The 121,896-nt window shown below is 37.9% G+C and overlaps 4 protein-coding genes and 1 pseudogene across 4 annotated transcripts; 3 read left to right on the top strand and 2 right to left on the bottom strand.

Annotated features, from left to right (window-relative positions):
- Positions 1 to 6,386: 6,386 nt before the first annotated feature.
- Positions 6,387 to 7,610, bottom strand: LOC145788301 (uncharacterized). Its single transcript, XM_082600082.1, has one exon. It carries the CDS (start codon positions 7,608 to 7,610, stop codon positions 6,387 to 6,389), a length of 1,224 nt encoding a protein of 407 aa, XP_082456208.1.
- A 21,028-nt stretch (positions 7,611 to 28,638) lies between these two features.
- On the top strand, positions 28,639 to 40,186 carry LOC145765507 (dynein light chain Tctex-type protein 2B-like). Its single transcript, XM_082577339.1, has 4 exons — positions 28,639 to 28,846; positions 37,171 to 37,304; positions 38,109 to 38,242; positions 40,037 to 40,186. The coding sequence occupies exons 1-4, from the start codon at positions 28,743 to 28,745 to the stop codon at positions 40,082 to 40,084; spliced, it is 420 nt and encodes a 139-aa protein (XP_082433465.1). The 5' UTR covers positions 28,639 to 28,742; the 3' UTR covers positions 40,085 to 40,186.
- A 1,981-nt stretch (positions 40,187 to 42,167) lies between these two features.
- On the bottom strand, positions 42,168 to 91,446 carry LOC145788302 (uncharacterized). Its single transcript, XM_082600083.1, has 17 exons — positions 90,854 to 91,446; positions 62,765 to 62,849; positions 55,146 to 55,237; positions 54,513 to 54,624; positions 52,275 to 54,150; positions 51,682 to 51,813; positions 49,529 to 50,972; positions 48,692 to 48,845; positions 47,621 to 47,710; positions 47,338 to 47,530; positions 46,948 to 47,021; positions 46,375 to 46,538; positions 45,594 to 45,739; positions 44,859 to 44,945; positions 44,575 to 44,707; positions 43,900 to 44,035; positions 42,168 to 43,728 (listed from the first exon to the last, which is right to left on the bottom strand). The coding sequence occupies exons 1-17, from the start codon at positions 91,444 to 91,446 to the stop codon at positions 42,817 to 42,819; spliced, it is 6,423 nt and encodes a 2,140-aa protein (XP_082456209.1). The 3' UTR covers positions 42,168 to 42,816.
- On the top strand, positions 59,270 to 62,167 carry LOC145765663 (tyrosine-protein phosphatase non-receptor type 2 pseudogene; annotated as a pseudogene).
- A 12,855-nt stretch (positions 91,447 to 104,301) lies between the features above and the next one.
- On the top strand, positions 104,302 to 120,380 carry LOC145764592 (programmed cell death protein 10-like). The gene is made up of 7 exons (XM_082576222.1): positions 104,302 to 104,464; positions 104,847 to 104,903; positions 106,737 to 106,860; positions 107,425 to 107,551; positions 108,068 to 108,149; positions 110,088 to 110,170; positions 118,857 to 120,380. Exons 1-7 carry the CDS (start codon positions 104,375 to 104,377, stop codon positions 118,942 to 118,944), a joined length of 651 nt encoding a protein of 216 aa, XP_082432348.1. The 5' UTR covers positions 104,302 to 104,374; the 3' UTR covers positions 118,945 to 120,380.
- The last annotated feature ends 1,516 nt before the right edge of the window (positions 120,381 to 121,896 follow it).

The following is a 121,896-nucleotide window of genomic DNA, read 5'->3' on the forward strand; positions in this document are numbered from 1 at the left end:
ATGAAACCGACGGTTTATGGAAATGAGCTTTCACACGCTTCCGAAGATTGATTTTCGCTCAGGTGTTTTCTCTATGAACTGTGTCATGAGTTCTTTGACATAGACAGTGTCCAAAATGTTTTGGTGGACATGCATCAACGCAAGATGAGTAAGTCTTTTTTGTGTCATTGAGCTTCTCAACCACGTTTTCAGGCGTCTAGAGCAGAAAAAGAATGTTCTGATTATGCAGCTGAAACCGGGAGGCAAAGGCAGAGCTCCACAAATATTCGCGTTTCTTTGAAAAGATACGGTATAGTGTTTGAGGGTTTAGTTGCGATAATATCTCAGCAACCTTTTGAACGGATTTGGGGTTTTTCCACGTACAACATCGCTGAGCAAAGTAAGTTCCGTTTGTAGGCGATCTTTTCTGATGGCATCGGGTAAGCTGATCTCAGTATCAGATCTTTCCTCATCGTTTGCACAGCTTAGAAGGGCCTTCTCGCTGTTGGCTGCTGTAAGCAGATCCGCGTTTTGCTCACTCGGGGATCCTTTGGCGTCTTTAGGATGATTGATTGATTGAATCATTATCCTCAGACTAGGAAAGCTTCTTGCAGAGCTTAATCCTGGCAGTTTCGCATACTTGTAGAGGCTTTGGATCACTGATGCAGGCCCGGTCACCGAGATTGACAGAGTGAAGTTTCCGATAATTGAAGTCTTGTTGCCGGGAAATTATTCCATCCATTAGATATGCCGCTGAATAGAGAGCAATCCTTAACTTGCGTTGCTCAAGCGCACACCTCGAGAGTCGAATCAGCGCCGCTTGATTTTGAAGTTTCTTCGTTCCAGAAGTCACGCGCTAACCAACTGAGATTGACAGGCGCAAAGACGTGCGCTACTTTCATAAGCTTAGAAACGGATTCATCTTTTCTGAGATTTTTGATCTGTTTGCGGAGAATGGTGATTGATTCCAAAGCTGAAGTAACAGAGATCTTCTTGCTTTGGAGCTGCCTTGCGACGGCTTCTGCAGTTTGCAGGCTGAAAACCTTCGCCGCTGCAGGTAATCACAAAATAAAGCCGCATTGTGCGTGCTTGTTTTACCAAGAAAAATATGTTTGCAAGTGCGTCTCCTCCCATTGCACTATCTTCTGTCATGTCGGTCAGATATGACAAAGCAATATCATGTATTATTGTAATGTTCAGCAGTACGCATGAAATGAAAATATTGCAGAATGATGTCCAATAAACGATGGATCGCCGTGTTAGTAGGGAGGGTCGCTACGCTAGTACCGCTACCGCGAGGTGCTCCTTATGATTGACGACTATTGCTCGCAAATGATGAGCGTGACTGCACGTAACTGGAACTCGATTCCTCGTAGCAAATATTGTTCGAAATTTTTTCTAAAAATATGTTATGTACCTCTTAAATTGTAAAAATTTTCTAAGGGGGCTGAAGCAAATATTGAAAATTCTAGGGGGGGCTGAATTTGCTCTAGGGGGGGCTGCAGACCCTTGAGCACCCCTACTTCCCACGCCCCTGTTCCAACGTGCAGAAAATGATTTTTTTGTTTGGCCAACAAACTGCTACGTAAATTTCAAAGTTCTTACAGGTCAAATTCTATTTAAGATGAAAAGTTTTCTGGATTGTGATGTAGGCTGTGTGAGTGTGTGTGTCACTGACCAATGACCATACATGAAAAGTTTTTTCTACCACCACACAACCCATCATTTCCACACCTTTTTCAAGATCCAATGTTGTTTAGTTTTTTATTTGAAAAAACCAAATCTTTTTAAGTCGTGATATAAGATGGAATAGTTGGTGGTCTTTTGAAGACAATACTAGCAGAAGATTTTAATTTCTTTCCTTTGTCAGTAAGGGTCAAAATTTTGTAAAAGAGGAAGCCCATATGATTCTATTTTTGTCTGTGTTGGTTTTCTTTCCGGTGCAAGTCTACATTTTCAAGTTTTTGCCAAGTCAATCATGCTTTTGGTCATTTTTTTTATTAAAGCCAGAGACTATGCATTTATTGTACAAGCGAGTTAAACTCTTCAAGTAATGTTGTTCACTAATGTTCAGTTTCATCGTATATTGATGCAACCAAATAGCATTGAGTTCACAGATGAGCAAGACAAACAGTTTCAAAGAGATGTTACATGGTTTGAAATACGGTATGCAATGCAAATCAGTGCAAAGAGAGCATAAAACAAGACCAAGTTTGGAACATGAAATAAAAATGCAAACTGATGCACAATTAACAATCAGGCAAGAAAACCTTCTTTTCGACTAATGAGTGTAAAAAACACTCGCCATATATGTCCCAGACAAAGGGACCAGAAATGGAGTTTTACATTAAAAATATTAACAGAGAGATGTATAGAAAAGAACAAGGATCTTTATCTATGCTTCATAGACTTTTCTAAAGCTTTTGATAAGGTTTAACATGCCAAACTATTCCATACACTGCATTCTTTTGATATCGACGGAAAAGACCTCAGAGTCATACGAAACCTCTACCGGGAACAAACGGCTGCAAAACGTATATAGTAGGGTGGCTCTTATTTGGCAAAAAATGAAAAAAATTTGAATTTTGTGTGGGACACCCTTTGAAAAGGTGAGGTTGTCAGAAAAAATAACTCCTGCAAAAAAATTTTTGACTTTGAAATTGATTTAGAGGTGGCCCTCCCCCCCTAAAGTTTTGCGCCCTCCTCCCAAATACCAAATCTGCATATCTCAAAAACTGTTTGAGCTAAAGATACGGTTTTTGTGTCAAAAGATGCAGAAAGCATGATTTCCTATCTGCTTTCTGAACAGTGATTGCGTCTATCTTGATTAGAAAAGCAGTTATTTAGAAAAAACCTGTTTTCGGTATTCTAGCACAAAACAGTGCTAAACAAGTATTGTGGCCCAAGCTATTCAATAAACAAAGTTCATAAACTAACCTGTAAAACTGGTAAAGTAATAAACGAAATAAGTATTCCTAAACTTTTATGCATTCATGAATAGCTAAAATGCCCGTTTTTTGTCATATTCCTTGAAGAAACTCCTGAGTGTGGAATCTGCTTTCAAGCTTCAGGTGCTATGCATTGCACTTGTTGGAAGGCGAAGGCGATTTATGCAAAAGCTTGGTCTGCATTTATGGTATCTGTCTGAAGAAATGGTTGAACTAGCCTTGTTTGACTCTCGATTGTCTGTGGAAAGTAACAAGGTAATGGTGGCAACCATGTTAAATGAAACAGCAGAACGTCCACCAAGGAGACGAAGCATCAAAGTAGATGCGTTTCTTAGCAATAAGGGTCTAGAACAGTATTGCACCTCTAATTCAAAATGGCTTCAGCTGTTGGGTGAAGATGAAGCAATAATTAGACTTTCAAAGGATCCTGCTCATTGGACTGAAGATGGTGCATTTATTCAAGCTTTACACATGGCGAAGGGACTTTCAGTAGTCAATGACAGAGCAGAGAGAGGAGTTGCTCTCAGTCTAATCCCGGATTTTAACAAACTCTCAACTGAAGATGAGTACCAACTTCAGTTTCTTTTGCAAGTTGTTACTGAACACAGGAAACTGTTGAATCCAAATTCCAACAAGAACAATATTGTCGATTCTTCTTTGTTTAAACCTTCTTTGTTACTCCAGGGGTCAAGGGGCTCTATCTTTTACCACCCTTGGGCAGTGCCGATGTGGTTTAGATGCTTGAGCAGGTGTCGAGTAGCAATTGCATTGATTCGTCATCCAGTTCAAGCAGACCACGCACACCATTTGGCGCAGTTACAGATGGTGTGGTCTGTGGTTTGTTCCTCTATGCCACACTCACAGATTGCGGATGGAGCCATCCCCAATTTGTGCATGTTTGAGCGGAATAGTCTGACTCCAGTAGCCCAGCACGCAGGCGGTTGTGCCACACCCAGGCCTTCCTTGGCAAATTATGCATTCTGGTTGGATGGGGGCTGGTGTCGGAGATAAAACTTTAGAGCCTTGAGGAGTTCTTCTTCCTCTCTGAGCTCTATTTGTTGTCCTCCCAGGTAGCCGCGCTGATGGATTGGTTTTCAGCGGTTTTCATCAGGAGTTGTGCGTCACATACAAATGGGTGTCTCGATTTCAGTTGGCGAGGATGCTCGATTGCTCGCTCACAGACTTGTAGAGACTTGAGTGGAGCAAGTGGTTGGGGTTCGTAATGCCGAGAAAGAGACAGGATGGCTTCTTCGCGACAAAACTCAGCTGGTTGGTTGCCTGCAAGGACAGGGAAATTGTCCGATTGTGTACAATGTGTAGGTCGCAGACATCCTGTCACGATACGCAAGGCAATATGTAAAATATTGTCGATAATATCGCTTCTTGCAGTACTGACCAGAATTACATTTTGAAATGAATATCGTTACCAGTGTTCCCTCTAAGGTGCAAAAATTAAGAAAAAAAAACGAAATTTTGTAGACGGTTTCGTGGTCACAAAAAAGGTTGTAAAATCAAGATTTGGTCAAATGCGTTTTTTCTAAATAACTGCTTTTCTACTCAAGATAGATGCATTCAATGTTCAGAAAGCAGATAGAAAACCATGTTTTCTGCATCTTTTAACACAAAAACCGTATCTCTAGCTCAAGTGGTTTTCGAGATACGCAGATTTGGTATTTCGAGAGAGGGCACAGAACTTTAGGGGGGGAGGGCCACCTCTAAATCAACTTCAAATTTAAAAAAAATTTGCAAGAGTTATTTTTTCTGACAACCTCACCATTTGAAAGGGTGTCCCATGCAAAATTCAAAAACTCAATTTTAAGAGCCACCCTAGTATATAGAAATAACGATCTTAGCAAATTTAACCCGATACGATGTGGCATCAGACAAGGATGTGTCCTATCTCCCGACCTTTTTAACGTTTACAGTGAGATGATTTTGAGACCTCGAATATATGAAAATATTAAAGGTTGGAGGACAAATTATAACAAACTTGAGATACGCTGATGATACAGTCTTGATAGCAGAATCTGCAAACAATCTACAGGACTTATTAAACTCTGTTGTCAATAAGAGTAAAGCAATGGGTTTAGAGTTAAATTCAAGAAAAACAGAATGCATGACGATATCAAAAAAGAAAACTTATCCAAATTGCAGCCTTACACTCAATGGTATCACAGTGAAACAAGTTGATAAATTTAAATATCTTGGGTACATTATAACTTCTGATGGCAAAAATGACACTGAAATTAAAAAGATAATCGCTATAGTAAAGGATAAGTACTTTCAGTAAAATGAGCACAGTCTTCAGGAATCGCAACATGACATTAAAGACCAAAATTAAAGTTTTAAAAGCATATGTAGAATCAATTCTAACCTACGGATGTGAATGCTGGACAATAAGTAAAGATATGAAGAAAAGATTACAGAGGCTGCTGAGATGTGGTTTCTCAGAAGGATGTTGAGGATATCTTGGACTGAAAGAAAGAGTAATGGCGAAGTTATGACACTGGCAAAAGAAGAAAGGAGAGTAATAACAACAGTTAGAAGGCGCCAGATGCAATTTGTAGATCATATTCGCAGACATGGAGATTTGGAAAAATTAGCACTATTGGGGATAATGCAGGGAAAAAGAAGCAGAGGTCGACAAAGATTAACTTAATTATTTAAACAGCTTGAATCAATGGGCCACAAACACAACAGTCAAAACAAACAATTTTTTTATGAATGGCAAATGACAGAGAAGTTTGGAAGACCATGATCATTGATCGCCAATGTCTGTATCAGATCAGGTACATAATCATCATCAAATATCACCCTTTCTAGGTTAGTCGCTCGAACAAATTTTTTGTGAGATATATACTAGATTTAACTTTCTGAAAAACGCTTTCAGCTTATGTCACTGTTCAGAAGGCTCGTTTGCGCAGAGCCACAACTGCTTTTTGGCTCCAGGCATCATTGATTGCGCTCACCCCACACTTCACTTAATTGTTAGTTAGCAAATTTACCTGCAGGAAAGGCATCTTCTTGTTTTTTGCCAGTTCAGTGCTATGTTAGATGCAGTCTGAATGGCTGTTACGTAGTTCAATAGTTGTTAGTAATTGAGAAAGTTAATGTAAAACACTATTTTTAATCTTAGTTTAGTGAGAAAAAAAAGAGAAAGTTGGTGCTCTACAAGTTTGCTACCACGAGATAGGGAAACTAAGTTAAACAAGCTCTCTGAAAGCAGCCTACACGTTTCCATCAAAAGCTTTAAGGGACACTCCAATCTCACTGAGGAACTTTGATGTCGCCCTGATGAACGCACCAGTTCACAAATATTAAATTACTCCTCGCTCAAAAATCTTTCACATATGTCACCACTGCCTGTGTGACTTGTCACCAGAATGAACTCTTTTATAACATTTTAATTCCGAACTTTTCGAAAAACACTTGCTGCAAATATCACACTCGTGGGGGTTTTCATCCGTTAATGATATGTACTCTTTTGTGATATGTTAAATGATGACTTTGTGAAAAGCATTTGTCACATGTATCACATTTATAGGGTTTTTTACCTGAATGAATTCGTTTGTGACACGATAAATGATGCATTAGGGAAAAGCCCTTCCTACATATGTCACACTTATACGGCTTTTCACCCGTATGAATTTGCTTGTGACGTGATAAACCTTGATTGTTTGAAAAACACATGTCGCATTTGTCACACTTAAATGGTTTTTCACCAGAATGAGTTTGTTTGTGATTTGTCAAATAATGACTCCGTGAAAAACATTTGCCACATATATCACACTTATATGGCTTTTCACCTGAATGAACTCTTTGGTGACGTGATAAATGATGAATTAGTGAAAAATAATTGCTGCATATGTCACACTTATACGGCTTTTCACCTGTATGAATTCGCTTGTGACGTGACAAACTTCCATTGTTTGAAAAACACATGCCGCATATGTCACACTTAAAGGGTTTTTCACCAGAATGAATTCGTTTGTGTCGTGTAAAATTCGATTTGTGTAAAAAACACTTGCTACATATGTCACACTTAAAGGGTTTTCCACCAGAATGAATACGTTTGTGTTGTGTTAAAGTCGACTTGTATAAAAAACACTTGCTGCATATGTCACACTTAAAGGGTTTTTTACCAGAATGAATACTTTTGTGTTGTGTTAAACTCGACTTGTGTAAAAAACCCTTGCTACATATGTCACACTTAAAGGGTTTTTCACCAGAATGAATACGTTTGTGTTGCGTTAAAGTCGACTTGTATAAAAAACACTTGCTGCATATGTCACACTTAAAGGGTTTTACACCTGAATGAATTCGTTTGTGACGTGCCAAACTTGACCCGCATGAAAAACATTTGTCACATATGTTACACTTAAACACTTTTTCAATTGCATGAATTCGTTTGTGAAATGTTGAGTGTCCACTGTTTGAAAAACGTTTGCTGCATGTGTCATGTTTGTAAGGATTTTCACCAGATTGAGTGTGCTGGAGAGTTTTCATAGGAAGGTTCAAAAAAGAAGTTTTTCTGTATTCGTTATATCCCACCAAATGTTTTCTATTCTTATTCTTTGCTTCATTGATGTCTTGATATGAAATATCAACTCCAGATTCGCTCTCAACTTCAAACCCACGCCATGCTTCAACATCTTCAAGTTTCACAACAATTCCATTATTCATGATGATCTATATTGGTTTAAGTAAACTGATTTAATAAAATCTGCAAGAAAAAAAAAATTATGTTACCTTACAAACCTTCTATAGAAAAGTTCTACTGGGATGATAAATTTGAATTCTAAGAAAAATTATTTAATGGACAACAGTTTTTATTGATGATTGGCAAAAGAAACCTGACTAACTGTAACTATATATGACTATTATTACAGTAGCAACCATGTACTGTATATCGTAATGATTGGAGTCATGCAGCATGACTAATGTTATTTACTTATGTCATTACTAGATATAAAATCCCTTCAAAAATATCCATACTTGATCTGATGCTGAGCGCCAATAAGTGACCAAAGTAAAAGGCTACACTTTCAGAAGTTTACACAATTGTATTTACAACAACAACATACCGGTGTTCGACGTTTTTTTCGTAAACAGTTTTCCGTAAAACAATTGTTCGTAAAATCAATTCTTTGTAAAGCAATTCTTCGTAAAGCAATTCTTCGGGCATGCAATTGACCGTAATACTAGTTGTTCGTAAACAAATGTTCATAAAAGTTAGGCTACAGCTTTAAAAAAAAAACAGTTACAATTGTTTACGAACAATCATTTAGGGTAGCTTATATGGTAGAGATGTGCTAATTGTGCTTAAAGACGTGCTGTACCTGTAGAGTGTAGACGAGCAGACAGAGTGTAGAGTCCCTGATTCAGAATGGCATTACAGTTTGTGAGCAGCGAAAAAGGAAAGCCAAAACTTTTGTATAGTGGCCAGCTTTATTACAAAGATTATAGTGCACTTAACGCACAAGGGCAAGAAACTATTTATTGGAAATGTGAGCATTTTAATAAGAAATGTCCTGCACAAGTAACAACTGCTATGGCAGCCATTGTACAATCCAGAGGTGAGCACAATCATGCTGGAGATGCTGGTCATGTCGAAGCAGCAAAGGTTATGGAAAATATTTGTTGTGCAGCAAAAGACAGTCGTGATGCCCCAAGTTACTTCGTCTCAGCAAAAACTATTGGACTCAGTAAAGCCACGGCAGCAAAACTGCAAAGTGTGCAGAGCATGAAAAGGGCAGTCACCCAAGTGCGATTGAAGGAAAATGCAGGCCCGGCAATCCCACATTCTCTCTGTGACATTGTGCTTCCAGTAGAGTACAAGCAAACGTTTGCTGGTGTAACATTCTTAGCCTATGATTCTGGGCCTGGAGATAACCGTATGGTCCTCTTTGCCACTGAAAGAAATCTGCAGCTCCTTGCCCGTTCAAAGCACTGGTATGCTGACGGCACCTTCAAGACAGTGCCTTCACTGTTTGAACAGCTTTATGCAATACACGGACTGAAGGAAAACACTTCAGTGCCTCTGGTGTATGCCCTGCTGGCCGTGCTGGGGGACAAAAAGAGAGGGACATACATTCATCTGCTGCAAAAGATCAAGGAGTTGTTACCTGCTGTTGCTGTTCCAGAGACAATTATGACTGACTTTGAGATGGCCATGGTTAATGCAGTAAGCAGAGAGTACCCACTTTCAACTCACGGTGGCTGTTTCTTTCATTTGTGCCAGTGCATTTGGAGAAAGACGCAATCAAGTGGCCTAAAGGAGCAGTACGAGACAAGTGCAGAGTTTGCTCTGAGGCTGCGCATGTTGTCGTCTCTGGCCTTTGTGCCTATTGATGAAGTCAGTCGGGCCTTTGACATTCTCATTGATGGGAATGTATTACCAGATGTTGCTCAGCCAGTAATTGACTGCTTTGAAGACACTTGGGTTGGGCGCCCAGATCGTCGTCAAGGGCGCCGTCCTCCAATGTTTGCAATTCAAATGTGAAACTGCTATGATGGCGTTCTCAGTGGCCTTCCCAAAACTAATAATAGCATTGAAGGATGGCACAGAGGGTTTATGTTCCAGGTATCTGCAAATCATCCAGATATTTGGAAGTTCATATCTGCAATCAAGCGAGAGCATTTAACAGTATGTCAGTGGCCAGGCAGGACCCCCTCCAATGAAGAAGTACAAGGACAGTGCAGAAAGACTAACTAGAGTCGTCCGAACTTGGCGTCAAGACTTTCAAGACGATGAAATTTGTGATTACTTGCGTGGAATTGCACACAATACTTCATACCAAACTTGGCTTGTGGACAATTTGTACGAAGTTACTCAAAGTAGTATTGGTAGTGTAAGCAAAGAATTGCTAAACACAGACAATTGTTGTATTCCAATAAATAACAAAAAATGCGCTTTTTCATTGTGCTTATTTCTTTGTGTCGTCATAACTTGGTTATTCATGAAAATTTGCATTACGCACCTTCATCGGAAATTGCAAGACAAACCTTGCTGTTGCGAAAAATTGTTCACGAACAATTCACCTATCACCCCTTTACGAACAATTCACCTATACGAAGAATTGATGTATACGAAGAATTGCTTTACGAAAAATTGATTTTACGAACAATTGTTTACGAACAATTGCTTTACGAACAATTCACCTATAACCCAACATACCACATAGTATAATGCAATATGTCAATAAAAACAACTGAAAACTCAGCTGAATGAAAACGACTTATAAAACAAATATTGGTGTGGATTAGTGAAAAAACAACACACTTAAAGCAATGAAAGGATGAATGGAAGATGCATTGTAATCACTCCATTTACAATGATGATTACAGAGACTTCAATTAGATTTTTTGGAATACTAAATTCATTAAATGAAGTAGCTGAAAGTTGTATGTATAAAAAAATATTCACGTTTAAATTCACACCACATCATACATTGATGCAATCAAGTAACATGGAATTCACGACAAAACAGTAGATTAATCAAAACAGCGTGACAAGCACTTTCAGTGAGATGTCAACTAGAAGTTTGAAATACGCTATGTAAACCCGGAATGGCCCATTTCGGTGAGTCTGATCCCTTAACGGGGGATTTTTTCAATTTTTTTTTTTTAATTATTGGGTACCGTAACCTAATTATCATTGCCGTTTTAGGGTTAGAGGTTAGGAACTCACCGAATCGAACTCACCGAATAGGAACTCACCGAATCGAACTCACCGAATCGGACTCACCGAATAGTAGCAGACCCATGAAAACCAGTGGAAAAAGAGCAAAAACCGGGACCAAGTTTGAAACATTGGCAATCAAGCAAGAAGGCCTCCTTTTGACTAATCAGTGAATTACCGTATACAATCTTTCTTGATATACAATTATACATTTATCACAATAACCATTAAAAGCATTAGACTTCTTTGGCTGGTATAGCATTTTCCGCTGTCTTCCAAACAGGGCAATACACATTCATTAGTAGAAGACATGGCAACCTTTATACATACTTACACAGGCAATGCCAACATGCAGCTTTAAATTAACTGAAGGTCGGTCGGCTTGTGGCCAAAATCGCTGGAATAAGTGAATAATTTTTTCGCAAAAAGAAATAGACAGCAACTATTGCAATATTGCATCAACAAACATTAGAGCATATACTAACCGGACTTTTTAAAAAAACAAAAAGCATGAAACTTTCAAGGTAAAATTTATATCAAAAACATTCATGATTAACATAACACATACGATTAACATAACACATCGTATAATAGCCTATATGTTATGAGACAATGTTGAGCCTATATGTTATGAGACAAGAATCTCACCAAGATGTAATTTCCCTTGAGAAACACTACAAAGGCTAGCATGAAAAAAGTACATATAGCAAGACACTGTGTTTGTAACTTTGCATATAAAAGTGCACCATTGACAGTCATAAAAAAAAATTTCATATATGGGTGGTTTACGATGATGACTAAAAATCAATTTTTAAATATTTAAATGTTTTTACTTGACACCAACATGTACATGTACAATATGATGCATTTCAGTATGGTAACTCATAAATCACTGGACCAAATCACATTTCCATGGACAAAGTGTAACACATGATCACATTGTTCAGGCAAAAACATTCATCACAGACAATAGCCCATAGACTTTATTTTTCATTTTTTCACAATGCAATGTATATTCATATCACAGTTGTATGCATAATTGCATATTCGCTTGAAAGTTCATTTCAATTCTGTCATTAGCTAAGCAGCATCCCGCAAACAATAAAATTCTGCATAGGTAAGGCTACAGGGAGTTGAAATCAACATTTCTGTAAGGTTATAAACTAGCCTACAACTATGTGAAAAACAATTCGCCTCGTTTGCGCGGTGGTTACGCGCTCAGCTCAAGATCAAGCTGCACTGGTTGGACTCTCGGGGTGTGCGTTTGAGTAACACATTCTAAGGACTGCTCTCCATTCAGCGGCACCTAGTGAATGGAATAATTCCCTGCAGAGTTGATCGGTTTAAACCGGGGCGGTTTAAACCGCCCGGTTAATACCGGTTGAAACCTGGCAGTTTTCACCACCTATTACTGGTCAAAACCCCTTTAGTGTATGAATCAAGTTGATTTTCAATTGAATTAAAAATATTACCCTCCATGTTCAGTAATGATGTTCAACTATATTTTGTTTTGATCAACAATAACCTATATGCTGGATTTGGAACAAAAAATATTGAATTTCTCTGTTTATTTTTGATATTTCAATCAGTTGGTTACCGTATTTTACGGACCATAAAGCGCATCTGTTTATAAGGCGCACTGTCAATAAACTGCTTTGATTAGTTTTTTGTTCAGACATAAGACGCACAGGGCAATAGAACGCAACGTATTTTAAGGAGTATGGGTTATACCGTATAAAGCTCATTAAACAAAAATGCGTAATAAATGTCAGCAAGTCACAATAGTACAATGAGCAAAAGAAAAAATGGGCCTAGTGAATATCACAGTTTCTAGTTGCTTTTACCGTAGTTTATTGTGTAAGACAGTGGTTTATTTATATAATAATAGTATCGGTACTGGTTTTGAGTGTAGGCAATAAAGCACTACTTGATCCATACATTAGGCGCACAATCAATTTATAAGGAAAAAAAAGGATTTAAATTGCACCTTATGGTCCGTAAAATACAGGTATTTTAATTATTGAGAAAATTCAAATTCTAAAAATAAGTTTCTGATGAACCCAAAAATGCTTGGTAGAACGATGAGCAATTTGCACAGCCAACTGAAGTACAAGAGTTAATTCCAACAATTTTTTTTTATGAAAAACATTACCATCAAATTTTGCTTGACAGGTCGGTATTGGCGGCCATTAATGAAAGTTCAGGCAGCCATGGCCGCCAGCTATTTCGATGCCTGCATATCAAAATGGTCATAACTCACAACTGCTTTTATATTTGCTCAATAGCCCATAGCCCAGGTAGCCGACCTTTCACTACATACAAACATTTTTCTGGGTTTTGACCGGTTTAAACCTAGTTTTCACCGGTTAAAACCGCTTAGTGGTCAAAACCAATTTTGACCACTTAGAGATCAACCCTGATTCCCTGAAAGCAACACTTCAACAATAGGAAAACTTCACTCTGCCAATCTCGGTAATCGGCCCTGCGTCAAGAGCAAAACTACAAGGAACTACAAGTATGCGAAACTACCAAGAATAACCAATCAAGGCTTTGTCAGTCCGAGGATAAAGACTCAAAACCAACCAACCACTTTCTGAAAATGCCTTAATGCCATGATATTGTACCGACAAACAAATCTAAAATAAAATATCTCTGAGCTAATCACAAATTAATGGACCTTTTTGCAGTCGTGGTTTGATTGCAATTGGAAGGCTTTTCTTTAACAAAGACAGGCAAGACACAACAATAACACAGGGTTGAGCATTACAACAGTATATTACATATTTACAAATAGTTCAACATTCAAACGTTTTCGACTTAACTTAAGTCCTCATCAGGAATCTGTAAATAATTATAAACTACAATAAATTTCACTTCTTGACAGTGACTACCGTAACTAACTAACTAACTAACTAAAAGCATCGGTAGTCACTGTTACGGTAGGTTACTGGTTTTAGTTACGGTAGTCACTGTCAAGAAGTGAAATTTATTGTAGTTTATAATTATTTACAGATTCCTGATGAGGACTTAAGTTAAGTCGAAAACGTTTGAATGTTGAACTATTTGTAAATATGTAATATACTGTTGTAATGCTCAACCCTGTGTTATTGTTGTGTCTTGCCTGTCTTTGGTATAAAAAAGCAAACTCTCTCCCGAAACTATATTTTCTTTAACATGGGAACAATTTCTAACCTTCTTAAAGTCGACCCAAAACTGCATCTTTGTTAATGGTGACGCATAAAAAGGCAAAAATAAACTGGAATAACTACTGTAGTAACAACAGAACAAAAATTGTAAACTTAAATGCTCTTTCATGTAACAATATCCCGATATTACTTTTTTAGCCAGATACCAATATTTTGGCAGATGTTTTGGTGTTGCAAAATAAAGCAGTTTCGGAATTGTAAGGAGTTAGATCGAATGGTAAGTTTGACCTAATTTGCATAAAACCAGTAGCATTGACAGGGAGTCCTAGAAAATAATTTTAAACCCGGGCGCAAGGTGAGCCCATAATCTTTCTCAGAGGCCTGAGTAGTTGACAAATCCAAAGCATATTATTTGGATACAATGCATATTTCTTAGAAGTGTCTTCATTTGGGGTCCGAGGATTTCATTGGTAACTCAGAAACTCCGATCAGCGAGATCGGCTTTGTTTTATTTTTTTCTCAATCTTTTCAGGGACCGAAGTGTTCAGGGGATAGCATAAGTTGCATCCACCTTTTCATAGCGGCTCCAAAACCCTGGATATAACAGTGTTTGGAAATCATTGTATATTGAATTCAATTAGCACAGCACAATTAGGATTCAATTAGCACAGCAACCGTACGATACCTATTACCTAATCTAGAAGAGTATTAATTGATTGAATCTTTATCCTCAGGCTGGGAAGGGTGGTGACAATGTCGTCCCCTCATACATCGGGACACATAAATATTTACGCCGCCAGAAAAAGCTTTATATGCAGCAGCTGTTGGATTTCAGCTCCCATGTCTTCTCCAGAGTGATTATGAATAACGCTGCCGAAAAGACTTGATATTCACTGGAAATATGGTTTTTGCTGAAGCGTAGGTTCAGGCATGGAGGAACCATTTTAAAAGTAGGTGTGGAGGAACCATTTTAAAAGAGGCGCAGCAGTCAAAGTCAATCCAACTTTTTTTTTAGTCACACGTTATCGTTTCAGTTAAATCTGAGGTTTACTGTAGCCTTTTGCTGCTATCATGGCTTTGTTCTTTAACTAATAAAGTAACAGTTAAAAGTAGCAGTTAAGATTTTCAAAGTAGCAATTAATAACGGTTATTTAAAAATAACAGTCAAGCACATCTCTAGTCTACATTACCAGATTACGTACGACCACACTTCCCCTGTAATCTGGAAAAACCTAGTAAGTCTGTTGAACACAAATTTGAGAAATCAAAGGTTTTTCTAGAGCATTATACACCACTCACATGACTTGCTAGGTTCCTTCAGTTGAAAATCTGCCAACAGAGAAGCGTTTCTTACACGTTAACTGGATTAATAGATGGGGGTCATTCCAGCCCAACTCAACCAGTGCTTCCATGGGTACCGTCTCAGACTTTGCTCAAAATTGCACCAAATGTACCCCTATGGCAGCAATGAAAAATCCCCAAGTTTCAGATGAAAATTTCAAGCAGCTTAGATTTTACGGCCGTTTAAACTTTAAGGGTCTCATCCTTTTTTCGTAACAGTGGACCGCGACGTTCATTTTCAGTGGTTTTTGAAGGCACATATCTTCATTTCTATGCATGCAATATGCCTGAAAATTGGTATTATGGGTATTTCTGGGCTACTCTTTCAGAATCTGCTGTCATAATTGGACTAGGATGTGTAGATAAAAAGTTACAGGCATCTCAAAACTGGGTTTTTGTTGGTCAAAATGTAAATTTTTCACATTTTGACCATCAGCTGTGAGTCCCCCTCTTGGCCAACATCACCAAATTTGTGTAATTTAGGCAATAAGCATTGAGTAGAAGCAATAGAATCAAAACGTCACAAAACAAACATGAAATAATGGTTTTAAAGGCTACTGAAAATGGTCACCACTTAAAAAATACCCCTCGGGCCCGCTTTTCCGGGGGGGTAGATAACCATGTAGATGGTACCCCAGAGTGATGAAACTTTCACTACTTAAAGATACATGTCTTGGCTATGCCTGATATAAATTAGAAGATCTCAACTCAACTCCTTCTTATATTACTCAGCTATTGAAAAGAAGCAGTTTTCCTGTACTCGGCCTGTACATTTTTAGGGTCATTCCATATCAAAACAGCCAATATGAAGATATCTTGTATACGAAACCTCTCAGATTTTGCTGAAAAGTTGTCACTGTATGCTTTAGGCTACCAAACGAAAGAATCCTAAGTTTTAGATCAATTTGAATTTCAGGCGCTATCCTCATTTTTGACTTGGGGGGGGGGGGGGGCAGCAAATGGCATATTCAGCCATTTTCAGAGCCCCATAACTTTTATTGTAATTGTGATAGAAGACTAAAAATTGCTGTGCTAGTTCATTATAAACTATACTACACAATTAAATAGTAGAAAACAACATCTCTTGATGCATAAGTGTTAGGTGGGTCATCAAAATCCTGCTTTTTTGCCTCGTTTAAGTGCTTTTTTCAATTTTCAAATGCTTGTGCTACCCAAACCAATCAAAATATTTCTCTAAAACCTAATTGTTTGTAATATTGGGAAACTTTTCTTCTGCCAACTTGAATTTGGGAGTTGTGGTGCCATTAACAGATATGTTATGGGAGGTTGAAAACCCTATCAGGCAGAAATGGCCCTTTTTTACCCCTATGTTTAGAGCCCCAAATGACCACGTGGGCATTTTATGGTCATGCTGAAAGTTATACCAGACAAACACATACATTTATTCTTTCATTTCATGAAATAAAATCTTTGGTTATCAAACTCCTTCACTATAAATTTTATGTCTTTAAAATGTAACATTTTGGTAATTTTTGGCAAATAATCTCAAGTCTGTAATGTAGGTCAGAGAAAATTCAACAATAATTTATCATGAAGACAGTGAAAATAATTAGGTACTGTGCTTACTGATCATAAACATTGGAATGCTGACACTGTTTACCATTAATATATATATGTTCAAAATGATGCTTTTCTATCTAAATTTTATCTCTACATCATAGCTTATTGATAGCAGGTGGGTACTTTTTCATGGGTGAGAAGGGGTGAAAGCATCATTTTGAACATAATTTAATGGTAAACAATGTCAGCATTCCAATGTTTATGATCAGTAAGCATAGTACCTAATTATTTTCACTGTCTTCATGATAAATTATTGTTGAATTTTCTCTGACCTGCATTACGGACTTCAGATTATTTGCCAAAAATTACCAAAATGTTGCATTTTAAAGACATAAAATTTATAGTGAAGGAGTTTGATAATCAAAGATTTTATTTCATGAAATGAAAGAATAAATGTATGTGTTTGTCTGGTATAACTTTCAGTATGACTATAAAATACCCATGTGGTCATTTGGGGCTCTAAACATAGGGGTAAAAAGGGCCATTTCTGCCTGATAGGGTTTTCAACCCCCATAACATTTCTGTTAATGGCACCACAACTCTCAAATTCAAGTTGGCAGAAGAAAAGTTTCCCAATATTACAAATAATTAGGTTTTAGAGAAATATTTTGATTGGTTTGGGTAGTACAAGCATTTGAAAATTGAAAAAAGCACTTAAACGAGGCAAAAAAGCAGGAGTTTGATGACCCACCTAACACTTATGCATCAAGAGATGTTGTTTTCTACTATTTAATTGTGTAGTATAGTTTATGATGAACTAGCACAGCAATTTTTAGTCTTCTACTACAATTACAATAATAGTTATAGGGCTCTGAAAATGGTTGAAATTGCTATTCGCTACCCCCCCCCCCCCCCCCCCCAAGTCAAAAATGAGGATAACGCCTGAAATTCAAATTGATGCAAAACTTAGGATTCTTTCGTTTGGTAGCTTAAAGCATAGTATTACAACTTTTCAGCAAAATCTGAGAGGTACCATATACAAGATATCTTCATATTGGCTGTTTTGATATGGAATGACCCTAAAAATGTACAGGCCGAGTACAGGAAAACTGCTTCTTTTCAATAGCTGAGTAATATAAGAAGGAGTTGAGTTGAGATCTTCTAATTTATATCAGGCATAGCCAAGACATGTATCTTTAAGTGGTGAAAGTTTCATCACTCTGGGGTACCATCTACATGGTTATCTACCCCCCCGGAAAAGCGGGCCCGAGGGGTATTTTTTAAGTGGTGACCATTTTCAGTAGCCTTTAAAACCATTATTTCATGTTTGTTTTGTGACATTTTGATTCTATTGCTTCTACACAATGCTTATTGCCTAAATTACACAAATTTGGTGATGTAGGCCAAGAGGGGAACTCACAGCTGATGGTCAAAATGTGAAAAATTTACATTTTGACCAACAAAAATCCAGTTTTGAGATGCCTGTAACTTTTTATCTACACATCCTAGTCCAATTATGACAGCAGATTCTGAAAGAGCAGCCCAGAAATACCCATAATACCAATTTTCAGGCATATTGCATGCATAAAAATGAAGATATGTGCCTTTAAAAACCATTGAAAATGAATGCCGCGGTCCACTGTTACAAAAAAGGGATGAGGCCCTTAAAGTTTAAACGGCCGTAAAATCTAAGCTGCTTGGAATTTTCATCTGAAACTTGGGGATTTTTCATTGCTCCCATAGAGGTACATTTGGTGCAATTTTGAGCAAAATCTGAGACGGTGCCCATGGAACTTTTATTAATGTTGGTTGAGTTGGGCTGGAATGACCCATGGGTGAAAACTTAGTAAATCCAAATATGGGGCAAGGGCCTAACTGAATTTTTCCAAAAAATTGACTTACTAGGTTTTTCCAGATTACAGGAGACTTACCGCTTGTCATAGTTAATGTTTTTTAGCTGTTTCTGTGTTTTTGTTGTAGGTTAGATATGGGTATTTTCAGTGGGCTACGTTAGCGATGTCAAAATAAATTTTCATGAAAAAAAATTGAGTGGTGATTGCAGGAACATGAAATCCATGTTCTTTGGACAAAAGAGCAATACAAAATTCATGACAAGTCAGAATGTTCAGGGAAAGAAAGATTTTTTTGTTTTCAATTTAATTTCATTTTTCTTTGTATACCGTAGTCCGTAAGTAATAATGGGTTGAACAATATTGTAACGAGTATAAAAAACAGTACCGTAATGATGAATTTAACAAGAGTACAGGAATAAAAACAATAAAAGGTGGCAAAAATTTTGTTTCGACTTAAAAAGTTTGTTTCAAACAATTTTAATTTTTACCTACATTTAAAAGGACAAAAAAAGTAAACATGACGATGTGTTCAGGGGATGACATGGTGGCATCCGACTGGGAAAGCTTCTTTGGGAGCTTAATCTTGACAGTTTCGCACACTTGTAGAGGCTTTAAAGTACTGATGCAGGCGCAGGGCCAGTCATCAATGACTGACATCTAGTAAAGATTCCAATTGTTGAAATGTGGTTGCCTGGGAATTATTCTATCTATCCACTAAGTGCCACTGAATGGAGAGCAGTTCTTAGAATGCGCTGCTCAAGCACACACCCTGAGAGTCAAACCAGCGCAACTTGATTTTGAAGTCAGGCGGTAATTAACTGAACTATCGTGGCAGACTTTCTAGATAATTGGATCTACCTGAATTCAAAGGACAGCGGTTTTACCATTTGAACGTTGAAAGACATATAAATGCTATGATATAAGCTTAAATCAGAAAATATATATTTGTTTTCTTACCATTGTATTCTTGGACTCTTTAACTAGGTTTGTTGTTTGATCAGCCAAGGCAGTTTGGTTTCTTTCGCACTTTTTTTTCTATTTTCCCGGTAAATTTGGGTAGGCACTTTAACATGCAGATATCCAATCCAGTACGAACCAATCAGAAGCTACGCTTTTCATGACGTCATCAAGATTGCGTTTGGGAAGAATAAAGGAAAAACGCAAATTCTAGCTAAATTAAATCATCGCTTTGCCATCGGTTGGCTTGGCGCATTGGGTTAGGGCGGTAGTAGTCATTACAATGACGTGGGTTTGATTCCCACCTCTGCTCTAGCTCTTTTTTCTTCTGTAATTACTAATTACCAAACTAAGTTCAAAGTAATTATTAATTCTCTGGCTGAATGCTGGAATGGTTACAATAGCAGATAACGTAGCATCTCATTGGTTCGTGGTTGGTTTGGATACGCGCGTGGATTATTAGAAATCTGCTTGTTAAAGTGCCTACCATAAATTTGAGCCAACAGCAGTGTTTCCAGATGTTTTTCAGAGTTTTCAACAATTAGCAAAACCAAAAGGTTTAAAACATGCATAGGTAAATGTAGGTAGAACAGTGCTCACTGCTCATCATCATCATGTGCCATCCGCAATCTGTGAGTGTGGCAGGAAAAAACAAACTGCAGACTACACCATCTGCAAGACTGCAACTGCGCCATTTACCATGCGCCAAATGATGTGCGTTGTCTGCTCAACCTTTTTATTTTTTATTTATTTGTTTATTTGCATCAGGCACTAAAGAGACAGGCCCATATTCATAAACACAACACAAGTCACAAAACACACACGATTACATATACAAGCAAAACTTATGCGTACATAGTCACGTTATAGTGAGACGCATAGTCAGAAGAAGCATAACACTCTGAGGTAAAAACTGCAACTACCCACTTGTTAGATGAGACCTGACAGCGGTTGACAAAATTAAATATACGATTTCGGAATAGGGCATGAAACGTAGGAATATGATGGTACGTCTGAATACTACTAATGCTAACACGCCTCGGTAATTTATGCAATGTTCGAAATGCATTATTGTAAGCCACACGCAATTTATTCATACTTGAGGATAAGTATCTGGCCCACAGTTGACTGGAGTAAGGTAAATAATAGCCTACGTGCGAAATAGTAGGCTACATTCATTACAGCGGAAGAGCAGTTAGAAAAGCGTGAACGGAGCATGTTCGCTGTGCAATATATAGCTCTAACTTGGCGCTTAATGTCATCGTCATCAAACAAAAACTTGTTTACAACAATGCCTAGATACATGACAGTGTCAACAAATTTGATATAAGAGGTTCCCAATTTGACTTTGGGCTGCAGGTTTAGCTTTAGGTATGTAGTATCAAACATCATGCCAACAGTTTTATCAGAATTAAATAAAATATCATGTGAATCTGCATATGAATAACACTCATTAGCCAATGTTTGCAACCCATTCAAACTAGGTGCAAAGCAGCACAGGTCATCAGCATTCAGCAAACATTAAATGATTTAGACATGAACTGCCAACATTGCAACCAACATAGCAAATATGTCAAAGAGGTTCACAGCCTGTCTACAAGAAACCATGTGAATGATTCTCTAAACATTCCATTCTTCTCAAAAACGCTTACTCAGCATTCAATAGAATTCACAGGTGCGAAAACATGTAACGAATTTCCTTCTTCAATTAGAAAGACTGATACAAAGTCACTTTTTATTCACAAACTAAAACAACATTTAAGCAAAACGGACACGCGACAGACAGACAACGCAGAAAGGCTTTCTTACATTCTTGTGAAGATTTTAGTGGAAATCCGAAATTATTTACAAAAGATTAGGCTTACCTAACAATAATATAGATTGCTTGTGCAGTGCTGTACTTTTATGTTTGTAGATATTAACAGCAAACGCAACACTCCATAATCAACACGACACGTCGCAAACGGGGATGAGAGTTTCATCAACACCATCAGGACATCACCTACCAGCTCATCCATTCCATCACCCACCAGGACAAGAGACAATAACTTAAACTGGATATCAAACCGTGATCAGAGAAATTGATTTTAATTGAAATTCATTTTAATTCCGTAATCCATGCCTCAATCGTCTTAGGCTACTGTGTGATGTGCACTCTAACCATAGAAAGAGCTCAACACCTGCTCTCATGGGCCACATATCGAAACGGGCTTTTGCCTGAGGATTGGTTTCTTTTATGTCATGTTCGACTCCAGCTACCCGCACTTGCTGTTGTTTCTCTGGGCAAGAAACTTTACGATAATTGCCTCTACCTAGTGATCGATTTCGAGTAATGGGTAGTACCAAATTTAAGTCATAAGTAGAGTAGACAACCGGAAACAGTCATTGCCGTCGGCTGCAGCGTGGGTCAGGTGTACGTCGGAAGGCGTACACCGATGCATAGCGCTCAAGTCCGCTTTCCCGCAATGCAGGATAAAGATAAACAAACAAACAAACAAAACAAAACAAAAAACATTATGACTGCTCACCCACATCAATATTGGAACTGGCAAATTCAATCCACAACACTTTTCATTAGGCTGTCATTCATTACTACATGTGTGCTTCTCTCTGCTTTTGTTTTGTTTTTTGCGATATGTTTTTTGGGTTTTGTGGCCGTGCTAACTACTGATATATAGCCTACTACATAATTTTTCATTCAGGCACGTTATCTTTTCAGGTACAGTAGCCTGTTAGCCTAGGCTCCCGATTTATTGCTTTTGTATATTTTTGAAGAACCTGCGGATGATTTCCCTTTGGGTGAAACAGGCTATAGAGGTTTTAGAGAGTAGCCTACAAAGCAGTGTTGCACTCGTCAATGAAATAAATTGACGGCGTCAGCGTCAGCGCAAATTGCCTAAAAACTTCACGGCGTAAAGTGGTAGGCTACCTGCGGCGTCAATAGCTATAAATAAACAACAGGTATTATGTTTTGAGACTGTATTGTAATTGGCTGCTTAGCCTATTAATTATTTCCTTGTGGAAACACAAGCATTTCAAAATGTTTGTACGACAATCTGCTGCGTTTGGGACGCACAATGTCCTTTCCATGTGAAAACATGCGTTCCACAGCAGCGCTTAATGGTATTGATCTGTTGTATTCCAAAAACAAGCTTTGAAAACGTTTACTCGGAAAAGTATCACTGTTCCAAGCGTAGGCTACTGTGATGGTTTAGCATATATAAATCTTTTAACGAGGTCCACTGCAACAAAATCGCTTTTTTCACGGGCATAGAGCTCTTGAAATAAAGTAGCTTCAACCTCCGAGATAACATTTATTGATTTTTCGCTTTCTCTCTCTGATCCTTCGTTCTAGATACTGCTCACGATATGAGTGATCACCATTTGGCGAACTTCTTCCCCTTGTATTCCAGCTAGCCATTTCAACCAACGCGAAAGCCGCTAATTCGGATGAGTTGCGCTGGCCAGAACATATTGTGAAACTCTCATTGTGAAACGAGATTTTCCATAAAAACAAAAAATGGCGCATAGAGCTTGATGCTTAAAATGGGCAAAATAGTTGACAGCGCTATCACTTCCGTCAACTAAAAAATAAATTGACGGCGCCAGCCTCAGCGTCAACAAAAAGTTGACGCCGTCAACGTACAAAACTGCTACAAAGTCAAGTCAAGTCAAGTCAATTTATTTTGTTTTAACAGCGCCATATATTAACAAACAATCAGAGTAAAATGTAGTTGTCAAAACAATGCATTGTACAACTGTTGGTTAGATTATGGCGCAATCAGGATGGTAGCGAAAGACCATAAGCAGTCATCTAGTCAGCCACCACCCCGTCACAGTAAATCTAACTACACATTCATACACAATAGTGTGCAGAGGCAGGCACACTACTTCATTGAATAAAAAGGTTCGCCACTGAGATTGAAAAACAACTGCTGTTGGTTTGAATCTGTATCCTCAAACTGAGTAAGCCGAGGATGAAGATTCAAACCAGCGACCAAGAATTAACCAACGACCAATAAGTGATTGTGTGCTATAATAGGCTACAGCACTTGCGAAAGTTTTCTTGAAATAACGGGGAAAAACGTGAATACCACCACCGAATTGCAACAATTTTTATGTAAAGCATACAAAAACAGGGCAATTTGATACTAACTATAGAGAACAAAGATTAATAAGTACGATATGATGATATACTGTAAAGGTAAGTTATCCTTTGTATTGAGCACTTAAGGTACGCATGTATATTCATGTAACAGTTGGTTTTTGACATTTTTTTTAAAGCATTGGAACGGTAAATCTTTTATATCGTGTGAAATTTCACTCCACACTTGCACACACAAGAAATGGAGTGTTTTTTTGCCAAAGTTTGTTTCAAACCTGGGAAGAAAAAATCTGGTTTTAGCCTTATGTCTTGTATCATGTTGATGTATGTCGTCTAGTTTAACAAAGTAGCCAGAGAAACATGCTGGCAAAAAATTATTTTCGTACTTGAACATGAACTGTGCATATGCCAGCTTTGCAAGGTCACACACTTTTAATACCTGAAATTTGCTGTACATGTAGGTCGTCGAGGTTTTCCTGTCACCAAACAAACAGGCTCTAATAAATTTGTTCTGAATCACTTCTACCTTGTGTATTAACGTTTTGTTGGCCCTACCCCAATTAATTATTGAATATTGAAGATTTGATTGAAATAATGAAAAGTAAATTAACCGTAATGTGGATATTGGGACATAGTATCTGATTTTGTAAGCAATGCCACATACTTTACTCAATTTTGTGCAAAGGTCAGATATATGGGCGTTCCAGTTCAATCTGTGGTCCATCGTTACTCCAAGATATTTTACTTGATCAGTTTTGTTAATGCTTTGGCCGTTTAAGGTGAGAGAGAACGATTTTGCAACAGGAGGATTTCTACAAATGATCATAAAATTAGTTTTAGTATAATTAATCGATAATTTATTAGTTCTCATCCATACATCAATCTTTTTTATTTCTTCATTGGCTTGTTGTTCTAGGCAAGTCAAATTATGGTGTGTCATGTTTAGGCTGGTGTCATCCGCAAAAAGAGTGGTCATGAAAGAGGACGCAGTAGGTAGATCGTTTACATATAATAAAAATAACAAAGGACCAAGGACTGACCCTTGGGTCACATTGTGCATTTTTCTTTTATATTTTCTTTTTGCCATAAGTGACAAAATTATCATTTCTGTAGCTTGGCAATTGGCTAGTAGCCTACGCCGTACGGTCGTTTCGTTGTCACCTTGTCAGTACCGTATGGAAACCTGCTACTTTTGCAGTTATAGACTATACAACTTGCATATTTCGACCATGTAGCCTACTGTTCCTGTTTATGGAAAATACACCATTGATTGATTGCTTGAACAAGAGGGACGTTAAAAAGCGGTAACTTACTAGGAATAGACCTACTCGAGGACTTGATTCTGTCTGAATAAAGGTCTCCACAATTGACTTTTTATTCCGTCCGTAGACTACCTACGTTTCATGCGGTGGCACTAACTCACAAAAAAAAAACTCATCATCGGAGTCGTGACTGCTAGTATTGTTGTTGTGAAGTTTCTGGGCAGCCGATTTGTAGCAAGAATTGACAGCGATAGACACGTGTTTCGCCCATGAGGCTGACCTCATCAGTATCGCACCGTATTCTTGCTACTTGGGTAATCGACCGCCGATTGCTACAAATCGGCTGCCCAGAAACTTATCGTTTATTGGAGGTCTTTATGGCTAGCGTGGAAGCTACACCGTTATGGTTAGCGAAACGCAACTGCTGCTCGCCGTACTAGTGAGTGCTCAGCCTTGTGCTGACGGCAGGGAAGAACGCTTCTTCTTCACATTGTTGTTGTTTTTGAGCAATTTCCAGTCAGTTTGGTTTTTTGAATCTTTACCCTCAAACTGTCAAAGCCTTGATAGATTTTATTCGTGGTAGTTTCGCATACTTCTAGAGGTTTTTGATACAGGGCCGATTATCGAGATTGACAGTGGGAAGTTTCCGATTGCTGACGTGTTGTTGGCAGGAATTATTCCATCTATTACATGCCGCTGAATGGATAGCCGAAAGTCGAACCAGCGTCGCTTGATCTTGAAACTTCTTTGTTCACAAAGTCACGCAATAACCAACTGAGCTATCGAGGCGTAGGCTACATTGTTGTTCGTCTCGATATTTATTGTTGTTCGGTTTTCGTCGCAATCATCTCCGCCACCTTCTTCCATTTCTCACAGACTTTGAGTCCCTATCGTGGTTCATTTGCGATTGTTTCTGGGACAGTTAACTGGCCCGACGCCTATGGAATTTTTGGGCTCCAAATCAAGACATATATAAGAAGAACGCAATGTATCAAAAGAATATCCTGTAGTTTCTTTATGCTTCAGGGCCCCCTCGAAAGGTTCCGGGCTCTTAAAATTATCCTGAGCCTGGGTCCAAAAGTAACCTACTCCTTGGACCTCTCTTGTCAATGCTATTGGTTTCGCATACTTGTGGAGGCTTTTGACCAGGGCCAGATATTCCTGCTTTTGACGCAGGATGGGTTGCCGGGATTGGCAGAGTGAAGTTTCCGATTGTTGAAGTGTTGTTGCCGGGGAGTTATTCCATCCACTAGATGCCGCATGTCAGAAAGTACCGGTAGTCCTGAAATGCGATGCTCAAGCACACACGTCGAAAGTCGAACCGCAGTGCCGCGTGATCTTGAGTCTGGCGCTTATCCAACTGAGCTAACGGGGTTATTTAGCCTAACTTTCTGATTTTTCAAGCATTATTTCCATAAAATATCTCCAAAAACAAGTTAATTATTCTACTTTAAATTGGAAAGTCGCAGGTGGTGAGTGTGCGACTGAAAGAAATGCAACTCTTTTCCACTACATTGAAAAAAGTAGCACCACAACTGCAATCGATATGCCAACAAAAATGAAGCGGCGCTATCGCCATCTAAAATAGTCCGCTAGCCTATCTCTTTATGTTGCTATCCAAAAAGTAGCTGCACTACAAAAGTAGCGCGCTAGCTGCTGTCCACCTCTGCTTGTTTGAATCGATGGCCTACAGAGTAAGAGGTTCACCATAATTTAGTTCCTCGGCATTGACAGGTTTTTTATGATGACACGTGTTTAATGAAAGTAAATTTACCAAATGGCTCGCTTTTTGCTGTTGATTTGATGCTTTACACAAGCAGAGATTGCGGTGTGTAGATAGAAATCTAAGTCTATAAAAATGATAATGATAAGGGATTTGAACAGTATTTCTATTGTAAGCTGATAAACATTTCAATAGTATTGGTTTCTTGGCGTGGTCAGAAGTTAAATAAAACGTGGACTGAACTGAATGTTTTCTGTGGTTGACAAACGCTATTTATTACTGTTATATTAGCAAAAAAATGAAATGTTTTTTTTTTAAGTGAGAAACTCTATTGTAATGGCATCCTCTGCAAATTGTAGAAAACTCAATAACTTTAACTCATATCAGAGTTGCCAGTTTGGCAGTTTCCCTCCCATATATGAGAAATTTGGTAGTTTTTTTTAACTTGTTTGGCGGGAAAACGATCGGTTAAACAGTTTGGCAAAATTTTGGAAGCTTATTAAAATGTGTTTACAAACAAATTATTAAAATGTGTTTAGCAGAATTTAGAAAATTTGGCATTTTTTTCAAAAGTTGCTTTGAAAAGGTGAAAATGATGATCAATAGGCTATATCCAAGCCTAAAATAATACTAATTTGGCCTGATGTTTCATGTTTAGTTGGCAACACTGCATGGAGAAGCCTTCAAGATTTTGAAGGCTTGACAATGGAGTCAGTTTTTTTTCAAAGAAATTTTTATACGTTTTTGTTTCAAAGTTTTTTACATAATAAATGTCATTGTCATGAGATTGTAACCTTATTTTTGCATTAAAGTAATAAGAGTATAGCATCTAAGAAATTGAATGCGTTTTATCATGGTAATGGTAAGTATCGGTACAAAGCCAATTAAGAACAAGAGATTGCACGAATTAAACAAGTAAGGTGATGGAAGTGGTGGTGGAATGGAAGTGGTGATTGAAGTTGGAAGTGAAAGTGATGGAAGTGGTGATGCTTTGCAGGGGTCGATCTTAACTTTTTTTTTCACTAGCCCACCGGATTATTTGCTCCCCGTTTTCACTAGCCTACACGATTTTCACTAGTCCGACCAGTTTACTGACTTTTCACTTGTCTGATGACGTATTGAGATGAAGTGTTTTGGCTTAGACTGAAACTAACTAAAGTAAAGGCTTTCAGATGTTAGTACGCACAAGAGAGCAACAATACGCACAAAAACACCTTCTTGTACTACAGACGCAAACAATTCAATTTTAAAACATAAAAAAACTTTTCACCGGCTAATATTTTCACTAGCTAATCGGACTAGTACTGCAACATTTCTACTAGTCCGCGCAAATTATCACTAGCCTTTGGCTAGCGTTAAGATCGAACCCTGCTTTGGTATTACTTAACATAGTTCCATCAAAGTTCATGGTGACATCCAGAAACATAAGGCTAAAACTCGGGTGGTGTTGCAGCAGGTCTTCAATGCAATACAAACCACAACATACACACAACAACAGCAACAGAATCAGCTACCGAGAAGCATGTACGGTAGTTGATTGACACGTCTAAAATGTGGAAGCTACATAAATTGATGTAAAAACTCATCGGTGATGTAAAGTTGTGTTCTTGTAGTTACAAATTCCTCCGGAGAAACTACACTTTTGTGGTAGCAATAGCATAAAATCAATGTCCCTATAATATCTGAAGGCATTGGTTGCATCACGCCACCGAAACTACTAGCATTTCAATAATTGCAGTAGAATGAAAATTACCACTCTGCAGAAAATAACGGCAGCATCATTCATTGTTACTACAGTAGCCTACAATCAAAACTACTAAACAAACACACTTGTGTAAAACCAACTATAGTGACACAAATGAGACTAAATTTAGAATAAATCTAACATTTCTTTTGAATAGATCTGTGGCTCGCCTCAAAATGCTTCCATAGCCCACTGGTTGAGAACTTTTGCTATAATCAAACGTTTGTAGAATTTTTATAATAAACAAGACTTTTTGAAGCCCTTAAATTGAAGCTGTCCAACCCCAGGGCTTCCATGGAACCTAAATTAAAAACCACTGCTCAAGATATTCTCATGGAAAGGTGAAACTAAATATATATTTTATATGTACACAGGTAATTTGCAGAACTATCAGAATATAAAAAGTGTAAGATATTTTGCACTGGTTTTTATAAAGTTCCAAATTGCCATTCTACAGAGTTTTATATGGTTTCCTGCATGTTATGGATGAAAAACATCTTATGGAGGAACACACAGAGGAAAAGCATACCAAAAAGCATGTTGAATTTAAGCCAACATACATGATACGTCCGAATTTTCAACATAAGTGAGTACATATTTTGACAGTATTTTTTTAGAAACTTCATCATATACTACAATTCATAAAAAGTATGTCAAGATAATATCACTATATGTTTTGTATAAATTGTTGCATAATGTGTATAAGTAGGGTAATGATTAATGAACACATCCTATTGATACTTTTGTTGCCAAACACATGCAGTATATACGTGGTTAGCCCATCCACTGTACTACCATTGTACAAAATATATATTAGCCCAAGTAACTGTTACGAACAAAATTCTCCAGCATTTCATAGAAACCAAAATAAAACTACAGTATAGCATTTCTTCATATTAATATTCGGTCTGTCCAAAAAAACTATGATTCTTTGTACAATTTTCTTGCGACACTACAAACCCTTCCTGACGTCGTATGTATTACTGAAACTTGCATTAAAACAACACCATTGGTAAACATTGCTATTTCGGGCTACGACTTTGTTTACGAAAACTCGTTAACCTCTGCTGGTGGTGGGGTCAGGATATATGTTTCCACTCATTATTCTTTTTCTGTTTTATACCATTGCAAAGTCGATTTCGATTACTATAAAAACTTATTGATTAGTATCAAAAACTTGACCACTCAATCTAAACTTGTAGTCGGTGCCCTCTATAGACACCCAGGAACTAATTTATCTTCTTTTGTTCAAGCTCTAAATAATTCCCTAACCACTTTAAATGAAAAGAATGAAAAATACTATCTTCTTGGGGATTTTAATATAAACATTACTAATTGCAAACTCCCTGGTGTGACCAAATATTTAAACATGCTAGAAAGCAATGAAGTGTACCGTTGTACCCTCTGATAGTTGAACCAATCAGAGTGACTGATACCTCTTCATCAACTATTGATAACATTTTAACAAATGACACTTCAAACACTCTCCTGCCTGGGATAACCACTAGTGACTTCTCTGACCATTATCCTATATTCTGTATTATTTCTGGTTTAAAGAACTGCTCTCGTTCAAATGGCTACCTTGTCAAGAGAAAAACGGCACTTTAATCCAGAGCTATTTTGTAAGGACCTTAGTAATCACATGTCTGAATTGCTACCAGTATGCTATTGTTTGAATCGAATCCGATAATTTAAACTTGAAGTTTGCTCGCTTTGTGAAAATAATCACTAGCATAATTGATAAACATGCCCCACTTAAACAACTTTCTCGTAAACAAGCTAAATTGAAAAGTAAACCCTGGCTGACTCGAGGATTGCTTGTCTCCATACGAAACAAACAAAAGATGTACAAAACTCACTTTCTCATAGGAGGCGTAATAGGAAAATACATTTACAAAAAATACTCAAATAAACTAACAAAGATTAAAAGTATAGCAAAAAAGCAGTATTTTCAAAACCGACTTTGACATTAACAGTAATGAACCCAAAAAAATTTGGAGTATATATTATAAACTCTCTTTTGCCCAACAAAAAGAAAACAACCCAAAATGTTGACTGTGTTCGCATTGATGATAAACTGGAAAGCGATCCAAAAATAATAGCTGAAGGTTTTAATTCTTTTTTTGCCAATATCGGGAGCCACCTCGCAAAACGAGTCAAAACTGATAGAACAAATAATTTTAAACACTTTTTAAACAATCGAATTTCCTCTTCTGTTTTCCTTGAACCACCAGACGTCTACGAAATAATAGAAGAAATCCACCATCTAAAATTAAATAAATCAGCAGGGGTGATGGTATCTCGCTTTATTTCCTTCGAATCTCTTTGAGTATCATAGCTTTGCCTCTATCCATCCTTTTTGACCACGCATTTTCAAATGGCATATTTCCAGATGTTCTCAAAATTGCTAAAGTCATTCCAATTTATAAATTTAGAAGCAAACTTGAAACTAATAATTATAGACCAATTTCTCTACTCTCATGCTTTTCAAAAATTCTAGAAAAGTTAATATTCAAACGATTGACATTGTTTATAAATAAGCATTTGATCTTAACGCCTACTCAATATAGCTTTCGTGCCAACCATTCAACGAGTCATGCTGCTCTGGACAGTATTACCTCTTCATATGTGCAAATGCAGAACAATGAATTTACTGGACTTGTTTGAACATTGCCACAGTTTTGTTTTGAACTAGGATCATTATGTGAAAGGCAAGAAAAAAGCTATTGTGATTTTTGTTTCTCAAAGGCTTTTCTTTAATGATAGCCGAAATCTTATCATTATACCTCCTTTCAACTCAAAAACTCCCATTATTTGTCGATATTATTAATTGATAACACAAGCCAGCACACTTTTTGTGTCAGCATAGTAAATGTATTTCTAAGGTATATTTTGGGTGCTGAATTCAAAAATCACATCAGATTTTTTGTATCACATCAGGATTTTATGATATCTGAATGGTGTTTTGGTAAAAATGGGTAAAATCGACTCCTGATCTATATTGGTAGACTGTGGCGTTTCATGGAATTTGAACTCTTTTTTGTCAACAAGATCTGTGATAATGTCTAAATTTATCACGATAAAGTCTAAAGTCTACACAAGAGATACAAACATAATATTAATGAAAACATTGAGGTATTTCAAGACCTGTTTTATTTTTTCTTATTTTTTATTTTATTGAAGTGTGGTAACTTGAACCCAATTCTTCAAAGTTTATCTGCTAACACTAAACGTTCAACGTCATTTTTTTACAAGAGTAGGATACATTATTATTTTTGTCGTGTTAAGAAGCAGGTTTGGTGGCTTTGCAAATCCCCAATACATATTTTAAACCTTTTGGTTTTGCCATCTTTTCCTTTTGTAGGTGCTACAGTTGTGTGCTTGTAATGTCATTCGCTATTATGTTTGCGCCAGCACAGACAAATAAAATTGAAGAAATTGGATAGAATAGACACTTAAACATAGGTTCAATTCTACAGAAAAAAGGAAATTCACATGCACATTTGGGAAACGTTACTCTGGACAAACTTTCGCTTGCATGATTTTTGTGAATATTGTGAGTGGATTTAGGATTTCCATTGATCTATCGTCTTAGGTTTTCCACACCAGCTTTACATGCAGCATGTGTGGAGTAGGCTGGCGCAAAATCTCGAAAAAAAAATTTTTTTCTTTTAAATTTTTCGTCAGTTTGGAATATTGTTCCTTTTGGTAAATGTATCTCCTACACCAAATTTCACAAAAAAATATTAACGTTTGACCCTGGTTCACCTGGTTTGAATTTTTTCAAAATATCGAATTTTCACTTATCCCTGAAATTGCTCACCCGCTATCTTCTAATGCACTCTAGCATCTTAATGGACACAATAAGAGGCAGTAACACAAACTTGTAGCAAGCAAAGTGGTTTAATTAGCAACTCCATGAACACTGACACATGTATTACTCTCAAAATGTTGAATTCTACCACATTTCAGATATAATTTTCTTTGTGCACTCTTCACGTAGTAAATATCTACTGCTTTCAGTTTCTTGAATCATATGACGATGTTTATCGATTTTCACAGGCCAACAAAACTTTTTTTATAGACATGTGAGAGTCATTTTAAGGTATTTCGAGGCCCCTGATTTTAAAAATGCACTAAGTTTTCCCGAATTGGCTTTAGTTTTTGAGTTACAGCAAAAATATTTTTTTCGCAATTTTGAGCCCCTATCGATTTAACGTCGTGTCGTTTACTACATAGACAAAACTGGAAGTAATCCCAGGCACATTTCTGAGTTGTATAAACGCTATTTGGAACCAATCACGTTGATTACAACCCAAACAAGGCTATCGATGAACAAACGCAACTCTTTATTATGATTGGCCTACTGAGCAACACCCCATCAAGGTACGAAGGCCATTTATATAATTACAGAATACAAAGTTGTGTTCTTCAATAAAGTAGCTACTCAGAATTTTATTCTTGCTGCGGAAGAACGTAATCTTGGCCTTGGAGTCAAGAATGCCATGTTGATTGAGATGAGGAGCCAAGATTGCAGCTACCACTTTTGATAACTAAATCTTTAACTACTACAGTAGGTGGTAGAAATGGTTTTGAGAAAAAAACTTGACCTTGCTCCAAAACATTACTGAAGGTATTGAGGTTACTCTCAGTCATGCCCGTTTTCCTATTGTTTCAAGCAAATCACCACTTGAAACTAGAGAGGGCAAACAAAAAACAGAAATAGCAACGTCCATGCAATGACTCCCTTGCACACTCCATGTAAACATGATGTTCCAACTTCCTTCGAACATCCTCACCGTGCAGAAATATCAATTTTCATGGTGATTCCACGGCTCTCTTTATGCCATGGCACTCTGAACTTCTTAGCCTTGAGCCAAGGAACGGATTTGAGTGCAATGTTTGCATACTTTAGGAGGAACCCAGGACTTATCTTGATCACCCAGCTTCATGTCAAAGTAATAATAATAATGCTTGTTTTTATATAGCGCTGCATCTATCGCAGAATGTGTTGGTCCTCTGCGTTGCCTCGTGCAGCAAAATATATCTGGGTTGTTTGTACAGCATCCTACTTGTCAAAGGCATATTTTATTAGCCTATATGCCATTTATTTAGCCTATATAGACCAGAAAAAAACTTCTTGCAGCAAAGACTTGGCCTTAGCAAAGGCTTGGAATAAAACTTCATTTGTACAAGTATCCATTTCAGTAGGCCTACCTTTTCAATATAAAGCTGCATTCATAAACACATGACTTTCGGGATATTTTTCTTGTGATGTAGGCCTACTGATTCACAACTGTTTTCATTGAGTATTTATGTCTCCCTAACGTTAAACACAGTTCATTTCAACCTTTGCTTGCGTTTTGAACTTTCGTGCAATATGAACTAATTGAACTAGACAAGTGCAATTATGACATCATAATGGTAAACAGGGCTGAAAATAAGTAATTTGCCAATTGAAAGCTTTTGAGAAACAATTTCAAAAATATTTTCATTGTCGAATATCTCGAAAACTAGAGCCAATTCGAAAAAACTAAGTGCATTTTCGGAATCAGGGGCTCTGAAATACTCTAAAATGATTCTCATCTTTTGTGCCAAATTTTTTTTGTTGGTCTATATGTTATAGATTCACTGACTGCGAAAAGGTTGTAAAATCAACTAAAATGACACTAAAAGCATGCACTATTAGTGACTCTCAGACTTGGAGTAGGGTGAAGATGTTCCACGTGGAAGTTAACAGAGGAAGTGACGTCAAAATCACGTGGTCAAATTTTGAGAAATCCTCTCTTCAGATACTGCTAAACCACTTCGAAATTTAGTAATTTTTCAGAAAAATTCAGAATTTCTCCTAGGGTGAACCAGGGTCAAAGGTCAAAACCCAACAAAAATTTTTGGTTTACAAATATCAGTGAGCAAAATGGAACATTATTCCAAACTGACAAAAATTTTAAAGAACATCAAGGAAAATGAGCCACCCTAGTGTGGAGCCTATGATTTTTCCTGATCACCCAGGCGAATTTTAAAGTATGTAAGATATTATGCTTGTTTCACAAAACTTGTTATGGTTTGCCTTTGGTTAAGAACAGTAGCCTATAACTGCCGCATATGTAACAAAGAACATCCGGGTCATTTTCACACTTTTTTGAAGATGTCATTCTGCTACTTATTCACACCACAAACAGAATTAATACCTTGCTAATATGAAAAAATCTGAATACATGAAAATTCAAATAAGAATGAGTTATAGACAAGTTTCACATAAGCTTAAATCTCCACGTTCAACGAAAAAGATAAAACCGATGTTATATATCAAAAAGTAGAACGGTACTAAGCATTCAGGCGAAAGTGAATGTACCCCTGCCCCTGCCTGTAAGGGTGGTTTATGGACAGTTCTCAGAAGGTACATAAGTTGGATGGTCTACCATAGACAGATGGTCCACTAGCCAGATGGTCTAGGTGACTCTTTTGACCAGTGGACCATCTAGCTAGGGGGGCTTCTGACTAGTGTACCTTCTGAAGATAGGTCGGTCACTCCAATGGTCATGGTGTCATCATGCATCTCCAAATGTTACAAAATGAAATCATTTCCATGAATATGACAAATTTTCAAACACTATTGGCTCATAAGGTCTTTATAAAACGGTAACAGCAAGAGAAAATTTGGCCAAAAGTCAATATTATGAGAAAAAATATCATGCAAAAATCTCAAAAACCTAATGTGATGGGTAAAATCTGATGTGATGTTTGAAATCAGCAGCCTCAATATACCCCAAATCACATCTTACATTGCAGACACAAAATTTTTTATCTTTTTTGTTGGCCTGTGTAATAATTGTACAATGTACAAGATGTCTTGTGATAAAAAAAGGCTTTGATGCAAACATGACTGAGAATATATATAACGCAAACCCGTCGTTGCTTTTTTGGGATGAATTTGTAGACTTTTCATTAGTCTTGCAACAGCTTTTCTGTTTTTGTTTTTTTTAATTATCGTAAACTGATTGCAAAAGTGTTGAATTTCTTTCTGCTGTATCTGAATGAATTTCCATCAAACGCTTAAAAGCGTGGATGGTTGCATAGCACCGTAAGATACGAGACATAGAAAGTTTGTGATGATTTAGAATTTAGGGCTGAAATAATTCAATTTCAGAGTTAACGACATGTTCTTCAGCGGTAGGCTACTAATATAATAGTTTATATTCGCCAACTCTAAAAGTTATTTATTGTTTGATGCATATATGGTTGTCAGTACAGCTACTAGTCGTATTGGGCTTTATTAGAACATCGTTGGCCTGGGTAACAAACTGTAGTCTAAAAGTAACAAGGACTTTAAACAGTCAGCTATTAAGCTGGTAGAACACATAAAGTCTGCTAAAAACTAAATTGACTAAAACAGGCCTCGAAACTGAAGGCGGCCATCGCGGCCATGGCCGCGATTAACCTACAAAAACCGACATTTTGTCCGCCGGGTCTCGCCCTTCCGTCGGCCGCATTTGTCCGCCATGAAGTTCAGAGAAAATTTTACGCAAGCGGCCTTGTGAATAAAGCACTTTGCCACTTATAATCACAAAGGATTAGAAAGCAGTCAAAGCACCCGATAAATCACAATACGGTACACACTGTCTATGCTTGAATTGTTAACATTATTGATTGACCAAGCAGCTGATGTCTGACATAAGCAGGATGCAAGTGACATCACAGTACACTTTATTGATGCGATATATTCAGTCTTCGAAATTAGCGTCGGCAATAAAAATGCCGAGGCCACACGAGCGCTTGTAAGGTTAGGGTTAGACATTCCTCCCAGTCGTTATGGCACAGCCATTGATTTGTTCCTTAGTCAACACCCTGATGGAGCTCTACGATAAAGATAAGAGGTGTGTGGATTGGTATCAAAGCCCGAAAGCCGCAAAACGTGGACGCTTCATTGCGAACGGCGAAGACGGTGTAGATTTACAGCCAAGCGATGAGTTTCTTGATGTCTAATTCCAGTGATGACGCGACAACCTCGTGCTCCGATACAGCATCTGATGATTCCGATTCTGACAGCTAGTTCTTTATCAAACAGACTTTGTGTTGTTCGCAGTATCGCAATTGTACCGAAATTATGTTAGTGTCTCAAGGCCTATACATAAATCGAGGCAATCTTCTCGCAGGGAGCTATTAATTTGTTACCGACGACCTACCTGGTTGAGCAATTAACGTTATTTTATGATAATTCAACGTTGCTAGATGTTGAATTAATGTAAAACAAACGTAAATTTCTTATTGGGCATTGTTGTTACGCAGTATCCCCCGGCGGAAAATTAAATCGATTTGTGCTGACTCGAACGTTGAATCAACCCAAAATTAACTTTTCCGCCCGTGAGTTATTTAACGTGAATTACTGTAACAGCGTGCGACGTGCGTATCTTGTTGCTCGCTTTATCGCTACTTTTGGGATTATTACATCACAACAAATCAAACAGTGCGGTCGTGATACTACTCTAGTATATTTTTCGCTTCTCGTTTTACATGTTTTGGTACAATTGTTTCGTAATAAACGTTGACAGCAATTGCCGAGGCAATTTCAACTTTTGTCGTTTGGCCTCGGCAACGTTTCTGCCGTTCGAAGTTAAAATGTGCTAATTTTGAAGACTGTATGTTGATGCGTGTCGACGTTCCGATGGCCGCCATGTGCTTGTGATTGGCCGCCGAACAGCTTGCTTCAGTCGGACACGTTTGGCCGCCGAAAAAAAAGTGGTTTCGAGGCCTGTAAAATATAAATATGCTGCTGATCTCTGTCCCGTTCAAAGCCTTCATGCTGAAAACCTACAGCTTCATAAATCATCAAAGTTGACATGTTTTGTTGAATCTTTTCTTTTTATAAATCCTTTGTATCCTGCATTATAATAACGTGAACTCTTTAAGATTTAAGAAGTCGATGGTTAAGGATTGCATTCACGATGTCATGTTGGAAACGTTACAAGAAAAAGAATATAATTCTGAAGAGGTTGTTGAATGGACGCAGACGATATCAAATACAGTTAAAAATCAATTGAAAGGTTTGCATATTGAATTTGAAAACCATTTTAAAAGAACACTTTTATATTGTTTTCTGTTTTGAGTCATCCTTTTCAGGACATAGGAATGTGTAGATTTTATTGTGAACTGAACCGGCCTACATATTATTTACCGGAATGGCCCGTTTCGGTGAGTCCGATCCCTTAACGGGGGATTTTTTCAATATTCTTTTTTAATTATCGGGTACCGTAGCCTAATTATCATTGCCGTTTTAGGGTTAGGGGTTTGTGGTTAGGGGTTAGAGGTTAGGAACTCACCGAATCGGACTCACTGAATAGTAGCAGACCCATTATTTACATGCAAAAATGTATCAAAACTCATCATTATATTGATGTAAAGTTTAGTTTTCTTTTACACCATCACGACGTCAGTATTATGGTCTATTGGATACATAAAGTTTAAAAGACAAATGTAAAAATTCCTCGTTGAAGGCTGTTCATAAATAACCTATCACATTGCGATGCAAGGAATTGCCGAACCTTCGATACAAGGGGATACTCGATCGACTGCCGCAACACACGAATGACGCGAGACCTGAATGTTGCAAGATCCGTGTCATTTAGGTCTTGCGGCATAGGAATCGCGTCAATCTTGCTCGCGTCATTCGCACCACGACGCCGTGTGCCATCAATGTAGGTGACGTCATTATTATGTAAGAGAGGTGGAGAAAACGGCGTCGTACTTTCGGACAACTTTGCTCTGCGAGGAATACGTGAAATTTCCTTGTTCATTTTGTTGCAATCGATAAAACCGCTTTCGTTATAATCAAATCTTTCTTCGTTTAGAAATGGGTTTCGAGCGATATAAGTTGGTTGTTCAGTGTGTGATTGGAGAGCAGAGAGGACAAGACGTTAGGATGGCATGCCGATGTTTCTGGGACTCTGATACAGATAATTACACTCAGGATGTTTTTATAAATGTACGTGATTTTTGTTGAAGGTATTGGTCTGAAGTAGAGAGTGCTCAACTGTATACAAATTTTACTGAGGAGTAAAATTCTTTACAAATAAGTTGAGGTGAAATGTTACCAAGACGAAGAGATTTTTTCCCTAAAAAGATAATTCGTGTTGTTCCAACAGCCTTGGTTCGAAGAATACCATTTCTAAGTGCTGTGAAAGCAGTCTGAGACTCCCGCAAAAAATTGTAGGCTTGTAGTTGGCCGTAATAGTCCAGTTTTAATCCGGTGACGTCCCCTTTGCCGAGGATGGCCGGATTCACCTCCATGTGCCACAATTGCGTTCACACCCTGTCTCCACATTGACCCGTCTAAAGCGTTTTCTCTTGTCAAGCCGACCTTGCTGCTTACCTCCTCAACGTACCTTTTCTTGGGTCTTCCTTGTTTGTTGCGACTATCCACTCCAGCGTTCTTCTTAAAACATTTTTCCATCCCTCTTCAAAACATGCCCAACGTATCACACCGAATTGACAAAACTAATAGCATAAGAATAAATAATAATTGACGCAACAACTATCAATGCTTCTTCGGCTTTTGACTGACAACTTCTTGTTCTAACTGGTCTACTTGAAGTGTAAATGCGCACGGTGACTGAAAAATTCAGAATGGCGCATCAAAATAGCCTACTGAACCAAAAAATCATCAATTTTGCTTCAAAGAAGCCTGGTCTTCATCCCAAAACATCAGGTTCAACCAGTTGTCTGCAGGGTCTCCTCAATCTCTGTTGTTGGTATCTTCAATTTTCAGATTTTATTTTATCATGTTATCTTTCACGGTGTCATCCCGCGTTTTCTTTGGTCTTCTCTCATTTCATGTTAAGGAGATGTGAACGACAGGTAGTTTTTAGTTTATTAATTGTGTAGCCTAACACGAGGTCCAAATATTTGAAACAGCCAACTTATATTTTAAATATGAGAAAGGTGGTGTAGTCGAAATCGAAGCGGCGACTTTGAGTGACAAAAACTGACAAGAAAGAACACTATGTTTTCTGTCTAACTTTTGAAGTCCAATAATAGAGAACAAGAAACAATATTTTGCAACAAGCAATGGCCTACAATATAATATTTGCAAGCCAAGTTTTGGTGTTTATCGCTTTTTACCGATTACAGACACGCCAAAATCCTTCTGACTCTAAAGCCCTGGTTTTATCACCAATTATTTCAGCACAGTTGTTTTTCTCGTGCAGGGTGATTTAACTCGTGATCACCAACATCAGTCGCCTTTCAGTTACATGACCTAGCCTACACTTTAAACTGATTTTCTGGTCTTTTCTTCCACTTAGGCCAATTCAAACATTCAATCAATTATTATCAATCATAACTGAGGAGAGCCTACTGCAGTTTCGTGCAATCATTAGCAGTAGGCTAGCAACTTTAACGTTTGCGCTTTGTCGCTTCTACTTATTTCTAGACCTTTGCTAGGCCTATGTTGACGTCACATAGGCCAAGGCTATTATAGCGTATTGTTTTTGATAAAACAGAGCCAAGTTTATGTGAAATCCTTTTCCTTTTCTTGTAAATACTAATTAGAAACAGATACCTACTAATAATCTGCTCTTTTCAACAGTTGATACTCTCAAGCATCAGGATTGTCTAACCTTCTTTAATCTTTTTTTTTTTGATAGAACGGCGATTATCGCCTGAAAAGTTGCCTATGTGACTTGCTAGTCTTAAAACGCAGTAGGTAGTCACATTGCTGACTAAATAAGCCTACAGTAATTTTCTCTTATACTGTAATTCCAATCAATTTTTGTTTCAGAATTCACTCTTCTGTGTGACTGCAGCGTATGGTTTGTTCCTGTACTGAAGACGGTGTCACCGCTGTTTTATGCACGGTCTTCATTGTTACAATTTCAAGGTGTTATTTCGTCAAACTATATCTTTGTTTCATTAAATTCTTGACTTTTATGCCTTTACATGTGAACGCTCAGCAGTTTTCTTTGCAAAGTGAGAATTAGGTTATGTGGAGTGCAGGGATATTATAGATATCCCTGGTGGAGTGCAGTAAATTGCAACACTGGAGAAGCCATTCTAACTAACAGTACCGTAGTGTGTTTTGAATCGATTGCATTGTTTTCAGCAGTTTACAAAGCAGTGTTAGCGCAGCCGAGCATATTATTGCCCTGAATTCATTTTTCTGCTAAGGGCCATGCAGGAATATGATTTAGTCGGCTACCGCTTCATAAAGTCTTTGGTATGAACCGACAAAGTATCGAGCCCATGTCTGCCGTTTCTGAAGCGAACACTCCAAGTTATCTAGGCTACATATTAAAATTACAGCACTGGCTCCTTATATTTAAAAAAAAGTTGGATGGTTAGAAAGGCCAAAGCACCTAAATCCTGTGTCATGTACCAGATTATTTTTTACTGTAAAAAACAAGATGTGAAGTTATTACAGTAGTTGCATTTCACTCACTATAACCACCTGGCAAACACAATTTGCATTAGCATGAAGAAATCCCGGGAAGAAATTCTGCCGCCAGTGGCGTACGTGGGGAGGCATGACCCCCTTTCAAAAATGTTTTAGTAATTGAAGTTAAGTGTAGGCCTAACTTGAATATGTCCTTGTCAAAAAAATTCGAACGAACCAAATTGAACTCTCCCCCTTACAAAATCCTGCATAAAGCCCTATTTGACGCCCTTGGGGTGTCGGAACCGTCATATATCAAGCGCTACATGGGTGGGGGTGAGAAGAAAGCAAAAAAGCAACGCGTGATGATTGAAGAACCTCTTTCGTGGGGTAACTCTCACAAAGCTGGATTGTTTCTGTTTGAATACAGGGATCGACTTTATGCTTGTGCCATAACAATGCGGACAACGGATGTGCCGCTTGCGATTTTTTTTCCTACGAACTTTCCGCCTCATTTAGGCTACATATTTCGGTAAGGGAACGTTCAAATATTACGTAACGCCTTCGAGGGGGAGGGGGGGGGGGGGTTTATGCAAAGCGTTACGTTAGCGTCACATCGGGGGGGAGGGGGTTCAAGCAAAACGTTACGTAACGCTTTCGAGTACGGAATGGTAGTTTTTTTTGCTGAATTCAAAGTGAAAAAGCGTTACATGGGAGAGGGGGGGATTGAAAAAAGCGTTACGTTGGCGTTACATGGGGGAGGGGGGGGTCAAAAACTCGGAAAAAAAGCGTTACGTAATATTTGAACGTTCCCTAAGTGTAGCCACATGCGGTAAATTTTTCTGTCGGTAACTTCGCATAGAGTTTGTATTAATGCCGTGTGAATACATGCATTTTTTCGTTGGCATGTTTAGTTCAGTGGTTTCATCTTGTGCCTAATGTTCGTGAGAACAGCGATTCGACGCCCATCGAAGTCAAGTTTTTTTTCTTCTTTAAATTAATTTTTGCGGTGGACGAAAGCTTTTCAAAAAAAGTAGGGTTAGGGTAGGGTTAATTGTTAATCAATTCGCAAAATCTTACTTTTAGAGTGACCAGAATCAATTTATTTTCTCAACTTTTTTAAACTAGATGTGTCTCCACTCTCCATGCTTCGTTTTTTTTTCAAGTTCAATGTTTAGATTTGGACCTGGAGGCTACTGACCTTGAAAACCGCGAATCGGTAAAAACAGTTATCGCGCGCGTTAACCAGAAATGGCTACACTTACAGAAATAAGACAGAAAGTTCATGGGAAAAAAAAATTCGCGTGCCGCTTAGTCATCTACAACAACGGAGGTGTTCCTGCCTCCAGCTTATCTCAGTTGATGTCCTGCTTCATAACCAGTTAGCCTCCAACTTCTGAACGCTCGGCCATGTCCGGCGTATTTTCTCTTAGCATTGCCAAACTCTCATCTATGAATGATATCTTTCTCACACGTAACCTCACGAAGATAGAGCCACACAGATCACACTCTCATGAAACAGCAACACCAAATTGCGGACGATTCGTCGAAGATTCATTTGCGAGAGAAACTACAAAATACCGCATGTACATTCGCAAGACGATAGTGACGTCACGACATGCTACATGAAAACCGGAATGAAAAACAAATCAAGTGTAATGCAACAAGACACAAAAACGCGGGAAGCGAAAACATAAAGATCTTCCGTCTCGCCTTCATAATTTTGAACGTCTTTGTTCACTTGGCGAGGGTTGCAAATCGATCTATATGATATGAGTAGCAGAAACACAAAAACAGAATTGTGCAAAAATAAAACAACCGTAAGCAGAATTTATGTTACTTAAAACTGCGTCATTCTTATGATAATTCAACCTACAAATAACCAGACCAGAGAGAAGGACGCACTCCATACCAACCTTATTTTTCTAACATTATTCAAGGGAATTTACTCTTCGCAAGTTGTTTTGGCCATGCAGTTGAGAGGAAATCCGTTTAGAGTTAGCTTCATCGAAAAAAGAAATTGACAAAGTTGTCGTTGCCGCATGAAGGGAAATAACCAACCAGTGATAAAAATGGCAGGAAGTGACGTAAGAAACAGATACACAAACACTCCGGCCAACCACACTGCTTTCATCATTGGTATTTAAAACGCGATAATTAGAGCAGCTTAGATTTTGATATAACACTGATCACAATACAGCATGATCTCGTTCATTAAGTTCTGAAACGTGATTATAGGATTTTTTAGTCGATTCTGTTGAATTATTAAACAGTGGAAATTTGCTTTCCGAGTCCGACCGCTGCACCTCCTTGCATAGTTTCGCGTAAACGGCCGTCTCTCTTCTTCCAGGGAATTGCATCATAGACAAATTCGCGTCGTAGCCTGTATCCATTGTGAGGCTTAATACTGCACTTTCTGTTTCGGTTAAGACCCGATTTGGGTCATTTCTTTGCGGGTCAATTGGATTCAAGTCAGAAGTAGGGGTATAAGGTGGGACCTCAACGGGCTGATATTGATTTGCAGTCTCTATTTCTTCATTTGTGAATTTTAAAGGTGAACACTTCCTCTCATTTACTTGAAGCGGCGAACCGTAACAGGTAGCTGCTTGGTCAGCCAATCCGTTCATGTTTGACTCTCTCCACAATTCAATGGATTTTGCTCCTTCCTTTGGAGGAGCCGAATCACGTTCAGGCTTCCAAGGATAATGATGAGGAGTAGGATGCACTGCGTCTGGTTTAATAGATTCCGAAGCTGGCTGCGAGTTGAAAGATAGTGGGCTGCTACAGGTATCAAAGCTTTGGATGGGCGACTTAGAACAGGTGGGGATATCTTCAGGCAAGAATGACGTCACCTCCTTGGTTTCCACACTTTGACAAGCAGCGTCAAGAGATTGGAAGTCCTGCCGTTCGCAAAATGCTCCTCTCGGGTAAGCTTTGGGAAAGGGAATGGAACGAGTTGAATTGGAATGCAATTCAACAACTTTGCCATCGCCGCGCACTCGATAACAAATTGCTTTGTCGATTGGTCTAACTGCTGTGATCAATTCCACGAAGCTTTGAGAAAGTTCACCAGTCATGATGGGTGGTGGTTTCTTTTGAACCTGAAAATCAAACAAATTCATGTTAAAGTTTTTTGCTGAGCTTTTCATCTGCAACAATAGCCTGAGTTGAACATGTATCAAAAAGAATGTGGCAGTGAACGTACCAGCCAAGATAGGACTTGGAACACACCACTACCACACGCTAAACCACCTCTACACTTTGTTACCCACCCAGTTCCCTCGGGCTTCATCTAGCAAATCTTTGGCAAGTATTGTTTTGATGTCTGTTGAGAAATCCAATAAAAAATTGCCACGTGATAAGTTCTTCTTTTGCAGGATATCCGATAGCACATAATAGTTTGAGCGCCTGGAAAACAAAATTTATTTTATCGCAACAGTTTGTTCTAAAATATCGTCAACAAAAATCAATTGGAGATTTTCAGCCAGTGATTTCACCCTTTGCTAAAAAATAGCGACAAAGTGGAGTGCGATAACCCAATTCACATACACTTCCGCGACTGCTCTTGGGAGCGTTTTGTGCAAGCACAAGCGTGACGTGATAACAAAAACACAGAGCAATAAGTAGTTGGTGGTTGTGGAAGCAAAAACCTCTTGAATCATCAAACCAGTCTTTATAGATGACAGCAAAATCCGTCATTTTCACGTGGGTTCAAAGTGTTACATTGATTGCTGTTTAGGTATAGATGACAAGAGAAATTTATTGAAACTGATGCAAGATTCTTCGTTTCAAGGGATACTACTTTCATTCGAACCGATCTTGGTTACTTGAATCTTACTTAAAATACCATATGCAAAAACAACGTTGAGTTTTTGCTAGTTGGGGTCCTTAAACCCCCAAACCCCATTTCAAGAGGTCTTCAACAAAACATCACGACTTCAACTTACCCATGTGACCCTTCAGCTTGGACAAGATAGGAATTTGCCGGCTCTTCCTGCATTAATTCAAAGTCCATCTCTTCACAGCGAGGCTCTTCTGGAGGAGGATTGGCTAAGCTGTTACATCCACATTCTTCCAAATCTGTTTTCATGAATAAGTGACGTTTTGTGTAAAAAGTCATGCTTTAACATCTGGCTGAAATTTTTAATAAGCACTTTCAAATCGTATTTGAAGTCGTACCAACTAACTTTTTCAACGCAACCAGACCAAACAAAATACAGCAAACGCTCACCAAAGATGGAAGACGCTGGAATCGACCATCCTGAGTTCAAATCCTCAACATCTTCTTTTTTCAAAGGTTTTAACTCTTTCAGATAGGCTGAAAATAATAACAACATTTATATAGCGTAACCTTCGTAGTAAAAATCATGCCCCCAGGTATGCGAAATCAATTTAGATGGATTAAATGCAGCTGTGGATGACTTTGTAACAACAAAAGATAATTTGCTTCTTAACTGCGTGTTACGCGAAACGACGCTGATTTTCACGTATCAATCTTTCATTGATCATCAAGTTGTTTTACACTAAGTTTAAAATTAACAGTTTTGATAACGGTTCCAGCTCTGCCACCTACGCAAGCCGATCATCATAGACAGTAGTCTATGTGCATTGCAAGAGAAAAGTATAAGCAACATTACGCAAACGTTAAGCTGGTTAACTTTCAAACAAGCTTTCACAACTCAACGATGTCACGTGATCAAAATCACAATATCACGTAACAAAGTCACAAGAGTAACATGCCGTGCCGGCTGCACAGTCGAGCGGTTACGAGCTTGTACGACGCTCAAAAGGAGGCCAGCTCGATACCGCCCAAGAGCGTGCGGCTGTTTGTTTGTCAATACAGAGATAAAACATTTAAAGGTGGACATAAATATTGTCTTCCTTGCCTTTACATCCAAATTTATCTATTCTAAACCTTCAACCACTTGGCGCAAGCCTGAACAGCCAACGACAAAATAAAACTTACCGTGGAGAAAGAATCCCATAGCTTTGCTGCGAATCATATCTTTGACTGCTCGGCCAGAAAACTTGCTCAGCATAGGATCAGCTCCACACGCCAGCAGCAACCGCGTCATCTCTACGTGATCGTATTCAACAGCGTCGTGTATTGGCCTTGAAAAGAAGAAGCCGTTTCTGAGTTGGTTGTTTTAAGAATGCATGACCAAAGCTTGAAAAGATAACAGCGTGCCGACTCGGTGAAAAATCAGCATCATTGTTTCATCAGACCAGGGGTTTGAAACATTTTCCACCCCGGGCACTCCTATTCTTAAAATAGTGACATGGGGACCCCTCGTCTGTGTTTATGATCAAAGAGAAAACACTATTCCTTATCGAGACCCTCATATTTTTCACTGGGGACCCTTGGAACCACTGGGTTAGATCTAATTTGGTATATATGAAAACAGTATTAAAAAATATCACACAAAAACAAGTCATAAATCAATATAACAAAGTAGTTGTGCTGTAGTTTGTTATTTCAATATCACATGAGTGCTTCATCATTTAATGCCAAATAACCGTTTTTTGCATTGATTCAACGCCTGTTTACTTTCTTTCAATGTGACAAGCGGTTGATTTTCTGTCTGGGAGGTTTTACGTCTGGAGCAATGATTAGAAGCACATGTGGAAACGATGCAATCTATCGCAACAGTCGCATATAGCTCAAAACATCAGAGCCGCTAGAAAGAGATTTATCACGTGCCGCATCATTATGTGGAAGCACTTGAGAGACAAACATTCTTTGCTACCTAGTTCCATCCTCGGAATTTATGTTCACATCAGCCCCGAATTCCAACAAGATTTTTGCAGCTTGTAGCTTCCCGTGTACACAGGCTTCATGTAGTGCGGTGTAGCCTGCATTGTCCTTTGAGTTAACATCAAAGCCATGCTCCAAGTAATGCTGAATGTTGTCCTGAGAAAACAGAGAGGCTAGAATTCAAGTTTTATTGTCAAGGAGTCTATAAATCGCAGTTTTGCAACTCGTTGTATTGCATAGCTCACGATTTTAAAAATAGATAGATTTTCCTTCGTCGCAAAACGTATTATTCGTTGTACTCGACGCTCTACATAACTGGCACAAACCAGATTTTTCAAATCATAAAGCATGAGAAGGTAGAGAATAATTGGCAAAAATATGTCTGTACTCATTAGGCTATGCTACTGTTGTTTCATAACTAGTAGTTTAGTCATCGATTAAGCCTAACGTACGCACGTTTTAAGTGACATCACACCAGCGTATTATGTTATAGATTAACGGTATTTATATCATGCAGAGCAGTGCTTTTTATTACCATTCTTTACAATTCCAATACATCTCTTACCATATATCCAAATCTAACTGCTTTGTGCAAAACCGTTTCTCCAATCGCTGAATTACAAGTTAATTTCTTCATATCTGAAACGAACAAGCCAATAGTCAAAGGCTAAATGATACAATTGCGTCTTTGTGTTCGTCAGTCAGCACGACTGACTTTATCAAGAGTAAAACTACCTGACGAAACGTCGAAAATACAAAGCTAGTTATCATTTCAACATCTTGTGATGTAGTCTACAGTCACCGGGAGAACGCACGAAATTAATCTATGCCTGGTAACAGTCCCATTCTGTATTCATATGAATTATGACGGTTTTAAAACCATAATTCTATAATAACTCAAGTCTACGCTTAACTTTTAACCAAAACAAAACAATGTATAAAATAAAAACTTTACGTGGGGGCAAAGGGGAAGAATGCGGGGCCCGTCGATCTCTAACACCTCCCAGCGGAGTAGAAGCGCGGGATTTCAACGGATGCAGATGTTTGAACCCGATAGGAGTACTTGCCGCAGAGGAGCAAGGAGAAGCAGAAGGAAGATCATTTTCTGTGCTTTTCATCTGCGGAGTGCGAGATCGAATCTGGAAATCCTACAAGACGGAAGATTTTAGCTTGAAAAAAATCATATACATGGTGTTATTATTAGCTTTAAAAGTGATCAACAAAAGTTAAACATTTACCGGTATAGAGGACGATCCTTCCTTGGACGGAGTAGAAAGAGGTGTTGAAGCCAAATTGCTCTTCAGCTTCGAGGGAGTATCAGATAAAGCCTAAAAAATAAAATTTTCTTACTTTTAAACCAAACAGTTAATAAAAAAATTTGCTACAATGTTTTTATACCCATGCAGAGAAATGCTCATAACTTTATTATTAATTTATTCTCCGAACAAAAAAGACTTAATATATGATGCGTATTAAATATTATATATAATATATATATATCGCTCTGCTTTGCTTTTTTGCTTGGCATTGAGCACTTTTTGTAGTATTAATAGTTTTCATTGTTTTAATATATTATATTGTATTTTTTTTCCAATATCAGATCATGTACCGGTAACATATTAATTGGTTTATTCTCCGATCAGAAAATTAATATTTATTGAGTTTGAGAATATTCTCCATCCGAAAAGCTTCATCGGAAACCAAACACCAGTAGCCTACTTTAATTATTATTTATTATCAGCATTTTCGCAAACTTGTAGGAGCGCTGAACCACTAACAGTAGAAAGTGAAATATCTGCTTGTAAAAATTGCCAGTCAACTATTCGATATACAAAATAACGTTGAGTAGAAGTGATTTGTCATTAAAAGTTACTGTGGACGATTCAACCACAAACGCTGTTCTCATTTCTTTACACGCACAGCCGGCAGCCCAGCGATCTGGAACAGCTTCGTGACATGTCCAAAACCACGCTCAGAAAATTAAAAAAATAGCGAGTTAGTGTGATGAAAGTATCCAAATCGATTCACTTCTAGCTTCTCCAGCACAACCAAGGTAATAAAATCCATCACTTTCACATTCAAACGGATTTGCTCGTCTGGGAACCGACAGGCTAACACCAGTAGAAAAAAGACGATTGCTTAACAAGGTGGTTGCATTACGTCTACGACATCACAAACCAAACTATGTCGCAAATAAGTGTTAGTAACCTCGTTTTGAACTTCGACCTCGCCGTCGCCATGGCGTTACCACAAATTTTTATGTCAGAGTAAAACAAAACATAAAGTTTATGAACATACAATAACTTTACCTTCTTGGGGGTGGTCTGGCAAGGTTTCGTCCATGGACCCCCTTTCGTTTGCAATGAACTTACTTTCTTCAACGATTTTACATTTTTCTTTTCTTCCAGTCTTTTCTTTAACGTGCTCTTGTTGAGAGAACCAGGAGGTCTTCCTTTGCGTACACTAAAGCAAAAATCATGCAAATGCATACAATTTCTACCAAGTAAACACTGGGAAAGAGATTACAACTTTTTGTTCACTTATGGGAAAATTATAATTTTTGCTCTTTTTGTAGACAAATTATCGTTTTAAATAAAGAAAAGTTATGCAGTAGGAGCATTTTAACTTTTTGCAGCCAGATATTTGCATTTGTGTGCAGCTTCATCGAGAAGCTTGTCTCGTTGGATTAAGCAGTTTTGGTTACTCAAAATGATATTTTAATTGATTTTTATTACAGTTGTTGAGGATTAGACATCCTCAGTAGCCTTGATTTCAACGGTGGAGTGATGTTCATTGATTGGACTCTCCATCGGTAGCATGCGTCTCCGCAAGATACTTATCGAAAGCACGCGACTAAGTCTTTGGCAAGACACTTAATGTCATGATTTGAACTGGAAAAATTTAGCATCTTTGTCGTTCCGTGCACTAAATCTAAATTTACCAACCGGGCTTTAGTATGGAAACGGCATCAAAATATCTTTGACGATGAACGCCAAAGTTGGCGCTCTTTCAGGTTGATTTTTTTTCTAAAATCTTCTTCACCACGCATTACAGACTTGAACTCGGTTTAATAAGTTTATCAATTTTCACTCAACAACCAAGTCAACGTGATTTCAGTTAGAACGAGCTATATTCAATGCACTAACCTCCCAATGACTGGCTTGGGTTTTACGCCGAAGACTTTGTCTTTAATTTTTTGCTTCAGCTTGGCTTTAGACGCGACATCAGCTTGCTTGTTGCCGATCAAAGGCGGTTTCGTGATACTTGTCGGAATATCATTGTTACCGCTCTGCGCCAAAAGTGACTTCGGCTTTCGTCCCCGTTTCTTTTTTATTTTCTCCAAAGCAGGCGCCTGAGTGGCTTTCGCTTGATCAGTGATCTGAATGGGAATTGTTTTTTTCGTTTCGGAAAGCACGGGTGGGTGTGGGGTTGTTATCTGCGGTACTTCTGTAATTTTTTTAAACACATCTTCAATGGCTATGTTGCCACCTTTGTTGGGCATGTTACTGTTAGCCTTCTGGAAGACTGCGTTTAATACCTGAGCCTCGCTCTCTGTCAGATCGCTTCCAAATAACTGATTGTCAATTGGCGTATCGCTTACAAAGTTTGTACTTGAGGTAATTATATTCGAAGTTAGTGCTTCTAAAGCTTCAGACTTCTCGCAATGGGGGCCTTTGTACATTTCAATCAAAGAGCAAGAACTGGCAGATTCCGCGTTTGGTTTGTCCATAATTTCGTTTCGAAGTTTGAGTTTTCGAGCGACAGTATCAGCTCCTCGCTTCTGGGGAGACGGAAGCTCATCTTGTAACGTTACAGAAGCGCCGAGACTTCCCGCTTCACTTGAAGATCGTGTCCGTCTCCTTCGGTCAGTTTTATCGGGAGTTTTGCAGTCAACCTCCACCCTTTTAGTCGTACATTTCACTTTCTTCTTTTTTTCTTCCGGTGAAAGTTTGTGCAAGGTTTCTTTTTTCTTATCATCTGTTGTTGGAGTGTTTCTTACTGTAGAAGATGCCTTAAGATTAAGCTTTGAGACTTTCGAAGTTCCTTTTGTCGAATCCACGGTCTTCTTTCTTCCTCTTATCTTCTTTGGTGTATTTTTTTCTGGACTCGCATCTGGTTGAGAGGTGTCTTCCTTGTCAGAAGACAAAACTCTCATGCTCTTCCTTTTCTTCTTTCTTCCTCTCTTTATTTCGGTGTCGGACTTATCCTCCACGAAAGATGAAGAGGATCCCGACTCACTTAACACTTCTCTCTTCTTTCTTCCTCTTCGCTTCTTTCGGAAATCTTCAACAGGTTTCTTTGGCTTTCTGCCACGTCTAGGAGATTTAGTTGGAGTTGTCACAGCATCCTTTGATGTTCGCTCCTCCTCATCGGAATTGTGCTCCTCGAAGGAAGTAGACAAACGGCACATCCCCAAGGAACGACGAGAAGACAAGCGCATCGAGCGACTACGAGGGAGCGGTTTTCTTCCCCGTCTACTAGGGGTACTGCTCTGGATAGGGCAACGGAAGTCTTCATCTTCGGAGTCGTCGTTTTCAGGCTCAGTACTTGAGAAGTCTTCGTAGGCCCAGCTGTAGTAATATTCATCTTCTGAAAAATTCACATAAAATATATTTTCACAAACAAAATACAGGGTGTTTCAAAAAATTTGACATCATTGTACCGTCATGTAACTTTGCCAATCATCGTTTACTTTACACGATCTCAAATTTTAACAGTATGTACAGATTCAACATAAAATTTTATCTTTTAGTTTTCAGGCGTTTTTCTTTTTAGATGTAGAAATGCCATACAATAAAGTAGAAAAAGCATTCTGTGTACCGGAGTATGCTAGAACACAGTCGAATAAGACTGTGCACCGTGTATTTGCGCAACGATTTGGAAGAAAAGGGCCAGATGGAAAGCAGATTTGGACATGGCATAAAAAAGTTCGAACAAGAAGGTTGCTTGTGCAGAGTAAAAGGATCTGGCCCTTTTCTTCCAAATCGTGTATGTATAGTATCGAATCAGAAAACACACATTTTTCAGACTTTTTATTGGATGATGCTTCACGCTGATACATACAAGAAAATTCTCCAATGCCGACCGTCAAACACGCAGCAATGCTCAGTATATATGACTGAGTTAAATGTCATTGCAAATAACAAATGATGCTCGCTTAAGCACGTTCAATCGTATTTCCCACCTTGTTCAAATCTTTAGCATCAAACTTTTATTTAAATAATATAGCCTGAAAGTGACCTTCGAAATCGCTGTCGAACTAAGCAATGACTTAACAATAAGAAATCTTGGACCTAACCTGTTTCCGATTTTCGACGTCGTTTTTCCCGTTTTAATGAAGGGTCATTTCCCGACGTGGTGAGTTTTAGTTGCTCGTCGCCGTCTGTTGTTTGCTCTGCCGAGACTTCTCTGCTCGTTTGCTCACCTGCAACTATATTACGGTGTGACGGTTAATTCTTGCTTTTAAACGGCTACTTGGAAGGTTATAGAAAGCGGTTTTAAGCATTGCCTTATTTCAAAAACCGATAAAATTTGAATAGATCAATCGATTTTCCACTAGGCTTCCTTGCGCCACTGCAAGGGTAAATATTAGTCGAGGATCGGGCGTGACCGAGTAAACTTCTATACTTTGCACAAAATCTTAAGATTCGTAGGCTATATACTTATTATTTATAAAAAGAAATCACGTATCACACAAAATATCACACGACGCCTTCGAAAAGGGTGGTCAACAAATGTTATTTTATTCTGCACAAGATGACGGTAAGTGATTTACCCGGAAATTAGAAGGCATTCATCTCTAGGGATAAATTTACCCCAGATAAAAATGGTGGGTTTAAAGCATCTTAATGTTTGACTAGTTCAATAAAATAAATTTATTTCCCGGTCTACCTGGGGGGTGCTTTCGTTTCCTTCCTCTCCTTCCTTTTGGCTTAAGATCTACTTTGTCGGTAGCAGAAGGTATCTTATCATTAAAAAGAGATTTTGTTGCATCGTCTGGCAGTCTTCGATTGGTAGAAGTAGCTGGTGGTTCCACGCTTTCCAATGAAGATGCGTTCCGTTGAGAGTATTTATTGCCATCTAGAGGCTGATGTTTTGTCAAATTTTCGTCACGTTTAGCAGAAAGGCGCTCTTGATCTGCAGAAATAGACAAAGCCACTGGCTCTAATTTATCACGTGGCCCTGCTCTGTGCTTTGTCAGTCCTGTCAGTCGCTCTTTGGAAAAGTCTTTTACTTCTTCCAAAGACCTTCTTCGGACGACCGGGGGCCTGGCACCATGTTGGGATTGAGAAAAAGTTCTAGGAGCAAATTGATCGGCAGAAGACGGATGGAGAAACTGTCGTAAATCCGTATCTCTACTCTTCTGTTTAACATAGTTTCTCATGTCAGTGTCATGATGTTGCCTCGTTTCCAAGGGATCTGTTCTTTGTTGATGCTTAGTTGATTCAGGAGAAACTAACCGAGATGAAGGAAAACTCATGCCACTTTCAACATCAATAGGATGCTGTTGTACTGCGTTCAGGGAAGTTTTAGCTCTAGGCTGATGACCTCCATAGACAATAGTCGAGTTACTTATGTGTTGGTCAGTATTCTCTCTATTTCTGCTATACCGGTTTTCAATCTCCTTCCAGGAATGAGTGTTCTCTCTATTTTTGTTGTACCGAATTTCAGTTTCTTCCCTAGAACGAGACACATTTTTAACTTTCCGTTCGCTCTCTCTGGGCTGAATAGGAGCAGAGTTAACCTTTTGCTGGTATGCATTGGTGTGGCGTTGTGCAGGGTTCCGCTTTGGTGCCAAATCATTAGGTGTTCTCTGGTGCGCACTTGACGCGTATTGACTCCGCTGAATAGAATGAGGATCATGGCAGTTGACTGGAGAAGGTTTTGATAATCCAACTATTTGCATAGCAGCAGGCGTGGGAGTGTAAGGGTTGTACACCATGCTATTTATTGGATAGGCCACTTCGTTGTAACTAGCATAATATGGAGAAAATGGTGTGGTCGTTGCTAATTTAACAGGGGCAGCCGGAAGTCGACTTTGAGAGTCTGTACTGTTTTGGGTTGAGATTCTGTAAAAATCGTTTTGGAATGGCAGCTTTGGAATGCGGCCATCCGAATCAGGGATATGTTGGGCACCGTACATTGAACTTCCCCGACTGCCACTCTCAGTTATTCTTACAGGATTTGGCGGAGCCGTATTGTCGGTTTTTGTGAGGTCGTCGATTCGAAACGAAGATTGTTTCTTATGCTCCGAGCCAGAAGCGAATTTGCTTGACACGTATTGCTTGTGGTTTACTTCTTGGCTTTTACGCACATCTTTTCTCGCACGATCAGAATTAGGATTAGTTACCGCAGCGGCATCTGTCGACCGAGATGGTTTAACGCTACTGGGTTCAGTGTTTTGCCTTGACACGTTTATACCAGCGTTGAATGTCAAACTGCCACTCTGAGCCGGCCGCAACATATGCTCAAAGGGGCTTGGAAAGCGATCGTGGTAGTAGGAAGCGGGCTTAGCTTGCTGTGATGCTGGCTCTTGAGGAATTTTGTTGTAAGCCTCTTCCCTGGTTATCCCTTGCAATGACAACTGGTGAGTTTGGTCCCGGAGAGAGTTCCCTTGGTGCAGAGGAAGGTAAGACACCAGTGACTCCTTGTAAGCGCGGCACTGCTGCTGCTGAAGGGCCAGAGAGTGTTGAACATCAAGCAAATATGGAGACGATTCTGGTATGATGGCCTCGCCAGTGTACGATTGCTGCCATTCCAATGCACTCTAAAGAAAATAAACAAGCATAAATAATTTTCACAATGCGAGTAACGCTGTTGTTCACTGGTCGACCCTGATGTTTCGGGATGAGGACCAGGCTTCTTTAAAGCAGAATGGAGAGAAAGCTTGTTCAGAGTGCGCTTACAACAAGGTAAAATAGTTGCAAAAATAAATTCATTGTGTAAATGACTTTGCCTTCTCTTTTAAATTCAACATTCCACAGGTAATTTATAACAAATTTAGCAGTACTAATCTAAAACTCTAACAGTTGTGTTTGTCTGTATCTTCCACATGATATTAACCATGTGACTATTAGCTTTATCGCTACAGCGAAATGACATTAATCAAGATTTAAAAAAAAATCGCACTGGAGGTTGCTTGTTGCTTTGCTTGGCCGAAAGCTGGATGCTTTGATACATATTTTCAACAGAGATGTTGTTCTTGATGGAGTAATATTCAGGCGTTTGTCCATGTCGATCTCTGAAATGACGCAATAGATAATTGAAAATGTCGCATGAAGAAAATAAAACACTTGTGAAAACATATTTAACCGCATTGACTGGTCAACTCTAATAGTTGAGACTCAAGTAACAGCCAAGTAGAATGTTAACAATTCTTTGGTATGACTTGGTGTCGTTCTCACGTGTACTGACTCAAGGGTGAGTGTTTTGCCACGCAGTCACTACCAACACCACACAATCACACATCCGTAAGACGATTGTTAATAATGTACAATCTCAGTAGCTGCAAATCTCTACAATAACTTGTTTCGTGAACCCAAGCCAAAAAAATTGGCATAACCCATGTCCTCAGCTTCGCTGAGCTGCATTTCTACCTTTAATGTTCATATTAAGAAAACTAGTTTCTTTTCTAAAAGCCTTAATATTTTCATGCGTCCGCGGCAATTTTGTGTCCACACCTCTATTTTAACCAATGACAATACAGTTATAATCTAAAATAAGGCCAAAAACAAGTGTTCTTTGCGCGTTCCTGTAACTTACCGAACAGATACGCTGGCACCACGACGAAGTAAGTATTCTATTGTCTTTATATCCGCCATTTGAGCTGCGAGGTGAAGTGCACTTTGACCAGTCTACAACGAAAAAAAACACGATAAGTTAGTTCGAGACTGAAAAAGCAACCAGGTTCTTCAAATCAATGACATTGCTTCAATCGTGATTCGCGCAAGAAATTACTAAATGTACTATCAAACGTCAGCAATTCAGCAATCACTGTACGAAGAGAGAGCTTTTTGCCTTGGGCACATCGCAGAGTAGCAACACAAAGACCACGACCAAAGCGCATGCCGTATTTAAGTACTATGACCATAATTGTTTTGGCCACCATGTTATGTCAGTTGGTTATGAACTCACCGCATTACGACGATACGGAATAACTTCAAAAATAATATCTAGCAACGCTCTTAAACATTGAAGCGATGTAAAAAGGGTCTACTTTTGTTCAAAATCGGTATTTTTGTATTGATTAAACGTCTTCAGAGTTCAACCGCTTCAAATGTTGAATCAATGAGAAAGCAAAGATTTTACTCGCTGAAAAGTAGATCAACGAAATTGAAAGCTTCAAAGTGACGTTTACAAATGACGTATTTTCACAACGGTTGGCTTCGTTGACTGCGTAGTTGTTTTCGTATTAACTGAACATGACATGTCAAGTAATAAAACTCTGAAATTATTAAAGCAAACCTTATGTTAAGCATTACTTCATTAATGGAATATTACATTTGGAAGTATTTTATATGCAGAATATTCTACTATTTGTGGGGGTTTCAGCATTTTAAACAATGCAATCGGTAAAGGGTAATTTTTGTATGTGCCGAGGCTGTGGCGAATTTTTTCACAAAAATTAAATTAAAACATAGAGCAGCCTACCAGAGTTTGTGTCGAAAAAAAATACTGTGGAGATGTTTTTCAGCTGAACGTTCATAATAATTGACAAAGAGATTCGTTTCAAATTCACACCGAAACAAAATTGCAAGTTTCAAAATGAAACCAAGACAAAGATTTTTTTGCTTCAAACAACCAATTCACTGGTTATCTACATTTTTTTTTATTTAAAATGCTACTTTGTAGTTCCCCCAAATTACTTATATCATAGGCTGAGACAAATGAGTAATTATTAGATCGCAGTCGGTCAACATTATATGAATGATGCGCAATTATGCGCATGCATTCGTAACAAACTAAAAGTGTTCCCAATTTACATTGATTTAACGTCTGTAGTCGCTGAACCAACCTAAAAGGAAGAATTTTGACAGCAGGGTACTAACTCAGTTTGAGCTGGCGCACGAATATCAACATATTCGCCTATGTTGTTTGCAGCAGTAGGATGGGTTAGGTTCAATTCTTAAATGACAGAAAAACTAGGCCAGGCAAAATCATGTTTTATTGAGTAGGCAAAAAAACAACAGTTTAATAAAAAAAATAAAAATTTGTGCGTCACTTTTCTGGTTGTTCGAAAGGGCATTTCGCATTTTCGTTTGGTTCAAGTCAAACTAACCTCAAACAACCTCAACCCAGACAACAAAATTCATCATTTTTGCATTGATTCAATGTAAAAATGATGAATTTTGTTGAAGAGCTTTTACTGTAGAAATAATCGCAATCAAAAATATCATAAGTTGAAGGCAGATTTCGTCTTGAAATGTTGTTTGCAATAGCCATATGACCAAAGTAGTGTAAAATAATACTAGGATTTCAAGACAAAAACTGTACCTAGAAATTGTATTGCTACATAATTTGCATACGAGACATCGAATTAAACTTGTATAAAATGATGTATTCGTTTTTACCTAAATAAAAATCTAGTCAAATAATCTCGCAGAGAGCTCAAAAGACTAGCGAGGTTTCCTATCATTAAAAGGGACGCTGGTATGCAGTAGAATTTTTAAGTATGACGATATATTTTCTGTGACGTCACAAAGAGGATTGTTGATTAAAAATAATAAAGAAAATTCCTGCAAAGCTCGTGAAAGCTAGCGAAGCTAAGCAAGGTCGCCAATGTTATTTTATTAAGCTGGATTTTGAAATCCTAGTTTTTAACTTGCTCGTATTTCAAACGAAAAAAGGCCGCACTTTTTTGTTTTACAGTATTTCTTCTGCTCTTCGTTTTTAAGAAAATTGGATGGGTCGAATTTTTCAGCCTTTTTATTACATGCCGTAGCCTACCTAATTTCATTAGCTGCGTTTTTAGGTAAAAAGTTAATTTAGTGGTGACGTACAAACCTTTGTTTTTTTTTTAGACCAGTAGTTAGTCAATATTTTTCCAACAATCTTACAAGAAAATTTGTATATGTTTAATTGCTAGATTTTCAGTGAAAACAAGTTGGAAACACTGAGTTGATTTCTTTGTATTCGAGGCTACTAGGCTAGCTACCGAAACCGTAGGTTTTAAGGAAGCTGTGAGTTAACACAAAAGTATACAAAAAAACAGCAGTGTTTTCAGCAATGTAATGTGCTACGATTTTGAATTTGAAGTAGAGAACATCTACTGTTAAGCAGTAGTACTTTAAAAGAGACTTCTTGAGCATTATGGCAAGCTATTTTATTGAACCTGCCAAACAGCTTCAGTTTCTATCACTGGCGGTACAGTAGTAACAGTAAGTCATCAAAATGTCTCCTGCTGTAGTCTAATACCTAGAACCGCTTTAGCGAGAAATTCATTCGCGCTGCGTGTGTGTTCGGTCAATAGAAAAAAAGGCAAAATCTATGTTCTCACTCTGAACACATCGCTTTTTGCAAGGCGGTAAGTGCTTATGGTTTTTGTGCCCAACAGTGATATGCACGCCATCAGGTTAAATAACAAGCGGATTTAAAAACTAGTGTGGCTGTTAATGACGCATAGCTAAGGCTCTTTTGAGTCTTAGATTGGATATGTAGCAGATGCACAAAAGCGATAGGTAAGAAAGCAGCTTATTTTCTACACAAGTCACTCGCCATGCCACAGGCCAAGTTGTGATGACGTAGATGGTTACATAACGTTGGTTTTGTGTGTTTTGAGTTTGCATTTTGAAAATCAATTTTGAGTGAATTAGAAAACTCATACTCCTCATGGGTAAATAAAGCGTTTGACTTGATCAGGCAGGAAAGCTGTAAATCTGAAAATTTAGCCTTGTTGCTTAGATGCAGAAAGGTTAAAGGTTAGATACCAGAAAGAATTGGATTAATTCTTGCAGTGTTACAGTGAGTATAAAATTTTTGAACAAGCGGAAACAAGCTATGTTTTATTTTCATATTTTACATAAACTTTGTCATTTGAGAGTTTGATCCATAAGTAAAAATTTTATTCGAAACAATAACATTGGCTGTTTAAAATATTTCTTTAACAAAGGAGCTGTGCTATTTTTGAGAGGATAAAATTGTGAGGTATGGCTCCATCACTTAACCTATTCATAATAAATTTGCATTATGGTCCATTTGTATTACAACATATAAACAGTAATTGAGTGAATTAAAAAATTCATACTTCTCATGGGTAATAAAACGTTTGACTTGATCAGCAAGCCAACTAAATGTCTTAGCATGCAGGAAAGCTGTTCCACCCGAAAATCTAGCCTTGTTGCTTAGATGCAGAAAGGTTAAAGATTAGTTATAGGTCTAATACCAGAAATAAATTCTGTTGTAAGTGAAAAAGCATCCAAAGAAATAAATTTTGCAATGCCTCTGAAACTTCTATGCTTTATGTACAGATGTCAAAACGAAAATTTTTACTAAAACATCCCCATGGCTTAACTAATGCTATACTGTGTATAATACATTATTTAAATTAGAATTGAGTTGTTTTGGGATAATGGAATTTGTATAATTTTTTTGAAAATTGAGCATAAGCACTCTACTATAGGATTATAGGCTAGTTGATACCAGTTTTAATAATGCAACGTTACCATTGTTTTGTATGTCTTGACTCCTGTGACAGCAACTAACTGTCCTAGCAATAGGAAAATCATGAGTTAGGGACTATCAGCCTTGTATCCTGTAGCTCCAAAAGAATAACAATCACGCCACTACCTTCATATGGGAGAACAGAACTATAAGTATATACAGATCTTCAAAAAAAACAACTTTAAATATTATGTTATGTGAAGTTGTGAATGTATTTTGCAGATATTGTAAGTGTTAATCTATTATTTATTTGAAAAAAAAAGTTTTATACTTTACATTATCTTGGACAGTGCAATACAGTGGGTGCATTTTTGCCCTTTTTAATCAGCATCATGACCAATGTAATGGAAGAAGTCGCTGTATTGGAACAGGAAGAAGGATGGGGCCTGCTCTTTCAACAGATCAAATTAACATCGGCTGAATATGACTTACCTTGCTCAGCAGCAAGAATGTTGGAGAACAGAAGCAAAAATAGATACAGAGATGTCAGTCCATATGACCACTGTCGAGTTCAGCTGATTGACGGCTCAAATAATTATATCAACAGCAGCCTTGTCACAGTAGAAAAAGCAGATCGCCGGTACATACTATGCCAAGGTCCTCTGCCCACTACATCTGGACAAATGTGGCAAATGATTTGGGAACAGAAATCAAAATCAGTGATTATGTTGAACAAAATTATGGAAAAGGGCATCAGAAAATGTGATCAATATTGGCCTACAAACTATCAAAAACCACTTGTCTTTAAAGATGTTGGATATAGCGTGTCTTTGATATCAGAGAAGGACAAACAAAATTTTGTTATTCGTGAACTTAAACTTACTAAACTGGTAGATGGAAATGAAGTGGCAAGAAATATATTTCAGTTTCACTACACAGCTTGGCCGGATTTTGGAGTACCGGAATCGCCAACTGCATTTTTAGATTTTCTTGCCTGTGTTCGTGAACATGAAGTCTTAGAAAATAAATATGGTCCAGCAGTAATCCACTGCAGTGCTGGGATTGGGAGATCTGGGACATTTGCTTTAGTGGACACATGTCTCGTGTTCCTTGAAAAAGGTATAGATTTTGATATAAAGGAAACTTTGCTCGAGATGAGAAAGTATCGTATGGGGCTTATCCAGACAGCTCATCAGCTTCGCTTCAGCTTCTTTGCTATAGCTGAATGCGAAAGAATTCTACAAAATAGAGAAGATGACGACAGCGATGAAAGTGAAGAGCTAGAATACACTGAAATGAATGCAGATGAATTCCGTGCATCAAATGGTGATTACATTCGGATAGACAAGGAACTGCTTTCTCAAAAGAACATGGAAAATGAAGGAGAAAAAGACATGACAGACCGAGGTGAACTGAATGGCTCTATCGAAAACAAGGAAGTAAAGCACGCTTCCAATTCAATGCAACCATCTGATGGTGTATCCATTCCAGCAAAAACCTCTACTTTTGAGATGACAGAAAACAGTGTGAAAACTAGTGATATCAAAATTCATACAGATTCTCCAACTACAACCTCTTCTCTACATTCACATGATCACAACGCAGCTGAATTAAACAATTTACGACAAAGAGCTGCAGGGGATAAACTAGACTCTACCAGAAAAGAAATTGAAGACATAAATCATCTTACAACAGAACAGGAGTTAGGCTGGTCTTGGAAGCTAGGCATAGCTGGTGGAGTAACTGCAATTGCTTGTGGACTGGTTATTCGATACTGGTTTAATGGTTGACGCTTACACTAAATCGTACGTGCTGAAACAAAGAGCATGAGGCTGATTCTCGTTGCAGAGTAGAATAATGCGCTTTCTGTGAATTGTGAGTCCACAGTCACCACTAGATGATATGGGAAAATTCACGACAAACAGTGGCAATTAACTTGCAATTGATTTAAAGGCGATTTTTTGTAAATGTAAAGCCTATTTTATACCGCGCCATAACAAAATGGTAGGTTTATTGCAACAGTTCTTTGAGCTGTTATGAACAGTGCTTCATAGAAACAATGTTCCAACTCAAGCTCGAACTTGGAAGGGGGCTTTGGTAAAGTTTTTTTTTTTTTTTACTGACGTATAAGTTGAAACAAATGCTTCAGTTTAAAAAGCAAGTGTTGTTTATTTATTTTGATGAACCCTCTATTATTTCGACTCATAATTAATAATTATGTTTCTGGCTTTCTAAACCCAGTCATGTTACAATTGCTGCCACTGCATTTTAATCTGCTTGGTATAAGTGGCGCCAATGAAGGTGGAGAGTCAAGAAGATGATACAATGCCACATCAGCATGAACTTTTCTAGCACAATAAGTCAAAGAATTGCATGAGCTGTAAATAACATTTATTTGTGAATGGACATGCGATTAATTAATTATCAGTGATGACTTTTACTTCACTTTCTAAACCTGATTTAGTCCGGCCACGAAGACCACCAACAGCCAACATTACCTGATTTCGTAGTTCTTTTAGGAAATGCTGTAACTCCTACACAGCTTCCTAGTTGCTATAAAATCTGTTTCGACCGCATTAAGCTTTTTAATACGTACGATATCCATGCGATTCTAAGTAGAGCAATAGAGCATAGACCTTATAACTTTAGATCAGTATTGTTGTGAAAACCGCACCAATTTGCAACTGTATTTATGGACTATGAATTGGTTTCAAGTGGCGATATCAATAGCACTATTCAAAACTTAGTACTTTAATACTCGAAAAATCATTACAGTCAAAACCATGTGGTTGATAGAACGAAACATGTGCTGGTTATTCTAGTCAGTAAAAGTTGCCGTTTTTACATCGTTTCAACGTCTAGTGAGTTTTAAATACGTAAACAAGGCATTATTTGTCTGAAGGCCGCGCACACAAATGTTTTTACCAAACCTACAGCCAAACGACAGCATATTTTCTTCAGATTTTCTTAGCTGCAACAAAATATTCAACATCACATTTCTCACCAACGTGAGACCAATCCCGACTAGCTCGTCAGGCCGTATTGTACGGCATGACGAGCTAGAGCCTACTGGTGTAAATGTACCACCAATGCTGTCTATTTTTCAGTGTAACTGTGTATCCCATTGTTCCGGAATGCTGCGATTTTATTTATTTTGTTTTGCTTTAACAATGAATTCTGTACAAAAACACGTGTCGTTGTTTTTTACTCCTTCTGCAAGCAAGGGGACTTTCAAGATCAATGCTTTTTATGAAAAGTTCAGTTGACTGTATTCCCAGAAAGCCACTTCAAGTGATGTGTCCGACCAAATTTACGGCAAATGCGTAAAAGTAGATTGTGTTTGAAAAAAACTATATTCCAAAACCTTGTCATATGCTCCTCGTCAGGCATCCAGTGCTTATTAACATTGATTCAACGTTGCTGGGATGTTAAATCAATATAAAAAGGAATGATTTGCTGCTGGCTAGGTTAATCAATGAGGCCTTGCCACACCGACAGACCGTAAAGTGACGTTGTACCACAGTGGTATGCAGTAAAGTTTAATCATAAAAATAGTTATGACTTTCTTTTTGAAAACCATATTAACCCAACTGTATGGTCACAATTCATAACCCAGTCAGCAAATCAGTCCTATTTTGCATTGATTTAACATCTGTAGACTTTGTGAAAACGATCAGATTTGCTGGCTGAGGTTTGGATAGTCAGTGACTATGAAACGTTGTGATGATGTGAAAATTTGCGAAAATTGTCTCGAAAAGACAAGCAAAAAATGCCAATTTTACCTCAACTGCATTGATCATGTCAATCCTTTTGTCCAACAACCGATCGACTTCCACGAGATCTCGCTTGCGCACAGCTTCCAGCAGCCTGAAACGGCAATAAAGGTCATTCATTTCAGCAAAAGAACACCTTTGTTTATACGCAGGCAGCATCACTGGTGATGTAATTGCTTTTCTAGCAACCGCAGTTTCAGAATGACGCCTACCAGGAAGCGAAGCCTCGGAACCGAGAGGATGTGATGATAAAATAGATAACGCATTCTAGTGAAGATAACAAAGGATAAGTCTTGCTTAGCTGAAACGTACAATAAAGAAACTGCACATAAACCAAGACAATGGTTTGTTGCATGTTGTCAGGACGTCAACATACGTTGATTCAATGAAAAAATATAACGAAAGTGATGTCAATGGATCAGGCCGCTTTCAACAAAGCTGATTAGCAGGAAAATGACAAAAGAGAAAGCACTAATATATGCATGAGATGGACAATAGAACATTGATATAAAAGTCTTCGCATATCAGCAGTCACATTGCAAAAACTGTTTGAATATATAATGGATTGTTGCTTTCATTCAACTCCAATAAGGCTCAGATGATATAGCAATTTTGTGACTAAAAATTCAGTGCCAGTTTATTTTTGCCTTAACTGTCAATGTAGCCTATTTAACGTGTGTTCAAGCAAAATCATTGGGAGTACCTTACAGTCTCCAGTTTTGAAAATCTGTAAAGCGTAAATTTTGCTTTCAAGATCAACAAATTAGTGTTTGTTTTTTCCTATTCATACGTCTGCGCCTAGTTTGACCCACATACAGATCCATTACTATTTTTCCCCGAAGTTCTGTTTCTGAAACAAACAATCATTGAAATTGTCCTTGTGTATTGGAACAAGTGGATTGAAACAGTATAAATATTTTCAAGCTGAAGGCCTACCCCACAGTTCACAGCACAAGCAAACAATAAATGATCAATAAAAATTCCACGATGTTAAACAACCGTCACTTTCGTGGAACTGCAAGCGTTAACGGTATTTCAACTACTTTGCAATTTTTTGAAGCGTAGCGCTCCGCATTTCAGCAATTTTCTCAGATGCTCCACTTGCTTTGCAAAATTGGCCATTTTTGCATTAATTCAACGTCTGCAGGGGTTAAAATAGCAACGTCGAGCATACTCATGTCAGGTAACGTTGCAATGGCACCAAAATCAATGAAAAAGGAATGATTTTCCTTTGTGGGAAACGTCTTATTAGGAACCAAAAAACGCGTTTATACTGCTTGATCGTATAGGTGGGACTAACTGAGAAAGTGAAGGGTCAAGAAGATGATACAACGATACATAACTTTTGTCTAGCACAGCAAGTCAAAAATATCAATCGCTCAAGAGCACGCTGTTTTTGGCAAGACACAAGCATGCCTAAAAGTGGATATAAAAATGGTCTTCTTTGCTCTTCCGCCTTCTTAACCTAAATCTTAAACCACTAGCATGAGCCCGAAAGAAAATCCTGTGGTTGATTAGAGATTTAGAATGATTTAGTGGAAAGGAGGGGGCAGAGAAAGCCAATCTATGTATCCACGCTCACGCATATCATTAAGTTACCACAAACAAAGCCCACGCTCCTGAGCGATGTCTAACCGGCGCACTTTCCAAGCGTCAAACCAGAGCTCTAACAACTCGGCTATCCAGCCAGGAATTGAGTTAGAAAATTATATTTTGTCAGCAAGCCGCTTTCATGACAGCAGTCTGTGCTACACATAAGCCCTTATAGATCGCAAAGAAAATAATCAGCTCAAACTCTGCAACAAGACATCCATGAACTCTTTGTTTCTCGTTATAAACCACTGCAGTAACGTGAAGTTATCTGTAATTGTAACTCAATAAATGGGGTGTCTTTGCTGTGTGCAACATAGCCCTGACAGCAAACAAACTATCATAAACGTTGGTGGACATGCCAGAGCACAAACGTGTAAAAATAATGTAACAAACATGGGCTTCTAAACGAGAGTAAGCAGCTGTTTTGAACAGAATGGCCCGTTTCGGTGAGTCCAATCCCTTTCGGTGATTTTTTCAATTTTTGTATTTAAATTATCGGGTACCGTAGCCTAATTATCATTGCCGTTTTAGGGTTAGGGGTCAGAGGTTAGGAACTCACCGAATAGTTGCAGACCCGTTTTGAAAAGAGACACCTTTGTAGCTATAGCTCGTAGACGTAGACAAAGAAAAACGGTATATCTCCCTCAACGTTTGCAATGCTAGATTTAAACTAACTTGGTTGAACTATGGAAATTTACAACCATATGCCGTCACCTTTGAATCAATTTGCTTTGAACAGTAAAACCCTAGCGAGCAACAAGTTTTTTTTACGTGTTACAGAAAAAACTGATTTGCTGCATGGAATAAGTAGTCAAATCACAGGCTTGCTTCAACTGAACGCCGAGCACTTACAAAAACAATGGAAAACTCAAGGCTACGAAAATGAATGACCAACAAGTTCTGAGAAGTTGTTCATATGTGAATCACTGGGCTCAATTATTACGGTACTTCAAAACGCCTTTCTCTTGACTACCAAATAAAACAATTTAAACACAGGCACTTGTGGAAGCACTAAGCCAAACACTGTAAAATTTAATTCCAATCATGTAAAAATCTTGTTTGTCAAAAACCAAAATAGTGCATTGATGTAAGGAAATGTACACTCAACGATACTTAAATACTACTATAGGTAGTAAAGAAGGGTCTGCTACTATTCGGTGAGTCCGATTCGGTGAGTCTGATTCGGTGAGTTCCTAACTTCTAACCCCTAACCTTAACCCCTAACCCTAAAACGGCAATGATAATTAGGCTACGGTACCCGATAATTTAAAAAAAAAAAATTTAAAAATCCCCCGTTAAGGGATTGGACTCACCGAATCGGACTCAAGGTTGTAAGTGTATCTTGTAACACATCGCGATTTTCAAGTTGAATATAGCTGTGTTGTGCATTGCTGCATTGCAGTATGTGTATCATTCAGTTGAAAAAACAAAGTTTTTCTGTTTGCTATTGAAGTGACAAATCCGGCGAGTGATCTGTTGAAAAATTGTCGAATTTTCAAGAATAAACTTTTCAAGAATAAACCATTTACTCAAAAAAAAAAGATTGTGTTTTGCTATTTATCAAGACTTCATTAACGCAGTCCTTTATCAGTGTTGGAACAGGCTCAAATTTCACACATTTGACCACGGTGTTTTTTTGATGCTACACAGTAATATGCCAAAAGCCAAATGAATAGGATTGCAATATGTTTTAACATTTCATAACACATGTAATGTACGGGATAAGCATTAAAATTTGATGACTCAGATCGAAAAACACTTTATTGGCTGGGATGCGTAGCAAAGCTGCAAATGATCTATCACCGTCAGTGCTATGTGAAGCTAACAACAACACGTACTTTAAAAAGAAGACAGGAAAAGAACTTTCAAACAACAGAAAATTTTAAGCAAAAATACAGTTCTAAGAAAAACCATTTCCAGAAATCGCCTTTGAGATCGATCTTTGAGAGCAATCACCAAAAACAGCTTAAATTAGTCCAACTTTTACATTGCATCGACATCTGCAAACATTGAATCATGCAAAACAGGACTAATTGCTGTCTGGGCAAAAACAACAGTAGCCATGTGACAGTAAAAAAAAAAAAAAACGTTTGCAGAAAGATTGTAAAACAATACAGCTTGAATAACTTCATTGCATGACAAAGCTCAACAGCAAAATCTATCATTTTTACATTGATTCAACGCCTGCAGACTGCAACGGAACGCTGTAAAACAAGCTAAAAATGAAAAAATAAACGCCATAACAATGCATTTCAGCTTGTTTGCCTTACAGCAAATTTTGCTATGGTTGATTTCAGGAAATGCATCACAGCGAGACTTCTGCTTAGAATGTGAAAAGCAATGTTAAACATACGAAATAATCCAACCAAATTGCGCCAAATTTCGCGCTTTTGCTACTACAGCAAGCAAACCAACCTTTGCTACATTGATTCAATGTCTGTAGATGTTAAACCAATATAAAAAAGAATTGATTTGCAGACTGTGATGACTGATGAAGCTTTATCGATCATTAAAAGAGCAGAGAAGCTACCTAGGATTTCAACTGGTAATAACTCAGCACTGTGATATCTAGTGACATCATGTGAACGTAATGACATTGCATTTTCTGCCGAGATGACAACACTCTAGACTTGATGAGGCGATGCACTTTGTATGGGACAACTGATGGCAAATACCAGGTGAGAAAATCCGCCAGTCTTACATTGATTTAACGTCTGCAGGCGTAAAATCAAAGTTTTTTTTTTTTTCATCACTCCAAGTGCTATTCGTCCTGTTGGCATTGATTCACTGTCTGCATACGTTCAGTCCACGAAAAAAGGATAAATTTTGTTAGCAAAGATACTTGCGTGTTTTCTTGCTAGGGTCGCCTTTGCATGGAATGAAAAATTTCAAGCTTGTAATGCTTCGAATTAAGTACGACAATGAAAGAAGTGACATAGAACACGGAAAAACACAACAAAACCAGAGAAAACAAATCAGTAATTTGCTAAAAAAAGACAATATTGTCAGCTGATGAAACTGACGAGAACGAACGCAAGAATACAACCCAATCGCTACTGAAGCGTAACCGCCCTTCAGTTGTGCGTGGACTAATTCAACACAAAGACCAACACAAATTTTGGACGGCAATTGAAGTTTGCAAACTAAACACTAAAAAATGTCGATTCCATTTAATAACGAAAACATCTTTGCATTTAATCACAGAATTTCACTGGGCAAGTCGATTAGTCCTTTGCGGTTAAGTCATCATTATTTCATGACAAGTGCATCTGAACTGTGAGAGAACTTGTTTCAGAAGATTTCGACTCGACTGGTATGTCAGGATACGAGAGTAAATTTGCACAGCAATTAATGGATTACTGAACAGTAAACAGAAAGGATAGCTCAGTTGGTTGCGCGAGACTTCGTGAACGAAAAAGCTTCAAAATCAAGCGGCGCTGGTTCGACTCTCGGGGTGTGCGCTTGAGCAACGCATTCTAAGGACTGAGGATTGCTCTCCATTCAGTGTTGCCAAATGGATGGAATAATCCCCTGGCAACCAGACTTCGACCGGAAATTTCATTCTGTCAATCTCGATAAAACTACCAGGAGTAACATATCAAGGCTTTGTCAGTCCGAAGATAAAGATTTAAAAAACAAATCAAGGGAGATCACGTGATAGGTTTTGCGTTGAGTAATGATATGTGTTTTTAAATCTAATGTTGTTTTCAGCGCTTCCACAAGGTGCAAAGTCATAAAAAGGCTCACAGAAGAACGATCTTATTAGATTAGTTAATGTAAATGTAAGGTTGTTTTTTATCTATTAGATGGTTTCTACGAACCGGTGTTTGGTAGAAACTGGCTGGTAACTACGACATGTGACAAAAAGCTAATGCGACGAAATAAACAGACACAAAAATTGAATAGCCTCTTCGGATTACGCTTGTTTAGATATTGAAAATTAACACCGCCCAGACAGCAAATCAACCGTTTTTTACATTAATTCAACGTCTGCGGACGTTGAATCAATGTAAAATACGGTTAATTTGCTGCCTGGGTGGGACATAACGTGTCGAAGGCGTGTCGCCTAAACATGCATCATACTACAACGATACGCTTTGCTGGTCTGCTATGTAAAATAGAATTATTCAATGGCAGATTGAATGAATACCTCAGACATCCGTGGGCAAAATTTTCATCACACAACTTAATTTTGCAGGTTTATAGAATGAAAGGAAAGCTTAATCAAATACACCGTATCATTGCTTTAAACCTACACTAACCTTGATTTAACGTCTGCAAACAATGAATAAATGTAAAAAAACACTGATTTTCTGACTGAAGCTCTCAATTCTTTTGGCTGTATTATAACCGCAGCAAAACGAGTTCTGACCTAAACAGCAAATCAGTCCTTTTTTGCATTGATTCAACGTTTGTAGACGTGGACCAATTTGCTCGCTGGGGGTATCTTTGAAATCCCCGTCAAAGATAACCAACAGAGGGAGTGTTTGAACACTCTATTATAAAGTGCAGGAAGCACATAGAAATGCAGAACACGGTAGCTCAGTAATGTAGTTTTAACGATTACACGCTTTAACAGAATGAAAGAAATTAATGCTGTGGCAGGACCAAGAAGTATTTACACAAAAGCAACAGCGTTGAAAAAAACTATTATGAAAAAAAACATTGGCTATTCCGACTCTTCTATTCTTACAAAAATCACATAACGGCGTTGTGGGATAGTACCATAGACTCCTGAAGGAGTCGATGAATAGTACATTGAAAGCCTGGATGAATGTAGAAGAACGAGTTTTGCAAGCTATGGAGAGCCATAGACCTTCATGATACACTAACCAACGAGTAATCAACTCAACAAGTGCGCTGCAAAAAAGCCTCATTGAAGATTTCCTCAGCTCAGAAAGTGAGAGTGCCCGGAAAGAGTGGTATTTTTTTTGCAAAAAGCAAATCTACCAAAGCACAAAACTGTAAAGCAGTTGTAAGCGAGAAGTGGCTTCTCGTTTGTAGAATCTCGCGTCTCTCTCGCAATTCGATCGCGAGTCTCTCGATCTCAAACAGTTCTCTCGCCACTCGACCGAAAGAGAAGTGCTGAAGACGAGAGACTATCCATTTCAAGAACAAGAGATAGTGAGCCTTGTCTCGATAAAAGTTGTGAAATTTACGGCTGGCCGGCAGGCAAACCATAGCTTTTTGACAATGATCTGCAAACTTCCAATGAATACAAAAATGAATTGATTTTCCGACCCAAAAGCATCCACTGTTGGCTTCAGGAACGGACAACGTGGACAAAAGCTATTTTATGAGGAAAAAAATGAAACGTCACATGCAGAGACGATGGCAATATTCCACCGAAGAAATTACAGCCCTGATCAATTAGCGTTACAAACTAGCACAACAGCAGAATCTGTGCTGAGGCCGGAAACTAAGCGTGTGACGTTTGCTCAGAAAACAAACGATTTCTCACTGGCCCAACGCATGGTCGTTGTCACATCGTTTTGATGATAACATCTGTCTTTCCTCAGACAGCAAAACCAGTCATATTTACATTGATTCAACGTCTGCAATGTAAAAACGACAGATTTTGCTGTATGTGTTTTGTGTACATTTGACGTCACGCGTAGGAGGAGGGTAACTCGGCAAGTAAAAATTGTCATTTTTAAGTCGTTTCAACGTCGCAAGACGTTCGCTGGTTGGGAAGGCATGGACTGATCCATTTTATTCGCTCACTTTGTGGCAAAATGATCTGTTTTTCCAATGAAATCTTAACGAGACACTCATTCGAAAACGTAAAATGCTCAAGCAAAATTTTACTTTGATGTTACGCATCATGCTGCCAGATTATGGCAACAATTAAGAAAATATAGACAAATAAAACCTAACAACCAGACGGCATTTAACAAAATAACATGAAAATAAACTAAAAATTACAAACGTTTTCGGCCATACTTATGTTAGCCTCTTTCAAGTAACCAACTGACTGATGTTCTTAATAAATTGAAATTATAGATCTGATCTACATAAACAGAAATCGAAAAAAGAAACGCATAAGAATGAAACGGCAAGACAGTTTTTTCCTAGGCAATTAAGCGTCATGTGATTTGCCTCTCCTCTGCATTGCGGTTTCATTCTTATGCGTTTCTTTTTTCGATTTTTGTGTATGTAGATCAGATCTGTAGTTTCAATTTATTAAGAACATCAGTAAGTTGGTTACTTGAAAAAGGCTAACATGAGTATGGCCGAAAACGTTTGTAATTTTTAGTTTATTTTTATGTTATTAAGTTAAATGCCGTCTGGTTGTTAGGTTTTATTTGTCTATGCTTAAAAAAATCACCACTCTACCACGATTGTATCAAGAAAATATCACAATAAAGAAGTATAGAAAACATGCAGAACAATTAAATAATATCATTTATTGATCAATGATCAGCCTTTTTTTAGACATGAATTTGTATATTTTAACATTGATGGCACTGTTCGGGGAGGTTTAACTGTAATGAGTGTTGAAATTCGAATTGTGGAAAAAACGTTGTCATCTACTACGAACAAAACCTTTAAAACTATGATTTAAGCTGCAAAACGTTTTCTCGTGAACAGAAAAATAAGGTAACTAGACAATGCACGCAACAAAGTTGAAGTTGTATTGTATTAAACCATGTTGTATTGTTGTATCTTGCCTGTCTTCGGTACAAAAAGTGTATCAGCTTTATCACAGGCCAAAACAGAACGCAAAAGAACAGTGTGTTCATGACATCTTAAGAAAAACGACCAAGCGCTGCAGTCAGCAACTGATTCATTCAGCGTCTGGTTTCATTGCCTCCATTAACGAGTACCACACAACAGTCCTCTAGCGCCACCCAAAAATGTCAAGGACTAGCCGAAGGAAATTACCTCACAACTCATTGGTGCGGAACGGTGAAACGTCACAAAGACAGAAGCGAAGAGAACTGAGCGCAATAAGACACCGCGCAGCCAAGTCGGTGAAAAAGTGGCATGGTTTTCTGAAACGTCATGAAGTCACACCAACTGCCACTGAGTGGTCGGCCTGAAAGGCCATTGGTAAACGCATTATCACATCTGCTTTGCAACTTGAGACGGCACTGTCATAATATAAATAGGCTGAAGCCTGAAATAGTGAATGACAACGCTGTCCACGATGTCTTGCTGTTGCCACTTGATAAATACCACAAGTTGGTAAAACCTTGCAATCCGGCGCACCACAAATGGAAGAAAAGCAATCAACAAATAAAAATTGTCCTGAGAAACCTTGGACACATTTATAAAAAGTGTTAAAATTTCCTCTCATCACCAACCAGTGAAAGTTGTTTTACGTTGTTTCAACGTCTGGTGACGTAAAACCGATAGAAAAAGTCAAATTTGCTGGCATTGCATACGTCTCAGTTCTTTATACAAAACGTCACCAGGTTTGGTGTGTATCCAAACAAGAAAAAAATCTACAAAAAAATTACTGAAAAACAATTCAGGTTACTTTAAAATCAAAAGCCCACGAATACAAACTGAAAGGATGCAAACAATACCATGACCACATGGGTAGCCATGATAAAACAAACGCAAAATGTCCACGGTATCTAGGCCATACCGGTAGTTCAAAAAGCTTCAATGTGACCACTGACCAATTGTAGTGCAGTCACAAAGTAACAGTCACCGACTGTAGCGTGTCACCAAACAGTAATATTCCAAACAGCAAAATCCGTCGTTTTTACAGACATTAAATCAATGTTAATATGACGGATTTTGCTACCTGGGACATTCTTGATAAAGGTTCGGGGTATCAACAGTGGGGATCAACTGAGATATACAAGGATGTCATCACTGCTTCTTTTAAGTGTTATTTTGATGCTTGAACTGGGTGTCAAAGCATGCTCCTGCTGTGAGCGTAAAACGAAACTTTTCAAACTTTTAACTAAGGTACTGCACAACAAACCACTTTATTGATCACTTGGCTATAAATGGCAAAGGTTTCTGTGTAGGGTTTGCATAGATAAGCTTTTCGCGCTGACAATGATGTATCAACAATTGAAATCATAAATACAACCATGACCTACAACAACCAGCAAAATCTGCAATTTTTACATTGATTCAACGTCTGCAGACGTTGTAGGCAGATGTTGCTATCTGGAAATGTACCAGTTGTACCACATCGTGATCTTTACTGTTCTTGGTTTCACGTTGTTGACACGATACGCAACTTTGTATCGACTGCCGCGAAACACATGTTTTTAGAAAAGTCTTGATGGCTAGTGTGGAGGCTACACCGGTAGCCTATGGTTAGCGAAACACAATGCTCGCTGTTCTATAGTGAGTAGTCAGGTAGTGCTGACGCCAGGAAGATCGCTTCTTTTTAACAAGGCGAAGTATATTTGAAAACATTTACTCTAACGTGGTTCTTATATCACATAGAGGTCCTAATGGTTGAAACAGACTGTAAAACGCAAACCAACATATGTTATAGTCAGTGCATCTATGCATTAAACTTCGTCAATTGTACAGCACGTATAACGAACCTTGCAAATTGTCCCATTTACGCCAAACACTATGTTCTTGCTTTCAAAGTCTTCCTTAATCTAATGCATCGTATCAGCTTTTCTTTAGATGACTTCATCTTAGAAACTGCGGGCATTGGTGGAAGAGTTGCACAAAAACTAAATCACACTGTGATTAAAATGTCTAATGCCTTTAGGTTTAAGTGAAATGTATGATGACAAAACCTGACACAACAAATAGTCCTGAGGTGATTCTCGTGTTTAAGCAGCTGACGTATATATTGCACACAAGTGCTCTATATCTACTCCGTATTCTTAGGGAGATTGGAAAAACAAACGCAGGTAGATAATGGGTGGCATATCAAATAAGAGCAGGGATTCTTAAACTTTTTGAGCCGCGCCCCCCTTTGACGTGTCATCCAAACTTGCGCCCAACCAAACTACAAAATTAGCAAACATTAAAGTGTAATGACTACAGGAATTTATATTTAGCTTTCATCAATGTGAGGGATCTGTAATTGTTTTTCGGAAACCAAAAGTTTAATTCGAGGCTTTGTAGCTGATAATGCACACTTCAGATCGGCTTCACAATCAATAAGTTTGTTTCGATGTTTTGTTTTTATGTTCAAAATTGTAGAAAAGCTACTTTCGCACAGATAAGGACGAAAACGGAAGGACGAAAACGGAAGAAGTGTGCGTATCGCCACGCTACCCACTCCCTCCCTTGTATATGTGCAAATATTTAACCCAAAAATCAGTTAGTGGCATTGCTTCATAATCGTCTTTTGCAGTGGAGTTACACTTTATTTCCAATAATTCCTCTTGCAAACCGTCGGGAAGAATGTCCTCGTTAGCACGAAAGGGATTTCTTGTCATCTTCCATTCTGGAAGGTCGGTGTCACCCAAGTCTGGAAAATAGCGTTCGAATTCTTGTTTCAAAAGCTGAAGGTGAGCCTCCACTTCAGCCTTAAGCTCACCTTCCAGTTCAAGTTGCTTTTTGTCAAGTGCAGTATCTAGGTTGGTAAATGAAGCTGCATTTCCTATTTGTATTCGGCGGTGCCACAACCCCAGCTTTGCCACAAATGCTCGAATGGAATCATAGCTATTAATCCGGTTAGTATTTCTGCCCTGCAAGAGCAGATTTAAGTTATTGAGAGCCTCGAAAATGTCCACGAGGTATGCCAACTCCAGCTGAAACTTCTCTGATGAAAATGGGCAGAAGGAGATCTTGCTTCCCATGAGCTTCCAAAAATAGCATCAGTTCATCTCTCATTTCATACACGAGGGCTAACTGATTACTAGGGCCATTTAAAGTCATTAAAGTCATATTTTTTTCTATGCATCAGTAAGTCGTGTATTCAATTTTAACGCAAAAACCGCATCCCTATGAGGTATATTAAGAAAGTTATGAAGTCATATAAAGTCATATTTTCATGGTTAGGTCATAAATCAGCTTTTTAAGTTATATAGTCATATTTTTGAGTTATAAAGTCATACCGTTGTATACTTTAAATAAAAAGTACCAATTTAAGCGGTGAAGCAATTAAGCACTAAGAAAGTAAGGCAATTTCTGATTGAACGAAGGCAAACTGTAGGATTAGCCTACATAACACTTACAGTCACAGACCTATACTTTATGAGGTCACACATTGCATTAAAGTGAAAGAAATAGTCAATGCATGGGAAGGTGAAGGAGTTATTGTAAAGAGCGTCAAAAATTCAGCCAACGATCCAAAGTTGACTAGTCAATTAACAGAAATATGCCTCCACTACAACAATATTTCAAACTTAATACTCAAAATGGAAAGTTGTACGTACACCATCAAAGAGGACCATGCTGATCTAAATGCCCTTGATTTCGGAAAAGATCCGCTTGAGCTCAAAAATTACATTAAGAAGCGATTGGATAAAAACCATGTGAAACAAATTATGGAGGTACAAAGACAAGACATTTCACCAGCGCTTTATGCAAAACTGCAGAAGTGTCAACCCATGTCAGCGTCTGTGGAGCGCTCATTTTCCTTACTAAAGTCATTTTACGTCCAAATCGTAACTTCAAAAACTCTAACATTCCACACTATGATGAAACTGTACTACAACAGTGGTTTAAAATAAAAATGGATGTGAATTACTGTTATGTTGCGTATGTTTTACTCTTTAGTTCCGTGAGTGACGTTGTTCGCATGTAAAAATAAACGATTTTCACATAAAGTCATATAAAGTCATATTTTCCAAAAAATAAAGTCATATTATTGATTTTTTAAGGTCATATAAAAATGGCCCTACTGATTACCTTTTGATAACCAACGAACAGATGTATGGAAGAGGAGAGTCTTATGGTTCGAATCCATATCCTTGCACAGCTTGGTAAACACTAAACAGTCTCGTATTGACGGCACTGGTTTTGACGAAGTTGACGGTTCGTATAATTACTGTAAGCTTATCTTTCATTGCAGCTGGTAGAGTCCTAGAGGCCAGAGCCTCACGGTGAATCACGCAGTGAGATCCAATGGCATTGGGACTTTTTTGCATTATCCTGGCAATAAATCCACTTAGTCACATAGTTTGATATCGCTCGCGCCCCCCTTCTGAACCTTTCGCGCCCCCCAGTTTAAGAACCGCTGAATAAGAAGGTCTGCTACTATTCGGTGAGTCCGATTCGGTGAGTTCCTAACCTCTAACCCCTAATCCCTATTCCATACCCCCTAACCCTAAAACGGCAATGATAATTAGGCTACGGCACGGTACCCAAAAATTAAAAAAAAAAATTGAAAAAATCACTGAATAAGGATCGGACTCACCGAAACGGGCCATTCCGCAAATGTGATAGGTACAACAGACTTCGCACGGTTGAGTAACTCACAAACCGCGTGCTCTGCAGCCGAAATAATATTCAAGAAGTATCCGACTTACAATTATTACAGCCTACAAAACAACACACATTTAAGCTATTTTTACTTTTAGGCAAAAATACTATATGCTCGTACCGTTGTTTAGAGTAACTGCCTTAGCACACATATATAAAGAAAACAGCTTTCCCCATAGACTAACGATAGTATTTTTTTTTATCACAAGTTAACAAAATAGAAAGCCTAAATCATTAAAACTTACTGCGAGAAATTTGTGCAACAAGTTTGCCAGACTTGCATTTGCATATGCCTAAAACTCAGCAGGAAGGCCAACACCTGATGCAGCAGTCATATTTTTGTTTGGCCAACTTCATATGACACATTCTTAACTGCTTATCCATGTCATGCCACTTTTGAGTAAACACACCAAACACATTTACAGCTTTCTATCAAAACTATGCCGAACATTAATAAGACCACAGACAGTTTCGTCGGACCCTGCGCATCAATGTACTGTATATTGATGCATCACAAAACGAAATGTACACTTACTGTTGGATTACATAATACACCATCCGGTAAAGAGACGTTTTTTTATAACTATAAAACAGCTGAAAATGATTACCGACATTTAGGTGTAGCCTTTGCTAAAGCCCGCCGTCGTTATCAGACACAGTTCAGTCTTACTCAAACACATTTCGCTTAGGTTCACTTTCAAATGACGCTGACTAGCTTTAAAGACCATACGGTGTCATTTTTCTTACTTGGAGATCATGTATTCTCTTTAATGAAAGCTTTTAGTCATGAAAAAGGTTTAGCTTTATTTTCAACCAAATGAAGATTTTTAGTCATGAAAAAAGTTTAGTTATATTTTCAACCGGACTTCATGTTAGGGTTGTACCACTTGAAGCTGAAATTGTTTGTTTTCTGATTTTGAGAAATAGTCAGCAAACCGAAGCAAGATTGGTTTCTTTAATCAGCAACCGTGCGCGTTTAAAAACTCATCCCACCTGTCGACAAATGATCATATGGCCGGATAAAGCTAGCAATTAGAGCACCGAACCCATACGAAGTTGCTTATCACAATCCAGTTTTCAATTTATCGCAATGTGAATAACTCCAAATGGAATGGACGATAGAACCTTTAAAATGATAATAGCAGCGATATGTTTTGTTTTGAAATAAAAAATATTCATAATACTGCATAGGTTGGCTAGATGGCTATCTGAGTGTAAAACTTTTTCTTTGAACTTTGAAGACATCATACACCGACTTGTTTTTTTTGCTTTAGTTTGAACATGAAGCCGACATATTTGCAGTAGTTGTTATCGCAAGTGAGCACAGAGCACACAAATGCATAAGTTATGCACAATAACTTCCTACTAAAATTCGTCGTCAGAACACTGATTAAACGTTTTCAGACGCTGAACCAATGTAGAAGAGGTGGATTTGTTAGGTGGGCAAGCACAACTTCACCAAGGTTGAACCGTTCTGCTTAACCAAATATACAAATGGAAAATGACACATTCCATGGATGTGGCAGAGGTAAAAACCACGGAGCTTATTATCAACTATACAACCTGTCGCGCACCAAATAGTGCACATGGCTTACTGTGGTCCGGATGGCAGCTGAATAACTACTCTACCTGGCTCAATACCAAACCAGGGTATTATCTTTGCTAGACGTCTATGCAGTTAAATAACACCAGCATAAAACGACAGCAACGTTTCTATAACCAATCAGTCAAGTGGTCGTGGCTTTGGTAGTTTGCTTTGGTGAGCCATAAACTTCGAAAACAAGTAACATAACGCTGATAGTCTGACTTGGTTTCATACGTTTTGGACGTAACCATAACGTTTATGAAACGAAAAATGCAGAGTGGTACACAAAGTGCTGCATAGACAGACATACATGAAATGTTTTAACTTTTTTGTGCTTGAGAGAAGCTAACGGTCCTTTAAATTTCACCAGGACAGTGTCAAAATTACTTAAGCTGATGGATGGTCTTATACGCTAATTTTTTCTACACACCACACATGTATACTTGATATTACCACAAACATATCAAAGCATAAAGCACATCGTGATGGTATGTGGTATAAATGTGGTATGCTGAAGGTATTGCCGTGGCTAAGCCAACTCTTTATCAAAGCTGCATTGTGCATTCGGTGAAAAATACTTTGAGCTAAAATGGAAATCAACTATTGTTTGTTGTGACACAATTCATACAGGCAGAAAATCTATTATTTTTACATTGATTCAACGCCTGCAGACGCTGAATCAATGTATTGTAACTTAAAAATGACAGATTTTTCTGTCTGGGTATACATAAACTTGCAGTTGCTCAATAAAATTGGGTCAATCTAGTGTAATTGTGATGTAATTGTAATGTAATTGTGATTAAAACTATGCAATAAAATAATAATTTAACTGACTTTGATATGAGATAAAAATGCAGTTCAAGTCACTACGCTATTACTACTTCTTGCAACAAAAATGTGATCACAAGCTTGTGATGAATTACTTCCTTTAGCAAGCAAGACTGGAAAAGTGTATGTAATCACGGATGTCTTACAATCTTAGCTCTTAATGAAAACTTTTTTAAGTGCTTGTTGATTGTACATTTCCTAATTTCAAAAGATTTCGCATCTTTTAGAGCTTTTACACTTTACAGTCATCATGAAAGTTGAAGAATTTAAAATAAAATCGGTTACTTTTATCTTGTCAGGGCGCAAGTCTGAGAATAACAGCCTTACTTGAAAAAGACATATTGGTCACAATTAACATGACAAAACATCGGTGAGGGTGTAAAAAATATACTGTACGTTTTTAGAGCTGCAGAAAATTGGAAGCAGTCTTTCTATAAGGTAATGGCAAAAATACATCATTGTTATCAATAATGAATTTAACAAGCAAGGTTCAAGCCACATCGTATCTCATGACGCCTTTCGGTTTACACAAAAATTACTCAGCTGCCATGGGCTTTTCAAAGCAGCAAGTTGCTTTAAACATTACTTTAACATTGAGTGGCATTGTGAAAAGGACGTTTGTGTTCTGGGAAGATACATTCAGTCTGTCATAAGATGGTTCACAAATCAGTCAAATCAATATTGATTCAATGTCTGTAGACGTTAATACGACGCAAAAATGGAAACTTTTGTTTGCAGGGTGGGATGCTTCCAGTTTAAACAGCAAACCCAGTAACAAAATTCGTCCTTTATACGTTGATAAAACGTCTACAAACCTTTTTTATCATTGTCAGTTTCAAAGCAAATGAGTGCGGACAGTCAACCAACACGAAAAGAATCGGTTTTTGTAGAAAGCTCTTGAACAGGGAGTAGGTATTATGGCAATCCTCTTTCAAAAACTAATTTTTTTATGTGACGATCAACTAAATAGTTATGTGTAAAATTAACCACGCACCTGGCTCGGATGGGCAGTTTCTGTTGTCGTATTAGACTAAACTTTTATAAAAACAAATATTTTGTGAGGTGTCAATTAAAAAATAGGACACAAGTTGGAACCCACGTATATTTTGTGTTTGCAATCACTGTTTTTTCATTTCTTAGCTGCTATGTTTCTTTTCACCTATCGACATTACACAAGACAAAACAGACTCATACGAACCAAAGGGAAAGTTGACAGAAGTGGAAAATTGTAATAACACTTCTAAATACATGCGATGAAGTCAGCTAACTTCAGACCTGCCAGTCCCTCATAGCAGGTTGATATATTGAGAAGCTTCGCTTGATAATTACTGGCTTGTACAACGCGCTGAGAAAATGGATCAATATATACAACAAGTTCAAAAACAATGAAAATCCAGAAAACCGAGCAAGGCCGCCTGTTTTGTTACTTGGTAGCACATCGTTGTAGCGCAGTCAACCCAACTCTTTATTAAAGTGTTCGATAATGAAGGAAAACTGTTAAGGTAAAAACTAATAATTTTTGACGACGGCTAAATCTCAAGATTATTATCGTTGAAAATTCAATGATGGTTTGTTGATGATTTTTGCTTTAAGTCTTCGTCTGGAAAGATCTGTTACTCAAAAACATAAATTAGAAGATTGTTCTAGTCACAGCTGCTACAGGATATAAAATTCAGCACGCAATTTCTAAAAGATCATTATCTGCTAGTTGTAAGTTGTATTATATAGTAAAAGCTATATATGTGATTGCTTCTATAAACTGACTGATTATGCACAGACAGAACACAGGCTGATAAATAAAAATAAAAATTGTAAAAAAGATTGAAACAGTATGATATGCCTCTAATTGCAACTAATAATGACTAGTTTAAAGAATTTCCTTATTTTTAAGTTAAATTCGATGAAAATTCGACGTTATTTTTGCATGAGCGCAGCAGAGATAAAAGTCCAGAGAAGTTGCTGATTTGGTATTTTCGCTTCAATAAAGACTTCAACAAGTCCATTGCATATAGGTTACTATAACGACCAAATGCTCTTTTAGGCTTACTGTCCCACCATTCACCAATGATCAGACGCATGCATGTTAAACTGGCATAAGAAAAGCTAGAAAAATCCGTTCTTTTACATTGATTCAATATGAGTAGACTTTGAATCAATACAAAAAGGACAGATTTTGTTAGTTGGGTAGTGAATGTAGATTTATGCATGAAATAAAAATGATCTGAACAACAATTCCATCGAGTGAGAACCTTTACACAATACCGCTTCATTTTAATTTGGAATAAGATTCTAAAATCATTCAGTAAAAATCTGAGCTTGTATCAAGAAAAGTCACAGGTCGATTTGCCTAAAGTAACGATATGATGCAAGAAAAAATGTTTTGATTTGCTTCAGGTTTCGAGATACAGTAGTCACAAACACGTAGCAACCTAAAAACACACAATTGACTTACCTGTTTTTGAATGTATATAATTATATTGGACAACACGAATTCTGACCACACTCTCATTGATATCTTAGCTGTGTGACCAAGCGGCAAGAGATCAAGCACGAATCCCAGACGGCAAAATCCGTCATTTTTACATTGATTCAACGTCTGCAGACGTAAATCAATGTAAAAATGACCGACTTTGCTGTTTGGGGATTCAAGTAGAGCGCTGATTCAACATGAAAAGCAAGTACGCAACTGTGTCTTTGGCAAGGCACTAAATGAGATAATTTAAAGTGGACATAAAAAGCGGCCTCCTTTCTTTCCTGTCCACTTACTTTAAATCTTCAACTATCGGCCATAAGCAAAGTTACGACGACGTATATTGACATGCAATTTCCTCTGTAGAAACGACGTACCGTACTGAAAAAATGAAACCTCAGAGAACAGAATTCAAACATCAGTTGCACGTATTGAGAAGTTTATTGCAAAACGCTCCACTAACAAGACAACCAGAATAATCAAACATGCCAATAAACATTTTTGTGAGTGAACGTGAAGTAATAATGGCTAAGCGAATGTAATCGCTAATGGATGGTCTTTTCTAATCCAACGCTGACCTTCTTTGACACTGAGTATTCAAGATTCTTTGTGTACACGTTGACGTTGTTATATAAAAAAAATAAAAACTTTAAAGATACTTCAGACTTGTATACTATTGATATCATTGACTGAACAGCACTTTCTAAGAAAACCACTTGACGAAACTAATGTTTAATAAATTTCATTGCTTTCCATTAGTTGTGAAGAGCGTTTAACAAATAACAAACGTTTGACACAAAATGACACAAGCAAAAGCCACCGACAGCGGAGGTTTGGCCATTACCTCTATCAAACATCAGGGTGGCGATCGCCGTGCAGCAGTGGGGGCTGCTCCGCTAAACCTTTATTACAGACTTTTATGGAAGTTTTAGACCGAGTTGCGTAATTCATCTGCACTTCACGTTCGTTGCTTAGTTATTCTGCACTTTTATTGCGTCTACTTTGAGCCTATCTGCAGTACAGGGAATCTAAACTACTAAACATCAACTCTACACAAAATAGTCACCTCTGAACTACACTACCAAGCATCACATCTTGCATAAAGTCATTTCAATACACTTTGTTTTAACTAAAATGTCAACCTTTAATCTACATCGCTAAACATTACTTCTATATAAAAACGTAACTCAGAGTTTCTACTCGAGGTTTCAAAATCAAAGGCAAAACAATGTTGAAAACATAACATTACACCTTCTTCTTGAAACACCCCAGACAGCAAATCAATCGTTTTTTGCGTTTAAAACGGTTGATTTTCTGTGCTGCAACTATCAAAAAGTGCTTTGGTTTGGGATAAACATGATCAGCGATTTCCTCATCCTATCTCTCAATTGTACGCAATACCAATTCTTCATCTCTGTTGCTTCCTCACTAGCAAGATGCCCTTTGTCCATATACAAGCTACAATTAATCGTGGGATAAACAGATTTAAAAGTATTTTTCATGGTAAAGTGAAAAATAGGTGTTAGCGTTTCCCAAGTAGCACGGTCTTCGTCATCCAAACGCACTGTTTTCTCCAATACCAATTACTTCAGTACTTCAACGTAAGGATACCATGCAAGTAAACGAGTTATGAATAGTTTTAGCAAAAATCACAAAGGGCTGGTTTGCGTGAAAGTACGTTGCTTTCAAAATTTAAATGGTCCGCATTTTTGAAAAAGTTTATTAAATTAGTCCGGCGTCGTTTTATCAGCAGATGGAGTGTGATAGGAAATGCCATGCGGGAGAAATTTGTCACCATTAAAAGCTTTGATAGGGAAATCCCTCACAAAGTTTGGTGAACATCTTGAGACATTATATCTATCACCGGAAGACTGCTTCCAGTTGAAACAGCAACCATGTGACATGTTTCAAGGTCAACGCACTGACCAACAACAATTATTGCCTGAACTGCCAGACAGCAAAATCCGTCATATTTACATTGATTTTGCAAAGGTTGAATCAATGTAAAAACAATAGATTTTGCTGTTTGGGCCTTTTACAAGATTGAGGAGTTAGCACAGAATTTCTACTTTCGTTAAATGCTCAAAATCGGATGATCTGATGGTAAATGCTGTTACTTGATGGTTGATAATAATTGTACAATGCTTGATGTGTGTGAAGCACCCTGCAGAAAGCTAGGCATGTAAAACGTCAATTACTGCAAAAGGTTTTTGATGGTGCCTTGGAAGCTTTTGTCATGTGTGTGTGATTTTACCCAAAATTATATTTGAATAAAGGTTTAGTACAGCGGTTCCTAAACCGAGTGCCGTGGCGCCCCGCAAGGTTTTGCCTGGGGTGTGAAAACGTAAATGTGCAAAAATTGTTGCGTTTATATTTTATTTGCACACACAAGACGTGAGTCTAAATTTCATTAGGTCACAAGGTTATTTTTTCAATAAGTGCCAATTTTACAAATAGTTTACACCAGTGGTTCTCAAACTTTTTTTTGTTGCGACGCCTCTGGAAAAGTTTTCTGGACTTGCGACGCACCAGCAAATAAAAGTAAATGAATAAACTTATGATTAAAGTTTTGTTTATTGATACAACAACAAAATGCAATGCATATTATTTAATGTGACGTGTGGGCTTGTTTGTTTTCACAAAGTTCATTGAATCTTGGAAGAATTTTTGAAATTGCCATTCGCATTTCTCTTTCAGTATTTATTCGTGATCGATATTTGGTTTTATCACCACCAAGGCAGACAATTTTGCTTCACATAAATACAACGTAGCGAATGGGATAATAATTCGTAGTGCTTTGTTTCACCAAACCTGGATAATCGTCATTCATTGAATCCAAAAATTTGACGGATTTCCTACTACGAAAGGATTGCGAATCCATTCGTAGTTTGAAAAATTTTCCTGTAAATATTTTGCAAATTTCGACTCGAGCTTGGACAAATGTAAATAAATATGTTTCGCAAATTTGAAGGGAAAAAAATGCACTTGCAACCTCAACTCTTCACTGTTTTCAAAATGAAATTACACCGAGAAAAATGATTCAGAGCTTTTAATTTTTTTTTGAAGGATAGACATCCAATACTACGTTAGGGTATCAGCAGTGGCAAATATTTAGTTGATTGCGGTGTAATCAGCTAAATGCATGGGACACATCTGTCCTAGCGGTCCTCAAAGGGTTAACCTAATTTTTATAATCTTAAACTGAGTTTAGCCAAGAAACGGAATTATTCTGCGACGCCCTTGGAAAAGTGAAACGACGCACCAGGGCGTCGCGACGCACAGTTTGAGAACTACTGGTTTACACCATCCATACTTCCATAGGTATGTTTTGTGGGTCTGCTACTATTCGGCGAGTCCGATTCGGCGAGTCCGATTCGACTAGTCCGATTCGGCGAGTTCCCTATTCGGCGAGAGCCTTTTTCGGCGAGTGCCCTATTCGGCGAGTTTTTGAAATTTGTTAAAGGAAATTATCGGATGCCGTAGCCCAGTTATCCCGACCAGCAAAAATTGCCGTTTTTACATCGTTTTAACGTCGCTAAATGTTGAAATCGTGTAGAAAAGAGAACTTTGCTGACTAGGATACGTTGAAGCTGAGAAACATTCACAGAAGCCTTTCGAATTGTTCCAAGAACCCATTTAGCATAACATTTCATTTGTACATTGATTCAACGTCTGAATACATTATCTTAAAAATGCAACGTATCGTAGGGCTTCTGTGAATGTTTTTCAGTTTCAACGTATCCTAGTCAGCAAAGTTCTCTTTTCTACACGATTTCAACGTTTAGCGACCTTAAAACGATAGGCCACACATTTGGTTAGCCTTTTTATTCTGTTACTACAATGTAAAAATGAACTGTTAGGCTAACTGGGTTCTTGGAACAAATTTTTGCTGGTCGGGATAACTAGGCTACGGTACCCGATAATTTCCTTTCAATCTAAGCTGTAGGTCACACATTTGTTGATCCAAACTAATCATTTTAACTATTCAAAAGTACTAACTTATAGACATAAACATGATTTTTTTTGTAACATTGTCTTTGTTTTATTTTCCCTTCATATCTTAAATTTTTCTGAAGGTGTTGCGACCGTGCCAAATTTCTTTCAACTCAATAACTTACTTCGGTCACAAGCACGTTTTAACTTCGCGTTTTGTCGCTTCTACCTTTTTCTCGACCTTTGCTATGTTGACGTGTATTGTTTTTGATATGATGGTCAAAAATAAAAATAACTGAACTGACATGACGAATTTTAATTTAATAGTTCAAACATTTTATTTTTATTCCTTTCTGCACGATTTAAACGTTTAGCGATGTTAAAACGATGTAAAAACGGCAATTGTAATTAGGCTACGGTACCCAATAATTTCATTTTAAAAATTTCAAAAACTCGCCGAATAGGGCACTCGCCGAAAAAGGCTCTCGCCGAATAGGGAACTCGCCGAATCGGACTAGTCGAATCGGACTCGCCGAATCGGACTCGCCGAAACGGGCCATTCCGATGTTTTGTAAAGGAATAAACGTTCTCGGCTACGAAATAAAACGCATTTAACCAACAGATGCTAATTCGTAACAACGACAATCTTCATAACTTTTCAAGAAAATAAATTCCAAATTTGTCAGTTTTTCCTAAAATTGTAAGCGATATTTCTGAAACTGAACAACGTAACACAGCATCAAACACAAAAGCGACATACAGATTACAGGCACTACATTATTTAACGAGAAACACCTCATTTGAATGAAACCAAAAATTACAGTCAACTAACCAGTTATTTTTTTAAACCACGTTTTTGTCACTTAATACAAGGTGCAACGAATCTACAATTGATATCATTTACAAATCTTTACTTTTAGCATGTTGAAGAAAGCACAATGGGGGTCAATATAATCGAAATGGTAAAGTAGAAATCACACTCAAGCACTACTCAACAATCCGGAATGGCCCGTTTCGGTGAGTCCGATTCGGTGAGTCCGATTCGGTGAGTCTGATTCGGTGAGTCCGATCCCTTAACGGGGGATTTTTTCAATTTTTTTTTTAAATTATCGGGTACCGTAGCCTAATTATCATTGCCGTTTTAGGGTTAGGGGTTAGAGGTTAGGAACTCACCGAATAGTAGCAGACCCCAACAATCTACTGCATGTTTTGAACATTGAATGGTTTCTGTTGAAGCCACAAACAAGTGCTACACACTAAACGTCATTGCTGGCGTCTGCTACGTACTTCGCACACAACGCATTACTCACAGCGAAGTCAAAAAGCAGCATGTCGGCCATCATCATCTCCACCTGTCACAGCGGCGGTTGAACTGTAAGTTACAAGAGCTAGCTTTCTCAGTAGTAGTAGTCCAGTGTTAATCCGGTGATGTCCCCGTTACCGAGAATGGCTGGATTCACCTCAAGTGCCGCAATCGCCTTCACACCCTGCCTCCATATCGCTCTGTCCTCCTCAACTTGCCTTTTCCACGTTTTCTTGAACTTTTCCGTCGACTGCATAGAATTGTGAGAGCCTTGGCACGTCGTTCGAAAGGGCGTCAGTTCGACTCCGCTCAAGAGCATGCGACTGTGACAGGATACTTCAAGGCATGCCTGAAGGTGGGCACGAAGAATGGTTTTGTCTTGTCGTTCACTTAATCTAAATCTTTAGCTACAGGCCTAAGTCTAGATACGACAGAAAAAAGGAATTTTAAGCTACAGCGTACGTAATTTTTCGACGATCACATGCTGCAGGTTACAAAGATTCACCTCGACGTTTCAGTTGGCGAGATGTCAATTGACGAAACGGTTCTTTGAAACACTGAAGCCATACAGGTGATACAGCATTGCAGAAAAGGTCCCTATGCACCACTCTACAAAACCTGTGAAACGCCGATTCCCATTATTAGGCGGCTTGTGTCACCTTATCCCGTCAAACGAAAGCTTCTTTGAAACGTTAAAGATATTAATTCTGCTAATAATAGTTACTTTAAAAGCCATTGTGAGTAAGTGGACTGCTGTCATCTGTGGAAAACTATCGCACAGGACATACACATGGTGACGAGGGAATATGCTATCGATGGTATGGGTATAAAATAGATAGAATATTATATATCGTAAAATGAGTAAGGGATATGTTGGTTTGGTTATGTTACAGTCTTAAAGAGCTCAAGAAGCAAAAGTTGATAGACTCTTTTACTGAAGTTTACACCTAAGTTCTGAATCAACTCGATGCAGTTAAAAAACATCGCACATTCAAATCTACGTAGGCTAACATCACGCCTTAAAATCGGTCGTCGGACCACTTGGTATGCAACATCTCAGTATGTACATTTCAGCTACTGTCAAAGTCAGCCAACTAGATTCTCACCTAGCATCGGACTTGTTCAATTTTTAATTTCTCAGTTTCATCATTTGCCAACTTCACCCACTTGCTGAAATGTTGCTTGCTCAATTGTCACTTGCTCAACTGCCATGTGCTCAGTTCACAACTGTTGACTTGTAGGAGACTCCTTAAAATTACTATGTTTATATTGAAAAAACTGCTTTGTTGCGCCAATTAAGGTGGTTCAACGTAGATAGACTTTTTGATTCTTTTTTCCCCAATGCATTGTTGATTTGAACATGTTCATGAATCTTGATTTGAACATGTTCTTGATTTGGTCGCAGCTATTGAAAGTGATACGTAGAATTTGCCGAGATCTCATCACAATATTACAAAGAACATAAAGTTCCAGTAGCGTAGCCAGGAATTTAGAAAGGAGGGGGTTTTGACGGCCGGCGGGCGAAGCCCGACGCCGTTTTCGCCAAAGGCGACACCCAGCGACGGGAGGTCTGGGGGGCCTCCCCCAGAAAATTTTGAAAAATTACTTTGAATTTGGTGCATTCTGAGAGCATTTTCAACAAAAATGTGGGTATAAATATTCCTGTAAAATGGTGCTGTCTGGTGAAATAGCAAAAGAATAAGATCATGTTTTCTTGGGCATTTTTCGGTAATAAAGCTAAGTCTCTACGTTTTCTTGTTGCTAACTCCTGGCTGAGATATTTGAATGTTTGGTATTCGTAAAACTCGCTCTTTAATGCAGTTTCGTTTAAAATTAGGCAAACTTTGTATTAGAATCATAGAGACTGAAAGGATCATTCTCAATATCGTGACGTCACACGCGTGCCAAAGGGGGGGTTGTAACCCCCAAAAACTCCCCTTGGCTACGCCACTGTAAAGTTCCCATGAGGACTAGGAGTGATATTCTGTGAAATCTAGCAGTTTTTTCACACGATGGCAAAACATAACGTAAAATAATAACTAAACGGGGTTTATGTGACGGAAACCGGGATTAAATGTTTGTTTTTGAAACAGCATTAGTATATCCACGTGGTTTTTGTTTCTTTATACTATTTGCAATCTTTAAATTTATTGTAACATAGCAAAGAAAGCGTTTAAAATTATATTTTAAACACCACGGTCTACTTTTAAATAAAAATATAGGCCAAAATGCAAAAATTTCCAGCATGACTTATTGATGTTTTTGGTTCTGCGCTTTCCGTTCAGATTGAACAAGTGCTACAGACCTTTTTTGTACCTACACTTTAGCTTCTTTTGGTAAGGACAAAATGTTTAACAAGCACATGAGCTAGGGATGGTAGAAGTAGGGGATTGCTCACTCAAAAGTAAGGTGGACAACTGGAGGGTCATAATATTATGACAAAATTTGATGCAAATACAGCTTGAGGTCTACTACCATATGTCACATACTGAGGTGCAATTTATATGACCTGCCCAGTGCCCACGTGTATACAAAGAGTGTATCGCCAAAAGAAATGTAGGAAATATGTGTTATTATGTTTATTTAATAGGTATTCAAGTTATGGTAATGCTGCGGTTAACTTCATGTAACAGCGGTATCAGTAGGTAGCCTCACACTGCTGCAGTAAGGTTCTGCAGATTTTCTAACACTCAAAATTTTTACCAAATATAGCAATTCATTTGATGAGAATCAATTTATGCAAAAGCAAAGAAAACGTTGTGCAGTTCTGCTAATTTTTGAACTTCTTAGTGACCCTCCAGCTGTCCATTTCACAAGAAAAATCAGTAGAGTGAGTCGTCCCGGTATTCCACTGTCCCTAACATGAGCACAACAAAACTTTATAAATCTACGTAAATGAAAACCACACCAGCCAAAACAGCAGAGTTATATATCTGTTTCAGCACATAAAACATGTCTGCATACACATAAGACACGCAGAGTCGCAGACTGCTACCCAACCCAATTTTTTTTACCAGCACTGCATCTTGTCAAGGCAACAGGTTTACGTATAGGAAGAACTTCTATTTACAAGTACACTCTGATCACTTTTGGTTTAAACACCTGAAAATTTAACAAAATAACCATGCTGCCTCCAAATACATCTTTTATTCAGAATGCGCTCTTATAACATACCAGCAAGCCTGTTTTCGAAGTAACAGAAACAAAACTTGCTTGAAATCTAGGTCTCTCAGCAAAACGAAATATCAAATATATAGTCAAGATTACATATGAAAGTGCTTACGCCTGTCAACACCTTTTCTTATATTAAATATCGACATGCATTAGGCAACTTTGCGGTTGCTTCAAAACTATACTTCACATAAGTGTATCCCAATCAAAATGAAACATACAGATTACTGATCATACGGTTTAGCACTGAATTATGGGCATGATTTCAAAAATCACCATTGGTAAAAAACTAAGCATTTAAAAAGTGCAAGTTCTGTGAACACTGCATATTAAATACTGAAAGCAAATGAATGTCAATTGTGTTGTCAAGGAGGTTAGTTCATTTCTCTAACACTAAATACAATAAAAATAAACTTCTGCAAGAAATATCTAAACAATTACAAAATCGTTGTGTGCAAAACTGGATTTACAACAAAAATTACAGTAATTCTGGAAACAGAAAAACTCTCAAGATTAATTCCTAGGATTTGTCGAACCAAAATCAACAAATTATCTAACAATGCACTTGAGCAATGACCAATGACCATTGACCAACGTATTGATCTTGCAGAATAATATTTGAAATTGAATTGATCAGACAAATATGAAACTATTTTTCACATATACTAATAAGAACAATTTAAAAGTAAAGTTGTTGAATTATATAGTGCTCCCTGAACGACTTTGAAGCAAATTATCTTGGTAACTTTAAAATCAATGAAAATCAGAACCATTCATTAACAGAAACTGTCAAGCTTAGTCACCCAATTTATGCTAGTAATTCAAAACCTTGACAAGCAGGGCCGTTGAGAGCACATTTTGGGCCCAGTATAAATACGATCCTTGCGACCCAAATGGAGACACTACTAAGAAAATACCTGAAATTTATGACATACCGGTATCTGCATTTTTAAGCTGGATTGCGTGGGTCAAATTTCAGAAAAAATCTTTACACGTTCCTAAGACAGGGGGCCAAGTTGTTTTTACATCCTTAACTGGTGGCATAGGTAGGTACAAATTTTGTACCTTTGTACAAGCATTTGTATAGCCTATACGAAATTAATACAAGAAAAAAAGACATATATAATGTTTAATTTTGAAGGAAAATATTTTGGTTATAACAAAAGAGCACAAACCACAACATTTACAATTTTAATGATAATTTAAGAAGCTTTTTTAGTCATCATCACAAATAACACACGCTGCTTTTGCATGTGAATGTTTGTCACAAACAGACGGGGCTCAAACCACACAGCTTTTCCTAGTTTTACGTTGTTTCCGCTTTTGGTCTCGATGCCAAAAATCATAATAGGATATGTCTGAGTAGTTTATTGAAACATTTGGACCACTAAAAACTGTATATACAGAAAGTATATCTAGTTAAATAGGCATTTAGTTACATAACATGATATTGATATGCATTCTTCTGGTGCAAACTAAGCTGAACTATCACAAGATGTATAAGGTGACAATTTGCTTTTATTTGAACGTTTCATCAATTAGCACATGACTGACTTCTTCAGAGGGCTAGGCCTATTGGCGTTGTAAAAATTATTGCACCTGATGAAGGTTAATGATGCAAAAAAGTGATCGTGCATGAAATTTTTTATCAGCAACAATGATCCTAACTAACTAGGCTAAACATTTAAAGACAGATAAAAATGAATATGAAAAATAGCTTACGACACCCTGGTTGGGAACCACTGGTCTACAAGTTCATGAAAGTGTTGAGGAATGAGTTTAAGAAGAAAAAATTCAAAAACTATTACCAAAATTGAATGATGAAAACAAATGAAAAACATCATCACTTACGCTCTGGACTCCATGTGCTGGCTACTGTTCTTGTTAGTAATGGCTTTATTGACATCATTGAACTGTTGAGTGAGTCCTGGAGGAACTGGAGAAGACTGATAGAGATGATGCTGAGCTGGAGGCCCAGGATACAAAGTAGAAGATATTGGCCTTGCAGTAGTCTGTCTAACAGACAGTCCAGAGTAGTATTGAGACTGATCATGAGAACCTGACATACTGATTGAATTAGAAGGTGTACGACGATGACTATTTTTCATGGTATGAGATGAATTCGGATCCAAGCGAACTCGTTGCAAAAGACTAAAGTTGGAGTGTGATCCAGGCTGCAAGCCTGAAGTACCGGTTGAGTCACTCTGCACTGTTGGCTGCAAAGCCCTATCAGGGCTTGGCATTTGCAGGTTTTCTATGTAGCTGGCACCTTGTTTCCACTCTTCATGACGGGCCATTTGCACACCTTGAGCAAGAAGTAGTTCCTCACCATAATGTCGACCTAATGCTTGAAGAGAGGACGTAGCACTACTATGCTTTTTTTGGGCTTCCAATTGGTTTCTCGACACCATATCTGATTTATACAAATGTGAATTATCTGCCATTTTTTCACATTGCAATTATTTGCTTGAAAGATAAATCACCTCTAACGTTGCTAATCACTCATAATGGATTACACAATATACTGAATACTTAATATATCTGTAAAAGAATGAAGTATGAGCCAAAACAACTTATCAAATAATGCATCCTGATCTTGATCATATTAACAAAATATTTAGCACTTGAATTAAAAATGGTTTCAAAATATTCAAAATACAAAATTTTGTTCGGCAGTTTTAATTCTTAATCCACCCCTATAGCTCAGTTGGTTAACGCGTCACTTCTGGAACGAAGAAGCTTCAAGATCAAGCGGCGCTGGTTCGACTCTCGGGGTGTGCGCTTGAGCAACGCACGTTAAGGACTGCTCTCCATTCAGCGGCATCTAATGGATGGAATAGTTCCCTGGCAACAAGACATCAACAATCGGAAACTTCACTCTGTCAATCTCGGTGACCGGGCCTGTGTCAGTGATTCAAAGCCTCTACTTCTACAAGTATGCGAAACTGCCAGGATTAAGTTCTGCAAGAAGCTTTCCCAGTCCAAGGATAAAGATTCAATCAATCAATCAAAAAGTGAGAACAAAAAGGATATATATAGTTATATACGGTACTCAAGCAACATTTGAATAAAATAAATTCTGAGCACTTTAAGCATCTGTAGACTGTACCATACTTTTCGTTCTCACCTCTTCAATTGCATGAAAGTTGATTGATTTTATGATTTGAATATTTTGAAACCATTTTTAATATCTGCTTTCTGTTGACTTTTGTATCATTTTAGCCATAAGGAATAAACATAAAGTTCTTAGAGAAACCAAGGTGTATATTGTATTACATTCTTTTTTCTCTGTAGAAGGGGAGTAATCTGGCATGAGGATGACTTTTAAATGCCACCTTTTGATGATAATTATCACTCCTCACTTCCATTGATAGTTTCATCCAGCAGGGTAATAATACGGTAGTTGGGGAAAGAATATCAATAGAAGGGATGATAAATGAGGCATCGTCCAATAAAAGAGTTGTCATGTTTTATAGTACATTTTTATGCAAATATCGTAATGTTGGCGCAAAATATATACAACCTAGGTTTTGGGCTGGGAGACATGGAGTTTGATCCTGGTAGGCTACGTCTAAATAATATAGGCTATCTATTGTCATGCATTGTCTAATCCAGGGGTTCTTAACTGAGGGTAAATTTACCCCCAGGGGATAAATTTCACCTACCGAGGGGGTAAATTTACTGAATCATAAATTAAAGCAAACTTTAATTTTTCAGTTATTCAAAAACTGGTAGTATTGCACTCGATTTTGATTCAAATTTATGTTAAATGTAAGTTTTTGTCTTTTTCTTTTATCTCCACGCAAGTAAACTACCAGTCTCTTTTCAGCAGCGTATGTGTGCTACATTTTTGGAAAAAATGGATACTGAAAAAAATGGACAATTTCTTTCAACAAAATAATATATCCTGGAATTATGTGGGTTTACTTTGCACAGAAGGAGCCCCTTCTATACTCGGTGCTAAGTCTGACTTTACAACTCTGGTGAAAAAATCGCGCACCGAACATCATTTCTACTTACTGCGCCCTTCTTCAACGGAATGGCCCGTTTCGGTGAGTTCGATTCGGTGAGTCCGATTCGGTTAGTCCGATTCGGTTAGTCCGATCCCTTAACGGGGGATTTTTTCAATTTTTTTTTTAATTATCGGGTACCGTAGCTTAATTATCATTGCCGTTTTAGGGTTAGGGATTAGAGGTTAGGAACTCACCGAATCGGACTCACCGAATAGTAGCAGACCCTTCTTCAACATGCACTGGCAAGTAAAACCCTTCCAGAATATTTGAAAGCAGTATTGAGGCATGTGGTTGAATGTGTGAATTTTATCAGGGCACGGCCTCTTAATCATCGTCAAAATCATCAAAAAGGGGCCGGTTCCACGGTTTTTGTCCATAAAACTAGGTTAGTTTTGCTTCTCTGTTGCAGGAAATTTTTTAGCAGAAGTAAGTTGCACCTTAGGTTTGCTTTTATTTTGAACTAGCTTTAACAGAATAAATATCATTTTATATTTAAAAACATCATGTAACACTGTGTTATTCCATTGTTAATGTATTATGTAAAGTGCTGGTATGGTGCTATATGTGTTAATGTTCTTAATTTTGGGTCTTTTGTTTAAATGTTTGGGTGGCAGCTAACTTTGGTGACCTTTTGGTCTTTCGCTGCCATCCTTGTTGTGCGAATTATTTGTGTTTATTGTGTTTTTGCTTTTTGTGTCTTTCTTTTTCGCCAACAAAAAAATAAACTGAACTGACAATGCCCGACAATGGGTATTTAGAAATACTTGTTTGTTTTCTGTCAGCAAAGCTGGTGAGCTAAACAAAATACAAGTTGAATTACAAAAGCACTTCTGTTGCAAATTTTGTTGACAAAACCAAATGATGAACAAAAAGATAAAATCAAGAGATTGTGGCAGCACTAATGCACCATTATAGTGTTAAGTGTATCATTTTCTACATAAAATTTTGCTGCACTGTAAGCTATTGATAGCAGTGCTGTGAATTGTAGCCTTTTAATTGAAACTTAACAAAAAGAATTGTCATAGAGGCGTAGGCTAGATGTTTGTGCTTTTTCATTTCAGGTTAAGCTGTTCAACAGGAAAAGTATATATATATATACACCAAATTCAAAAATAAAGTTGCATTTAATGCATGGATGAGTATAAAAGCAGCTGGTAAATAAAACACATAAATATTGTAAAATGTCTTTGAAAGAAGATCGCACAATTTTGAAGAGGTTTAGGCACTTAGGCAGTGGCAGTTATCATTATGTTGAAAGTTTCATAAAATATACTACCAATATCACTATGCAAAACAAGGTACGGTAGTTAAATAACAAAAAAATTCAAAATATTTCTGATCATTGATGGTGTATCACATTAAAGATTATTATCAGTGTTCAGGATAGCACATAATTTGGTTTTAAACATATTTTTCTTTGTATCAGGATAAACTATAAACATTTACATCATTGCAGTGGCAAAACTAGTTTTAACTTTAAAACATTAAGAAATATGAAAATTCTGATGTCATTCATTGCATTGTATAAAAAGGAATGCTACCAGTCCAAGGTTAACAAGAAGCAGGGCAGTATTTACTGAACAAGGAATTGCATTTGAATGAAAAAATCCGAAATGGAGGCAACTGGCAAATGTACTGGTCTATTCAAGTATCTTGATGGGATTCTAAATTATATATAACCACCTTTTAAAAGCCATCTGGAAACATGTGGATCCTTAAAATTATGACATAGATCCAAAGTACTCCCTGCCAACGCCCCTACCTTGTGCTGTGACAACCCTACAACCCTAGTGAATTCTTAATCAGACCCTGACAAACTTAGCTAGACGCAATTTGAATTTCTGATTAAAATTTATTTAAAACTGCAACAAAGTATATTATCTACCATACTGATATTGCGTGAATCGATCATTTCTTCATCTTCTATTTTCCATCCTCAGAAACTTTAACAGGAAGTTGACGACGTGATCAGTTCAGTTCATCAGTTACTCTTCCATCTCAACAGTTTCGTATTTTGTGGTCGCTACCGATGATCATGTGCATACAAAATAATAACGCCGCTACGCCGCAGATTGGCCTTACATGTGTAAAATAGCCAAATTAAAACTTCATCAAGGTAAACCTTTCCAATCGCAACATGGTTTTGGTATAGGCTGCACAATTGCGACTTCCCACAAAACACATTGAACTAATGTATTCACTTTGTGAAAAAAAAAAACATGTAAAAAACGTACATCCAACATCAACTTTCGTATCAGGCTGCTTTGAGGGTTGGAGACTAAAACAAATTATTCAGCGCCTGTATTCTCATCGCTTTTCAACAATCAAGTCAACACGCGAGACGAGACGAACGAGACCTGCGATCTCGTTTTTGTTTCTTTATTATTTCGGCACGAAAGACCAGAAGAGACCTTCAATAAAATACAGCGCCTCTGGTGATCATTAAAAAAACGAGTGCTCAGTCATGCATGAGATAAACCGAGTCTTCGACTTTTCTTGTACTGCAACACTATTTTGCAAAACCCTGAAGTCTAGATGTAGCCTATGGCAAATGTAATTGAAACTTGTATTTTAAAAATATTTTTGTAATGATCATATGTCACTTGCTTCACACACCAGCTGAGCAATCATACCTAAAACATTATTTCTTCAAATTCGAAGGTTGATCAATTACTTTCGAATGATTAGGAATCAACTCAGGAAAAATAAATTATGAAATGGAATGAAGAAGGTTTCTTCAAGACATAATCGAATAGAAGCAATATTTTAGAAGAAATAATATGTCTGTATTTCATTATATTTAATTATATCTCTATTTTTGTTTACCTTTTTCTGAATCCGCATGGTCACACTGCTGAGCTGGTTTCCTAGGACCTAGGTTATTAGCTGACTCGATGACTGATATAGTCTTTCGCTGCTTCCTGTCTGTTGTGGTATCTAGATTGCTATGGTGCTTTTTTATTCGTATTGTGTATAATAACACTGTACTAATCTCGCAACAGACGAAATGAAAGGTTTCTCTCTTTCTCCTACAATTTTTACCTTGCTGAGTCTTTTATGACATCACAACTAAGTTTTTGAATTCGAGACTCTAGTCTAAAGGTAAAAACTTCAGGAAACTTGTCAGTTTTTGCATTTCTTTTGTAGGCTATATTTCAAAATTTAAATTGCCTTTGTTAAGCTTGCAAGTGTTGATTGTAGGCCTACAGTATATTTACAATAAAGATTTATTCGACATAAAAGATTTATTTTTTTTCTTGTTTTTGTAACTTTGGTGGCTGTGCATTTTTAAGATACTGTTTTCCAAACATTGTTTTATTGATGCATATTTTCAACCTTTCGGTTTTGTCATTTTTTCCTTTTGTTGGTGCGAAATTCGTGTATTTACCTTATCGTTTTCTACATGTTTGCGCCAGTAACGAAAAATAAATTGAATTGTATTTAAATGGGAGAGAGGAAGGTAAGTTCATACGGCAGGTAAGCGGACACATCATTATCACAGCATCACAAAACGCCAAATATTTTCCAACATTAGCCCACAGCGTCATAGTGTGAAAGTCTGAAAGAATATATTGATAAAGTTTGGAAAAGAGGCTCGTGTTTTAAACAAGCAAGTTGAAGCAACAATTCAATTTATTTTCTTTGTTGGAAACAACATTCGTTGCAGAAAAGAATAAAAAAAAAAAAACAGAGAGTCAGCCGTTCAGCTGCAAACATTTTAAATTTTATCTTGAAGATTTAGGGAAGTACTATAAGGAGATTTTGATAACTTTCCTTCCAACGAAATGCTGGTTTGTACTTTTTCATAGATCTTCTTCTTCTCTCGTTTGACTTGTAGTATTTTAGATTGGCAATGCCTCCTCGTGCAGCCAAGATACGGTAGTTGGGTCCAGTTGTCGAATACCAGTGATTCTACTTGGGGGCCGTGAGATGGAACATTCGTGGTGTATGTGTTGCATTGTTTGTTCTACCGCTTCGCAGACACATATCGGCGAATTATGCAACCCCCACCTAAACAGATTAGCTCCAGTGCAGCCAACGTCACATCTGATCCTGTTCAATGTGACCCATGCCTTTCTTGAGAGGTCTGCTCCAGGAGGGATGGAGAGTGCTGGTATAACTGAAAACTGGGGAGGGATATGTGGCAGCTCGTTGCATTCCTGGGCCCATGTTTCCATGCAGCTGAAGTTCTTATTCACAACTTGTGTAGCATATCAATGGAATGGGCGCCTTGATGATAGGCGTTGAGGTCTGACTGGTCCATTTGTTTGTGAGTGACTGTGGAGAAGGTTTTGAAGATCTAGTCTTGCATGCAAAGCCAGTTTGTGAGAGGCTTCTTCCCTACGGACATGAGCACGAGCAATGCCAGCCAAAGTTGGCAGATAATCAGTAGTGTGGGGCGGAGACAGCCAGTGATGATGCGCAAGGTGTCGTTAATGCATACATCCATCTTTTTTGTGTGTCTGCTGCGGTTCCACACAGCTGAGGCATATTCGGCTGAGCTGTAGACCAAGGCTAGTGCACTTGTACGCAAGGTTGATGCTCGGGCTCCCTATCATGTTCCTGCTAGGCTTCTCAAGCGGTTATTTCGCGAGGTAACCTTGGGACGGAGTGACTCGATGTGGGGTCTGTAGGTCAACTGCCGGTCAAGCTTTACTCCAAGGTAAGATGGGTTTGCAGTATATGGTAAAGGATTTCTTTTGGCGAGACAGACAATTGACGCTGAGATTCACGATTATTCAAGATGGAAAGCGGAGATTGTTGTTTTCGACGCATTCAGTTTGAGCCTCCACTTGTCCAGATAGTCAGTCACCAGTTTCAGGTCAGTTTCAAGTTTTCTTTCCACCTCATGCCAGTTCCTGTGAGCATATAGAAGAGCTAGATCATCCGCATAGCCATACTGTTGCGATGTAGTGCATGGGAGGTCACTTATATAGATATTAAATAGGAGTGGCGATAGTGTTGACCCTTGGGGGACGCCATTTTTCAGGCGGCGTGGTCTGCTGGGTTTTCCCTCGTTGGTATGCAGTATGAAGGTACGGTTCGAGATGGTCTCTACCAGAAACTTAACCATGTGTCGGTCAGAAATGAGTTGTAATAGTTTCATAGTAAGACCACGGTGCCACACAGTGTCATAGGCTGCTGTAAGATCCATTAGGACAACACCCACCTTCTCACGGGCTTCAAAACCACTTTGGATGTCATCAGTAAGCTTGACAACCTGGTCAGTTGTGCATCGGCCGCGTAGGAATCCAGCTTGTTCTTCTGGCAGTTTTGGGCCAACGATTGGTTCGAGTCTGCTCAGTAAGAGACGCTCAAGTAGCTTGTATGGCACACAGAGCAAGGAAATGGGCCTGTAACTTTTAGGGTTATCAGCTGGCTTGTTGGGCTTTCTAATGGCTATGATGTTAGCTTTCCTCCAGATCTTTGGCAGGAGCAACTTCTTTAAGCAGAATGACATGAACTGTCGCAGCCACTCTCTTGCAAGTGGTTCAATATGTTTAATTAGCTCTGGTGGGATTTTGTCTGGGCTTTGTGATTTGCCAGTTTTTAGATGTTTGATGGCTGCGTCTAACTCAGAGATGTTAAAATAGGTAGATAGATAGGAAACAGCTTGAACTGGGTACCATCTATAGTTGGTTGATTTCATTTTTCACTGCTCTGGCATGCGCTTTATCAGCTCCTTGATATTGACTATTTGCAAGAAGTTGTTTCGCTATGGAGTTGGCCGTTATAGGGCATGGCTTTGGTTTCGTGGTCCTGCTTGTGAGGCGGTTGAGCGTTGACCAGGCTTTACGACTTGAGTAAGTGAAGTCTATTCCAGCGACGGATTCCTCCCATCTATCTCTTTTTTCCTGTTGATGCAGTCTGTTAAGTCAGTAGCTGAGTAGCGGCTGCTGCAGCTATCAAGCCATGTTCGGATGACATAAAAATATCATATTTTTGCTGACATTCGTTATCCCAGGTTGGGATAAAATTTCTCCTGCAGCTCCTTGGGATGGATAGCTTGGCTGCCTTGATGTGGTGTTGACAGAATTTTTTGTATGCTGCGTCCACTCCTACGGTGTTTGCTTCAGGAATCTGGTTACATTGCTGCTCTACAAGGTCGGTGTACTTTTCCCAGTCCGCTTTCCGGAAGTTCCATCTTGGGATGTATTTGGTTGGTACTGGTCGAATTGGGTTAGAAGGGACAATCAGTGAGGGTCGGTGTTGGGACCGAGGGAATTTCTCCAGTACAGCGCGATGCGGGAGGATTCTGCTAAGCTTCACAATTGCCAAATCGGGGTTAGATGTGGTACCCCATCTGGCAGAGCGGAAACTATCAGGTTGTTTTGGGTCGTGCAGAAGCTGAGCCTCTACGAGGGATGCCCAATCTTCCAAAGCTGTCCCATCAGAGTTAGTGATGTTATAACGCCATTGAATGCTGTGGCAGTTGAAGTCGCCAGCGTACATGTATGGGGAACTGAATTTCGGGATCGAATCGTTCAGAAATCTTGTCTGTGGTGACTTGTAGACGTTAACAACGCATACGCTCTCGATAGTAGTAGCGACCCACTTTATGTCTGAGTCACTATCATCAGAAGAGGACACATGTGACCAAGTTGCAGCACTGTGCACAAACGTCGCAACTTCATGGATTTTACTAAGAGTGTAGGAGTCAAGTTGGAAGCCCGTTATCTTCAGGCGCGAAACATCCACACAGTGGGTTTCTTGGAGCAGGATGGCAGTCGGTTGCAAGGGTTCAATCAGGTGTTCTAAAACTGTAGACTTGGCTCTTGAAAAGCCTTCCACATTGAGCTGCAGCAAGGTTATTCTTTCCCTTACCGTACGACATTCGTTGATCGCATTCATAGATGACATCGCATTCGCATAGACATGACATGACATCGCATAGACATCGCATTCATAGATGACAGATGATTCGCCACTAAATGTGTACGGTAACATTAGAACATCTGTGAATTGTAGCAGATCAAATATAGTTATTACTATCTGAATCCTTAACAGCCTGTTTCACCTATACGAATCATCAGAAGTTCTAATGATGTTAGAACTTCTGATGATCCGTATAGGTGAAACAGGCTGTTAAGGATTCAGATAGTAATAACTATATATTTGATTTAATTTGCTCTGCTTTGCTTTTTTGCTTAGCATTGTGCACTTTTTGTAGTATGAATAGTTTTCATTGTTTGAATTGTAGCAGATATATGATTGATGGAGGTTTGCAAGGTTGCAGTCATTGGGCCACAACATTTAAATTTTCTGAAAATGTGTGACAAAACTGTGAAATAATGACAGAATATTTAAAATTAGCGCACAGGCATCAAAATATGAAGTTATTTAGCTTACGTTCTTGTTAGGGATTGTAGATCATAGGGATGCGAAACTTCATCCGCTTTTGGCTTATCCGCAACACTAGAAGGGTTACGTTTTTTTGCAATTTACAAAATATTTTACTTTTTATAGGTTATATAAGAAGAGTGAAGTTGGTTTTAAAGTATGGTAATTTAAGATTTTTAGTTGAAAGCAAGCCAGCAGTAAAGCGTAAAAAAATGTCATATTGGCAATTGACCCTTCTAATGTTGAAGGAACAACGGAGTTGCGCGTCCCGTAATGTACCGCCCCTAGTTCCTGTTTGCAAACAATAAATTATTAGTAAAAAATGTCCGCTTATGCAAAAATTTCCTTTTTTCTGGCGGAATTTTTCCGCAAGCAGGGGTTTCCGGCTCGGGATAAGAAGTTAAGAACTTTGTGAAATTGGGATTATACATTACCGGTAGTATGTTTTAAAATGGAGTGAAGAGGTCTAACACAACTTTGCAGGCTGTAGATGTGCGTTTGAGACGCTTATTCATGAGATGCAGAGGTCTTGAAATCAACTATGTCTTTTGGCCTTGGATTGGATCTGTTGAGTTCCTATGTTTACATGTTTGATGAAGTTGACTACTGACTAGCAGTCGCTCATGGTGCAGCTTGCTGTAGTTCAACTATATGCTATGTGACTGGTGAGCTTAAGGTACAAATATATATACTGAATGCTACCTAGTTTTAGGTTCTGTTTACAACATTTCTGGTTTACTAAAATGTGTTTGAATTGCTTATACAGGTCGACTTGATGACAATTCGCCTCAATAGCTCAGTTTGTTGGTTTGGTTTTGAATCTTTATCCTCAGACTGACAAAGCCTTGATTGGCTATTCCTGGTGGTTTTGCATTCTTGTAGAGGCTTTTGACACGGCTTGTTTAGCGCGTCACTTCTGGAACAAAGAAGCTTCAAGATCAAGCTGCGCTGGACTCTCGTGGTGTATGTGTGAGCAAAACACATTAAGGAATGCTCTCCATTCAGCAGCATCTAATGAATGGAATAATTCCTCGGCATCAACCTGCATCGGCATGAAGAACTTCATTCTGTCAATCTCGATGACTGGGCCTGCATCAGTGAAAAAAACAACAAAGTAGAATACTACGGTACCTAAGGAAACCATAAAAAAATATAAACATCAAGAGAACCGAGTCAAATACTACCGTACGGTACCTTCTGTATACAGTATCGTATAAAGCACACTACAACACTGCAAGATACATCATAATTACATAACACTCTAATATAATGAAGAAACCACAGAAAAAATGAAAACACCTACGAATGGGAGACACATTATACGGTACTGTCATGCAGACCAGACAAGGCAGATTTGACGGAAAATAGGCCCTTGGTTATTTCCTTTTTGAGGCCTCAATCTCAACTCTAACAACCGGACAGACAAGTATTTCAAAGTTGGAAATAAATTGTTTGATTGTTTGAATTGAAACCATATACCGGTACCCAGTTTTTTTAGAACCTCTTACGTTTCAGAAAGTTTCACATTATCACCAGGTGAAAATTTTTTAAATGTATGTTTAAGCGTTTTTTTAATATAGGTAGTAGGCTACATCTTCATTTTTGAGCACCCCTGAATCCTGAGAGGCTAGGCTTCAGCCGTTCCAGTCTAGTGGTAAACCCGGCACATCATGCAGAGCACAACCCTTATAGTAGAGATAGATACAATACACATAGAACAATAGTACATACATGTTACGAGATGTAATAAAAGGTGCAACCAAGTTTGTACCCTGAAAAGATCGAGAGAAAAAATTAAAAAAAGACGAAGTCGCTGATCGCAGTTTCCGCAAACATTTTTAAATTGGAAGTGGCTACATTTACGGCGCCGTTCCATGTCTTTTTATTAATCTTTATGTAGCTTTTACTGCGCATGCGTGCTGGTGCGTATTTTTTCTTCTTTCTCGAAAGAACAAATGAAAAAAAGTGCATATATAACTTCGAAATTCAACCGCTTTTGCCAAGTGAATCTGTGGCGCGTGCGATCTTTGTCTGGCTTGTACTTCCAAGGATATTAGTTCGATACCACCAAGAGATGTTTCTTTTTTTAAACTAAACTTAAACCCAAAGTGACTCAATCGTTAGGTTAGACATTTTTGTGGCCGTTCAGTTTAGTTTGGTTTTAGTTCTGACCATCACAAATCTTTCGAAAAAGAAGAAAAATACATACAAGTGCGCATGCGCAGTAAAAGCGACGTAAAGATTAAAAACACAGGCATGGAACGGCTGTATTTACGGCGCCGTAAATGTAGCCATTTCCTTTTAAATTTTCCCCCTGAAATGGTCGAGAGAAAAAATAGCACAAAGCCGAAGTCGTTGATCGGAGTTTCCGTTTTTTCCGCAAACATTTTAAAATTTTTGGTAATGATCCTAAGAGTTTTCCGAAGTCGCTGATCGCAATTTTAGCAAACATTTTAACAGGGTTAGGGTTAGGAAAAGATCGAGAAGAAAAATTGAAAAATAGCCAAAGTCGCTGATCGGAGTTTTCGCAAACAAACAAACTGAAATGATCAAGAGAAAAAAATAGAACAAAGCCGAAGTTGCTGATCGCAGTTTTCGTTTTTCCGCAGTTTCCGCAAACATTTTAAAATTTCTGGTAATGATCGTAAGAGTTTGCCGAAGTCGCTGATTGCAGTTTCTGCAAACATTTTAAAAGGGGTTAGGGTTAGGAAACAATCAAGAGAAAAAATTAAAAAAGCCGAAGTCGCTGATCTGAGTTTCTGCAAACAATCAAACTGAAAAGATAGAGAGAAAAAATTAGAACCGTTTTTCTGCAGTTTCCGCAAACATTTTAAAATTTCCAGTAATGATCCTGAGAGTTTACCGAAGTCGCTGATCACAGTTTCTGCAAACAATTTAAAAGGGTTAGGGTTGATCGGAGTTTTCGCAAACATTTTAAAATTTCTGGTAATGATCCTAAGAGTTTTTGTTTGTTTGCAGAAACTGCGATCAGCGACTTCGGCTTTTTTTTATTATTTTTCTCGATCTTTTCAGGGTACGAATTAGGTTGCATCCGTAATATAAGATCGTGTATCAAATTTGATGGATGTGACTATTAGCCAGTACTTGCAAAGTATGGTTATCCTGAGGCAAAATGGCCGTTTCGGTGAGTCCGATTCGGTGAGTCCGATCCCTTAACGGGGGATTTTTTTCAATTTTTTTTCAAATTATCGGGTGCCGTAGCCTAATTATCATTGCCGTTTTAGGGTTAGGGGTTTGGAGTTAGGGTTAGAGGTTAGGAACTCACCGAATCAGACTCACCGAATCGGACTCACCGAATAGTAGCAGACCCTCCTGAGGTAATGGGTCAAGTTTTCCTGTTTCTCCAGTGGTGATCCAGTCTTCCTGCAAAACTGTTCAAACTGAGTGCTGCAACAATTTTCTCAACTTACTTAAACTAAACTTGAAATGATAGCATCCAAAGATTAAAATTCCATTGTGAAAGAAGAATTACAAGATGATTTTGAAAGCGATCATAGAAATTCTGCTCATTATATTGCTACTTACTTGGTAGGCATTGACTAAAGGTGGCTAGTCATCATAAGTGACCAAAGGGTGCTGAGTGGTTTACACAACAATTGTTGTGTGAAACTAAACCCATTTGCCATATTATGCCAAGCTTGAACAGGTATATAGTTTAAAAAGCTTTGATATACAGTATTAACTAAACTATACTGTAAGAAATTTTTGCTTTAACTGAATGCAGTTTGATACTTTAACAAAAATATTGACTGTATTCTGGTTTTGTTCCATTTTCTTTAACTGAAAGATATTTAATTTTAACTTTTCTGGTATGATATAGATTTGAATAATCAACAATTTAAAAATGCCCATCCCAACTTTTTCTTTGATTTGTATGTGATTGTGTACCGGTAATTCAGGAAATACGTTTTTTCAGATTGTGGTTTGAAAATTGTGTAGTATCATTTAGTATTGTAATGCCTAACTAAACCTCATGCTATAACCTTGAATTGAGTCAATGGCTGCAAATCACAGCGAACACAGAACCAACATGCAGCCTGTAGTGTCTGCTCCTCTTCATCTCGCACTATTTCCTGTTTTGGACAGCGTAAGTTCAACTCGAAATCGTTTTAAAAAGTTAAATTTGTAGTTATTTTTTTTAAGTATTGATTGCGCATCATTATATTTAGGAGCAAATAACATTTATAAATTACAGATTCAAATTGCAATTTGCAATACCGTAAAATAAATAAATGTGATCATTTGCATCAATAAATTGCATCATTTGTTTTTCGTTTTTATGTTTATTTTAGAATTTGTGTTTTTACCTGTAAGTGTACATTTTGCTACACGCAATTCTTTCATGCATATTGAAGTAAAATAATTTCTGAAGAGACAATTGAGTAGGAAATAAATACCGTATGTGAATTTCAAGGCTAAGATTATCTTAAATTCTTATTCTTAAATTCTAATTCTTACATGCCTCTTAGATATCAGGTGACTTCGACAAAGAATCTGTCCTCTCATTGAAAAATGCTTTTTCAAAGGTATGTCAAAGGGTTATGGCCTATGGGTGCTGTGGGTATAAACTAATTAAAAAGGCACGATATTATGGTATCGTACTTAACGTACTGATACTTTGACTGTTAGAAATGAATATATTATATATATACTGTATTTTGTTTCTGCACAACACTTTTTGTCCTGATTTCATTTCAAATGAAAAACAGTTTAGTTTTATTGTCAATTCAAAATGATTTTCTGACTCAAAACTTGAATTTTATTGGGTAATTACTTTAATGTTTAAATCACCTTCCTGTACAAAAGTTTATATTTTAAAGAGAATAATTTTGTCACCCTAACCTGTGCAATGTGTTTTGCTGTAGGCTTGTAACACTTTTACTTACTTTTTTGAAATCTCTGTTTTGCTACACAAACTCAAGTCTTGTATAGTGTATATTCATACTTATGACTATGAGTGAGAATAAAAATGTTTTTTCGATTTAAGACCATAGATTAGTGGTTTTAAAATTCATGAGGACTGCCCAAAGTACAAAAATGCTACTTGTACCACACACAAAACCGCACAAACAGTATCTACATGTCAAATTCTTTTTTGATTACTTGCTGATTTCACCAACCTCAAAATGGCATGCAAAATATTGATCATAGTTGTGCTGCATATTATATCAATCATGCAGTCAATCAGTCCACTTGAACTTTAAATACTTGCTTCAGACTGCCTTTTTCAAATGACAACGTTTTGTTTAATTCGGGATCTTCAACCTTGTTCACTCAGTGACCCACTCAGAGAAATCAACGTAGCTTTGTGAACCCTTATAAAAATATTCAATAAAATCATATTTAATGTAAAATTTAACCAAATTTGATGCATGTCGAGTGTCGACGTCCAGTCATGTCTTGTTTTGCTGTTCTGCAATAAAATAAACCTTTTAAAGCAAAAACATCTTTTCGCGATGTTATTACATGTATATTGTATATATATACTGCTTTTATTGCATTTCCTCCAATTATTCTATTTCCTATCAAGCTTGGCTAAAGGAGCTAAAAACTGAATAAACATAAAAGCTATATACATTTTTCCATTTTCACCGGTTGAATTCATAGCAATCTTTTATGGATTATTGAAATCACTTTCAGTGAGATGGTTGGTGTTGCATCTTTTTAACAAACTTGTCAATGCCTGAAACTGTTACTGAAAAAACTATCAAACAAAATAGCCTGTAGGGTGCACACAGAAATTTTGAATGTCATTGGAAACAACGCTGACTAATCCAGATTTGATACAGGATTCCTATTAACCTTGATATTTTGTCATAATGTGGTTACCGGTTAATTTTAGTCTGCACATAGCAATGTAAAAGAACTGGGTGAAAAATATCGAATACTTCGTAAACGGGTCTGCTACTATTTGGTGAGTCCGATTTGGTGAGTTCCTAACCCCTAACTCTAAAACGGCAATGATAATTAGGCTACGGTACCAGATAATTTAAAAAAAAATTGAAAAAATCGCCGAATAAGAATCGGACTCACCGAATCGGACTCACTGAAACGGGCCATTCCGTCGTAAACAATAGAACAACCTCAGGTCGAGGAAAGGTTGATTGCGAAAAAACACAGTTTTTATTTTTTTCTGGAAAAGAATTGAGAACATTACACTAGATTACGACCCCCAGAAAAACAACTCGTGACCCCAGGTTAAAAACCTCTGGTTTAATAGAACCACTGGTTTAATTGGACTACCAATGCAGTCTGCTTGAATAGAATGGACGGCATTCAAAACAAACATGCATCAAACAACTTCAAGCAAAAACTGTATGAGCCAAAAAGTTTTAGCCATGAATGCATACACTTTCCAGGTTGAAAGAAGTGCACCTGGATTTACTCAGGAACTCTTAAATGGAATAATACAGAAAGAAGCCCCAGAGCAAGACATTGATTATACAAAAAGTCTTTTAAGAATGTCAAGGCAAGATAGTGAAGGTGAGGCTGGTATACATATTTCTTGTGATTTTGGTGGGTATACCGTACACATTAAAGTAATGTAATGCTCGTTTTTTTGCAATATATATAGATATTTTTTTTTTGTAGTTATAAGCTCGTTGCATTTGCTGCTTGAACAAGCTATATCTTTGATGAAAACCTGGTCACAATATTTGATAAACGCTTCAATGATAAAAAGTTTTTTCAGATAATATGAAACCAAGGAACTTTCAGTTAAATAATTAATTAAACTACCATTCAACGTTTTATAAACAGAGAAAACTTTTTCTAAGCGAAAGACTAGAGAGAAAACTAAGAGAAAACTAAGCAGAGAAAAGTTTTTTGCTGTTAGAATGTTAGTATTGCTGGTATTGTTAGTATTCTTCTTCGTCGTGTGAGCTTCTGGGGTCGAGGGTCTACCCCTTAACCATTCCAGATTCACAACTATTAGTATTGATTTATAGTAAAGTTTTTATGCATGGAAACTTCATTAATTTAAGCTTGTGCATATTTTTTATTGTCAGCCCGGCTCCATTGTTACATGATTTTTTGAATTATTTGTAGAATATACAATTCATCGAAGTGAAAAAGAGTTTAGTAAACTGACAGAGCAAGCTAGAAAATTAAAACAAATTCTTGCTCGAATCCCAGATGAAATGAAGGATCGGCCAAGATTTTTGCAGACTATTAAGTAAGTTTAAATCAGGCTCTATAAATATTTTTTCAAACCAGCTTTTCACAAGCTAAGCAGCAACAAAGCTTTTATTTAAACTTGGGTATAAATTTTGAAAATACAAAAGACTTGTTATTTTCAATTCAGTAGATTTACAGTGGTTTTAAAATGCATTTTAGCCCGGGTTGAATGGTTAGTTATTACCCCCACAAAATGAATTAAGTAGACCCGAAAATCATAAAAAGCTACTTGAAACTGTGTAGTTTATTTGCAATGGTCTATTGGTCTTATGCCTTGCTTATTAGCTTACTGTTTTAGACGCTATCACAAAAAATAAGAAAAATGTTGACGCCCTTTAGGCTAAATGTAGTATTGCTTTGTTATAAACGTTTTTAAAACAGCTGGTAGGGTCTCCAAATCTGGAGTTTAGTTTTAGTGTGAAATTAAATAACGGGCCAGGAGAATGTTTGGCCAAAATAAATCCAAGGATTTTGCTCAACTTTGTGTGAGAATTTTGTTGTTTCGTTTTTTCAGAGACATTGCCAGTGCTATCAAAGATTTACTATCCGCTGTGAATGATGTTTTTAGAAAATATAGCACAAGAGAGAATAAACGGGTGAGCTGAGTCTTTACGTTCAGCCATGTTGAGTGCTGACTTTTATGTTTATTATGCCTGTAATATGAATACTCATGCCAACGTAGAAAGTTGGAACGCCGGCATCCCAGACAGAAAATCAACCGCTTTTCACTTTGATTTTCCTTTTACAATCTTAAAGTTCTTATTGTCAATGATGAAGAAATAGAAGTTGACCTTTCAAGAAGATGTAAAAAAAAACTAGGTGATAAAATTGTAATCGCCTCTGTCAGTAACAAAATGCGTAAATTTTTATCGGATGTATAAAAGTTTTGACACATTAAATTAATGTAAAACAATGCAATTTTGAACCGACTTTTTTTCTTTTGTGGGCAGGCTGGTTTATTTAAATGTTTAGTGATCGATGGAACGCGCTCAATGATTAACGCACAGGATGACGCTTTCATTGCCAAACGATAGGGAGTATTTCTCCAGAATCCACCTATGCTCTTGCTGGCAGAATTATCGCGATAAAGATAAACAAATAAACCTCTTTTCGTTGTACCGTATCTTTATTTGGGAAACAGATTACTTTCCAGTAAATACGTTTTTAAAAACGTGTGACGTCAGGATTTGCTTCTGGAAGCCTTTGTTGCTGTTGTAACCATTGATTCATACAGATCATAAGTGTTTGCGCATTGACTTATCAAGTTTCAGTTTCATGTTATATTGACCATCAAACCGAAAAATATCACTTGTCATATAACATTGCAGGGGTCTGGTAAAAGGTAGAAGCGACCAAACGCGAACGTAAAAGCGTTCCCGAAACCGAAATGATTTAGTAATTTAAAATTACACTACTAAGGTTTGAAATCATAGCTTGCTGATACGTTTCAGACTACTGCGTTTTGCGTGAATGTGCTCACACAACGGGTTATCTAACTAGCAAAATTCGTTCTTTTTGCATTCGTTCAATGTTTTGCGATTGTCGTTTTCTTAACGCCTTAACAACAATGACCAGGACGAACTTACTCAAATATTACGTCAATGGCATTGGCTATATTATTTTAATTAAGTTAATTTTAATCATCGCTTTGTGTATGCTAGCATCTATCCATATTACATTTGAAAGATTTTCTTGTTTATAGCTAAAGAGCGCAAGGCTTGGTGAGCTTGCTTGTTGTGTATTTGAAGAAGCCCTTTCGCAAATATTGATGTCAACAACTATATTGGATTAATTGCTCTTCCCCAGTAGTGGAATGTTACCGTCATTTTTGATAAACCTCAACTTTTATGGCCCAATTGAAGTTGACGAGTCTTTTTTATTGCATAACGATTAACGTCCAAAGTGCTGTTATTACGATGCCTTGAGCATAGGAGAACCTAACTTTCAAGGCATTGTCATAGTTTTCAATAAAATAGCAAGCATATTATATGAATCAGATGTTTTTGACTTTTCTTAGAACTCCGTTGTCAAAATAAATCCGAAATAGCGTGAAGTTATGCAAAGAATAAACAACACTACGAATGTCAGGTGGTTTCCAGGCGTCAAATCAATGTAAAAAAGATAGCTTTTGGGAATCCACAATCCCGCAGTTATGATGTGATTAACCATTCCAGCGCCAGGCCTTTCAATTGCACACACTGTATCAAGTTTGTGTGCAATCAGGTTAAACCTGGCCTCATTTGCTAAGTGATTAATTGAACCTCACCTTGCACAAATAGCATAGGTTGCTGTCTATCCTATTCTGCATGGTTTCATATTGAAACATTAAGTTGCCATCATTCATCATTTGTTTATTTAATTCTGTTGCGACATTTGTTATGTCTGGAACCTGGACAATGCTTCTAAGTCTCTCACAGTTTTGTGATAGTTGTTTGTTGGTCATTTCGAAATGAATCTTACACTTTAAATTCCATAACTATTTCAATTTACGACCATTTTGAATTAACATAATTAATAGTAATGTTACCTTACAGGTGTTGGATGCTCAGAAAAAAGAATTTGTCAAATGCTCAAAGAGCTTCAGCGATACACTTAAGTCATATTTCAAAGATGGCAGGTAGGGCGGAACCCATAATTTAACAGTGATTTTGCTTGTTTTGTGTCTGTATAACTGCGTCCGTTGACTGTGCTATAAACCACGATAAGAACATTCCACATAAAATTGGACTGCAGAACGGCAGCAGGCGAAACTGTAGCTTATTCTACTTTGTGGTAGGCTACTTACTACTTAGTATTGATCGATTTCAACTCTTCATTTTCTTGCTTCGATTATCCATATGTATTTAAAAAACTACATATGATACAGAAGTAAATACCAGACCACCTTGTGAAAGTTAAATGTCTGCATCTTACGACGCTCAAGCAGACGTTGTGTGAAGGTATTTACTATTGATTTATAACAATAGACCCCAATATATAATAGGTAGTTTTATTTGGTCTAAATCAGTGGTTCCCAACCTTTTTTTGGCTGTTACCCTAATCTCCAGCCTGAAGTGAGCCAATTACCCCCACAATCAATTTTCAAAAAAAAAGTGTTTATTGCTACGTATTTCAAAGGGCCAACTCTGACAATCAAAGTGCAATAAGTTACAATACTGAATACAAGATGAAAATGCGTGGTAAACATTCAATGCGAAGGTTGGGCCTGGACTTCAGCCGCCAGCTTTATGACATCGCTTTCGACATCTAGGCGATTGCGCTTCTTTGCCTTCATTCCCAAGACAATTGAAAATCCTTGTTCACAGCGATACGTTGTTGAAAAAGATGTCAGGATATTTAATACCAGTGTCGCTAACGTTGGTGCGTCCTGGAGTCTGCTAAACCAGAAGGGTTCCAAGCCTTTCCCTTGAAATCAAGTTTCAACGCTTCGTTCATTCGGAGAGTAATAAATTCTTCTTTGGTCGAAAAGTCGTCATCATCCATCTGGCTGTCATCACATGTGAAGGGCTCAGTGCACCATTAGAGACTAGCCGTATCCAAATTCGGAAAGTAGTTGTCCATCTTCTTGGATAGCTGGCCTAAGTGGTCAGCTATGTCCTCCTTCAACGCCGCTGTCAACTTAAGTTCATTCGACTGTTGAGCGTCTAAAACTGCGCCACGGTGCCTCTTCCAACTCGCTTGTTCCACAATTTAACCTTTGCGATAACTGCTGCTACGGCTAGTTCGGTGTCGATCACAATTACATTCTTGCCTTGAATTAAAAGATTGCCTTTGTTCAATTCACCAAAGATATCAGCCAGATAGCACAGCTGGCAAATCCACTGTTGGTTAGAGAAGTTTTCAGCCAAGTCGGACTTCTTTTCTATCAAAAAACCATGGACAGCCTCACGAAGTTCGACCAGGCGGGTTATCACTTTGCCACGAGACAGTCATCGTACTTCTGTGTGGTACAGTAATGCTTCGTATCTTTCTTCCATCTTCTTGCACAGTTTCTTGAAAAGACGGCTGTTCAATTCCTTCGCTTTTTATAAAGTTTACAACCTTCACTTGCTTCGCTGTTTCTAAATCGGGTCTCGTTACCCCACAAAAACAGGCAAATTACCCCCCGGGGGTAATTTACCCCCAGGTTGGGAACCACTGGTCTAAATAGTAGCCTACTGCACAGCGCACGTGTCTAACAAACTAAGACCAATAGGAAATTATTGATCACCAAGAGAATAGTCAAAGCTGGCCTGATGGTGTTACGCAGAAGACGTGCTAATGCCAGGCCTTACCAATGCCATATGCCTAAACCATTTGGAAAGTCAAAGTCTTATGGCAAACTACCTACGTAATTCCTAAAGGGCCAGTTAATCATCTGACATAAAGCAGTGTAGACAAGGAAGTGTATGGATCTATTGATTCAAAGTACTTGGGAGGTTTTAAAGACAATTTACTGTTTTGTTAGCAAGCTTCCTGTTCACCATGACGTCAGCTTTGTTGTGTGGTTAAGGTTGTGCGAGTAATATCCATGACCAGGCTTTTTTATGCCACAACTGTTATTATCTTTGGTCAAAAGCGGTTTTCGCTTGAGGTATTTTTAGACCATGAAACCACTTTTGCCTCATTTTCGCCACCCATAGCGATGAACGTAAATCCTTTCTCTTTCCTGCTAGCAAGCTACCTGTTGGGACAGTGAATTAAGGTCTTGGCTTTGAATTTATTGTGCTATTTGCTGACATCGTCTCTAATTGCCAAGCAGAGTGAACATCATTTGGGATTAACAAGTGGCTGCGTGAATTGATCTTTTTATTGGAAAAACATTTGCTTTAGTTGTTAGTTACCAGTCAAACGTACGCTAGTTGAGCTCAGGTTGTCTTGGAGATCTAATGTTTTTGTCGTACGATGGAACAATCATTTCTAGATCGTACCAAGCTGGGCTCACAAAAAATGGAGTCTATGATTTTTAAGTCTCAAAAGAAAATTGTCTTTTTGTACTGAAACAACAGCGAATTGCAAGCTTCAATATGAGTTGTCTTTCTTGAGGGCGAGGCAGTTGCTCGACCCACACAAAGCTTTATGAAAGAATAACAAGCAGTAGTCATATCTTTCTTATTGGAAGGTCGTGCGTTGTTGTAAAACCTCGTACAGTTTTTCAATCACATTTGCATACCGTCAGGTTAAATACTACTGTGATTTCTTTGTTTAAAGCGATGTTCTTTGGCACGCGGAGTGCCTGTTTCTTTGCTTACAATACTCAGTCGAAACCAATCTTACATGAACCTGCCATTAAAATCAAATTTATTCCTTGCATGGTTGAATTCTGTTATTGACAAGTTTTCAAAAATGCAAAGTATGACGACATTAGCTACGGCAACCATGTGCATAGTTAACAGAGAACTGAACAATTGAAATTGCGTGTAATTAATCATAGGCTAACTGGTTGGCTAGTGTAACTGAGTAACTGTATTATGTATTCTGAGGCAAAATATAAGGCATGTTTGAAGTCTGATATCAGATTTATGTCGTTTGAACGTAACGAATTCGGCGCTATTAGTTGACAATAAGGCCGTTTGCTGTGCGTGTATGAAAAAAGGTTTTGTGCTGAAAACGCCTTTTGCAAAATTGAATTGAAAACTAAGATGTTTTTTTAGTAAGAATTTAGGATGGCAACGAGAAATATTTTCAAGTGTGATATTGCTTTGCCGTAGTTGCAGCGTTGAGCAACAGCTCAGCTGGCAAACTCCGTCCTTTCTACATGGATTCAAAGTTTACGGACGTTGGGTTGGGAGGTCGTCAACTATTTTTCATGGGGGACGCAAGCTCTGCAGCGTTATTTCATCTTTTGCAGTGGTTTTAATGTCTTGCTCTGTCCGTCCGCCATAGTTGTCTAAAGACTTCTTTTTTAGTTGCATCAAAATTTTTATTAAAGAAAATGAAGTTTTGTGGTATCGAAATTGCCAGGGGCATATTTTGTGAAACATATCCAACAGTTTGCCTCATGAAAAGGAATGGATGGTGTCCAGAACTTGATTTTGGTGTCCGACGTTTTTTTCGTAAACAGTTGTTCGTAAAACAATTGTTCGTAAAACAATTGTTCGTAAACAATTGTTCGTAAAGCATTTCTTCGTGCATGCAGTTGACCGTAATACAAATTGTTCGTAAAGCAGTTACAATTCTTTACGAACAATTAATTAGGGTAGCGTATATGCTAGAGATGTGCTAGATGTGACGTGCTGTAGACGAGCAGACTGAGTGTAGACTGTGAGTCCCTGATTCAGAATGGCAGCGAAAAAGGAAAGCCAAAACTTTTGTATGGTGGCCAGCTTTATTACAAAGATTATAGTGCACTTAACGCACAAGGACAAGAAACTGCTTATTGGAAATGTGAGCATTTTCAAAGGAAACGTCCTGCACGAGTAACAACAGGGGCGCCGAAACAATTTTTGACTGGGGAGGGGGGCAGGATTATAAAAAAAAGGGCACTTTTGTTGCTGAGAGGCCATTTTTTTTTAAACTTTTAAGATAAGATATAGCGATAATGCTCATCTATCAGCTCACTATCGAGTAATGATACAAGTGTCCAGTATACAAAGAAGGACATCATGCTATGTTATAATGATGTAACCTGCTGTGTTGCAGAATTTGTGCTGTGAATATTATTTTGAGCTTTTGATTAACGATTTCAAAAATATTTTCATTGTCGATTATCTCGAAAACTAGAGCCAATTCGAAAAAACTAAGTGCATTTTCGGAATCAGGGGCCTTGAAATACTTTAAAATGACTCTCACCTTTATTTGTGCCAAAATTTTTTTGTTGGCTTGTGTTATAATTAGGCTAAAAGCGAATAGTAGAAATTGTTATATTGCAAAATGTGCAGCAGCTTACATGACTTTAAAAGGGCACCATTGCCCCTGTCCCTCCATGATGCCCCCCGCTTCCGGCGCCCCTGAGTAACGACTGAAAAATTGTTCACAAACAATTGACCTATCACCTGTTTACGAACAATTCACTATACGAACAATTGATGTATACGAAGAAATGATTTACGAACAATTGTTTTACGAACAACTGTTTACGAACAATTCACCTATAACCCTTGATTTTCGAGATAGTTGTTTTACAAAAACGGTCTCAATTGGAATGCTAATAGAGTTCGATTCCATATAATTTTGTAAAGCTACAATTTAATATCAAGTTGCTATCAAGACCAAGGACAGACTGAGAGAACGTTGAAGACTTGGGTTATGTTGAGGAATTTCTGGAATTAACCCCAATTGAAAACGGAATGGCCCGTTTCGGCGAGTTCCCTATTCGGCGACAGCCTTTTTCTGCGAGTTCCCTATTCGGCGACAGCCTTTTTCGGCGAGTTCCCTATTCAGCGATTTTTTTAAATTCAATGACGCCTTCTGTAAATCCAACGACGCCTTCTGTTTATTTAGAGAATTTTGTATTTTATTTCACAATATCGTTTCTTTTGCATTGGGACAAAGAAAAATAAATTAAAATGAAATTTAGCGAAAAGTGTTTAAACTATTAAATTAAAATGTTTGCTCACATAAAATTGACATGTATCCTACGTCATCCACCTTCTTTGCGTCATGTTTATGTCATTCGTCATGTCATTCATTTTGTGTAAGCTATTTGTTGATTTTATATGATATTTCAAATATATTTTACATCAAAACAACCTTTTTCACAAAACGATGCTGTAACTCAAAACAGTCAAAGAATTTTTGATGTCAACAAAACTGTTGAATGTAATGTAAAGGCAATTACATCGTTTTAACGTCGCCAGACGTTGACATCGTGTACAAAAGGGAACTTTTGCTGGCCAGGTATAGGTTGTACCTGAGAAACATTTAGAATTAAGCCATTCGATTTGTTCATTGGATTTACAGAAGGCGTTGTTGAACTTTCAACAAATTGCCGAATAGTAGCAGACCCATTAAAAATCTAGTTTGCTATGTATTGATTAGTGATCATTGTTAAAGAGAGGCGCTGTAGAAAAAAAGTTAAAAACCACTGCTCTATTATATCCACCAAGTCTACAAACATAGAATCAATGTAAAAAAGACCTGGTTTCCTACTTGCGAAATCGTTTTTTTTTTCAATGGTTTCAGAAAGGCAGCCAGTGAAAACGGCACGACTTGCTGGCTGGGAACATATCACCCACATTGTGCGCGCTGTGCCTAGATTGAACAACTTCCAAAGTTTCAACATGGCCACTTACGTCGGTGATCACGCATTTACGTCACAGAGACGCCGGCTGTGTGTTCGCGTGGTTTACGTCTGTATTTTCTAGGCGTGACACCATTATGTAATCACCTTCGAACAGGGTTTAATTAATAACTTTTTCGACTCTAGATGTCAGATTGGCTAAATTTATAACAATTACCTCATGATAAGACAACCAGTGAGCTTTGCATAATGCTGTACAGTATAAGGTCGTTAGACTTTGTTTTTCTTTTTGGTGCAATGTCCGGCTTTCTTCGTAGTACTCCTATGTTGGATTGGTTTACCGTGGTGTTGGTTGATTTCGCGTTGTTTGATGCTTATTTAATGTAATTTGTAGCATTGTTTTGATGTTTGTTTAGCATATCAGCCTAATTCAATTTTTAATAATCAGTGTTCTTGAACTCCTTTTGCTTTCTAAAAAAATCATATTTTTACGTTGATTCAACGTAAGCAAATTTTGTGAGCGCATAAGATACGGAGAAGTAAAGTTTATCACATTGATTCGCTTGATGCCATTGTTAGCTGATGAAGCTGCAACTGTATCAAGCAAGAAGAAATGCTTTCTTACTTTTCTTACCAAACGGTAGACTATTAGAGATCTTCACACAGAAAGAAGATGAATGGGAGCGAGAGGCTTGTCAAAATAGAGTTTGTTATTTTGAATAATTTCAAACTCTTTTGCGATTAGTAATTGGTTCAGTTAAATGTTTGAAGTACCAAGTTTCCCCAGTTTTTGTCCATGTTTGAGAGTGGTTATAATTTTTTCCACCACCAGGCTTTCAAATGTCCTAAAATTGATGAGATATTGTGTATTCACTATTCAGCAACTCACTTTGTTTATACAGTGATTCTAAGCCAACCAAAGTGTTTAGTCAGCAGATTTGACTCGATGAAAGTTAGTGTGGGTGCTCCAAGCGTCCAACTGCTTTTATAGCATTTTTCAACGTTGCTGCCGAATTCCATAAATGAAAGCTTTCCGGTCTTATCCATGCAGAAAATCGTTTCTTTATATTGATGCATTGTTTGCAGACGTTGAGTCGGTTTCAGAAAAGATTTATTTTCTGTTATTGAGATAAGGTAACAGATGAGTACAGAACAGAGAAAAATGAACCGTCGTATCAACGCGAAACTCGAGGCGGTTATTGCCTTTAAAGTTAAAAAATGGACACCAGCCTTCAGCATCCACAACACTTTACATCGACCTGTTCAAATGCATTGGTTTGTGACAGCTTTAATTAACGTCATCTGGAAAACAAATGACAGGGACGTAGCCGAGGAGAAGCATAGGGGACGAGCACTATTCCGAGCAAGAAAAAGTGTAGTCCTACTTTACTTATATCATTCTCTTGCGTATACTGTGTGGCAAAAATTTTGCCTTAATGATGCAACCGTCTAAGTTTAGTCTTTTCAAATATCCTTGACCGATTTGGCTCAAGTTTTAAGTTGCACTACTAATAAAGAGCACTGCATAAATGTATGGCAGATATCTAGCACCGCTAAGAAATATGTTTTGCTTGCAGCTAGAGGGTTTACGAAAACAAAATTTTCATAAAAGCAAGGTAAAATTGGAAGAAAATACTTACCTTTTTACAGTGCTTACCAGCTCAACGAAGAAATGTGCTACACATTCAGCACATAATAAGTGTAAAATTTTTCTCCTTGATTTTGAAGCTAGGCAAAAAAAATTGTATTTGTTTTCCTTTTACTGCTTCATGTAATTGCCAAGTTTCTTTTAATCTGACCCTAGAAGCCAGGGCTGGTGGTCACTGTAAAAGAGCACCGACCTCTGCATCATCAAGCATCCATATCATGGCTCCATCCAGTGGCGTAGCTAGGGGGGGCGGCACGTCTGGGGGGCGGCACTTTCAGACAGGACGTTTTGTTTTTTTGGTTGATAATGCAAAAGTACACAAAAAATAAAAGCAAACAGAATGGCAACGTTCAAAACAGTGGCGTAGCCAGGGGGGGGGTTACAATCCCCCCCCTTGGCACGCGTGTGACGTCACGATATTAAGAATGATGCTTTTAGTCTCTATGTCTCTAAAACAAAGTTTGCCTAATTTTAAACGAAACTCCATTAAAAGAGCGAGTTTTGCCAATACCAAACATTCAAATATCTCAGCCAGGAATTAGCAACAAGAATTAAGAAAACATAGAGACTTAGCTTTATTAAGTTACCGAAAAATGCTCAAGAAAACATGATCTTATCCTTTTGCTATGCCACCGGACAGCACCATTTTACAGGAATATTTATACCCACATTTTTGTTGAAAATGCTCTCAGAATGCACCAAATCCAAAGTAATTTTTCAAAATTTTCTGGGAGAGGCCCCCCAGACCCCCCGCCGCTGGGTGTCGTCTTTGGCGAAGACAAAGGTGTCGTCTTTGGCTTCGCCCGCCGGCCCTTAAAAAACCCCCTTTCAAAACTCCTGGCTACGCTACTGGTTCAAAACATAGAATAATTCCACTTAAAGTCAATTAAAAAACTTTCATTTTTACATGCTTTTTCTTGAAGGAGCGGCAAAATCTGAATCCGCCCCGGGCGGCACATTCCCTAGCTACGCCACAGGCTCCATCTCATGAGTTTTAAGTTTATAATTGAAAGTTGTTTCACCAAGTGTGTTTTGTAGCATTTGCCACAGTATGGCACAACGGTTTGGTAGTTTGCATTGTACCATGATACAATTTTGTTTCAAATTATAAGCTTATATACAAGTTTTACCAGTCGGCCTAAAGTTATTAAAGTTTGCCGGCTACCCAACACTGGAGCTGGGACAGATAAAATTTTTGTAGCTCCAGCTCTACAAAAATATTAAAAATGGCTCCAGCTCTTGCTTCGAAGTGCTTGGCTCCACAGCTCCAGCTTTACTAGAAACCTATCGCCATTAAGCAATGATTGTAATTTTTATTTGAAAATGAAATTATTGCGAGAGAAGAGGCTACAGATTGAAAATTGCAATTATGAATACTTTTTGCTGGTACGATTTCATAGCACAACCAGATTTTGTAAAACAATAATAGTTTCATTCTTTTGTTGTTTTTTACACGTGCATCACTCCCGTGGTTAACTTTTTCTTGTTTTGCAGTGAAGTTCCGGTTTTTGTCAGTGCGAACCGGTTGATCCATCAAGCAAACGTCATCCTCCTTGTCTTCAAAAACACCTCGCCAGACTGATTGGTTAATTGATGAATCGATTCAATTGGGTTTTATTCCTCATTCGCTTTCCTGGGCTTGTATAACCGTGACCTCTTGAACTCTGAACCGTGAGAGGTCATCAACCTTTCATCGTACTATGTACGTTTAAATACTCGCCCAGAGGTTTTTTTATGAACATAAAGAAATTATGAAGTTTGTTACTAGTATTCACTTTTACGTCCTCAGTTAGGTGATCCAGATTTGATACTGTATCAAATCCGTTTTAGAAAGTGATCGTCTCACGTAGTTGACCCGTGGTGAACATATACGCTGCTTGCAGATGATTGTTCCATTGGGGCGTGAACTCACTACTGTTGCCTGTTGGAACCACACAACAGTATTCAAAGGCGTTTCGCCAACGCTGTTACATATATTTATAAATATTAGCTGTGGAAAGAATGCCAGCGGTAAATAGCTGCTTTAGCTTTCAGGAACTGGTCAGTTCTGCGCCTGTTGTGTGTGACCATGTACCGTCGGATACCACTCATGTCGTTGAGTGCAGCGCTTCGTATCGAATGTTGCTTTCGTGTTGATTCGCTTGTGGTTCCAAAATGATGTTGAAACTTTCCGGCCTTGTTTTCGAGAAAAATTTTTGTGCTCAATGATCACAGACCTAATTGCTGTTTTATTGACAACTTTGGGTAAATATTGCGTCTATCACACGCTACAGTACTTACCTCGAAGCCAATGATATTATAACAACATTGTTTTGTGATTATGATTTTACCCCTCACGTAATGCTTTGTCCGTTTGAAGAACAAGCGTCTCATTTCTGCATACCATTATCTTCCACCTCCCAGTTAATGGAGTCCATCCTTTTTTCAGGTTGATTTAAAATTTTAAATAAACGTTAAACCGATGTCAGACGGACTTTGTTAACTGGGATTATGTCTGATTGACACAGGTATTTAAAATCGCGTTACCGAAATTCAACCTGTTTCACGGCAAAATTTAGATTTCTTGAAGTCAAAAAGGATTTTCAACCCACAAATCAGACTTTTTTTCGCGTTAATTTAACGTTTGCAGACTTTGAATCAGTGCAAAAACAGAAGTTGATTTGTTCGCGAAGTCACCAGCGTAGCAGATTACTGTCATTCCACTTCGCTGATTTAATGTAAACTGAAGCTGAATTTCAAAGCACTTACGCAGATCAACACAACGCCTTTCGGTGTCACTGTCTCTATAGCTTTCCCCGTCCTTTTGCAATAATTCAATTGTGGCAAGTTTTCGAGACAAAGTCAAAATCAACATTTGCTAAGGGTTGTTCAAATATGATATGACGTAATTTCATGCGATTCTTTAGCACCTCATAATTGCGACCAACCTGTATGGGGCACCAGCATTAGAATTTTGACAACCCCCATTGGTGTGTAGTGATATATGAATAGCCACTAATACATTTCAACTAACAGGTGTGTTCTTTGCTTCGAATGGCTACTTCTTCAGTTTGCTTGTTGTAGCTTACTTCTCAAAGCTCCATTGGACCTGGCATTTTATTAACGCTTTGTTTCAGTCTTTAGTTTTCTGAAAAGAAAAGAAAACATTGAAATTGAGCTGGGAATGCGTTGAAGTAACATAATGCCTCAGCACTCTATATGTGGCCTGTAATGTTTTGGTCAACAGGTCAAATGCAGAGCGTACCAAGCTAGTTGGTTTATGACCTTTTTTACATTAAAAAACGACTGCTTTGCTGTCTGAGTAGTTTGTTTTGAAGTGTGTTCGCTCTTGTATTCAACGTTTCTCAAAGTAACATGTAGCCTGTTTATTGAAATGACAATTTAATTCAACAACGAATTGTTTATACGAGAACAAACTGGTACTTTTTGTAGTTTTTGCAAGTGTTTATCGGGAGCTTGCTTTACTTCCTCTAGCCGTGCATCATGTTGCTCAAATCTTTTCCCTTTGTGCTGGGAAGCAAAGCACAGTTCTACAAGTATACAGTATATAACTTAGCGTGACGAAATCCGACTTTTTCAATCTTTCTGTAGGTCCTAGGCCTACCACATTTAATCGATGTAAAAAGATTAAACGGCAGTATAGGTAAGACCATAACGTACGGTTCATCAACTTTGCCTGTTCACTTCTCGAGGTTCATGAACTCAAGTGTTGCTTTCATTCTTGCAAATTTTAATTAAGATTTAAAATATTGGAATTTTAATGAACGGTCAGCTAAATCTGTTTTTGGAAAGTTGCTTTACTTCAGTGTCAAAAACCTAAATTGTTTCTAGCAAAACACAAGAGTTGACTTTGCTGATCAACCCAACATCGGGAGCTCTCGCATGAAGGTAACGGGCGTGTCACCCTTTTCTCGCACGTCATCTATCAACAATTATCTAAATTAACCTACGCATAGTGAGTCCCCTTCGATAGCCTACTGCCCGAAATGGTTTAACATTTTCGTTGGTGTAGTGTAGGCTACACCACCAACTCAGTCCTTTTTTATATTTATTCTATGTCCGCAGACGTTGAATCAACGTATAAAATGATTGATTTGTCCTGCAGACAATAGTCTCCATGACCCATCCAACCTGTAGGTCGACAACTGGCAAAGAAACGGCTTCGATCGTTATGCGGCATTGATGACACAAAGCCGTAAGCTATACGCCGGGGAAATGCGTGTTGAAAAAATGGATCCTGTATACTAGGCTACCAAAAGTAGGTCACGGCTATTTCCATGCACAGAGTTATACTGAAGCCTACTGAAAATCATTGCAAATAAAGTCGCTTAAAACGTAACCAAAATGCTTTCCCCTCTGGATCCGTTACTGACAATAAACAGCACGTAAGCGATATATAGCCTACCGGCATGTCAGTCAAAATGAAAACAGATCAAGAGATTTGTCGGGATTAGAAGCAGTTTCTTGGAGGGTACCCTAATCACTTTGTGGCCAATCGCAGCAAGCAAGTTTATGAAAACTTTTAAAATACTAA

Source organism: Aplidium turbinatum, chromosome 2, assembly GCF_918807975.1.
Source record: "Aplidium turbinatum chromosome 2, kaAplTurb1.1, whole genome shotgun sequence".
Taxonomy (NCBI): Eukaryota; Metazoa; Chordata; class Ascidiacea; order Aplousobranchia; family Polyclinidae; genus Aplidium; species Aplidium turbinatum.

What these genes read in the sequence shown, in the direction of transcription:
- LOC145788301 (XM_082600082.1), bottom strand. Translation starts at nt 7,610, where the DNA reads ATGAATAATGGAATTGTTGTGAAACTTGAAGATGTTGAAGCATGGCGT.
- LOC145765507 (XM_082577339.1), top strand. Translation starts at nt 28,743, where the DNA reads ATGGATGAAAAACATCTTATGGAGGAACACACAGAGGAAAAGCATACC. An exon ending in CGTCCGAATTTTCAACATAA is followed by an intron (nt 28,847 to 37,170) that starts GTGAGTACATAT and finishes GAACTCTTTAAG; the next exon opens with ATTTAAGAAGTCGATGGTTA. An exon ending in CTCAGGATGTTTTTATAAAT is followed by an intron (nt 38,243 to 40,036) that starts GTACGTGATTTT and finishes TTTTTGTTTCAG; the next exon opens with AATTCACTCTTCTGTGTGAC.
- LOC145788302 (XM_082600083.1), bottom strand. Translation starts at nt 91,446, where the DNA reads ATGGCAGATAATTCACATTTGTATAAATCAGATATGGTGTCGAGAAAC. An exon ending in CCCAAGCCAGTCATTGGGAG is followed by an intron (nt 48,846 to 49,528) that starts GTTAGTGCATTG and finishes TTTTTGCTTTAG; the next exon opens with TGTACGCAAAGGAAGACCTC. An exon ending in CAGTTAGATTTGGATATATG is followed by an intron (nt 46,539 to 46,947) that starts GTAAGAGATGTA and finishes CTGTTTTCTCAG; the next exon opens with GACAACATTCAGCATTACTT.
- LOC145764592 (XM_082576222.1), top strand. Translation starts at nt 104,375, where the DNA reads ATGGCTGCAAATCACAGCGAACACAGAACCAACATGCAGCCTGTAGTG. An exon ending in TGAAAAATGCTTTTTCAAAG is followed by an intron (nt 104,904 to 106,736) that starts GTATGTCAAAGG and finishes TACACTTTCCAG; the next exon opens with GTTGAAAGAAGTGCACCTGG. An exon ending in AGATTTTTGCAGACTATTAA is followed by an intron (nt 107,552 to 108,067) that starts GTAAGTTTAAAT and finishes TCGTTTTTTCAG; the next exon opens with AGACATTGCCAGTGCTATCA.